Here is a 116750-nt window from a genome sequence, read left to right on the forward strand (position 1 = left end):
AATGTTAAAATTCGCTGCCATTCTGTCAAAAATTTCCGTATCTCCCTACTGACGGCCTACGAAATAAAAAGAATACAGTCAATAAACAGTTAGGAAGTTCTCCCTCGGATAATATGAACATCGCGATGTACCATGAAGGAAGAGGAAATAATAGACCCTACTCATCATCAGTACTGCTTCAAATGATTTGAGTTATGAAAATCATCCATTTGAATTGCATCAGAAATAAATGGATCGCCGGAGATGCAAAATAATCCAAGAAACACTTCCCATTAGCCACTGAACATAACCAAACAGTCCTAATTATAGCCAAAAGAAAATGATAAACCTTCTGCTTACCTCTCTCTGAGTAATAAGTTGGCCAGCTTTTACTGTGCAACTACAGCTTGCAAAGTTTCATGGATAATTGAAGGCAAGACCCTCTCAACATAATTCTCACCCAGAGTTCGATAAACTGTAGGTAATTCGTCTGGTACGCGACGAGTCAGCACTCAAAGCTCTACTGACACCTGAAAAGAAAAACCCAATCACGTAGAAATAAAATTTATTAGAAAAATTTCACCAAAACTATTACTACCCTTTAAACCTATGTACCTTAAATTCTTAAATAAACACTTCAATGGAAACTAGAAACTACAAAAGGATATTAATATGCCAGGTTCAACTCAATACGACAGCAGATTACAATTCTTACCATAAATATCCAGGATTGAGAGGGAAAATGGGTGCCAAACGTAATGGGTGGGAGGAGTTAACGATACAAGATTTCATAAGAATTCTGAAACTTCTGGGAACTGATGGGTAGAATAATGCAGAGCACTTAGGGTAAGTCCATGACAAGTGCTCATGGGTTTTGATAAAGGATGAGTTGATGAAACATCACTGTAGGCATTAGCCACCACGATAACTTCATCACAATATTTAAGGGGGTTATGAAGTGTTCTATAGACGTAATGAAAGGTGATGCAAGTGTTTTAACCTTTGACGTATACGTTGTTCGTGGGGATTGCTTTTGTACCTTACAATAATATCCTATCCGAAAGTAAATCATAATTTAACTTTCATATGGAAAATGACCGATCAAATTCATAGAGATCAATGTTTTAAAAAACGAAGGCGTGAGCGAAGGCGTTTCATGGATAGCTCCACCGAGGCAAAAGCCTTGAGTTTGCCTCACGAAACCTAAATTTTTAAATGTATATTATATAATATATAAATATATAATACTTTGCAAAAGCTCTTCACTAAAAAATGAACAGAAAGAAAGATGATGGGGTAATAATCATTAGCAAAGTGGGGGCAATAAATGTTAAGAAGTGGGGTAATACAAAGTATAGAAAAACAAAAAGTGAAGAGAAGGGAAGATAGTGGGGTTAGCAAATATGGGTAATAAATGTTAGCAAAATGGGTAATAAAAAAATTTAGAAAAATGAAAAGTCAGAATAAAAAAAAACACTAACTATTTTCATCTTCTTCGCTGAGCAGACTCTGCAACTCAAAGAATTCTAGATTTTTGCAACTTAAAAATGAAAAAGGGACGCCTCAGCCGTCTAGGGGTGCCCCACGAAGCCTAGGCGAATATTTCACCAACTTCCACAAAATAGAGGCAAAAATATTAAGCCTTGCCTTTAAACCGCCTAGGCGCACTCAAGCCAACTAACCAAATTATCATATAAGCACCAAATTGAACTCTGGGATCTGTCTTCTTCATTGTGTTCTTGGGTCTCACTCTTTCTTGGTCTGCATTTGTTAAGAAGGTCAATTTCCATTTTTTTTTAATTTTTTTTTAAGGATGGTTTTTCTAAAGATTACGGTTTGTGAGTTTTTCCCATTTGACTTCAAAAACTATATGTAAACAGTATGACAGTTTCTATTGTGTTAAAAAAATATGAGGTTTTTGTTATTGATTTGGTGTTGTGCTGCTGATATTGAATGTGCTTCTACTGGAAATTTCTCATTTCTCTCTCTAGTTGTATCGATTCGTTCTTCTTGGGTTTTCGAAATCAAGATTTGTATGTGAATGAGAGATGTAACTGAGAGGCATTTCTTTGTGTGAATGCTCTATATAATTTCCCATAAAAGAGTATATTAAAATCCTATAGAATCCATCACTTAAAAGAGTATATTAAAATCCTCCGAAATCCAAATTGACTACACCTTAGAATTTTCCTGGAACAGGATTAGGAAATATACATATCATCTGGAGGTCATGGCTTCCAGCTTTACTCTCCACTACATAAGGTTTTGCAAAAACTTCATAGATGACTGGCCTTTCATACCATGGAATTATTAGGTGTGTTCCTTCAGGATAATTAAACATGCAATTTTAAGATGTAATTATATTGTGTTGACATAGTAGATACAGAAAAAAGACATGCTATAGATATAGTTATGGATATACAAGTATAGAACAAAACACTGTTCAATTCGTAGTAATGTCGTAGTCCACTTTTGTTTCTATGTTGTGCAAAGTGTGTGCTGAATTCGACATAGATTGGTTCCATGTGAGCTATATAAACGATCACAGCAAACCTCAACAGTCCTCTTAAAGTCAATTCTTAGGTCATGGAGAATGTGGGGCATGGAATGATAGATTCACTACTTTTCTGCCTAAATTGGGACTTCACAATACATACTCAGATTCTTCCTTGTTTATGAAAACTGTTGGATCACACATTGTGATATCGTTGTCATATGTTGATGACATAATCATCACAGGAAGTGCAACCACTGAGATATAACAAGTGATCACTGATTTAACATTTGAGTTTGATATCAAGGACTTAGGTCCTCTTCACTTCTTTTTACGGATTCAAATTTCTAAGACTTCCAATGATTTGGTTCTGTCACAACAAAGACATGTCCAAGAGTTACTTGCTAAAATAGAAATTCTTGATTCAAAGGCCTGTGATACACCTTGCCTTCCCTACAACAGGTTATTAAAGGATGATGGTGAGCCCTATTCTAATCCCACTTTATATAGAAGTGTGGTAGGTACCCTGCAATATCTCACATTCACACGACCTGATATTGCCTTCTCTGTGCATCAAGTATGTCAGTTCATGCAAAATCCAATGGTCTCTAATTTCACTGTAGTAAAACGAATCTTGAGACATTTGAAAGGCACTATATGGATGTTGGTATTTCTTATTCACGAGGTGATTTGGCTTTACATGCCTTTAGTGATGCGGATTGGGTAGGTGATCCCAATGATCGACACTCTACAACCGGATTGGTTGTGTTCTTAGGAAATAATCCCATTTCCTGGTCTTCCAAGAAGCAACAAACCGTATCCAGGTCCTCCACCAAGGCTAAGTATCGAGCTTTGTCTTCTACAGCAGCAGAGCTTGATTGGATTCAACAAATTCTTGCCTTTCTTCAATTTCCAATATTTTCACCTCCTGTGTTGTTTTATGATAATCTTTTTGCTATAGCACTATCCTTCAATCCAGTACAACATCAATGGACCAAGCACATCGAGATTGATGTACATTTTGTTCTGGACAGAGTAGCAACAAACAAGCTTATGGTGCAGTTTGTGTCATCAAAGGAGCAGTTTGCTGACATTTTCACCAAATGACTTAGTGCTCCATTGTTTCATGTTCATTATAACAATCTCATACTAGGATCTTCCAAGCATCAGATTGAGGGAGGATGATAGAGATAGGTTGTGTGACTGAGATTATGCCACTTGTATGAAGATTAGAGAGTCTGTTAGTTAGTTAGGTTGTTAGAAGTATTGAGAAGTGTATAAATACTGTGTAATATACTTGCTTAATTGCTAAGGAATCAATATACTGAAATTCTTCATTTTTCTACTTCTCTCTCTAAAATCTTTCTACTTCCTTCTCTCTCTAAAATCTTTCTACTTCCTTCTCTCTCACAACATTTTTGTAGATTAACATAATCTAGATATGCATTGAAGAATAGAGATACAGAGATAAAAAATATAAAGCGATCAATGTGCAAGGTATACGATACACATGAGTAGAAAAGAAACACACAATTTTCTCACAAAATTCTCTTTCCTTTTGGGTCTGAGATAAATGAGAAACAAAAAGGAAACCTCGACAACAAAATTACCAATTAAGAATGCCCAGTTCTCACTTTCCAAAACACTCAGTGCTACCATAAAGAACACAATGCAGAAATGTGGATTACCCTAAAGGCCAAGGCAACCAAAAAAAAAAAAAAAAAATCCCAAAAGGTATTCTCATTTTTCACTACTCCTAAAATTATCTTACCTGCCAAACATTAACCTAGAAACTTGGAGGAAAAACAGAAAAGAAAACGAACCCAATTTGCAAATCTCATTGTTTTGTTGCCTAAACAGTAAACAAAGAACGACTGAACAACCATCCGTTTAAAACTAAGATCCAAATTCTCGATTTTTCCCTAAAGTTTCTTTTGTTTGCTAAATAACTTTCTCACCATCCGAACACAAAACAAACAAATGCAGAAATGTAAGAAAGTTGGGTGGATAGAATGGAACCCTAAAACACGAAATACAGAAAAGATCGAACAGAAATCACCAGAGACTGGAGAGTCCTCTGACGAACAGTGATGAGCTGCACGTGGAGGGTTTAGGGTTTATGCGTGAGGAAGGGGTTGGAATTGTAGAATAAATGACATGTTTTTTAACTACACGTCGTTTCCCGTCTCGGGGATTGGACGCAGAAACCGTTTTGAAATTGCAAACCCACAAGCAACCGCCATATTCCCCTCTTTTCAAATTTTCACCTGCTCTCTCTCTCTCTCTCTGCTCATCAATGGCGGAGGCAATGAGTCCAAAACCGCCAGCTGCGCCAAGGAATACGGCTTCGGTGGCGAACCGTCCCCATTCTCCCACCACCAGTCCACTCTTCGTTTTGGGGTCCAACGACCACCAGCTCGAACGTGCACAGGCACATGGGCGGCACGTGCCGCTGGGATTCGTCGCAAGGCGGCTACAGTTGCAGCTCATTCTTCTCCGCCTGACGATTGTCTCAGTAGAGAGCAGATTATCAAACTCTTCCAAGAATGCATCAAACTTGCCAGAGAAAATGTCCGTACATAGTCACTCTCGCTCTGCTTCTAATCTATGAAATCGCATACAAATAATAGATTATTGATTGCGTTTAGTAATATAATTACTACTTTCTTGAAAAAATTTATGAACTTTTGCTGTTATTGACTAGATTTTATGAGGGTTTGTTTGATTGCTGAGAAAATGCGGACAAGAAAATGAACTAGAATCAGCATATCAAGAACAAGGAATAAGAAGCATATATTTAAAAATCATACCCATCATAGTTTTTTCATTCCAAAAGCAAAAAAATGAAAAGATATGAGGCTCGTTAATTTATTTATTTTTTAAAGTTTTCGATGTTGTTGTGATTTTTAGTTTTGTTTTCTGTTTACTAGAAAATAACCCAGAAGAACACGTTGGAGCTCAAGCTTATCGATGATCTAGCAACATTATTAAGGTTGAAACCGAAAATGGCACGCAGACTAATTTCCAAAAGGTTTGGAGCACTTATTGTGAAAATTGGTTGGTATTTGAGATATTGTTGGGTTTATGTACTTATGCAGATAAGACGTTATTGGTTTTGAGTGGCTAGGCAAGTTGTACATTGGAAGCCGGGTTGAGAATTTACTCGGTGAGGGTGGATTCATTGCACGCTGAGGCATATAAGGTCCTAAGTGGGATGAATCGATGTCTTGAAGATGAACAAGGTTGGTGGTTTTAGACATTGGTTTAGGTCTGATTATTTTTGTGTCACAGATTTTGTGGTTTGTTTTTCTTTATTTCAGTTAGTTTTCGGATTTAGTAGCTTTGAGGTTGACCATGTCAGCAACAAGCAGGGTAGGGAGAAAGAGTCAGAGAGGAAGGTATGAACTTTTGTTTACTACAAAATTTGACTGCAAATTGAAAGTAATGAATGTAGTTTTAACAGATAGATCCGACGACCACAGTGGAATCCTCCTTCAAAGCTCTTAACATAAAGAAGTTTGATGGTAACGTAGACAACCATTTTGGTTATTATCTTTTTATTTTTTGTAAGTTCTAACTTGGTTTATTTTTGAATTTTAGTCACATTGGTGGCGGATCCTCTATATCATCAGACATCTGCACAGTTGAATGAAGGTGGAGACAAGGGTCTGCTAGTGAATAACCTTGGAGTAGATGGAGGATGCCAGGTGCTTTTTGATGCATACGAAGTTCCAGTGAAGTACAGATCGTGTTCATGCTCATTAATGCCTTGGAATTGATTGATCTCTCTTTTGCCAAAGGTGAGTGAGATTAGAATCTCTTGTTTGAATTGACCAAAAAAACCATCTAGAGGTGGCAAATCAACCCATTTGGTTGTTAATGGATAACCATTATGACCCGTTTAGTTTGATTTCACCATAAATGGTGGTGGGATTGGTAGTGGTGATGAAGGTGTAATACCCAATTATGGTGAAATCAAACTAAATAGGTCTTAATGGCGAATAAAACTATAATAATTCTATTTGACCTACTACACGATGAATAATAAGATTCCTCTGTCAGAACCTCACTTTTACCCATTAACAACCCAATCTGTTGATTTGCCACCTCTTTCTTACCCCTTCTTCCCTCACTTGCCTTTTTTATTTGTCTTCTCTTTCAGCCATTGATTGGTTTTGGTCTCTATGTAGAATCTCTTGAGCAGATGGTGGTGGGCATATGCGCAAAGAATGAAATATGTCCTACTCCACTGAGATATTTTACCAATTTGATGAAAATAATCATCGATCATCTCTAGATTTTAATATAAGCCAGAATGCAGATCTCAAAACGGATGCCTTTAACGCTGCAAACTTTGACACATCGAACATTTATCATAATGATAATATGGGTGATGATCTTGAGAATATGAGTTTCGGAGATCCCTCATTTCAGAGTCATCACAAGGTACTTGTTATGGCTATATGCTGAAGTCAATTAGACCTTGATAAATTGCTTGTTACATAACACGCTTCCGCCAACAATTCTCTAATCTTCTCTATGGATCCCTGCTAAATGAAAAGGATAAGATAAATGGAATGCGTTTTCTAATTTGTGTAGAATAGTAACTCTCATACATCATATGAAGCTGATATGGATGACAGATTTGATAAAGTTTCCACGTTTTCGTTTCAAGGTTTGGGATTAGAGAAATGACTTTTCGGTTTGCTTTCTTGTGGGTAAGCCTTGATTTTGCTGCCTTTCTTATCTAAGGGTTGGTATTACAAAGGAAATGACTTTTCGGTTTGCTTTCTTGTGGGTAAGCCTTGATTTTGCTGTCTTTATTATCTATTCTGTAGGTTCGGAGGAAGCTCCTGCCACTCGAAGCAGACCTGGTACTAAAAGATCAAAGAACACAATGTTGGTTTATAAGTGTATATGCTGAAAATGTTATAAGAAATTAGAGTAGAACTTAGTTTGAATGTCAGCCCTTGGATCACAGTCCAAATGTGTAGCTAAGATGTAATCTTAGAGTAAGTAATAGTTTATGTCAAGTGTCATTACCTTATAGGGTAGATGAATGAAGGGTTAGATTTAAGTGATGTAATGAGGATATTCCATTCCCAACAGTTACACGTGCACAGTGTGCGTGTGAATGAAAAGTAATCAGCTTATTTGCTTCTTCTTCAAGCTCTTGCACTCTCTCTAAAATTTCTCTCCCTCTCTCTCTCTCTCTCTTTAAAAAAGCTTTAATCTCTAGCTCCATTGATTGTTGATTTTGAAGCTTACATACAAGATAATAGTCTGTATGGTAACATGGTATTAGAGCTAGGTTCGATCAACTGTTACTGGGCGTTTGGATCTGTGAAGGAGCTACCAAGAAACTCAAAATTGAGTTCGAGTTGATTGTGATATGAGTCTAACATGGCAGGATCAGGTAGTAGTGAGGTGAGACCACTGATTTTCAATGGTGATAACTATGAGTTCTGGAGTATTAAGATGAAGACCATTTTCAAGTCTCACGGGCTGTGGGATCTGGTTGAGAAAGGGTTCAAAAGCTCAGATTCAAAGGATGACGATGAATCTGATGGAAAGAAGAAGGAAAAGGAGGATCGAGCAGCATTGAGAAGATGACTATTGCAGAGAGACTAATAAAGGATGCTAAAGCTCTGGGTCTGATTCAGGGAGTTGTCTTAGACGAGATATTCCCCAGAATTTCTCATGAAGAAACCTCAAAAGGCGCATGGGACATTCTGTAGCAAGAATACCATGGTGATAAACATGTTAGAAGTGTTAAATTGTAAGGTCTTCGTAGGGAGTTTGAATATACAAGAATAAGAGACAATGAATCACTTTCTGCTTATCTTACAAAACTGTTTGATTTGATAAATCAAATGCGAAGTTATGGAGAGGAATTATCTCGAGAAAGAGTTGTTCAAAAGTTGTTAATTAGTTTTCCATCAGCTTATGACTCTATTTGTTCTGTTATTGAGCATTCAAAGGATTTGGATGTGATTGAGGTCCAAGAAGTAGTAGGCCTCTTTGAAGAGTTTTGAGTTAAAGCTAGATAGGCATTCTGAAAACAAAACTGAGAGAGCATTTGCTTAGTGTGGGACAAATGATGGAGCATGGCTATTACTTGGTGTTTGGAGATCACAAGATGGAAATTTATGATGACAGTTCATATTCCAACATGGTTGCCAGAGTATCAATGAAAGGAAATCGCAGCTTTCCAATGAAATTGCAGTCTGAGATGCATATTGCTTTTAAGGCAAGTGTATGTCACTCTACTACTATGTGGCACAGAAGATTGGGACACTTGAACATGAGCAGTTTGAAGTTGATGCAGGAACAAGAAATGGTTGTAGGGTTACCAAAAATCAAAGCAGTTAAAGGAGTGTGTGAAGGCTGTGTTCTTGGTAAAAAATGTAGGGAGGCATTTCCAAGGGAAGCTACTACTAGGGCATCAACTACTCTAGAGCTTATACACAACAACATTTGTGGTACAATGCAGACAACTATGAAGGCTGGGAATAGATATTTTCTCACTTTCATAGATGATTGCACAAGGATGTGTTGGGTTTATTTTTTAAGACACAATTCTGAAGTCCTCAGTGTGTTTAAAAGATTCAAAGCCACCGTGGAATTACATAGTGGTTATAAGTTGAAGAAGCTTAGGAGTGATTGAGGAGGAGAATACACTTCAATGGAGTTTACCAGATTATGTGAAAATGTAGGCATGGAAAGACAACTCACCACTCCATACACACCACAACAAAATGGTGTGGCAGAGAGAAAGAACAGAACCATTTTGGAAACGGCTAAGTGTCTCCTATTAAAGAAGAAGATTCCACTTGAATTTTGGGCTGAGGCAGTCAATACCTCTGTGTATATCCTAAATAGATGTCCAACCACAACTTTGAATAAGAAAACACCTTTTAAAGCTTACAGTGGGAGAAAACCAGGAATTAAGCATCTAAAGGTGTTTGGTTCATTGTGTTATGCTCATGTGCCAACTCAACAGAGATAGAAATTGGATTTGGCAAGCAAGAGGTGTATTTTCTTGGGGTATGGTAGTTGTGAGAAAGGATATCGACTATATAACATTGAATCTGGGAAAGTGATTGTTTCTAGAGATGTTGTATTTAATGAAGATGCATGTTGGGATTGGAATGCACATAAGGAAAGAAGTGTGAGTATTCAGATTACTGAAGTGTCAGAAGGAGAACAAAGGTATGAAGGAAGTTCTTGTGGTTCTGAAACACAATGTGAAGTAAGTGAAGACAATGTAGTGCCAAGTTCAAGCACTGAAATCTATGATCAAGAAAGAATGGCAGGTCCACAGGATATTGATCACACTCCTCTACAGTACAAAAGTATTGTAGAAGTGTATGAGAAGTGCAATTTGTGCATTATAGAACCAGAAAATTTTGAAGAAGCTGCCAAGGATGAATCATGGCAGAAGGCTATGGAAGATGAAATTACCATGATTGAGAAGAACAACACTTGGGAGCTCGTTGATAGACCATTTGATAAACCAATCATTGGAGTCAAACGAGTCTATAAAACAAAATTGGATATGGATGGCTCTGTGTAGAAAAACAAAGCAAGGTTAGTTGCAAAGGGTTATTCCCAGAAGCTTGGAATTGACTTTAATGGGACCTTTGCTCCAGCGACAAGACTTGACACTGTAAGAACCTTGGTGGCTCTTGCTGCACAAAAAGGTTGGAAATTATTTTAGTTGGATGTAAAGTCAACATTTCTAAATGGAGTGTTGAATGAAGAGGTGTATGTAGACCAACCATTTGGTTTTGTCATACAAGGCAAAGAAGATAAAGTGTACATGCTTAATAAGCTTTATATGGCTTGAAGTAAGCTCCAAGAGCTTGGTATGAAGAGATAAATTCCTATTTTACAAATGTTGGATTCCATAGAAGTCTAAGTGAAGCTACATTGTATACCAAGACATCTCACAGTGGCATTCTCATTGTGCCACTATATGTAGATGATATTATCTACACAGGAAGCTCAAAGGAAATGATGGTTGAGTTTAAAAGTGAAATGATAAGACATTATGAGATGACTGATCTAGGATTACTTCATCACTTTCTTGGTCTTGGAGTACTACAGACAGACACTTACATTTTCTTGCATCATAAGAAATATGCAAAGACTTTGCTTGAGAAGTTTGAACTCAGAGATTGCAAACCTATTGCAACACCCTTGGCTGTGAATGACAAACTTTCAAAGGTAGATGGAAGTGAACTGGCATATGAGACTTTGTATAGACAAATGGTGGGGAGTTTGCTATATTTAACAGCAACTAGGCCAGATATCATGTTTGCAGCAAGCTTAATGGCTAGGTTCATGCATAATCCTACCAAGAAGCATATGGGAACAGCTAAAAGAGTCTTGCGATACATACAATGCACTCTAAACTATGGCATTGTCTATGAAAAGGGAAACGGTGCAGTGTTGATTGGTCATTGTTGACAATGATTTGAGTGGAAGTGAAATGACATGAGGAGTACATCTGGCTATGCATTTAACTTTGGTTCGGGTGTGTTTTCTTGGGCCTCAATCAAGCAAAGTAGTGTTGCTCTTTCAACTGCAGAGGCATAATACATTAGTGTAGCAAAAGCCACTGCACAAGCCATTTGGTTGAGATTTGTGCTTTCTGACTTTGGAGAAGAACAAGCAGAACCAACTCAGTTGTTATGTGACAACACTTCAGCTATTGCCATATCAAAGAATCCAGTTCATCATCACAAAACCAGACATATTAATCGAAGATTTCATTTCATCCAAGATGCACTTCAAGATGGTGAGATTGATCTGCTATATTGCAAGACTGAAGAACAGGTTGCAGATATCTTCACCAAAGCTTTAGCAAGGGATCGATTTGAATCTTTGAGGAAAGCACTAGGAGTGATTTCAGCACAACACTTAGAAGGGAGTGTTGGTTTATAAGTGTATCAGCTGTAAATGTTATAAGAAATTAGAGTAGAACTTAGTTTGAATGTCAGCCCTTGGATCATAGTCCAAGTGTGCAGCTAAGATGTAATCTTAGAGTAAGTAATAGTTTATGCCAAGTGTCGTTACCTTGTAGGGTAGATGAATGAAGGGTTAGATTTAAGTGATGTAATGAGGAATATTCCATTCCCAACAGTTACATGTGCACAATGTGCGTGTGAATGAAAAGTAATCAGCTCATTTGCTTCTTCTTCAAGCTCTTGCACTCTCTCTCTCTCTCTCTTAAAAAAAGCTTTAATCTCCAGCTCCATTGATTGTTGATTTTGAAGCTTACATACAAGATAATAGTCTGTATGCTAACACACAAACCATAAGGAAGTTGAACTTAATTTCATAGCATCTCTAGACAACGAAATTCCAAATATCTTTGCTGTGCCAAAAAGTTCCAAGTCTTTACTTCCACCCGCAAATAGAGTACCAGTCAGTAATAGGCTACCAGATGACTGCCATTATCAACCTGAGAATCTTATCAAGTTGTTTCTTCTTCCCAGTGTTCTGGTAATGAGTTCTTCATGTAGTCCTATAATACTCAAATCTGTTGTTATCCGTGATAAAAATATCAAGGAAAGATGGAGATTCGGTCGTGATCATGATCTCACTCCAAGTATAGGACGCCAATCTGGGGTAGATAATCCATTGGTTGAGTTTGTGATAGCTACAGTATAAGAATCTGCAAATAAAATTTGCCTCTTAGTTAGAATTGAATACAAATGATAACATGCTATTGCTCAGAATTTGTTGTGCAATTCCATGTTTCATATTGTGTTTGCGTACAAGCTTAATTCCATAATGTAGTAAGGGCTGGTTCTCAGGTCCAAAATCATACAATGGTCTTGTGCCTCGAAACGATGGCCCAATGGTTAGCCTGTCCTAGTCGTAGGCTTAATATTGGGCTTTGGACAATTTTTCTCATGTTTCTGCCCCGGTTTCCTAAGTTTCTGGATCCTTATGTTTGATCTGGCTAATGGTAAAATTTCAATTGTAACTGTAGTGCCTCCGGAAGAGAAGACAACGGCATACAGGTATCAGCTTTTTCGTACGTATGCATATGTGTGTGTGTATCTCAGTTTAAACATCCATCATGATTCCTATGTCCATTTAGCATCCACTTGTGATAATGTTTTTAATGATTTTTGATCTATTGGCCTATGATAGTAATCTTATTTTAATTTAGAACGAAAAAGGCTAATTTCTGCACAACTGTTACTAGTATTGAAGTATGACTCTTACTTTTAATTTTCGGATTATAACTCCTGGAAACAAAGTCATAATTTTGATGAAGCATTGCCATCATGGGACAACGAGAGTGTGCTTAGTGGCCAATATTACGATGGATGTATTCATAGCGATGTTGAAGACTCGGATACTCTTGCCTCTCCACCTCGTCAGGTTTCAAAATTTTCTTTTATTTTGTGAACATGAAAACTCTATCCTTGGTAGTTGGTGCTCGTTTGGAAATTTGGATTAGGCTACACTGCAATAAGAAAAAAGTGGAGATTTCTCTGAAATGGTTTACAGGGTGCCACTGAAATTAGGTTGGGAAAACGCCGCTATATCTACCTTGCATGCTGGGTTTGTTCATTTTTTGTTGCTTTCCTGGACGTGCAATTGCTTTGTATCTGAAATTACAATGTCCATGTCCATATTGTCTAATGATAATAACGCACCAAGAAAATCAACTTTTTTGGGAATTCTGGGCGTTGTCTAATGATAATAACGCACTGGAATTCTGGAAGTTTTGGTTAAAGACTGTCACCAGACAAATTACTTCATAAAACAGTGCTAGTCATGCTCGTCTTGAGTTGTGACTTGTGACGTTTCAGGTAAGCAAAATTGAAGTTCAGTACGACAGAACTTCAAAACAAGTTGATGTTCATGCATTGAAGGAAACTCTGTGGGGTTATATGCAAGAATCTGCCGAAGCTCCTACTGCGGTAAGCATATTCTGTTTGCATGTGCTGAATTATTTTTCTTTTTCTTCAACACGTTCATGAATTTTTTTTTTTCCAAGCTCGTAACTTAAGTATCTATTTGCAAGTTCCGCAGGGATATACTTTGTTGTTTTATCTACTTAATGAGGTTTTTCATTCATTCTGAATACCATTTTACTTACAGAAGGAATTGAAGGACACCATATCCTTCAAGTATATCCTGGCTACATTTCCTGTCAATTCCCGTGCTGCAGCGGCTCAGGACATCACGCCCCATTTGGGTTTCATCTGCCTTTTGCATTTGGCCAACGATCACGGGCTAAGCATACATGACTGCCCGACTTTAGATGACGTTAGCATTCATCTCCCCTCTCGTTGAAACTCAGATGGAGTGGACCAGCCCTCATCGTAGCCAAAGATGCAGTGTACATTTTGATATGTGAATATTTGAGACTAGCATGCCTCCGCGATATGCAAGCCGCTAGGGCCTTTCGAGCAGTACTGAAAGAAACGTAAGCCTATTTCAGTCGCCTTCGTTATCATGTTTTGTTGGTTGATGCTGTGTTGACTTTGAGCATGCCCTGAACTTGCTTAAGCTAATCCAGCTTCTGTATATGCTGTCCAATGCGTCTTTTGTGAATACGATATGAATTATCAGCTCCCAATTGCTTCCGTGTACTAATTTTATTTGATGCTTCCAACCCAACATTTTATTCCAAACCTTTCGGCTTAACTGCAAACCATTTTATTTTTAACTGCTAGGCTCTCAACTCAAAAGTCAATAAGCTGTTTGCTCCCAGGACAAGTTATACCATAATTGGGCTTGTTTGATACGTAGAATTAGATTGGACCCGGTAACTTCTAATTTTAAGGTATGTTAAGATGATTATACACGAAGAAAATTTATCCATTCTAATCATTTTTAAAATTGCAGGATTACGAGGAACGAGTTTTTTTTCATGCCTAATCCTCTTTGAATTTCCTCCAAATGAAAAAAAATATTTGCTTTTACTTTTAATAGCCTTAAAAATAAAGATTTAACCACGACTAATCTTGTAGAATGAAACTCTTTGCGTGTCAATAAAGTAAGAACGGACGTCGATGAAGAAGGGAGCATTAAGTTTTAATCATTTCAATCTAATTATACATACTAAACGAAATAGCGGTAAAAAAATACATGAAGAAAACTGTGATTTATCTGGCGCTTGGATCAAAAGGATAAGGGAGAATCTAAATCCGTGGAAAAGATACGTTGGTGCAAAGCACGTTGAACATTGCTTTCTTTCCTTCTATTTCAACCCAAGGATCTCTTCCAAGTAGAAAAGTGAATCCTCAACCTCCAATCCTAGGAAAAGTGAAATCATCATCTTACAACCTACATGTTTGTGTAGGCTATCTGATGTGGATCCTATAATTGTCTGTCTATACATATATTATTGACTATATTAGAAGATAAATTTTTTATTGTGATCGAAACATGATTGACACACCACCTTGTCTTTATATAAGTGAAGAAAAGTTCTATTTTTTAAGTTGTTAATTATTTAATACAACAATTTCACCGCTTGTATAGCGACAAAAAATGTACTATTCTGTGTTCTAAACAAACTAAAAACTCTCTCACATTAGCTATCTATTTAGTACTTGGAATATTAAATTTTAAGATAAGAGATTGTTCAAAAAGTTGATAAAATTGCTTTTGAAAAATTGTGGATAAACTAGAAAAGTTTGATTTGAATAGTAAAATCCGTGAGCTCTTTGCATCCTTTTTCCTCATCCACTTTTCTTTGGGAGCCATCTATTTATAGGTTATCTTTTGAGAAATATTGAAAGCTAGGGTTTAGTAAATAAATTCACCTTTATTTTCAAGATTATTTTTAAAAGATTGTTATCGATACTTTAAAATAAACGTCGTGTATTTTTGCGTTGTAAATCGTAATGAGATTATCATTGTACTAAGGAGTGCGAGACAACTAGAACTGGTAATAGTTGAAGACAGGGAAATACAGAAGAAAAGGACAAAGTTTGAGGACCCTTCTAGGTGCATCTTAAAATCGGGTCGTTTTATTTGATTGTGAGGTAATAGTTGAAGACAGGGAAATACAGAAGAAAAGGACAAAGTTTGAGGACCCTTCTAGGTGCATCTTAAAATCGGGTCGTTTTATTTGATTGTGAGAGGCTAAAAGCCCAAAGTGCATGGACAAGTGGGCCTTGGAATTGGAAGGGTTGTGAGGTACCACTCACCACATGCGCACTAGTGCTACAAGTGGGACTCTCTTTGGGTGGTTTTTTTGGGGGGGGGGGCCGCCCCGGGGGGGGGGGGGGGTCCAACAAGAGGGGTCCAACAAGAAGACTCCAAATTAGCTGACAGTCACACGGATACGTATTATGATTGATTTACTTATGTCATTAAAATAAATGTAGTTTTTAATAGCATGAATCTATATCATATGAATTATGTCGTGTTTATTTTTATAACACGTGAATTAGTAATTTTTAAATGTAATTAGTCCATTTAGGGACCTGATACAAGCTTAATCCTTTTGGAAGCCGCACATTTCTGCTAAAGGTAGTTAACCGTGGAAACAAAAAGAACAAAAGAAAGCAATTGAAGAATATGACTTCACCGACCTTATCAACCTTGTCCAATTACATTCAAATCTCGCTCCCTCTTGCATGTTCTCTGCTGTTATAAATTTCTTTTTACAGAACCTGCTCCGAAAATGGATGATATTCGATGTTGGGGAAGGGAGGAATCAAATACGAAACTTGAGATATAATGGTTTTTATTTTTGTCAAACAATAGATTTTGTTAGATTAGCTATTAGATTAATCACCGACGGGGTTCGAACCCACACCGTCATACAAGAGCTCAATTTCTTTCTACCATTGTAGTAATGACCACTTACGATATAATATTGAATGTTCTTAATTATTTGATATTGTAAAAAAGTAGAAATCAAACGTAGAGCATCGAATGCAAGGCTAAATGCTCTTAAAACTTAACTAAAAAAATAGAGAGCATGATTGAAGATGCTCTTACAATAATATTGTAGAAGTCTCAAATGTAAGGTTGAATGTTCTTTACTACATGAGTTACAAGTGGCTTACGATAATATTGTAGATACTAAATTGTAGAAGGAAGAATCGAATATAAAATCTCAGATATAAAGTTGAATGCTCTTAACCACTTAAATTGTTAGTTATTTACCATAACACTATAAAAGGGAGGAATCAAGCATAGAACCTTAACTACATAAGCGAAAGTTCTTGACGAACTACAGGTTCCTTACGAGGCTCTAATAGATGCATAGTGAATTTGAATACAGAAACATACAACCTTAGGTGTATGAGTGAATGTTCTTCCGTTAGGTGAGTTTGAGTATATAATTTGATTGGCGTTTGCTTAAGTGAATTGATCGTGAAAATGACATGCATGAAGAGATAAAATTTGTAGTGTGATTAAGGCACTGGTGGCTTCCTATGAATTTCTTATGTATAACTTCTTTGACTAGTATAATAATATTCTGCGGCCGTGATCCTATATGCAAGACAATTCCATCTCTCTCTCTCTCTCTCTCTCTCTCTCTCTCTCTCTCTCTCTATAAATATGTCCCTAGCCTTTTACTTGTTCTCTACTACTAAACACCACATCCCTCTCACTCCTCTCATTCTTCTTACTCCTCTCATTTCATCCTTATAATCCTTTTAGCCGCACCACCTTTTCAGTCCCTCAGCAGACGCCAATGAGCAAGTTTAATGAAAAATTTCAGATTCTTATGTTTTCTCTGCTAGTTATTCTTCTCGTCCTTGCACCTTTGTTGTCCTCATCCCTAAGGACTCCTTACCTCTACATCATCACTAACCTCCTCATCATCGCCCTCGGAGCGCAAGCCGGCCTCCTCTCATCTTTTACCGAACCTAATTCAGACCATGACAAGAAGAGCGGCTCCGGCACCGGTTTTTCTTTTGCTCCCAAACCTGTGGTTCCCACGAAATTAGCCTCCTCCGACAAAAGGGTTGTTGCCCGTAACGATGAAAATCAAACGGTTGTTGCTCCGCAATATGCTGAAAAGAAGGCTAGAGTTGTTGAGAAATCCAAGTCTGAGAAGATTGTGGACACTGTGGAAGTGGAGAGTGTGAAGAAGTGTACTTCTATGCCTAGCCTCTTCTTCATAGGGGGAGGTGAGACTGATCATGGAGATTATGAGGTGATCGGGGAAAAGCGTTATGTGGAGGAAGAAGAAGAAGAAGTTTTGGGGGACCTTAGCGGGCAAGAGCTTTTTGCAAAAGCTGAGAACTTTATTGGCAACTTCTACAAGCAGCTGAAAATGCAGAGAGAAGACTCATGGAAGAATATTCATGAGTTTTATCGCATGCCTTCTAATAATTCTGCTAATAATTCTGCTAATAATTCTGCTGCAACTTTATAAATGTTATTATCGTATGTCATAATCTATGTCATTGGTTTTTGGGGATTATGATGGGTCAGAGGGAAACAATCCATGTAGTTGAAGTCATGTTTCTTCCTTAATTTCATTATTTGGGTTTGTACAGAACTACTGAAGTTACTAGTTTAGACATATTAAGAAAAAAAGAAAGAAAAATATTGATGCATATAGAATTCCTTGTACTGAATCTCCATATATTCAACAAATGTTTAAATATTATTTTATTGGTAATGAGGGATGAAATTTTGTGTGTTTTATTAGATCCGTACTGAAACATGTTATAAATTGATATCGAGTTTCTCTTCTTAATTCTTGCCAGCTTAACATTTGCAGTTGTTGTGTCTAATACTCATCTGCAATCCAAGAACTGTTGACATCAGTGAAAAATTAATCAACCCTAGCTCCAGTACTGCCTAAAAAATTCAAATTACGATATTAAGGTGTTGTGGAGAAGGATGTCGGCAGAATCTAAAAGGTTATAACATACAAATAATATTTTCTTTATTAGAAGGTAATTAAGTTGATGCAGGGTAGAACCAAGGGTATCGAGGAGAGTGGAATAGATAACCTAGGATTCGCTCAATCAGGGGCAACGGAGCTTGCTCACGTCGCTAATCGTGAATTCACTCACACGACCAAGCCAAATGCTTGATTTTAGAAGGAGAAACAACTCACTTCAAATGCACAAAGCAAATAATATTTTAATTCATTCAAGTTTAGCCCCAAAGGCTTTTGATACATCAATATTTAAAGGAACTCAAGATAAGGGAACATAAATATACTACAACTTCCTAAGAAACTCTCTAAAAATGACTTAACAAGTTCCTATGTCATTAAAATACACAGACTTATTATTCCAATGCATTATAGTGGTCTTCAAATTGTTTTCTTCAAGGTCTGCCTCTCGCATCATAAGTAGACATGTATGCAGTGACAAATCCAGAATTCTAATCTTGGGGGTGCTCTAGTATCAAATATCTAAGTTTTATTTAGATAGAAATTGTGCACGCACTGTGCAAAATTTTTTCAGAGAGGAAATTTGTCAAGCAGTAGGTGGGCCTATAGTCATTTGCATTCATGTCTACAAATGCTAAAGCAATTTGCCGAAGGATATCAAGATCCCATGTTGAGTGTCGTCAACACATTTTGCCAAATGTTGCTAAGATATTGCAAGAAGGTAGTTTATCAAACACTTGATGGACACAAAATTATTTCGTATATCAGACATTCAAAGATTCCTAAAAGACCTTTACATGCGTTTTTCTCGATTTTTGGAGGGCTCCAGGAGCACCGGTTACCTATGTGGATCCGCTATGCATGCATGAGCATTATTTCCACCATCTAAATTTTTTTCAAGGCTATATACATATTTAGTGTGTTCTCTTTTACAAATGATAGGATATTTACACTAATTAATTCATCTAAATTATGAGAGGAGGAGTTCGAACTTGGGTGCAAAAGGTGGAGCATATATACTGCAATCTAGCCAACTTGGCTAAATTCAATTCTATTAACATATGTAGTGTTGAAGAAGAGAAGATTTAGTTGTTGAAAGTTTGATTATTTAGTGAGCAATATAACCTGTACCGAGGCAATTTAAAATGCTTAGAAAGAAAAAAGAGCATAATTTCTTGGATGTGCCAAGAGGACAATCCTTCAAAATAAAAAAGAAGGAGAAAATTAAAGAAGTCAAAATGTTAAATATTATTTTTCCCACAAAAATATTGATGGTAACATTTACAAGCTACCAATACAAACTCTAAAAAAAGAGGTGATATTTTGCATCTCCACCTGCTCTCTGGAGTGTAGTGCGTCCGGTGTCAGTAGACTGGAAATGGGAAGGATCTTGGTGTCCAAATTTTCTAAACATCTTTTTTCTCTTCGCTCCTTTTATTTTTTATTTTTGTATCTTATCTTTCTTGTCATATAGAAAGTTGAATCCCTTTTTCTCTTTCTATCTCTGTTGTGGTGTGGTGAGTGAGTGAACAAGAAGGACAATATTCGTCATTTGAGCATTCGAATGATCGCATGGTCCCAAATATCTCTCTATTACGCACAATGGAATGGACCATTTGATCAAGTTATCAACTGAATCCCTCACTTATTTTAAGGGTTCGTAGCAAGTGCTTTAGGATATTTATTCTAGCATTCAAGATCGTGTATTCGATTCTCCGTCGACTTTGAATTCTATTTGTATCAAAAACCCCAACACCATTTATGTTGGATATATAGTGGGAAACAGCTAGGAGAAGGGTTAAAATAAATATAAGTTGCTTCAAGGAGTGTATTATGTATCTTACGTTTGCTCTTAAAACTTATGGTTGTGGGAAAAAGGAACCACAACTATGCCTTGTGATAATTAACGCAAACTCACTCCGTAATCAATAATGTTTTTCTCAAACTAGACGTGTCTCAAAGTTTTCTCGGACTAGACATGTCTAGAGTTTTATTGTTGTAGAAATATATGAAGTAGAGAATGTTTATTTTCTACAAAAATCTTCCCTATGTATAGATGATAAAACTGAATTGGTGTTGAAATTAACCATCTCTTCACCAAGAGGTTCGTACCAGTACCAATACCACTTCCTATGAAACTTGTCTCTTTAGGTGGAGTCGTATTTCAATTGCTTAGGATATGTTTGTGAAGGTATTTCAATGCGATACACATAATATCAAAGTTTGAAAGCAAAGAACCCAACCATATTAATAAAAAATGTATGAGAAATTCAAATTCAAATCGCAAGCTGACCGATCATTAACATTCATTTGATCAGTCGTAATTTTTCAGGAGCTTGAGTTCATCAATTTGGCATGGACAACCCACCGCTATTTTAGTCCGGTCGATTGCCATGGGCAAAATCAACATTATGGACATTTTACGAAATTTTACATGTGTCAATTATTAATAGAGATCACAGAAATGCCATACGCAAAATAGCTGCAGAAGATTTGAACTCGTACACTCAACCTAACTGAAATGACGAAAGCAAGACTCATTTAGATATTTCACCAAAATATATAATATGCGTATTACATCAAGCTCCTACCTAACATACAATTATCCTCATCCTAGGTTTAGGTTTGACATTTTTTGCTCAAAACTTCTACAAGTAACAACTTAGTTAGTACGTAGCACATATAAGTCCAAAAAAGCAAATAGACAATTTGAGGGAACAATCCAAGATAAGCATGGTATATACATACGATCATTTTTGTTGGGACCAATAAAATATTTGTTGAGAAAAATAGCAATTAATAAAAGTTGATAAGTAAAGTGACAGTCTCTGGATCTAACTTTTTCTGCCTTTGTGTAATTTAATTCAGCAGTTCCCACTATAAAAATGGAAATACAAAGTAGAATTACACAAAAAATCGCCATATTATCTCTCACATTCTGTGAAGACCTGTATTTTTAACTAGGGAAATTTTATGTGGATCCATTTGTTTTATCTTTACGTCCAATTAAACAGTTTTGTCCAACAAATTCTCAAATTTTCCTTTAGACCAACTCCAACCCATGGCCTAAACCCCCAATTCATTCCAACCCTAGTTCTAATTTGAAGTTAGAACCTAAAACTTGAAAAAATGCCAGAATCCGGCCAACATTTAGCCCAGAAAATGGTGTGGGCCCCACTAGCTAGAGTCAAACTCAGCGCTTGAACGCCATACGAAGGGTTGCGATGCGCCAAAGGGATAGACCGACATGGCCCCACCCACGTGGGCATGTCAACCACTTGCGTTAGACTCCAACGGCTGAGATCAATTGGCCGTTGGTTGATCCAACGGCCTATATTCAATTTTTTTCTTTTTTAAGTTTTATACTTATATATTTATTGAATCCAACGGCTGAGATCGAATATAATCAAATCTAACGGTAAAAAAAAAAAAAGATCTAACGGCCCAAATTTAAATCCAACAGCTAAAATAATTAATTTTTTTATTTAACTCAAAAGTCACCCAAAAACTCTATAAATACCTATGTCTTTGTTCAAACATCCACACAAAACTCACTTTTCTCCTACAATTCTTCCAAATTTTCTTTCTACCATTTCTTCCCATTTCCAAATTTTTCAAGATGGCAAAAAAACATATTAGAGGTCGTAATTGGACCTTTGAGGAAGATGTTGCTTTATGCTTGGCATGGATTTCTATTAGAGAAGATGGTGCCGTTGGCACAAATTAAAATAAAAAGGTTTTCTGCATCCGCAGTTGCAAGGCTTGCTTGGTATTATGCCATCTACATTGCCAAGCTACGCCTTCTTCTATCACCCATTGATGAGATATTGATGATTTTGAGAAAACAAAAACACTTTGAAAGTTAGAAGATTGGTGAATATGTCGTGTGATGGTTAGATATTCAGCCTATGCTTATATAGAGGATGATTGAAGGTTTGCGTTTCATGTGTGCAGGTTTGTGTTTCATGCATTTCATGTGTTTTGTATATATTTGGTATGTGTTTCGTGTGTATCATGTGTTTAACATGTTTGGTGTGGTATACATCTCTATCATGTATTTTGTATGTGCTTCTGTTTGGGCCCAAAATGTTATTTTGAGTCGAGCTTAGAAATGTTCTCGGCCCAGTATCATTGGTCTTATCTTGTTTTGGGCTATTCGATATGGGTCGGCCAAGTCTTACTGCGAGAAGGGTTGGTTTGGATAATGACGGGGTAGCTGAGACCTAGTGCAACATGGGGTTTCAAGGGTAAAGATGCTGAGGTTTAGGAAACGAATCTAGTTTGTTTGAGAGCTTGGTTCAAAGTCCTATTGGGTTTAGGATTGGCAAAAAACTAGCTCGGCCAGGGAAAGATTTGCTACTATAAATAGAAGAGGGGTGCAACATTCAAGGCCCCTACAATTCAACACACAAATTGCTGTGTGTAAACCTCTCAAACACCTTGAGATTTTTGTTTTCTTTTTCCGCCGACACATCTTCAGTTTGGATAAACAGCATTGTGAAGGCAACCGGCGACATCTTCAGTTTTGATAAACATCATTGGAGCCGTAGAATCAGCCGATCAAGGAGCATCTTCAGTTTGGATAAACAGCATTGCTTCGAGACCAACTGGTTATTTATCCAAGTCTCGGTCATTAAGGATTTTCGAGTCCTTGTTGGTAAAGGTCATCTCATCAGCCTTCAACGAAGTGAGGTGTGACCAGGTTACTACATTTGGCACATTGAAAGCCTAATTTGATATTGAACTTCGCAAAACTAGCAGCCTTGTCTTCAGGCTCTATAACTCGAAGGTCGAGACATGTTCCTTCCTCGGCCGCAGTCGCAAGATCAAGAAGTCAGTAGTGCGCTCAACACTATATCAACATATTTTACTCCCCGGCTGAGCTCGGCCGACGAGTTGGCATGTCCCACACACAACCGAATGACGTAATTAGCTTATTAATTACTTGCCATGCTCGTGACGTAGGCTTGGTAGTTTTTAGGGTCAATATTTTGGCATGCCCAGTGAGACCCAGTGCTAAAGCTATGAAGTTCATGACCAGTGAGACGCAGTCAGTAAAAAGAAAATAGGAATGGGTAAATCAGTGACTAATCTTCTATCTACAGCCCAAAACCTAGGTCACGACGACTTGTCACAGGCGCAAAATCTTCTTGCTGCCGTCACACCCGAGGCCACAAGTGCGACATGTTAAGAAAATGAAGTTAGTCTTGGTGGTCAGCCTCGTGATGCGGAGATCACCACTTGAATGACAAAAAGAATTTTTGTTGAAGGAATAGTGGAGGATTATGATGAGGACGGTGGTGAATGACATAAAGAACGTACGTGAAGAAATGCATGATATGTTATTTAAAGTTCATGACAGTGGACCCGTCGATCGAATTAGATAGCCTTTTTTCAAGAGCAATCCATTACCAGCGACACATGTCGAGACATGATCTGCTGGGTTCAAAATGATTGAATTAGAAAAAAGTGGTGGGTCAATCAGCAGATCGGACGGCTTCAATCAGAGGGCAGAAACGGCATATGTTGATATGGTCAAAGTCCAGAGAATGATTGATTTGGCCTTGAAAAAGGGGCCGAAGTTTTCAAAATTCATTCATCAATATCCTGCTTATGTGGAAAAGTTCGAGTACCCCAAGGGATTCAAGATCCTGAACTTCAGTCTTTTCACTGGAGAATCGTCCTTATTGTCATTAGAACACGTGACTCGATTCACTGCTCAATGTGGGGACGTCAACAATGATTTCCATAAGCTGCGATTGTTAAATTTTTCATTAACGGGCTCAGCATTCTCATGGTATATCAACCTCCCAGCTAACTCTATCCAAAGTTAGGAGGAACTAGTCGAGAAGTTTCATAAATAATTTTATCGACCAGGGATGAACATGTCCGTGTCTTCTCTACCCAGGATAGGTCAGGCTTCTAACGAGTCATTAATAGAATACCTTATGAGGTTTAAGTCGGCTAGAAATTGGTGTCGAGTACCTCTCCCCAAAGTCAAGTTATTTAGACTCGTTTTAAATGGCCTGGATGTAGAGTACAAAAAGAAATTCTTGGGGGCAAACTTCCAAGATATGTACGAACTGGCCCAACATGTCGAGCAATATGATTATTTGCTTCGAGAAGAGAAGATCTCAAAATCCCCATCCCGAGGAACAATCTACAAGAACCCTACAATTAGTTATGCATCAGCCGACGGGAAAGACTCCCAATACGCCAGCATAGATGTGGCCGAGATAGTGATTGACAAACCATATGTATGCAAAGCGTTGGCTCACATTAGCTCCAAAGATGTCAAAACCCGCTCGACCTCTATGGAAACTGCTGCTAAAACATCAAAAGTCTACACCTTCGACATCACCAAGGCCGATGCCATCTTCGACCAGTTACTACTCGTGAAAATTATCAAACTTCGGTCAGGGCATAATATTCCCAAGGCCGAAGACTTAAAAGGAAAAACTTATTCCAAATATCACAACTCGAACAAACATACGACAAACAAATGTGTCGTATCTCGCGATGCCATTTAGAGCTGATTGATAATTGTAAGCTCAAATTTCTTGAAAAACAAATGGTAGTTGACGTCAATCCTTTCCCTTCAGCAACGGTAAGCATGGTAGATGCTCATCTACCCAAAGACAAAGGAAAAAGGAAGGCCAAGTTCATTCCAATGCAATTCGTCCCAAAGCAAAACTCTCGGCCACGACTAAAGATTGATTTGTTTTCCAATAAACCACACAAAGACTTTTCAGGATCGGCTATTGTCAAGTCCATGTCAGACTCCAGCGCAAAGGAAGCCGACAAGCCAATGGTTTTGTGTAGTTGGTGCAAAGCAAACGTAATCTTAATCGAGCCGAAAGAGAAGCCACTTGGAGCTACAATACCACAACAGTCATTTGTGGCTGCAATGACACCTCAAAAGGTGCTCGGCACAGGCCAACGTCAGAAAGTTTTCGATAGGCTGGACCCTCAAACATGAAATGACAGGCCACATTCAACCAAACGGTGACTCGATTTCGATGCACCGTTTTATAATGAGGATTATTATGCACGCAACTCTAACAGTTCGAGTTCATTCACAAACTAGAAAACCTTCAAGCCACCTGAGCCACGTGACCAACGTTGGTATAGCTATAATTTTCCTACCAGCGTATATACTGCATTATCTAAATCGTAAAAATGCAGGCGCCAGCGAATAGACTGTATGGCTCGCTGACAAACAGCCTAGGCTAATTTGGCTACTAAATGCTAGCCGAAAGAAACAGTGGGCAGCGAAGATGACCGACAACCTCTAGCAATCATGGCCGAGTTACTTCAAGGAAAGAGGATGATCGACCGAGACTTTGAAACCACAATTGAAGAATCTGAAAATCGCATCAAACTTTTCCTTCGGCCTGGGGAAATGAAAGCTTGCCTCGAGCACTTTTGGAAGGAAGTTGAGAGCAAACTTCCCTCATTACCTACACAAGAACTGTTGATCAAAGTCAGACGGAATCTCCACCCACCATTCCTCGACGAAGCTTTGTATTACATGTGAGAGTTTCACAAGAAGCATTCGATTAATGATTTATATGGCTTACGAAAAGCGTGCCAAAACAATATTGATCTCGTTCTAACTTGCCCCAACGCTGAACGGGTTATCCAAAAGACCTTGGATAAGGGGATGAAAGCCAAGTTCCAGTATATACATGAGGCTCAAGTTCTCGATTTTGATGTAGATCTGTACATTGATATTGACACGGCCGAACTTCCATTCTCTACTGAGGACCTTTTCGACCACGGCTTTTGTGGTGGGATGAACTTCAGTCGTGTGAGCCAGAGGGTTTTGCGGCACTCCCGTTGAGGCCTAGACAACAAGAGAAGGAAGAGGGACACTCAGAGTGGTTGCTCTCGTGGTCTGACTTGATATGATGAGAATTTCTCGTTCCCCCTTCTTTGCCTTTTTCTTGATCCGCTTTTGAGGCTGGGTAACGTTGCCTGTTGTTTCAACCTCCGAGAGAGGTTGTTTGCTCGGCACAACCAGTGCAGCAAGGGCCACTGTTAGAGCTGGTACGGCTAAAGGATGAGTGATGGTTGCGGCCTTCTTAGGAGGAGGGGAGAGTTTCTTTTTTGTGACGGCCATCGCCACCACATCGATCCTTTTTATTATATGGCTACCTAGGAAAACTGAGCTTGAGTTAGAACGAAGTCTGGATGGATGAACAAACAAAATAATAGAAGTAGATGTATACCTTGGGCTGTTTCTTTGGATTTTGGAGCGAGAGTCTTTTTGGGTTGATCGCCAAAAAGTTTTGGTACATCGCTCCTTGAACTCCTTCTCGATGATCTCACATTCCCTCTCCGAGGAGCTGGAGAGGCGCTCTCGGCTTAAAAGTGAGCAAGAATCGAGATACGGCATGAGGCATCCCTGGAGATAGCCTAGCTGACAAGCCAGGAAATTGGGATGATAGACTTCCCAACTTCCTCGCCGACCTTTGCAACCATAGGATAGGTCGCGGGTGATGATGAAGGACACCTAAGACTCTCAGAGATTAGCTTCCTCGGCCTTTTCCTACACTGATTATGGAAGGATAATAGATGATGGGTACGTCTGACGACAACAAATTTGGAATTCGGTGTCTGAGAGTTTTTTTAGGCTGATGAAAAATTTGAAGATGTCTTCGGCCGAGTTAGAAGGAATGAGGCGTGAGGCCAGCTTAAGGCCCATTGCTTCAGATGAATTGAAGCCTAGGACTTCTGGCCATAATGTTGAGAAATAAACCTGCAAGTAAAGCTGGAAGACCTAGAATAGACCGTTTTTGTGGGGGTTAATTTTCCCCGTAGAAGCATCGGTTAAGATTGGCAAGGATGACCAGACTAAAGACCAGAACATGACCACTGGCCAAGGTTTCGGCGACTAGTATGTTCTCGGCCAGACACTTATTCAACTTGGCACAGAAGATATACTTGTTGTACCAATAGAATAAGAAGGCCCTGTGTTCTTCCTTCTTCAGGTCTTCACCTTCTGGGCCGGTGAAATGGGTGATCAAGGTGTTATAGTTAAAGAAGTTCTTGTTCAGCTTTTGCGCGTCGTCCTTCGACTACCGTTGGTCTCCTTTCATCAAGGCTTCGATGGCGCGTTCCTCAAAGACTGTCTTCAGGTCCAAGTCGAATTTATACCCGGAAAAAACAGTGTCAATTGGGAGGCTGAAGGGGGAAGTGCTAAGTATGGCCATAATATCCAGCACTGTCGAACCAAGGGGGCCAAGGGGAAGGATCATCGTGTTGGTGGCTGAACACCAGAAGCTTAGGGCAGCCATCACGAGCTCTCGATCTAGGTTCATCTCGATAGTCGAGAGTTTGATGGCATCAAAAATGTCAAAAGATCTCCACTCGTTGCCAAAGTATGGCTCCATTCGAGTGACCCAATCATCCCAGGCCGTAGTGGTTAAGGGCCAGACACCTTGGGGTTTGGCCAATTCCCATTTCGACCACTTATACCCTTGGAACAAGGGTTTTAGGCAGTGAGCCTTCAACATTTCGGTGATAGCTTCTCGGCCTAGTAGCATTGGTCTTATCCTATTTTGGGTCGTCCAATATGGGTCGGCCGAGTCCTACTGCGAAGAGGTTTGGTTTGGATAACGATGAGGTAGTCGAGACTTAGTGCAACATGGGGTTTTAGGTAGTGAGCCTTTAACATTTCGGTGATAGCTTCTCGGCCCAGTAGCATTGGCCTTATCTTGTTTTGGGTCGTCCGATATGGGTTGGTCGAGTCCTACTGCGAAGAGGTTTGGTTTGGATAACGATGAGGTAGTCGAGACTTAGTGCAACAGGGGGTTTCAAGGCTAAGGATGCTGAGGTTGTTTGTTTGAGAACTAGGTTCAAAGTCCTATTGGGTTTAGGATTGGCCAAAAACTAACCAGATTAGGATGAAGAGTTTTAGTCCAAGTATAAGTCTAGCTCAGCCAGGAAGAGGTTTGCTATTATAAATAGAAGAGGGGGTGCAACATTTAAGGCCCTTCCAATTCAACACATAAATTGCTCTGCACAAACCTCTTCAACACCTTGAGGGTTTTATTTTCTTTTTCCACCGACACATCTTCAGTTTGGATAAACAGTACTGTGAAGGCAACCGGTGACATATTCAGTTTGGATAAACAGCACTGAAGCCATAGAATTAGCCAATCAAGGAACACCTTTAGTTTGGATAAATAACACTGCTTCGAGACCGACTGTTATTTATCCAAGTCTCGGTTGACAAGGATTTTCGAGTCCTTGTTGGTAGAGGCCATCTTATCGAAGTGAGGTTGACAAGGATTCTCAGCAAAGTGAGGTGTTACCAGGTTACTACATTCGGCACATTGAAAGCTGAATTTGATATTGAACTTCTCAGAACTAGCAGCCTTGTCTTCAGGTTCTAGAACCTGAAGGCCGACACATGTTCCTTCCTTGGCCGCAGTCGCAAGATCAAGAAGTCGATAGCACGCCCAATGCCACATCAACATATTTTACTCCCCGGCCGAGCTCGGCCGACACAACCGAAGGACGTATTTTGCTTATTAATTACTCGGCATGAGCGTCACGTAGGCTTCGTAATTTTTAGGGTCAACAGCTTCATATGTGTTATGTGTGTCTTATGTATTTCATGTATTTTGTGTTTATACATCTCTATCATGATTTTCATGTTCTTCCATAGGGTTTCATGTATCGATTTAGTGATTTTTTAATATTTATTGGAATTTAAATATTTTTAGGTTAAAATGTTCATAAAATTAATTTAGGATAGTCTACATAATTTTTTTTAAAAGTTAATTTTAAAAAAAAAAAATAGTCTAAATTCATTCTTTAATAATTTAGGGCTAAAATTTTAGGCTAGAAGGGTTGGAGTAGAAAGTTGTTTCTAGGTTAAAACCTAAATTTTCTGAGCTAAAAATTTTAGGTTTTTGGCCAAGAGTTGGAGATAGTCTTAATAGATAAGAAAAAGAAAATCAAATGGGTGTTTTTTTTCTTTCCACACCCAATAACCCTAAACCCACCACCACTATTTTATTTTGTGGATGACTTTGAGCATATACAAGTTCTAATTGTTTCTAAAATCTTTTTATTTATTTCAGGCCACATTTGGAATTTTATTAAATAATTTTTTAAATTGGGTGTAAAGATAAGATATGACACACCTTGATAAAAAATTTGGAGCGTGCTGGCCGTCACGTGAGGGTGACGTAACCAAGTGCACAATGCGGAACCAAAAGAGTGAAAATACGAGAAAAATAAAGTCGACAAGATAATTTACAATAAAAAGATCAATGAGCACTAGTGACAAACACGGAAGGACAATGCAAAGTAGGAGTTCAAGTATCCTAGATGCAATCCAGAAAAACAAACACTACACAAGTGAAACTAGAAAATCCTACATGGAGGGTACTTTGTCAGAAATGCCTCGATGCCTCTTCCGTCACCCATGTCCTCGCTACCTAAAACCTAGAGGGGCGCAAAACAGAAAACGTGAGTGGGCAAAAACAAAGTTTGTTTTTCAAACCATTTCAATATCAAGTAATAACCCATCTCTGTAAAACCCGTATACTTTCCAGAAAATATTATATGTACTCGTATATCAAATCATGCTAAAACGATAAAGCTCAAATATGTCATGTCGGAATATGCCGTGTCAGAATATCCAGACAAATAGTATAAACATCAAGCAGGTGAGATAAAACAAAATCACAATATGCCAATAATATCAATATGTCAGCCAGAGCCACCTATAGTAACCTGTACGGCTGAAACTATAGCTCCTCAACCACTGTCCTGCATACGAGTCGGAACCACCTATAGTGGTCTGTATGATAGGCTGGTGTATCTAATTACGCTTAGTGCTACGATCACGTGAAGGCTGTGCCATGTATCGCAAGTTACCTATGAGTCGGAACCACCTAAAGTGGTCTGTACGACAAGCTGGTACCTGCCTTGGATCCAAGCTAAGCGTACGGTGCGGGAGGTGAACGATCACGTGAAGGCTAGGCCCTACTCTGGCGGAGCACAATCACTTAGGTGCAGGAATATAAGCTATAACTCAATCTCATCATCACCAAATCTAACATTAACAACATACTCACCTGACTTACTTGAGCGTTTGCAGCACCAAAGCATACATGTATGCAACTACTGGTGCATTAAATATGCAACACTATGCATGGCATTTAAAAACATAAAAAACATTTAATTTCATTTTCTGGAAAAATTCTCAAGTATACAGGTATATATGGAAAACCAAAAACCCACTCACTGATACATAGAAGGGTCATAAGCCCCGAGCCTCACGTGGCTGCACTCGTCCTCCGGATAGTCCTCACCTATATGCGAAACAACTATAAAAACGTCAATTTAACGCACATAACCAACCTCAGGCAATAACTTCTCATATATTGCTCAAATGGGGTGTTTAAATATACCAACGTGCTTTACTCAACCTCACGAACATCCCCACATTTTTAAAATAATTTTCTGGCCTCCCACACGCCTCCATGCGCTGGCAACGTGCCTGGCACGCATGTGGAACCTTAACGCCATTAGGGAATATTCCGTTAAAACCCAAACAGACGTTAACGGCCGTTACATGACCTCGTTAGAATATTCCGTTAACTCTGACGAAATATTCTCCTCCTTCTCCGGTGAGCCTCGTCGATCACCGCCGTCTGCAACTCGAATTCTCGCCGGAATTGGGAAAAACTTCAACCTTTAATATCTTCTTCATTTCTCAACCAAATTCCATGAAATTTGTACCAAAATGAAGCTTACAACAAGTACAACAAAACCTTACCACTTTTGGGGACCTAAAACCAACGGAATCTTGCCGAAGAAGCCTCGATATTTTGGCCAAACTTGCAACTCGATGAACTCGAGCTTCTCGACGTCCAAAACACTTCAAAATTATTCCCTGAGCTTCGTGCAAAGGTTCTAAAGCTCCCTATAACCTTAGAAACATCTAAAAACCTCACGATCACGTGTGCATGAACAGTGTACCAAATTGGGGTTCTCGGGTTCTCGGGTTTTCAAAGGTCTCACATCCTAAAAATGTTATGGATGAGTTCCTAGGCTTGCCAAGAGTCCAAAACTAACCTTTAAACCTTTGATCCGTGCGTGGAAAGTTAGTTTGAAGTTCGTCCGTACACGTGCAAAGGCAATGGGAGAAAATGGAAGAAAGTCCGAGAGAGAAGGGAGAGAAGAAAGTCACGGTGCATGTGTGTGTGGTGTGTGGTCCAGATGGCAGCCCACCAACCAAAAACAAAACAAACCAAACACCCTATAACACTAGATAACGTCCAGGGGCAAAATCGTCTTTTCACACATACGGTACAAATAATTCAGGACGGGCTGTCACAAGATAAATGAGTTATTGCGATCAATTTCATTTACCTTTGAATTATGACCTGCTTAATCTTTTTCATTTATTAATGGGAATTGTTATTAGCACTCCAAAAATCTCATTCTACACTCCAAACTTTCTATATTAGGAAATAAAAATACACTTGTGAGGAATGTAGAATGAGATTTTTGGAGTGCGAATAACACTTCCCTTATTAATTATTTTTAATTAATTTCCTATACGGTAGTTTGAAATATAACCATCTATTCATTATTCATTTCATATTGGGGATGGTATTGAATTAGACATGATGATAGAAGTTGTATTCATTTAATTTAGCCTCATAAAGAATAATGGATTGTTTTTATAAGAGGAAATTAATTTTTATTCAGTTTTTCTTTTTGTTTAATTTTAGTTTGTGTACCAGATTTCAATTTTTCTACCCATTCTAGGTCCAAAGTGATACATTCTCTCGAGAGGACTTTCTCTTCCTATATACGAGTCAGGATCTCTTCGTTCTCCTCAGTTCGGTTTTTCTGATACTTTATTTTAAATTTAAGGTTCCATCACAATAGCCCATTAACCACAGCTTGAGAAGATCACTCTAATGACAATAGTTCAGACGCGATGACCAAGTCTTTACCAAAGTCAAGGATCAATGTTGCATAAGTTCGATAGGAATGATTGTTTCATCCACATAAGTTGGGAGAGGGAGATGACCCCTCCTTATTTGATGAAGAGAAACAATGACGTTAAAAGAATGAGTAAAGGATAATAAAAGAAAGAGAATTAAGGTGGCTAATGCATGGCTATTGGTGATGAAGAGTAAAGTAAGGAAAGCTCATGTCATGTAACATGACATCTGAGTACGCAGTGATGGATTAGATGTCTTTGGTAAATGTTTCTTGCAAATAACCCATAGCAAGAGTGATATTACCTCTAGATGAACCTTAGTCCAGTTTAGGTATGAACACAGTTACTTTCTATATAATACACGCTTCATATGGCCAAAATACCACTTTAGATTCAATTAATTTTATGTGGCTGCATATTGCTTCCATAAATATACTCTTAAAAAATCAAAAAAAAAAAAAAAAAAAAAAAAAAAGGGTGAAAATCATGTTTAAATAAGTTTTCCTATTATAAGTAAGTATCTTCATGTTTAAATAAGGTTTTTTCAATAAATTAGTCTAACTTGGAAGTCAGGCTTGTCTAGTTGGTTAAAAGTTGCCTCAAGTTTCCCTTATTAGATATCCTAGTGCATCACTGAATATCATTGAAGTAATATCTTGTTACATGTTTTTTACTGCATGACATTCTTGTTTTTAGCTGCTTTGTTGAGAGCATAGATGTTGAATAATATATGTCTCGTAATATACCTCAGTATCTTGTTAGTTGACACAAAATAAATAATAACCACCCTCTCTGTTTAGACTAATGATACCATTCCTTTTGTTATCATCATTGTTATGTTACAAGAAAATATACTCATAAGGTATAGTTCATTTTGGACTTTGTGTACATGTTGTTTGGTCTACCAATACAAATCAACCACGTACAGACGGTGGGGTCCTGTGATCACTAAGTTCTCATACAGATTCTTGAACTTTTGGACAAGAAACGATAAGGGCCGTCCATCAAGAGCTATATATGCTTCGACATCACCAATGGAAGAAACCCTAGACTGTTCAATTTCTCAATCTGCGGCTGTTTCCTCTTTCTTTTTCTCCTATCCTCCTTCGTTCCAGTCTATTTTCTTTCGTTCCAGTTTGTGTGTGTAACCAAAACTCAGCCAAAAACAAATATAACGACCTCACAATCAAGCCACGGAGAAGGATCATCCAAGGGGAACCAAAAGGCTAACAGAACAGGTAATTATTTGGATAATCGTTGTAACAACCCGTCCCTAATTTTACTATTTTATTAATTTTAAAACAATGGATTGACGAAAATGCCCTATAGGCGAGATTGTTGACTTTTGTTGACTGTCATTTCGTGACGTGTATGAGCTACTAATTTACCGTATCCTCGAAGTACAAGATGGTACGAACGCGTAGGCGCATGCGGAATTGAAATTAGAGTTACGTTGACAAATCTGAAAGGTTATTTTTGAAAAAAAAAAATTATCATCTTAGTTATTAATATATTATTTTAAGTAGGTTTTTATGTTGTGGGGCCCACACCCACCACTCATCTCTGCCACGTGTCGTTCCTCTCCAACTCTCTCGGAACACTCGATCCCTTCTCCCTCACTCCACCTCTCTCTCTCTCCCTCTCCCGTAAGACTCCCTTTCTTTCTACCTTAGTGAAACCCAGCAACACCGAGAACAACCACCACCTTGCTGCTACAACTTCGGTGAATTACACCAACCAACCTAGGCCAGCACACCCTCATCCTTTTCTTCCTCGTTTCAACCTCCACTTCTATGGTGAGGATCATAATTTTCCGGTGAAGGTGAGTCCAAAATGCATCAGGATAAATATCTCTCATCGTTTAGCTTAAATCTAAGTGTGATAAGTGGTTTTGGACTGGTTTTATGATAGAAAATAGCTCAGGGAAACTATTTCCTAGATTCCAACGAAGTCTGCAAGTTTTAGACCTTTTTTCTGGCCAACTTCGGCCACGACGAGAGACCACAATGGTATAATCTTACTCCTTATCTCCCTAGCTTCTATTTGACTACTTATATGCTGATAATGGTTGAGTTTTGACCCTGATCGGAGTTAGGATTTTCCGCCTTTCTCTTTTGTTAATTCCGGCGAGTGAACCCGCGATTGGGACTAGGTAGACTCAACCAAAAAAAAAAAAAAAAAAAAAAAAAAAAGGGCCCAAGCCCAAACCCGGCCCAAATCTTTGGGCCGTTGACCCAATCTGGCCCATTTTTTTAAATATTCCTAGAATATTCTTGGAATATTCTTTGGATATTCTTGAAATATTCCTTGTGTTGACTTTTGTGAAATTTTCTTGGGGACCCTCCTAGGTTAATTTCGATGCCACGAGTCCATTTTTGACATCCATTTAGTGAAATTTCAAAGTTTTAACGTAGTTGACCTGCTCGGCGTCTCGATTGACTTTTTTAGGGTTGACCGTTGACTTTTTACGAAAATTGCCTGGGACCTTTCTTAGCGTATTTCGTCGTCCTGATTCCAAATACCACTCTATTTTCCCAAATTAAGTTGTTTTAGTTGAGTTTTACTAATGGGTCCCAATATTATGCTTAGGTGCAATTACTATCGAAAACTTCGACTTCCTTCGTTCAAACGGCTACGACTTCGTAAGTATCTGTGAGTGAGTCTTTTCTTTTATATATAGTGTGTGTGTGTGTGTGTGTGTGTGTGTGTATTTGTTTAGTTTCCATATATACATCTAATAACGAATTTTGTATGTGATGCCATAATTAAATTAGCGTTTATAAGAAATGTCGTAATAATAAGAATTAGGAAATCATTATCATCTTACGGGATACACAGGTAAGCATACTATACGGGGATGCCTTAATTATATTTACAGCCAGGAATAATATTATATTGACTAGAATTATTGAGTTATTGTGGCATGATCATATTTATGTTATTTGCTCATCGTGTGCTACACTGGTGTCAATACTCACTAGGGCTAGGGCCATGCTTCATGTGTATGTTCACATCGCACCGCACGCTCACTTTGGATCTATTGTAGGTGTTAGTCCTATCCTAGATTTCTATAGGCAATTAGGACTCATATGTGATGCGTATAGCGCCAGTCTTCACGCAATTGTAATACTATAGCGTAAATCATTATTACACCCAGTCCTATTTATGTCAGAATACCTCTGCATGAACTCATGTGTCAGTATATGTTGATGAGCACTTGATACGATATGTTGTTATGCGAGATTATGTGATTATCAAACATTAAACATTCATGAAATATTGTGACGTATTGAATTGTTAAGATATTGCAGGTTACGATAAGTATTTTCATACTATATGTATCTTTTGAAAACTGTACTCATTTTATGGCGAGGGGTTATTATATTTTCAAAAAGGTTTTTACAAAACTTTATTTTTAGGCCCACTCACCCTTATTTTTCGCCCCTCCAAGTTTTAGTGGTAGAGCTTTCATGTCGACGAGGACTTTCTAGCAAAACGTTGTTACGGGGATACTTCCGATGGTATAATACTTCTTCTGCCTTTACTATACTTTACTTATGCTTTGCATCACGTGTGATTTGGGTTCAATCCTGCTCACATGCGCACTCTTATATTTAGGCACTTTTAGGTTTAAATTTATTCACATTTTTCATGTCACTACACTTTATAGCTTTATCACCTTCCTGGTGTCGGCCATCACAGCTTGATTCGGAGTTTAGGTGGACATCCTAGGTCAAGGTGTGTCAATGGTGTCCAGAAAAATTTACAATTCTAAACTCAATGTCTTCGGCAATCCTCGCCCTACACCTATAAAAATTGAAGGTCAAGTGATGTGATGTATGATGAATGGTGCAAGTGTAACTTTTGCTCATATCATGTATCATACGATTCTTTCTCAAGCCAGGACATACAGGCCCAGTTGGACTGTCAAACTTCCCTAGTTCACAAAATTTGTCTACATCAAGACATTCAGTCCGACTTAAATGAAATATCTGTCCATAATTCTCCTCCTCTCAAAAGAAAGCATGTGCATGACTCTTTAGAAGCAATTGAAAAGATGAATGATGCAATTGTACCTTTTGCTCATAACATGTATCATAGGATTCTCTCTCAAGCCAAGACATACAGGTCCAGTTGGGTTGTCAAACTTCCCTGGTTCACAAAATTTGTCTATACTAGGACATTCATTCCAACTTAAATGACATATATGTCCAAAATTCTCATCCTCTCAAAAGAAAGCATGTGCATGACTCTTTAGAAGCAATTGAAAAATGAGTGATAAATTTGAAGGAGAAATTTGTAAAGTATGCTACGAACTATGCAAAGTTTATCATCCTGGTCTCTCCCTTTGAGGAAGGTGAATCCACTGGAAGCGACTTTGGTTTTGATGATGGTGTCTCATCTGATGATGGAGATATTCAAGAGTTGGAAGATGAAGGTGATAATGATGAAGACGAATACTTCCAGGGAATGATAGAGGACAAGTGAATGGTGTCTTTTCTGGTGGTCGTTTGCTGATAAGGCTTTTTATGTTGGTCGATGGAGTTAACAATGTTACAGTAACATGGACATTGTTTGACTTGTTTTGACATTATTTCCACCCTATTTGGCCATGGAAAGACAAATAGAGAAAAAGTAAGACAAAGCTGCTAGAAGGGAGACAACACTCTTATAGATAATAGCATGCATATGTAAATAGATTAACATAATATACAAGTCAACAATCATAATAAACAGTACAAACAGATGAAACAACATGTATGATGCGCACATATCTGACAAGTATAAACATAATCAAAATGTCAATAAATTAAGCAAAGTATACTAGCCAACAAGCAGTTAAATGGACACAATTAAATACACACTGCAATCATTAGAAGAAGTGGAGACTCTCCATAAGATTGTACTTATTATACTTAAAAGAAGTGGAAACTCCTCCAAAATTAAAAGGCGGTTAGTAATATGTTCAACAAAAATAAACGATTTAAAAAGAAAATCAAGTATCCTATAGTAAGTGGATAAGATGTTATAGAATTAATAGAACTAAATAAAATGACTTAAAAAACCTAAACATCATCGACAAACATAAAAAGCCTCATCTGTAACGACCACCACTTGATTGTTTGGATCTTGTAAAGCTTAATTCCTCTTCCAGTCCTACACCCTTCTCTTGTCCTCTATCATTCCCAGAAAGTAATCGTCTTCGTCACTATCACCATCATCCTCCAACTTTTAGTATCTTTATCCTCAGATGATGCACCATCATCAGAAACAGAGGCACTTCCAACGGATTCACCTTCCACAAAGATAAAGACCATGCTGATAAACTCTACATGGTTCACTGCATACTCTGCAAATTTCTCCTTCAAATTTATCCCTTTTTTTGAATTGCTTATAGAGAGTCATGCACATGCTTTCTTTTGAGAGGAGGAGGAATTTGGGCAAATATGTCATTCAAGTCGGAATAGATATCCTAATTTAGACAAATGTTGTGAACAAGACAGGGAAGTTTGATAGTTCCACTAGACCTGTATATCCTGGCTTGAGAGAGAATCATATGATATATGATATGAGCAAAAGGTACATGTGCTTCATTCATGATACACAAAATCACTTGACCTTCAATTTTTGTAGGTGCAGGGCAAGGATTGTTGAAGAAATTGAGTGCAAGAAAGTTCTAGGTACAGCTAGAAATAGGTTTCTCACTTGTTCTCACAAAAATCCAGACTAAAATATTTGGCCAACTTCAGAAAGATTGTATAATCATCATGAGATGTGTAGGGAAGTTTCAGTACCTAACTAATAATTTGGGGAGAGAACTTGATGAACTTTCCTCTGATATACACCACATGGTCGTTTTCAAAAACGCATGTGGAAAGTTGCTATAGAATCCTTGGACGATAGACAGGTTGAAGTTCTTTGGAGGAGTATTCACTGCATGTTGGAGATATTTGTGGGACCATGGTTTTCTGCCCCATGACACGTGGCACATTGGGGTGAAAAGGGCCAGAATGCTAATAGCCCATAAGGCATAGTTCGACAGTCTTAGTCCAACATGCTAGATTTAAGCCCATTGAAAATGTTAGTTCTCGTACTAGACTTGTATATCCTGGCTTGAGAGATAATCATATGATACATGATATGAGCAAAATGTAAGGTGCACCATTCATGATACAAAAAATCACTTGACCTTCAATTTTTATAGGTGCGGGGCGAGGACTGTTGAAGACATTGAGTGTAAGAAAGTTCCAGGTACAACTATGAACAAGTTTCTCACAAAAATCCAAACTGAAATGTTTGGCTGACTTCAAAAAGACTGTATAATCATCATCAGATATGTAGGGAAGTTTTAGTTCCAAACTAATATTTGGGGAGAGAACTTGATGAACTTTCCTCTGACATATACCACATGATCGTTTTTCGAAAACACATGTGGAAAGTTGCTATAGAATCCTTGGACAAACATGTTGAAGTTCTTTGGAGGAGTATACACTGCATGCTGGAGATATTTGTGGGACCATGATTTTCTAGCCCATGACCTTGGGGTGAAAAGGGCTAGAATGCCAATGGTCCAGGTGTAGTCCGACAATCTTAGTCCAACATGCTAGGCTTAAGCCTATTGAAGATGTTACCTGTCGTAAGGAAACCCTAGTTCAAGTCAAATTAGGATATCATAGGGATTTAGGCAACATAATCATAACACTAGGAGAATTAGATTCTTTCCTAGATATCTCCCAAATTAATTGGGATTACTTTCCTTACAAGACTCTCAAGATCTCTATAAATACCCCAGCCTGAGTATTTATCTACTGAAGTTTTTTATAATCCAAACTTTCTCTAGACTTTTCACTTCTCCAATATACACTTATTCTCTCTACGCCTAAAATACGCTCATCTTGCATATATGCTGCTATCTACGGGTAGACACATCCATGGAAACCCCATCTCTTAATGCCTCTCTAAAGGTTATTCGTCATCTAAGAATGCACTGGCACTCATACCTTCTCGCAACCCTGGAATGTTAGTGAATTCTACTTTCCTTTCTGAAACCATCGTCCACTTATAGACCTTCTGATACAAGTCTGCATTTGACTGAGTTTGGGATCGCAAATTTCCCTGAACACGATCATCCAAATAATTACCTGTTCTGTTAGCCTTTTGGTTGCCCTTAGATGATCTTTTCTCGTGGCGTGATGGTGAGGCCATTTGATTTGTTTTTTTTTTTCTTTTTTTCTTTAACACACACAAACTAGACCAAAGGAAAATAGGAAACAAGAAAGAGGAAACTGCAACAGATTGAGAAAGTGAACAACCTAAGGTTTCTTCCCTTGGAGATGTCGAAGTATAAATACGTCATGATGGACGACCTTGATCGTTTCTTGTCCAAACGTCCAAGAATCTGTAGGAAAACTTAATGAACATGACTCCACCATCTTTGAACGTGGTTGCTTAGTATTGGTAGATCAAATAACACATACACGGAGTCTAGAATAAACTATATCTTATGAGTATATTTTCTTGTAACCAGACAATGATGATAACAAAAGGAATGATATCATTCATTCAAGCAGAGAGGGTGATTATTATTTATTTTGAGTTAACTAACAAGCAACTGAGATATACTGCAAGACATATATTATTCAATATCTATACTCTTAACAAATTAGTTTAAAACAAGAATGACTTGCATTAAAAAACGTAACAAGATATCGTGTATTACTTTAATGATATCTAGTACTGCACTAGAATATCGAATAAGGGAAACTTGATGCCATTTTTAACCCTCGAGACAAGTCTGACTTCCAAGTTGGACTAATTTCTTGAAGAAACCTTGTTTAAGCATGAAGATACTATTACATCTTGCATAATAAGAAACATAATGATTTTCCCCCTTTTCGTTGTTATTTTGGAGTACATTTATGGAAGCAATAGGCAGTCACATAAGATTAATTGAATTTAAAGAGGCATTTTGGCCATATGAAGCATGTATTATACAGAAAATAACTGTCTTCATACCTAAAACAGGACCAAGGTTCATCTAGAACCATTACCAGTGAAGACATCCTAAACCATCACTAAGTACTCATATATTCAGATAGGTGTTGTCATGTTGCACAACATGATACTTTCAGGACATGTAAAATTTTTAATGATGAAAACTGTCCATTGCAAGGGTGACTTCTCAGTTGTTAAGCTTCAATACACCCATAATTTCTCAGGGATATCTCAATTGCTACAACAATGTAAATCAGACTGGAAGGAATGATGACAGAATGGAAACTTCAGTGAATGAACATGTGATATTTGAGTAGTATGGAACTACAATCAAGTATCAGAGTACATCAAGCTTCTTGTGGTATAGATAAGATCCGAATAGAGAACATGAGTATCACAAGAGCACCCAAAGATTTAGTTCAACGTTTAAGTACCAGACTAGATGTTTCAGCAGTCTTTCTATTAGAGATGTGGTTGAAGAAAAATTATATGCAGGAACTAAGAAGTTACTGATAGATACACAAATCTCATGACAATTGGTCATAAACATATATTTTTCAGTAGTTATGCTCTTAAAAAAAAAAAAAAAAAAAAACCTTTTTGCTTGATTTATACATTTTGATCACATGCTCTTAGAAAAAATTACTAAACAACTGTCCAGATCCATAGGCCAAAGTTAACAGAGGTGAGGAACCTTGAATATCAGTGATGAGTTCCTTTATTTTTGAACAAATGATAATATAGCCTAAGATTTTCTCGTTGTGACTTGCTAGTGCTTTTCATCTTTTAAAGTGAAAGAACTGATACTTGTGTGCAGTGATTAAAAATTTGGCGATTGATGCTACTCCTTCACAACAATTGTAGACATGGTAATTTTTTACATGATCTGTTAACACGATACGAAAATAACAGATTTTGGGTCAACACGATAACTAATCAGATCATTATCGGGTCACATGATGAGGACCCGTTAATAATGGGTCACATGATGAGGACCTGTTAATAATGGGTCCTTAACATGTTTACACGAGAGTAATATGCGGGTAACCCGTTTTGACATGTTAAGAAACAAGTTATTTTGATGATTTTAATTTTTTTAAACAACTAAAAACAATTACTATAAAATACAATAGTCATAGAGAATATGTATATATGTATATTAATTTGTATTATTGTATTGTTATTCTATATAAATTTAAAAATTTATTTTTTATTTATTTTTTATTTCTATAGTATACTATAGGCAAGTAATGAGATTACAAAATTATAAAACACCTTAAACATAAAAATATCAAGTAAAAATACCAAAGCATTGAAAATAGAAATATCAAGTAATTTAAAAATACCAAACACATGTGAATGGTTGACGATGTTCGGTTTTTTATTCTTAGTTTATGTGCAAGAGAGTGTTAATGTGGAAAGCATTAATGAAAACATTGTCAATATAACTCTTGAAGACGATATATCAAGCCAAAGTTCCAATACTATTTTCTTAATGATTGATGAAAATTGAAGGGTTTTATTGTTAAAAATGTGCAGGGTTTCTCAACCTTGAAACGCAACTCCCTTTATTTTGCATATCTTTAAATATTTGGTATTTTGTAGTAATGTACTACCTGGGCTTTAAGCCATTCGAAGGAAGAATCGAAAGGGCGATCCGGAAATCAGCCGAGGGAGCATAATCAAGACATTTTGTGTTCGATTTCCAGACATATTTCGCTCACACCCTATGTTTTAAACATTGCTAGGCCGTTATCAAGCGTCGGGTAGGGTCCTAATTGGTGGCCTAGGGTTTTTTTTTTTTTTTTTCTTATCTTAATTATTAAATTTATTATATGACATATAAATAAGTGCATATTTATACTTAAAACAAATAAATAAATAAAAACTATACTTCTAATGGGGAAACATAAAATGCATGCAAAATATAAATCAATTATAAAGTACTACAATTTGTTGACAACATCAAAGAGCTATGGCAAAGATAGACGAACACATCGCATCCTTGGTTTTCTTTTTTTGTTTGGGAAAGAGTGAGTCAAGATTCAAAGTCCATTAAAAAAAAAAAGACAATCACCTATTCCACCTAGGCCCGCTTAGGCGCCATACCTGATTTTCTAACCGACTAGTATTTAATCGTGGTGCTGGCCAGCTGTATAAACCCTTTTTTAGAACATCGATTCACACTGCTTTCATCATCTGTCCTTCGCCTTTCTTCATTGGTCATTAGACTGCATATTTTTCATCAATCTATAGAATTAAAAATAAAATTTAAAAACTTCAAACGAATTGGTTGACAAACTAGCTCTTAAGTTTTAATTTTGTACCAAAATGTAGTGAAGACTTATAGAAACCTAAAGTATTCCACTGTCCAAGTCGAAGTCCATATTGAAAGCTACCAATTTGTATTTACTACAACGGATGATATTAAGATTTTACTAGTCTCTAAGAGAGGAATACGACTTGCTGGAATACACCCACCAGTTTTCCAATGGTGGAAAGTACTGCCCTTTGCTTCTAGGAGAGTCAGCTGGACCTTGAGTTGGAAGTGGTATGGTGGAGCGCGGTCCTTTTCTTTGAGTTGTTGAAATTCCCACGTGCCTCAACAAATTCTGTTTCTTTCTTGCACAGGTAGGGATGGAGGTTGAGATATTCACAGCACCGCGACAATTTAATGAGCGAGCCAACTTCGTCCCTGAACTCAAGTCTTCCCCTTGACCCATGTATCCTATCAAGGAAAGGGTGATTGACGGGACCAGACTTTACATCTCTTTCTTGCCAATTGGCTTTTTCTTTGTATGATTGTGTACCCAAAACTCATTTAGAACTGAAAGCAGTAGAAAAGTGGAGAAAAAGAAAATCCAAACCTCAAAACTCTAAAGTGTAATTGTATCAGTATCAATGTGACTCCTTATTGTCTTTAAAGTGTTGCGGTCATTTGTGAAAGAATTTAAGCTAGGGTTGTAAACATTGATTGCATAAACTCAACTCAATTAATTATGAGTAAGGTATGGACTTCATTTTATAGAGATTACAAGATGAGGTTGGTTACAGTATAAACATATCATCTGATTACATTTGAAATTCAAAACTAAGTTACACATGAGTTTTAGATAAGGAAGGATTGTGATTCCTTTCTATCTGTTGAAGAGGTTGAAGAGTATCCAACTTGTGTAGCTGACTTGGAGAGACCTTTACCATGCATTTCTGACGTGGAGAGAGATCTTGAATAGTTGGTTTATCACGCCCCCGCAAGCTGAGTGGGCGTTGACAAACAGGAAGCTTGGAAATGAGATAACTAAAACGAGCTGTGGATAAACCCTTGGTTAAGAGATCTGCGATTTGGTCAGCAGATGAAACATATCCCACAACCAGTTCATTGCGAATTACTTTTTCTCTAACATAATGATAATCAACTTCCACATGACACATACGAGCCTGATAGACTGGATTGGAAGCTACTACCAATGCACTGATATTGTCACATCACAATCGTGGTGGATTGAGAGGCAGATGAAGATCACGGAATATGTGGCGGAACCAAGACAAAGTGGTAGAGGTATAGGCCATTTGTCGATACTCAGCCTCTGTACTGGAGCGAGACACACCTCTTTGTTTTTTAGAACTCCAAGAGATTAAGTTATCCCCTAGAAAAATGCAATGACCACCAGTGGAGCGACGATCATCGGGGTCACCAGCATAATCTGCATCTGCAAAGGCTGTTAGGGACAACGAACTGGGTTTGTAAACTATACCGCGATCATGAGTGGCTTTCAAATAGCGAAGAATGCACTTGACTGCAGCCCAATGTGTAGTGGTGGGTGAATTCATATACTGACAGACTTGATTTACAGCGAAAGCAATGTCAGGCCGTGTGAATAAGAGGTATTGGAGAGCCCCAACAACACTTCAAAAAATTGTACCATCATCCAAGGGCTCACCCTCATACAGACTAAGCTTGCGGCCAGGGAGGGCTGAAGTAGACAATGGTTTGGCGTCAGCCATTTTAGTGCGTTTGAGTAGGTCCAGGATATATTTTGACTGTGTTAAATACATGGCCGTCGATGTTCTCGTAATTTCCATTCCCAAAAAATAATGCAAGGCCCCAAGGTCCTTCATTGAAAATTTGTTTCCCAATTGTTGAATCAATGTGGAGATGTGGGATGGATTATTACCTGTAACAAGAATGTCATCAACGTAGATGAGTAAATAAATAACAGTAGTTCCATTGAAGTAAATGAACAGTGAAGAATCTGCCATTGATGCATGAAAGCCGAGCTTTTCCAAATGTTGAGAGAAGCACTGAAACTAGGCACGGGGGGCCTGTTTTAAGCCGTATAAAGATCGTCAAATATGACATACATGTGCTGGAAATTGTGGATCGACAAAGCTAGAAGGTTGGCGCATGTATACTTCCTCAGTTAAAGAACCATGGAGAAACGCATTTTTGACATCAAGCTGCCATATTTGCCAATTAAAATGAAGAGCCACGGAGAGAATAAGTCTGACGGTAGCATGAGTGACGACAGGACTAAACGTCTCGCTGTAATCGATTCCTTCTTGTTGACAAAAACCATTGGCAACAAGACGTGCTTTAAATCTTTCAATGGAACCATCAGATTTTTTTACGTTTAATACGGTACACCCATTTAGTTGGTAAAACATTCATGGCAGAATGAAAAGGAACTAGGGACCACGTTCCTGTTTGTTGTAGAGCATTGAACTCTTCTGCCATTGCCATACGCCATTAAGGGTACCTATTTGCCTGTGTAAAACAAGTGGGCTCAACTATTTCATTAGTCACATCAGAAATAAGCACATATTTGGGATTTGGTTTTTGAATGCCATCCTTTGAACGTGTGACCATGGAGTGAACAGGTTGAATGTGTCCTGGAAAGGAAGATGAGACAGGTGCAACTCCTATTGCATTCGTAGAGGATAGGATTGGGGAAAGGGCAGGTATAGAGTGTACAGGTGAGATGGGTAATGGTGATGGAATAGGATTGTTTAATATAGGTGAATAGGTAAGATGAGGTTGTGTGGATGATATAGTGGGAGGGATGGGGGGGGGGGGGTGTGGATTTAGTGGGAAAGTAGGTGGAATAGGGTTAGGTTGTGTGGATGTTATGGTGTGATGCATGGGATGGTGCGGGTTTTGAGGGAAAGTAGGAGAAATAGGGTTAGGTTGGGTGGATAGTAAGGTGGGATGCGGATTTGGTGGGAAAGTAATGGAGCTAGGATTCCTAGGGTGATTTATTAAAGGATAGGGATCAATGGTCAGTACCGTAGATGACTAGGAGGATGAAGGCTTTGTAGAAATGGATTCTTTGTAGGGAAAAGTGGTTTCATCAAATAAGACATGACGTGACAAAAATATGCGACCCGTGGACATATCTAAACACCTATAACCTTGTTGATTTAATGAATAACCTAAGAAAATGCAACGTTTGGAACGAAATTGTAACTTATTAGTATTATAGGGACGAAGATATGGAAAACATGCACACCCAAAAACTTTAAGAAAATCATATTTAGGAGATTTTTGAAACAACTTTTGGAATGGAGATTCATCATGGAGAACTCTAGTTGGTAAACGATTGATCAAATAAGTTGTTGTATGAAAAGCATCATCCCAAAATGAAGTTGGTAAGGATGAATGAGCAAGTAGTGTGAGACCAATTTCAACTATATGACGATGTTTACGTTCAGAAATGCCGTTTTGTTCGGGATGATGTGGACATGTAAAGCGATGTAAAACTCCATGTTGAGTCAAAAAGGTTTTAAAAGTGTTGTTTACGTACTCTCCTCCTCCATCGATTTGGAGTGATTTAATTTTAGTATTAAACATGTTTTCAACCAGTTTCTTGAATGACACAAAAGTAGAAGAAACATCGGATTTTAATTTTAATGGATATAACCAAGAGTAGCGGGAATAATCATCAATAAATACTACATAATATTTAAAACCATTGATAGAAAATGAAGGTGAAGTCCATACATCGGAATGAACCAATTCTAATGGAGACAAATACCTAGAGGCTGACAATTGAAAAGGTAACTTGTGGCTCTTACCCATGGGACATGAGTGACAGAACTCATTAGTGACAACGCCTTTAATGGGCAATTTATTCCTAGAAACCAAACTTTTTAAAATATGAGTAGATGGATGACCTAACCTAGAGTGCCAAATTGAATTGGACACTTTAGTACCTAAAAATGCAGACACGCCTTTATTTGATGATGAAACACCAGAGAAGGGGTAGAAACCATTTCTACTCGGGCCTTGTAAAAGCATCCTCCCCGTGTGAAGGTCCTGAACAGAATACGAATTAGGATATAAGGATAGAGAGCAGTTATTTTCATTTGTAAAGCGATGGATGGAAATAATATTGGTTGATGCATGTGGGCATAGGAGGGTATTGGGTAATCTAAATGTGGAGTTAGGTGTACGAATGCAAGTGTTGCCTATGTGTGAAATTGTCAAACCTGTTCCACCAACAACTCCATTGACTTGGTCCATGCCATTATAAGGATGAGGATTTGAAATACTGGCAGAATTATTTGTGATGTGAGCATTGGCCCCTGAGTCAAACAACCACTCCTGTATGGCAGGTGCTGTGGCAGAAGCAGAAGGTGTCGTAGCAGCAAAAGCTTGCAATTGGGGTGCAGAGACGCGTCCCTCATAAGACATGTTTAGGCGGTTGAAACAGTCGATCGCAGAATGGCCATGACGATTACAGATTTGACATTAAATGCGTCCAGTAGTGAAAGTACCCTGGGAAGGAGCTGTGCCGAGAATCCCATCATTTTGGCGAGAGTGGAAGCCTGGGTGGGGGTTAGACCCGTGGTGAGAGTGAGACCCTTGATTAGAGTTGGACCCTTGGTGAGAGTGAGGAGAGTTGCAGTGGCGATTGGAAGATCCACGACCACTATTGAAATGACTATAACCTCGAAACCCAGTAGAGGATCCTCGTCCTCGAAAAGATGCAGGTGCACGGTTGCCATGGCGGCCTGCTACAAGGGCAGTGAGGCCGTTGTTAGTACCAAATGCAGAATGCATTTTCTGTCGTCTTTCAGCGCCAAGGAGAAGTGCTTCCAAAGCACTGTAGGTAATGGCCTCATCATGAGCTTGGGCTGAGGCAACAGTGCTTTCATAGGCACGGCCTACGTTGTTGAGAATGATGGCAACAACGTCGGAGTCTGAAATAGGAGCACCAGAGAGAGGGAGAGAGTATCTGCGAGACAATTAATTTTATCCAAAAATTCAGAAATGGAAGAATCACCTCTGTGAGTATTCATCAATTCACTGCGGAGTTGGAGAAGACGACCGGTTGACTGAGAAGCATATCGATCATGTAGGGTTGTTCATGCAAAATGGGAGCTAGTTTTCCCAATTAAAGCAGCAAGTACGGTAGGGTAAACAGAAGAGTTGATCCAGGACATAACAGTGGCATCCTGTTGGATCCAAGTTTCGAAGTCGGGATTGACTGTGTCAGTGATGTTGCCATCATCATCTTTCAGGAATGCTGGAGGACACTTACTGGTTCCTTCTACAAAGGAAACAAGATTGCGACTGCGGAGGAGAGGTAGCATTTGGGCGTGCCAGAGAGGGTAGTTAGTACGATCAAGTTTGATCGTGAGAAAATTGGAGACATTTGGGAGGGGAATGGGAGAGGAAGAATGAGAAGCCATGGAAGGAGAGAAAAACAAAAATTCTGTCGTTAGACTTCAGCTCAGAGATACCATGAAAGAATTTAAGCTAGGGTTGTAAACATTGATTGCATAAACTCAACTCAATTAATTATGAGTGAGGTATGGACTTCATTATATAGAGATTACAAGATGAGGTTGGTTACAGTATAAACATATCATCTGATTACAATTGAAATTCAAAACTAAGTTACACATGAGTTTTAGATAAGGAAGGATTGTGATTCCTTTCTATCTGTTGAAGAGGTTGAAGAGTATCCAACTTGTGTAGCTGACTTGGAGAGACCTTTACCATGCATTTCTGACGTGGAGAGAGATCTTGAATAGTTGGTTTATCAATTTGAAATGCTATCATAGTTATATATGCACATTGTCTTGCGTTTTTTTCTTCATATTTTCAAATTTGAATAATCAACAAAGAATTATAGTTTGAAAGTTTCCACTGATGCTGTCAAGAATAAAAATGCATAGCATATTGTGTTCTTAATATTTTCACGTGTAGTATATCTGGGTGTATGTGTAATATGGACAGCCAAAAGAGCAACACAGAAGGATTCAATATTAAAATAGCTTTTTGTTTTCTTACATTCGTTTTTCGTTCTTTTCTTTTCTTTTACAAATTAAATATATAGTAATCATATGTATTTTATTTAGCATGTAAATAATACATATTAAATTTAATACATTGTTCACGTATCTTTTCTAGATATTTCATAACTGGGAAGTAATAAGGAATGCGACATCCCTACACAACGTGGTTAAAAAGTTTGTCAAAGATACTAAATCAGGAAGTTCAATTTCGGCAGAGCTCAATGCGTTTTCGCAATGAACAATTTCGTCTTGTACTTGTGTGAGTATTTGGGAGACCGATTTGTCATTATCTTTGATACCTCTCACTGAGAAAGCAAAACCGTCTACGGCAAAATCATATGAATCTGCACATTGTTTTACTGCTTCGAAGCCCTTAGCAATACCTTTGCCGGTGGTATTGAGCGCATTGACAAAGAAAGCTTTGCTTTTTTGAGCATTTGTTAGTGCTAATTTAACAATGGCTGTATCAAGATCTTTGAGATTAGATGCTGATCGAGTTGGAATATCTTTCCAAAGAGATTTTACACATTGATTGTAGTTGTAGCCGAATCGGTCTTGGGTTTGCTTGCAAACACTACTAATCAATGAAGACGTTGTTGCATTTATAAATGGTGTTGGAGACGATGAGAGACATAAGAGCAAGGATGCAATGAAAGTTGCATATCCAATTGAGGAGTCCATTGCTCAAGGTGTATATTTCTTAAATTGATGCTAAAGTGATCACAAATTATTTGTTTGATTTAAGCAATGGATGAATGGAGATCATATTTATAATTAAACAACTCAAGGAGGGGGTACGCGCAGGTCTAAATTTAAGAGCACAAAAGGTAAAGAAACCCATTTCTTTTGACATGTTTAGTTTTCTGTTCCCTTAGTTTTTGTTTTTCTTCTTACGTACTAAATAATAACGCATTGGATGCAAACCACCTAACCTATTCTAGTTTAATTAACCAACTCCTCCTTTCTAGAAACTCCAACATAACCAAAAGTGATGCATGCTTATCAAAAAGATTTCTTTCATTACATCGCAAAGATTAATTTAAGCCATTTCGTTTGTTCTTTTTTTTTTATACAAATTCATCTACATCCATTTTTACTTATCAATATATATGATGTTAGAAGAAGAAAAAAAATTCACATTGACAATGTTAAAAGAGTCTCTTTTAGTCTATTTTGTCTTGTTCGGTTAGCAGTTTAGGAGGCTCGAGCCTTATTAAGCGCAGTTACGATAGGTGGCCTATGGGCGTGGGAACATGGACGTAGACCTGACAATTTCTTATACGACATGTTAACACGACATGTAAATGACACAAAAATAATGGGGTTTCGGGTCAACACGATAACTAATTGGGTCGTTATTGGGTTACACGATAAGGACCCGTTATTAACTGGTCCTTAACAGGTTTACACAAGAGTGATGTAAGATCACACATCACTCAGGGGAGTGATCCTTATATGTATATTCTCATCTCTACCTAGCACGAGGCCTTTTGGAAGCTCACTGGCTTCGGGTTCCATGGGAACTCCGAAGTTAAGCGAGTAGCACGCGAGTAGCACGCGAGAGCACTCGCATGATGGGTGACCCACTGGGAAGTTCCCAGGCCTGCTCCACCACCATAGCACAATAGGTGGCCTATGGGCGTGGGAACATGGTCGTGGCCCAAAGCGGACAATATCGTGCTATGGTGGTGGAGCAGGCCCGGGATGTGGTGGAACCTGGGCTGGGATGTGACAGTGACATGCGGGTAACCCATTTCGACATGTTAAGAAAAAAGTTATTTTGATGATTTATTAGCAACCCCACTTAATGTTGAATAAACCCCACAATTTAAATGATTTATATATCTAATATGTAATGACAATTTCGACCTTATAAGATTTAAAAATAAATAAAATTCTAAATACACCCCAAATCATTTTTTATATGCATATCCCAAATATATATATATATATATATATATATATATATATATATATATATATATATTTATAAGATTTCAACTCTCAAAATCACTCTTAACCTCCATTGGTAGAACACGTCCACTCATTCCCTAGGGTCGGGCATGTTGGGATGCCATTAACTTACAGAATGCTAGTGGCAGAACACATCCACTTATTCTTCAGAGCCATTGTTGATCTTTACATGCGCTTTCAATTACCATTATTTTTGTGGCAACAAATTAATTCTCACCAATCAGAAATTTACTCAAGATTAAGCTCAACTTTCTCCACTAGCAAACTTTGAAAAAACTTTGAAAAGAAAAAGAGCAAAGTTTGACTACCATGTGTCTACATGTCAGAACAGTTGTGTCTCGTGGTTCAGACAGGCAAATTATGTGCGTCACCTTCAACTGAATTACTAATGCCATATATCTTCTATAGTTCATACTTCATCCCATTCACCCAAAGAATCTACTTGACAACCCTAAGCCTAACTTGGAATTCACCTTTCTCTATCTAAAACAATTTTAGTTATCTAGGAGTATGTTGTTATAGACACGGGGCTTCCCTCTGATCTATCATAGGCAAAAGGGCACATCTATAGGATATATATCCAAGTCAGCTACTTTTAGTAACATTGTATCCTCAAACATTGAGAAGTTAATTCTAGTTATGTGGGGCTACCTGAACTTGTGGCCTAAACCTTGTTCAAAATGTGCCGTCACAAGTGGATGAAAGTTAAAATGTATTGTCATTTTTAGGATACACCTCCTCGCTGATAAATGTTCATTAGTTAGAAAAACGTTGAGCAAATCCTTGTTACGAAACAATAATGTAAGGAAAAAAGTTGAGCAAATCGATCCTTGTATGACGTGAATGATTTTGTATCAAATGGTACACAGCACAGACAAAAAACGAAGAAAGAAACTATTGTGAAGAGTATGAGATGTATGTAGAAAATGCGAGGCGTATGTAGAAAATTTAAGGTGTATGTTGATAGTGTGAGGTGTGAGGGTATTATGGGAATACACGTGGGGTGTATTAAGATAAATTTAATTGAAAAAGCAAATGTGGGGTGTATTAAGTTTGTGGGGTGCTAATATAATAAGCCTTTTTTTAACTATTGAAAACACTTACTATAAAATACAATAGCCATAGAGTATATGTATATATGTATATATGTATATTAATATGTATTAGTGTACTGTTATTCTATATAAATTTAAAATTTTAATTTATTTATTTTATAGTATACTATAGGCAAATAGTGAGATTAAAAAATTATAAAACACATTAAACATAAAAATATCAAGTAATTTAAAAATACCAAACACATTTTAATGGTTTATGATGTTTGGTTTTTTATGCTTGGTTTATGTGGAAGAGTGTTAATGTGGAAAGCATTAATGAAAACATCGTCAATATAACTCTTGAAAACAATATCTCAAGCCAAAGTTCCAATACCATCTCCTTGATGATTGATGAAAATTGAAGGGTTTTATTGTTAAAAACGTGCAAGGCTTCTCAACCTTGAAACGCAACTCCCTTCATTTTGCATATCTTTAAACATTTGGTATTTTGTAGTAATGTACTAATGTTTTTTCATTAAGCTCTTATTTTGGGGGTATGTAATACTTGAAAATCAAATGCTTTGTTTTTTTTTTTTTTTTTTTAATGTTTTGAAGTAATATTTATGTAACAACGTGGTATACATATACTAATTTAGTATTATGTTTTTCATTTTTTGGGATCAAATTAGGTTTTTCATAAAATAGATTTTCTTTAACGGGTAGCGGGTCGAATCATTTGGGTCATATTACCCGTTTACTTTAACAGATCTTACACGACACAACCTGTTAAGATATCGGATATGTCACGAAAACGACACGAATGCCAGGTCTAAACAATTCACATATAGGTAGCAGTTCATAAGCAATTTACGTAGACATATATAATTAAACAGATTAAATAAAATAAAAATGAAATACTCATCTGTTTGGGACGAATAATTTGATCTTCATGGCACTTGATTTGTATAAGATTTCAGATTATAAACGTATAAATTCACTGTTCTTAAGATTATATTTTGTCGGAGCTTGGTGTAGCAGGTTATGGTGCCCTACCCTCCAAGGTACAAAAACATGATATCCTCATAAGCACACATTCGCAATACTCATGTCAAATGAAGAACTCAATTCTTTCCTTTGACATTGGCAACTATATGTTCAATGACACAATAAATAGAGCTATTTATATAGAACAATGTCGGAAAACGCAAGTTCGACAACGTCACAATAGAATTTATAACAAGGATTATTAATGGGAAGGAATGACGTTTCACAAAGTATAACTCCCACACTTGACTTCAATTATAAAATAAATGGAATGAATTAGCTAGCAACATATTTGGGTGTAAATGAAAATTTTCTGCAGGTACACCATCTTCTATTGATATAAATGAAAATACAAGGTAAGGCAATGATGACGAAAAGAAACGTGTGAAAAGAAAAGAAACAATAATCATAAAAGGAGGGATTGCAATGCAGGATCCATTCGATATTAATTAGTCTGACCTTATAGTGTTTCATTCATTAGTATTTAATATCACTTTGAATCTCATGTTTTTTGGGTTACAAGACGAGGGCATGTATCTAAAGTGAGAATACTTCACAATTATGAAGCCTTATGTTCCACACTCATTCACAACCTCCTCATTTTGCTGCTTCTATATCACAACCCCAAGCACAACGTACTCAAGTTGCTGCTTCTTCATCACAGGTTCAGCCTCACTCAGTCACTACAAATGACAATAGGCGTAGGTAAAAGGCTCCAGTCAAACGAGGAAGGCCATGGAAAGTGTAGTTGATCAGAAAGTGTGATCTGTGTTTTGAATAGAGCATTGATGATCTTGTTTTGTTAACTAAAACCTTATTTTGCTTGCGTTTGGTTGAGTGGAATTGCTCTTGTTCATTATTTGTCAAAGAGAAAAAAAAAATATGGTAATACCTGCTCCAAGAAAAAGAGTAATTTCGCTGTTCTTGAAGGCAATCACGCCATATGCTAATTCTCATACCAGGGCATGTGATGTGTGGATTGAAAAGAAGGGAAAAATAAAATGAAAGATAGGAGTTGGTGGGTAGAAAGACAGGGGAAGTTTTGTTTTTATTTTATTTTTCAGTTTTTCAATTACTTTTAAGAGTGAAACAACTTATCTACCCTTATATATTGTGCTTCTTCCATTTACTCAATTGGGATGGAATATATGAAAAACTGAAATTGGCTAAAAAGAATTAGTTTGAATTCTTAGTTTTCCAATAGAAAAGTTTAGAGGAAAAATTAAAAGCTAAGTGAAAGTTCAAAAATCGACAATTTACTCGATTAAATAAACCAAAAGAACAAGAGCCAGAGGCATCAATGACAGTGTTCCCAATGAAGATGATTGAACCATTAAGCCACATGACCGATTGGTCTAGATCACAAAGCCGCCAGTTACTTGGAGGAGGTCTTATGCTGGACTCACGCAAATGATGTTTATCAAAATTAAAATATTCATTAAGCAATTATAAAAATAGGGGCTAACGACCATCACGTAAACAAATATTATGTTTATACGACTCCAGCAAATGTTACCAAAAACTGGTTCTGCAAAAACTGCAGTGCAGCTCACGTTGCGCTATCTCTGAATTAAATATATCAAATTTAATATAAACAACTAGGAATAAACAAAGTTGATGCCTGCATCTTAACAAACTGAGAGGGAAAAAATATTGCTAAGTCTTTGGATAATAATTTCTAAATTGTCTTGTTGTTTTTTTTGATACATGACTTGAAAATTTTGAGGAGTTTTGGATCATAGATCGATGATGGCGAAGGACTCAAAAACTGGGGTGGTTGGTTCAACAATTTCAATGATTTTCTTGCTTACAATTGGTTTGCTTTATGCTGCATTCACCCCCAATATTAATCCCTTTGAAACATGTAAGTTTTCTTAATTTTCGATTTAGTTTAGTCACATTTCGTTAATTAAGCGAAGGTAATGGTTGTGATTAAGATTATCCTTGTTTCACTGTAGCCATGATTTCACTAATTTTTGAGTTTTGAAATTGAAGGGATGCACGCCAGAAAAGATGATAAAGTCATTGGAGTGGAAGAGCCTCTCAATTCTCTCTTCAGAAGACTAGTTAGAGGTTTCTTTTTCGTTCATTCCATTTTGATTATGTACTTATTTTTTCATGAATCGGACGCAAAACATGGGGTGCTGAATTAAAATGTTTTTAACCACTTGAGCTACCATTATGGCTGACCCAATTCGAGATTTCTTGTTTTGATTGCGTAAGTAATATGAAATTATGAACTGCAGGGGTAGATCGAATTCAACTCGAAACCACCGGGTTTTCTTGCCACTCCGACGTTCACTCGGAAGTGTGCGTGGCTAATAGACCAATTATAGTTGACAAGAATGCTTTAACAGTTTATGTACCTTCAAATGAAGCCCAAGTTGAATACAAGGTTCAGCCATATGCAAGGAAAGAGGATGGGACTGCAATGAAGGCTGTCACACCAGTGCAAATACTACATGGAAACATTAGTACTCCTCCGGCTTGCAATTTTTCTTACAACATCCCAGCTATGATATTCTCTTCTGGTGGCTTCACCGGAAACCTATTTCACGAATTCAATGAGATCATCATCCCCTTGTTCATCATGTCACGCCGCTTTCGATCCCAGCTTCAGTTTGTCATAACTGATTTTAAGCCATGGTGGGTTAGCAAGTACGAACGAATTCTATCATCGTTGTCCAGTTATGATGTGATAAATTCGGTTGAAAATGGAAGTGCTCACTGCTATCCTGGAGCTGTCATAGGCCTTAAGTTTCATGACAACTTAGCGCTAAATTCTTCCGACATTCCAGGAGGGTACTCCATGTTTGACTTCAAGCAGTTCCTAAGAGAATCATACATGCTGAAAATGAAGGATGTCTCAAATCAGATGGGGGAAAAACCAGTGCTAGTTCTTATATCTCGTCGCAAAACAAGGAAGTTTTTGAATGAAGATAAGATGGTGGAAATGATGGAAGAATTAGGCTTTCAGGTTATCGCTGCAACGCCTAACCAGACATCTAACTTGGACACATTTTCGGGCTTAGTGAACTCTTGTAGCGTCATGGTTGGGGCTCACGGTGCTGGCCTTACAAATGCACTGTTCTTGCCAGCTGGGGCAGTGTTGGTGCAAGTGGTACCGCTGGGCCTAGATTGGCCATCAGCTAACTATTATGGTGGACCGGCGAGTGAAATGGGGCTAAATTACTTGGAATACAAGATTAAACCAGAGGAGAGTTCACTGATTGATGACTATGGTCCAGATCACCCGGTCATCACGGATCCCATGTCTATTTCCTTGAAGGGCTATCGGGCTTTTAGGGCTGTGTACGTTGATGGACAAAATCTGAAGGTTAACATGGTGAGGTTCCGAGAAACCCTCGCTGAAGCTCTAAAACTTGTTGGAGGCTCCACTCCTTCAAATTAAAGAACCAAACATTGTAGTACTTGGTAGAATTCAACTGTTTGCAAATATGTATCAAATGTTGATAGCCATTTATTGTAAGTAGCTTCCTGTCAGGCTCAAGTTCTAAGCAATCATAATTGGGCATGAAAACACAATAATTTCCTACAATTGATTGAAGGAGCCTCCAGCATTCTCTGATTTCATTCCCATGACATAAATAAATGCCTATCATCTAAAAACAAAAATTGCATATCAAAATGCTAAGTTGATAAAAAACTTTGCACTAATAATATTTGTAGGTCGAAGTTCACATAGGCAAAAAATTACTCCTCAAGAAATAAATCCACTAGCACCTTAAATTTGGAAGTGGTGCTACAATCAAGCAACATGTTTTTACATTTTCAATCATGTTCATGCATGAATTTTCTATCTCATCTCATAACTTCATTCATGATCACACACAAATGAAATCATGTGATTAGCGCAACTTGATGCCCTAAACACCCACTATCATGTGTTCATGACATAAGACATGAAGCGCAAGAAGGACCAATTAACAACACAAGAAAAGAGAGTGATGAATTCATCACCATCATTTCTCCTTCTCAGCCTATCCTGCCACCCTTATCTTAAAACTCCAGTACTATACCATCACCATCACCCTTGGAATGCCTGCCTTCATAGGGAGTGATAGAGATCCTGTATTTCTGAGTGCATTTTGGAAGGAGTTCTTCAAACTCCAAGGTTCTAAACTTTGTTTAAGCTCTGGTTATCACCCCCAAACTGATGGGCAGACTGAGGTGCTCAATAGGTGCTTAGAAACCTATTTGAGGTGTTTTACCAGTGCTCACCCTAGGAAGTGGTGGCATTGGCTTACATGGGCTGAGTGGAGTAACAATCGAGCAACATGTTTTTACATTTTCAATCATGTTCCAGCATGATTTTTCTATCTTGTCTCATAACTTCATTCATGATCACACACGAATGAAATCATGTGATTAGCGCGACTTGATGCCCTAATCACCCACCATCATGTGCTCATGACATAGGATCTGAAGCGCAAGAAAGACCAATTAACAACACAAGAAAAGAGAAGGATAAATTGATCACTATCATTTCTCCTTCTTCTCCACCTATCCCGCCACCCTCATCTTCAAACACCAGTACTATACCATCACCATCACCCTCCCCACCATCAACACAACCACCCCCACCCCCTCCTTCTCTTCCCCCAACTTCTATTCATCTTGTGCAGACTAGATCCAAATCTGGGATCTTTAAACCCAAAGTTTTCTCAGCCACTAAACATCCCTACCCTCTCATCTTTCTCTCGATTATATACCTTCTACCTATATTCAAGCCTCTCGATTATATACCTTCTACCTATATCTAGTTTTTTCTTAATTCTATGCTACCCATAAAAATATCTCCTTATCATGGGTTGCGAAATCTGGTACAGCACATGAACATATAACATGATTAACATTCAATCCATGACCAACAATCTTATTCAGTAATGAACATCAAACAAGGCCATACAAACAAGCTCTTCAAATTCCAAGAGGAATCAAAAGTGGCCTGCAAACGTGGAAATCAACGGAAATCAAGCGAAAGGCTACCCGATAACTAATTGAGAGCCCCTATTATACTCCATAAGGCTATTCTTTGTTATATGAAAGTATTCCAGCCAAGTTTCAACCAAAAAAAAAGTATTCCAGACAAGAACCGACCACAGCAAAGAAAATAACCAACAGAATTATTCCTGTGAAACAAAAAACAAGCAGCCTTATCACCCAACGAATCATTACCCAAAGTTTGTAGAGTACTGAGGGAAAATAGCCACCCTTAATTTTAGCTGCTTCTGGAAAATCAGGCCCTTTAAGGGAAGGAATTCCTATTTTTCAAAAAAAAATAGGAGCACCCTCTTGACCATTATATTTGACTTTAACGAAATTTTATAACTGAGATTAAATCATAGGCCACAGAATTTCAACCACAGGATTTCATTAAAGCCAAATATAATGGTTAAGAGGATGTCCTTATTTTTTTCGAAAAATAGGAATCCCTTCCCTTAAAAGGCTTCCTCTGGAAAATAGCCACCCTTAATTTTAGTTGCTTCTTTAGTGTTCATCATAATGATCATCAAGGAAGCCGCAGAATTCTCCGCATCTCGTTTTCTTGGCTTTTCATCTCCTCTCTTATATAGCACACCATCTAAAGTTTCAATTTCAACTGATGATACAAATCTCTTCTCATGCACAGGACCAAATTCTTTCTCAATTCTACAGTAGAAAAGGTATTTGGATTATTTATAAATATTATTGACAACATAATTCTAAAGGTAAATTACATATTGCACCCTCAAGTTTGAATGCAATTACAACTTCTTACAACATCTTTAAAACATTTCAATTTCATACATTTACTATTATTTCATTTCAATTCTGTACAACTCAATTTCTGTTAATTTTTCTATTATCTGCTTACGTGGTCTCACGGGCCCATTATACTTGTGCTACGTGGATTAAAAATTAATAAAATAACTTTTACTTATAGAAAGTGCCCACTCTCTCCTTCTCCACCCCACCATTTCCTTACTGTCTCTTCTTCTCTTGGCCTCCGCCCACCCCTCACTATTCTCTCTCTTCTTCTCTGGGAGCCACTCGACTCCCTCGCTTCCCTTGACCAGCTCTGCCTCTTACGATTTGCACCGGCATGGTGGTGCTTTGTCTTTCTTCTTCCTCCCTTTCTATTTGCGCTGCTCCCATCTCAGAGTCTCCACCTTGCTAGCACTAAGCACTACTCCATTGCAACCCACCCATTTGCAAACCCAAAACAACCAAAAATGCTGGAAAATCCATGAATTTCAAAGAATTGAAGCAAAGATTGAAAAGTGGCTCAACTCACAAAAATCCATCGCGACCCACCAAACTATAAGAACCCAGATCCACACCACCCAAGGAAAACCCACAGGTTATGCAGGAACCCAGAAGACGGGACAAACTCCACTGCGTTCGACCACTACATGACAGAAGCCGGAGGCAGAGATGGAGGCTTCAACAAGGGATCTGATTGAGATTTGTTATTTCTCTTTAAGGCGGCTCCGAATTTCCTGCGGATCCGCTTCGATTTACCGTACAAGCCGATGAAATCGACAAGGAAGAGTCCGCTGCGAAGAGGCTTGATGGCAGGGGAGCGACCATTACTGGAGTATTGAACAAGCTTCGAAATCGGCGTCACTGACCGTAACGCTATTGTTGGAAGTCACAGAAAGCACAGCAAGAGAAAGCGTGGGGTGGGGGTTGAGTTAGAGAGAGAAGGAGAGGTGTGTGGCAGCGGGGAGGGAGATAGAGGTGTGGCTGGGTGAAGATTACGACTAGGGTTGAAGGGGGAGGAGCTGACGGAGAGGCTGAAGATAAGTGTAGAAGGGTGGACCCACTATTATTTGAAATCAAATTATATTTTAATTTATTTTCCTTTTTATGTTAACATTTCTAAGTAAAATTATTCTTTTATTAATTTTTAATCCACATGGCACAAGTATAATGGGCCCGTGAGATCCACCTAAGCAGATAACGGAAAAATTAACAGAAATTGAGACAGTTGTACGAAATTGAAATGAAATAATAGCAAATGTATGAAATTGAAATGTTTTAAAGATGTTGTAAAAGTTGTAATTGTACCCAAACTTGAGAGTGCAAAATGTAATTTACCCTAATTCTAAAAGGGAAGTGTTATTTGTATTCCAAAAATCTCATTTCACACTCCTCACAAATGTATTTTTGTTTTTTAATATAAAAAGTTTGGAGTGTAGAATGAGATTTTTGGAGTGCTAATAACAATTCCCTTCTAAAAACACAATTTTTTTTTTGTTTTTGAATATGTTCATACCTGTAAGTTGGTTTACCGATGCTCTTCTTCTCACAAAGCTCCTTCAAAATCTTTTTAGGTTCATTTTCAGCAACAACTTCAAACGACCCATAGCTTGTGCCGAATTTGGACAACTTAGATAGGGCTTCTCTTGCAGCATGACGCTTGGCAATTGAAATATTTTTTCCAATAGCCGAGGCAATGCAGTTTCCATCAACATACACATTACAAATACTTATATTTTTATCATAATTTCTCGCCTTCTCGATCTCAAAGCGCTTTCCATGCTTTTGGCAAAACTTAAACAAATTTGACACAGGGTGATCCAGCAAGTCTTCGAGAGTAACCATAGGCTCCAAGACATGCTTAAATGTCTACAAATGTACCACAGCAGATAACACAAAAACCACTAGTTAAAGTTCAAACCAACTTACAAACCCTAATTACAAACTCAATAAGGTTTCCATAATTGTCATATAAAATGAAACAAGCTATAATGAAATACGCACCTTCCATAGTTTGTCCAGATCATAGTTCAAGTCAATGTATATGGCAGCTGCCACTGCTTCCACAATATCTGCAAGAGGATGATTGGGCTGCATAGTCCCACCATATAAAAGATCCGTCTCATCTTCTTCATTCGAAACCGCTTTGGCAAACTCCCCAACCTAAAACTTAAATCAAAATATTGCTCATAAAACTAAGAGTAAAAGTACCATTACTTAACGACAAATGATTTATACAAATTTCAAAAAGGGAAACTTACATCAAAAGAGGTAAATATATACAAGGCTAGAGACACCAGCTTTTAAAATACTAACTATTGTGACAGCGTTTAGAAATAAGAAAGAAAGTTTCACACTAGTTAATTAATTGGTAACCAAAAGTGCATGTAATATGCTAATGTCTCTAGCTAATTATATATGAGTATACCTTTTGGAATTGGATTTTTTTTTCAACTAAAACCAACCATGATAAATTTTTCTAATAATAACTAAATGATTAGGCTCTAACTAAGCAACAACCAAACTTAATTACACCTAATATGATTGACTTTGTGTCTATTATAGGAATGTCAACGATTCAGTTTGGGGATAGAAATGTTATATCCATCTCCATAACCACGAAAATTAACCATATCCATAACCGCCAATTAACCATCGGGTATTATCCATAGCCATACCCACCGGGTAATGGATTCCTTATCGGTTGACTGTTATACCCATCTTTGCCAATACAAAAAATATATTAATTCAATTGACTCATGATAATTTAGTAAATATTAATTTCGTCATTAAATATTTGATATATAAAATGATTTAATGAATGGATCTTGTAGAGCATAAAAATTAAAGCTAAACATTGATAAAGTTGGCTGATTTTTTATGTCTCTCATAAGTTCTATTGGTCTGGATTCTCATAGATTTTGATTTATATCAAAAATTTTAACTTACCTACAAAATGTAACTCACACAGTGCAACTTTTGTATTCTCAATGTAATGGATTCGGTGAATAAAAAAAAAAAAAAAATATATATATATATATATATTATATATTTATTATTATATTATATATAATTCGGTTCGGATTTGAGAACGAATACGGATTGAGAACCCCTATAACCATATCCAAAACCATAACCGAATATTTTCACGGTTTTTCCCCATATCCAAATTATATCCGAATTTTCATACTCAAATCCAATCAATTCGGACGGTTATTCACGGTTATTGGATTTAATGGTTAAGAATTGTCATTCCTAATCAATTACTTGTTATCTACGTTTATTTTGCATTATTTCATTCAATTAAACCTTCTCAAATGCACATTCTCAAATGCTTATGCGGACTTTTAGTTTTATTCAAACTTATATGGAGTTGATGTAACTTTGTTTTGAGGATAGCTAATCTTCAAAGTTGTTTGTGCGGGACACTATTTTTTCTTTTGACCAGATTGAAATTCCTGGTAAGGTTTTTTTGGAGACCCATTTATGCATCTTATCCTCATTTTGTACGAATTCCCCTCACTTCAATAAATATTGTACTTGTTCTAAAAAAAAAAATTGCTTATGTGGACTTGGAAAAGAAAATTTTAAATGTCATAATTTCAATGCATATTAATAACAAAAATTACATGATATTAGACTTTTGATTCCTTATATGGTTGTTTTCACATTTGTGTAAAAATGAGCATTTTTTTTCCTTTTCAAATAATTGTAACAGGTACATTAGTATTTCTTACAATATAAAAATATTTTTTTTGTTAAATTAACCACGTCGACATGCATTAGCTCAACTCCTTTACACTAATGTGGTAAAAGGCCATTTGCATAAACATGCTATTTTATTCAAACTTACCACTATTTTACATATAAATATAAATATTTTACATTTTTTTTTCTTTCTTCAGGTTATATATATTAGGATATATCAGTAATTAGAAGGAAAAAAAAAAAAAAAAAAAAAAAGGGAAGATGGTATTTGCTTGTTAAAAAAGAAAAAAAAAAAAAAAAAACTCATTCTGCACGATTCCATTTCCTTATATTTGGTGTACTTTTTTAGTGTGTCAATAAAAGCTTAAGCTCCTGTGGAAATTAAAAATTAAAAAAATTAAAAAAAAACCTCCACAAATTGCAAAATGCAAATTCAACTTGCAAAGTACTAAAATAATAATGTATGAAATAATTAAAAGAAACCAGAGAGCACAAACAATGACCTGAATTTCGAGAGCAGGAGAATTGTGACGAAGGCAGTGATCAAACCCATGTTTTACAGCAGCGCGTGCGAACTTCATCGTACTAACATTGGTGGACCGGAGCTTAGAGAAGTCACCTTGATTCATGTCGGGGTAAACAAGAAAGAGGTGCTTACTCATAGCCATGCCAAGGGCAGCGTCACCGAGCACAGCTAAACGCTCATACGATGGGAAGTTTGTGACGGAGGGGTGTGTGAGAGCTTCCTCTAGAAGCCTCTTGTTCTTGAAGTTGTGGCCTACGATTTTCTCCATGGCCGTCACTTTATCTTTCATTTCAGGCGATGGCGGGAGCTCGCGATCGAGGGATGCTGAGGTAGTGCTGAAGACTGTCATGTTGCTGAATTGGAAGATCGTCGTTGATGTATGTTGAAGCAAAACTAGCTAGTTGGATTTGGAATTGGATACCAGAAAATAACTCTTTAGTTGTGATGGAAAGCAATTAGGTTAAGCAACCTTAATAGTAAAAGTAAAGTAACGAATAAGAATGGTAAAGGAAAAGAGAAAGAGAAAGGGTAAAGCAGTTTAGCCGATGTTGTCATCTGGGGATTGGTTGATGAATCATCGGATTCTATTCCCCGTTTGCGTCCAGATCCAATGGTCTGGCAGCCAGCTGGCATGATAATATTTTTATTTAAAATTAAACATAAATATTAATTAATAAAAATTGATCATAAGTTGTACAATGAATTAACACGATTCACGAATCTTTATAATTATCAGCTGGCAGGATAATATTTTTATTTAAAATTAAACACAAATATTAATTATAAAAATTGATCATAAGATGTACGATAAATTAACACGATTCACATATCCATATAATTCTCACCAAAATGATCCAGAGAGGATCCTGTTGGAGATATTACAGCCTCAAATATAATTCCTAACCTAACCTTAAAGAGCTGAAATGCAATAATTTCTTAGTAGGGTGATGCTATCCTCATATTCTCATACGCTTTCTGGTAAATTTTCAAATTTAATACGTGAACAACACAAATAGAATGACGTAGAACGCATGTGGCCATTAGTGGATCAACCTGCTCTAACACTACGATAGCATAAATAAATTTTAGAGAGAGATAGATAGAGAACTTTAGGGTGAGAAAGTGAGAATGAATTCTTTTCTTTCTATTTACAGAATGTGATTAATACAACGATAATAAGAGTATTTATATTATTTGCACTCATTCTAATTGACTCTAGCATGACTAACATAAACCATTGGATCAATGACATCTGTCACAATCCTATACAAACTAACATATCAGTTTTTATACACTTATCACACATGTTTCTTAATTTTCAATTGTCCGATTGAATTAATTGAAGAATATTAAAAGACAAAAATTAACAAGGGGTGTGAGAGAGGTAAAAATGAGTGTGAGTAGTAGCCTTTTCACTGATCCATGGCTGTCTTTGCAGGAGCTAAATCTTCATCCTAAATGTTTGATTCTTAGTTTTCGTTTTTGGTCTCTTCTCTCATCATGTAAACCAAAACAATCACAAATTCAGAAGAGAAACAGGCACATTTCTTTATGACGAGAGCCGTCACTAGCATTATGTTTTACTTTTGTTGATATTTTTTTTATTTGTAATTGAGAAGTATAAGCTTTGACTCATACATGAATGTCGAGTTCGATATCTAATCGTTACGATTTACCAATTGTGTGGCTTAATCTAGTTCTTCCCATAATATTACACCTATTACATTTGTAAAACCACATAGGTTCTTTACTCACGAGAGCCGTCACTAGCACTACACTCAATTAACATCTAATCAGATAAACTCAAATCTTCATGAGATAAATATCCACATTAAATGAGTTAAAATTTGAGGGGTAGATTTATTTATCACATCATGTAGTATAAAAATGTGGTATGAATGTCATTAATCTACACACATTTCACTATCAAATTTGTTACTTAACATTATATTATAAAATTTTATTTACCAGAAAACAAAACAATACTAATTTATCGATGTTGAGAGTATAGCATTGTGCAGCACTGTGGGTTTGGGTCAATATGGGAGTCTTAGTTGAGTAAAAATCAGATTGTGCTGGTTCCAAGTGCTGGTTAAAGAGCTCAAGGTTGCTATGGAGGTAGAGAGAGAAGAAGATGGACCACCAGTAAACTCCATCCAATCAAACAATCACTTGAAACAGGGGATAAACAGTCTGAAAACTACGACGACCACAAACAAATGTTACAGGCTCAAATCCTAACCGAAATCTATTGGGCATGAAACGCAACATTTTCCTATAATCCATCGTTGTTATTGCATAACTGCAAGCTCTTATGTTGCATACAGAGTTTTCCTCTAAACTATGCATTCAAATTTCAAATGCAGCAGGAGGTACGAGAAAATAAAAAGAATTAGAGTTGCATCATATATAACCAGATTCTTGCAAAGCACAGATCATTGACGAAGCTGCAGAGTTGTCCGCATCTTTTATTCTCGGCCTTTCATCTCCTGTTATGTATAGTACACCATCCGCAGTTGCAATTTTGACTGAGGATACAAATCTCTTCTCATGTGAAGGACCTTCATCTTTCTCAATGCTGCAATAGAAAAACAGAAAATCTACATAACTACAGAATAGACAACATTAACTCCAACAATAGAGTGTTTTTCTTCAAATATGTTCAGAGGTCATGATCAGGGCAAAGAGATTCATACGTGTAAATTGGTTTAGGCCACTTCTTCTTGTCACAAAGCTCATGCAACTTCTGTTTTGCTTCTTCAATTTGAAACTTTCCATCAATTCCTGCAATAAATCTCATCGACCTGCCACTTACCCCCAACGAATTTGACAACTTTAAAAGAGCTATCTTAGCAGCATCAAACTTGGCAATCTCCTTCTGCTCAGAAGAACCCGAGGCAACAAACACGCCATCAACATAGACACTAGCAATACTTTTGGTCTCATCTCTCCAATGTTTGATATCAACATGTTTCCCGTGCTTCTGGCAAAGCTCAAACAACACTGTAACAGGTTGAGGTTGACCTTGCACTTCTTCAAGAGTAACTATAGGCTCCAAAAGGCACCTAAATTTCTACAAATGTATATCAACAACAACAACAAAAACTAACAGGTTATATCCAACTTCTAAACGCTTGGAAACTTAACAGAAGGTAATCAAATACACACCATCCATAATTTTTCCAGATCCAAATTCAAGTCAACATACATTGCTGCTGCCACAGACTCCACCATATCTGCAAGAACCTTAGGAGCTCTCACAGAACCACGATATACAAGCGGCGTCTCGTCTTCTCCAGTGACAGCTTCAGTAAACTCCCTAACCTAAAATTTAGAACAAATTGCAGACAAATCCTAAAATTACACCATTGATTGACAACAACAATCCTTTTAAGAAAATTAACCCGGAAACCAAAATGGGAAAAATATTAACAGATAACAAAATTAATACCTATGAAACAATTAAACTTTTCCGACACAAATCCAGACAACAAGAAAATATAAACAAAAACAAAAACCCAGGTAAAATGTTCCTCCTTTTGTTCTTTCTTTCCACACATAAAACAGAGAATCAGAAAAAATGAAATTGATTGAGAACAAAGAGAATAATTAATTAATTAATTAATAGTAACGAACCTTATCCCGGAGAGCAGGTGCATTGTGGCGGAGGTGGCAGTAAAGGCCGTGCCGGACAGCCACACGTGCGAGCTTCTCGGTGCTGACGTTGGCGGAGCGCAGCAGAGAGAGAGTGCCGGGTTCGACCCCAGGATAAGCAAGGAAGAAGTGGTTGCTGAGGGCGAGGCTGAGTACGGCGTCGCCGACGAATTCGAGGCGCTGGTACGACGGCGATTCGGAGTAAGAGGAGTGGGTCAGAGCTTCTTCTAGAAGCCTCTTGTTCCTAAAATCGTAGCCCACGATTTGCTCCACGGCTGCCACGGATTGCTGCATTTCCAGCGATGGCTGGACCGTACGATCCATGATTGAAATCGTGATTTGCGGAGTTTTTTATTTATTTTATTTTATAGGTTTTTGATGGGTTTGATGCAGGTTGGAAGTTGGAGTTTACTCTGAAGTCGTCGTTCTGAGTTTGAAGCACCTGGTCCGTGATGGGTTCGAATGCAAGTACATCTTTATTTAAAGTGACCAGCTTTAAACGACACACAAAAAAAAAAAAAAAAAATACCAAGGACAGATGGTCGAGGGGCAGTGTGGAAACGGGTTGCATCAAAATTACATTCCAGATTCCATCTCACTTGACTTGAGTACTTAGTGTTTAAACAGTACGTTACTCGTTCAATAAATAATTTAAGTGTGGTTGAAAATGCTAAAATTTAAAACGACATAATACGTTCATATTTTAAGTGCACTTTCTGCACAGATACAAATCTTGTAGATCTCATCGTTCTCTTCAAATCTATATATTATGGGCCCAAGACTAGTATGTCAAAATAATGCTATATTAATTCAGACAGCTTGAAAAGTTCAAAACATTAACTTTCAGGAAAGAACAGCAACAAATGACCTATTAACTCATGAATTACCAATTCTCTAAGCACTTTTCTCGATTAATTGTTGCTTTCTTCTTTTAATGATCCTTTACTTAAAAAATGATATACTTGCTACATTTTATATATTACATTTGTATCAAATCTTCAATAGAAATGAGACCTACTGTCACATCCGGGCCCGGGACGAATCACTTCCTGGGCCCGGTCCACTACCATAGCACGATATTGTCCGCTTTGGGCTTACCATTCCCTCACGGTTTTGTTTTTGGGAACTCAAGAGCAACTTCCCAGTGGGTCACCCATCCTGGGATTGCTCTAGCCCCCTTCTCGCTTAACTTTGGAGTTCCTACGGAACCCAAAGCCAATGAGCTCCCAAAAGGCCTCGTGCTAGGTAAGGATGAGAATATATATTTAAGGATCACTCCCCTGGGCGATGTGGGATGTCACAATCCACCCCCCTTAGGGGCCCGACGTCCTCGTCGGCACATTTCCGGCCAGGGATTGGCTCTGATACCAATTTGTCACATCCCGGCCCGGGGCGGATCACTTCCCGCGCCCGGTCCACTACCATAGCACGATATTGTTCGCTTTGGGCTTACCATTCCCTCACGGTTTTGTTTTTGGAAACTTACGAGCAACTTCCCAGTGGGTCACCCATCCTGGGATTGCTCTAGTCCCCTTCTCGCTTAACTTTGGAGTTCCTACGGAACCCGAAGCCAATGAGCTCCCAAAAGGCCTCGTTCTAGGTAAGGATGAGAATATATATTTAAGGATCACTCCCCTGGGCGATGTGGGATGTCACACCTACTGTATTGATAGGTCTAATATTTGTTAGAGAAAAAAAGTAGAACCTATTAATACAATAGGTCCCGCCTCTATTAAATAGTTGGACAAATGGAATATACAAAGGGATTTTCTAGCAAGTGTAACGGTTGGGACTTTCTCGAGCACCCAGCACAATAAGTGTTTTAGATTTATGTTTAAATATACAAAAATTATGATTTAACAGTTAAAACACTTAGAATACCTGTTATTTCAGAGCATATAAGAATTTTTGGTAGCGGTTTTATATATCATACAAAATTGTACGGTCAGTTGAGCTGCAAATGTGGATTCAATCATTCAAGTACTACAGGTATGAGTATGATAATTTTAGATTTTCAGTATGAAACTTTTTTAGGTACTATGTTCTAACCGCTAGATATTTGTTTAATAATACAAAAACTAAAATATACTGATTAAAACACTTAGAATATCAAATACTACGGAGCACTCAAGAATTTTTGTTTCATTATTTCTAGATAAGTACGGTCAGTTGGTTCAAGTACGGCAGGTGTGAGTGTAAAATGCTCCACCACCACCGACACTATCACAACTACTTACTAACTAATAGGTTTCAAAACAAAAGAATGGCAAAACAAGATTCTGGTTATCTTGGAAATCATGATCATCCACCCTTGAATTTAAATCAACAGTTACCTTTGAATTTAAAATGTTAAGATTAAAACAACAAAAGAACGTCAATCAATCCATTCTCCACAATCAATATCAAATCCAAAGATATGCAACTATACATCTCGTTGTCACCAGATGATCATGAGAACATTTCTATTAAAAAAAAATGTTTATGAAAAAAAGTTCACTTTATTTATAATTTTACCAAAATAAGACGACATTTGTTTCTTTAGCGAACAATTGACATCAAGCGACGTCAATAGTTTAAACTTGGCCTGAACAGGCCAAGTCACAGAAGAAACATTTTGTAAATTACAGACAGATGAAGACTGCCAATTAGCATCGAGACAGATAAATCAAAAAGCATCCAGCCCTCTCTGATGCATTAAGCAACAGACGGCAGCCCAAAGATGACACCGAATTATTTGTATTAGTTCACCATCATATGATCAAATCCTCCTCCAGCCTGAAGCGCAGGAACCCGACTAACACCAACGTTGTGAAGTAGCTGCTGCAACCATCTCCTTGTAGTTGGATCTTCCTGAAATCGTGACGCAAATAATTAACTTTGAAAGCAGACCACACAACTGCGTCCAAATAAAACAGTAGGGGATACCGAAAACAAACAGTAAATCAAACTCAAGGTATATTTTTCCAATATCTCACAAACTATGTCTGGTAACTATATGTACCCTCGACGATGGGAGCAAGTAAAAATAAACAGGACTAACTCAGTAACTCCTATGAGCAACCACCAAAACATGCGAGTTATCACACCCTATTTTCAGACAAGCTAATATGACTTCACAAACACCTCAATGGCAACCATGCAAGTACAAGGAGATGCAGCAGGAAAATTCAAGGACACTACCACAAAGAACATCTGCATACCAATATGTCCTCATCTGAAGATGAAACGCATTAGTTTTTTACTTTTTTTTTTTTTTTCCAAACTACTCGTTAAGATCAATTATGAATTAAACAGCATAGGCATCCAGAAAGGTGCTTACACGGAGGGAAACACTGAAGGTAGTATCTCTCAACATATCGGGAAGACAGCTCCTCAAAGCATCACAAGCCCTGATGATAAAAAAAAATAAATAAATAAATAAAACAGATCAAATCAAATGATTAACACAAGATATTGAAGAAACAAAAAAACAAAAAAGAAATAATAAATCTACTTCATTCGACCAACCTATGGTTATCTGACAATCGAAGATAACATCGAATAATGTGTTTTAGTAAGCGAGACGAATGCTGGTCAGCAAGTGATGCAACCATGGTTCCCAAGACTCGACCCACTGCGAAAAACCGCTCAGCTGTAGTACAGATATAATCCAAGCCCACATCATCCAACAAAATCTTTTGAACAATAAATGTAGCCACCTGCGAAGATAACAACTTTTGTCAGGCAACCTCGGGCAAACTCGGGCAATCGGGGAAAGGCCTTGCATAAATGCTATATACTGAGATCTAATGAAACATACAATGATGGGAAGAAAAAAAAGAAGTGAAGAAACAGACACGGACACTCAACTGTTTTTGACAGTTCACTACCCATTTCCATAGTTCGCAGGCACAACGGAATTATTTCAGTTGATAGAAGAAAACTAATCACTTCTGTATCATCGACCTGGTAAAACGGAGTAAAAGGAATTAATATTCCAAAATCCAAATATTTTTTAATTACAAATATGTCTGTCATAAAAATGCTATAAACTTCAGGTTCACATGTGAAAAAGAGTGAGAAGACCAGCTGCACATAAAGGTGCACGTGCAGGACAATATTACAAGTTGAATCTAATACCCATGCAAATAAAGCAATGTTAACTATTTTCTCGTCCAAGTTCACGCTCCAGTTAAATCCTTCACTAAATGATGGAGCTAGTAAAGCCACCTATTTCAATCAACGTTATAAAATAAATAAATAAATAGATAAAAACTAAGCATTCTTTTTATCCCCTCATTTATCTCACGTTAGATTCTGCTAGTCCTTTTATTTCTCAGATCAGCTACACAAGCAAGAATGGAAAGAGTGCTTTTAGTTAGGGCATGCATGAAATTTTCACATTTACACTCTTTTAAACATCATTTCTCAAAACGTGTAGCCGTATACCTATCCAGTTATACTTGTATATCAGCTGGTAATTTACTCTTGTACATTTTATCACACAAACAAATAAAAAGAAAATATACCCATCAGTTTGTCAAATAAGAATAACATACCTTCACTAAGGCACCAATGACTCCTAAGCTAGTAAGCCTCAAGTACTCGAAAGGCCTTGACTTGCTTGTTGTATTAAGAAAAGGGTACAAATATAAAGGTATATGAGCTGCCAACGACAAGAGATATGAAAAAATTATGCTTCTATGTACAAGCACGTTATAAAGGACATTTCAAGCTTTGAATTTAAACAAGATAAAGGTTATTACCATTAAGGAATAACATCCTTGTGTCTGGGTGCGATGCCACACACTACAAGAAGATACAAAAGGAATATGAAGCATACAATAATAATGAGAAGTGTAAAATATACGCCAAGCCTCTTTCATAGGGAAGGTAACTGTCGTTTAGGAAAAAAAATTAAGTGCATCAATAAAGATTAGATATATAATTTAAAGGCAACAACAATGGACCTGAAGAAGCGCTAGAGCATTGCAAACTCGATTTGATTGGACAGGAGTTAAATTTGGTGGTGAAAGAACAGGGTATATTGAAACTATCTCCTGCACAAAGGATAAAAAGTAGAATGAGAATCCATCATCAGGGAACAAGAAAAAAGAGAGTATCCAGCATTGTTGATTATCAAACAGACAGTCAAATGATGGTACGTCAACGATGCATGGACATATGAATAACACATAGGTCCTACTCCTACATACAGAAGGAAACCTGCTACCCTTGTAGATGAACGAATTTATAAAACAAGTGAACAGCAACTGACCAACAACAGCATTAAAAAAAATAAAAATAAAAATAAAAAGGAACAATAAGAATGACATGAATATAAAACCACAAAACGCATACCTGTAACAGAGCAGCAATAGTACCAAAAGAATTCCACAACAATGGAGCCAAATCTTGAAATAATTCTCTCTTCTGAAAATTGGAACATGAAAGGAAACAGGGGTTTAACTAGGAGTATGTGTATATGTACATATATAGTACCAAAAGGATTCAATATGAAAAAAAATAAAAATCTATTGCAAATGAAAACTAAAACCAAGAAAGGCAAATCCAAGTCCACTTTCAGCTCAAAAATGTTTAACAGTAAGAACTAAGAACTTATTTTCTCGGTGAAGAACACATGAGCATAACAAACAAAGGGGTGGCAACTTTATCGTCGTATCGCAGGTATAATCTAGCCATTTTTTTCTTTTCTTATTCCTTTAAAAATAAAAGAGTAAATAAGGTCAAAATAACATTTCGGCTACTTGCTTTAAGGCACTGTCAGGCTCTTCACAATAGGTGGGAACAATAATCCTTTGGCCAACGTGCTATTATGGATGGAAACTAACTTCTTTCCAGATCTGATATGCAACTGTCACCAAAGTAGTCAATGAAAACTTCAAACTAATAAAGCAAAATTAACAAATTATGAAGCCTATTTAACATGTTATAATGGCATTTATATCACTTTCATTCCCACACCACCGATAGAATTATAGCACCCAACCCACCAATTGGCAATGTGTTGAGCAGCCCAAGATCGTAAATATATTCTTATGTGAGATTTCACATTCCAACTGTGTAAACATACTCAACACACCCCTCATCTCTAGTGGAGGGTAACTTGAGCTAAACACATGGAGCTAAACGCGCGGACAACACATACATGGGATGACATGGGAGCACGTATAGCCATTGGGGCGTGACACGTAGATTGCGTGCAGGTTCCGTGATATCTAGTGATCCCTAAACCCTTTCAAAACCACTACACCATTCCAAACCTAGACACACAAAAGAGATTGCAGCTATTCACCTTCTCCATATCTACCTAACCAACCAATACGTACCCAGAAACGTAAAACAAATGGCATCAAAATCCAATTTTGATCCTACCCTAGGAACAACTATATTAAGGTGGGACCCACATGCATGCTGTGATTACAATGAAGCTAACTTGAAGTCTCAACTCTAACAAGAAAAAAGAACGAGCAAACCCTCTTCGCACGAACACGTCATGCAAAACTAATCATCTCATTACCCCAATTGCCTTGGTTTTCTCAGCAAAACTAACATGATTACAGAGCAAAGAAATGAAGCTAAAACAAAACAAAACTCAATAGAATCCAAATTACAAAACCCTAATCCAAATTTTAAACTTTATCATCATATCAACAAGCTACATAAACCCTAAAACAAAAATTAAACAAAAACCCTAACAGGGATCAATCAAACACAGAGGAATTCAATTGTCCAGACCCAATGAAAGCAAAAAGATTAGACCTTAGAGAGTTCAAGGAGCGCGTTTTCACGAAGTTGAGGGTTGCTGAGTTCGAGCACCAACTGCTCCGCCGACGCCATGTTAGGGTCCCTGTTCGGCTGGGCTCCGGCAGCACTGGGGTTGGAACCGATCGGACCTCCAAACGGTGCACTCATCTCCACAAACTAACAGAGATTCTCCATTTCATAGCAGGAAGTTGTCCAAGCCCTAAAATTTTGCCATTGCTTTCTCAAAGTTTGCTCTCAGCTTTCTGTAGAGAGAGAGAAAGAGAGAGAGACAGAGAGTGAAGAAGACAAGTTCAATTTCGAGAGGAGCAGGAATTGGCTTTATATTTGAAGACACGTACTCGACATGCGCGTGGTAATCGCCCTTGATGTTGACACCTCATTTTGGATTGAACTGATTTAGCATATCCGCTTGGAAAGGGAAGTGTGTCTACGCTCCTCCACTGTCGCATGGATGCTATTTTAAATGCTTCCCAGAGCAAGTCCACGGGGGACCATTAGGCCGTCAGCCAGCCAATCCCCTCAAGCCCAGTAGATTAGGCCGGCTGACAGCTAAAGTCATTCAGAATGTGCTGAGTTAAGGTCCGGCCTATATGACGTCATAGATTTTTTTTAATTTTTTTTTTTTTTTTTTTTAAGCCAGGCACGTGGAAAACACGCGCACGTGATCGTGAATGGCCAACAGCGTTGTAGATGCGAGGCCCACTGTGCAGGCACAATATGGAGTTCCGACATGGGGACATGTGGCTCCTTTCTGTCTGTTGGATTTCCAACGGCTAGTTTTATGGGCCGTTGGATTTCCAACGGTTAAAAAAAAAAAAAAAAAATGAAATTTAAAATTAATTGCTACTGATATGGCACAATGAGAACCATTTGATTTTCAAATCAACAGTCCAAATTTTTCCACCAAAAAAACTTTAAAAAAATAAATAAAATGTCAGAAATTAATAATATTTTTTTATAAAGTCAAAAATAATAAATAATAAAATTTTAATAAAATTGACTAGGCTATTTCTTTTAGGGGTGGAGATGCATTTGGCCTATTATTATTCATTAGGGTCTATCACTGTTCACTGAATGGATTAAATAGGTTGGATGCTGTGTCATTTTTTTAAGGGTGGACTTGCTCTTAATTGCATGACTCATGTGTGACAAAACTCGCTAGCTTGTTATGATAGGACACGACTAGATTCGACATGATGATTAACAAATTGGGATTGACCATTAATTGGATGATCGTATACGATAAGACCTGCTAGCTCATTATAATAGAGCATGATTCAAATCCAACAATAAGCTTAATGAATTGGGATTAACCATTAATTGCACAAGCTCATGTACAAGGCTTTTTGAATTACACATGATAAGAGTTTTGAATTTGTTCACCATCGTAATTAGCTGACGAGCATTCCCACCTTCTTAAAGTGTGCAACGTGTTAGCGACTTAACTATAGTTAATTAGTTTAGTTTTTACATATGTAAACATGGTTACACCACTAACATGCAACACGTTCTAAGAATGGTGATAACGCTCATCAATAATTAGGGTGGTGAGCAAATTTAGACTCCACATGATAGCTAATAGGATTTTTGCCACCTGCATAACTAGGGGTTAAATTATATAGAAATAATTGCAAGAGAACATGGTTACCGTAGTTTAAACGACTCAAGCACGATCGATTTTCACAAGAACTAGTGTGAATAACTTGTGCTTAAGAACAATTCTTAGTTAACTTTCAAATACAAGATTTATAAGCTTGAAATTTGAATTGAAATAACAAGTGCAAATTAATAAAAGGATTAAAATCAACACAATAATAATTATGAGTTAACAGATGCAAACTTTGAAGGTTAGGTTTTCGAAATGCATATTCTACTTGGGCATTCAACCTAGAACATACATCTAACATGTAATTCGTAAGTGACATTTGTAAGATTGTGAATATGATAGAACCGGTCATAGTGGTTAAGATTGATACAGAAAAGTCTTGATTAAAACTATTAGGTTGTCCTAAATGTATTAGGATGACATAATTGAGAGAAGTTCTGATTGGTTCTGGAAAAGGAATTAGTGTTGGAACTTTGTAAGGTCTCATAATTCTTTATGGTTTGTATAGTTTGAATCCTAGTCCAATTCTAATAGGGAATGGATAGAGGTATATATATATATATATATATATATATATGTGTGTGTGTGTGTGTGTGTGTGTGTCTCAAACCACTGCTCTTGCGTTCGTTGTCTTATTTTGTGCTAAGACCTATTGATTAGAAGAGTTGTTATCACCGCAAAAGAGGAGAAGGTTTTGAGCACAGAGGTTGCAATGGCTTCTTCATCAGGATTGAATAATGCATGTATGTTTTAAGGCTTTGGTTCTTAATGTGTTCAATAAAAGGTTTATGAGTTATGTTTCAATTGGATGAATTCTTGTTCCTTGGATAAGAAGTTATAATCTTGTTCTTACATGTAGTATTAGAGCCATTAGGTTTCAACCATTGAATTCAACTAAAATTAAAATCGAATGCATGAAAACATACTAGCTGGGTTTCAGACTGAGTTCTTAGGGTTCTTAAAATCTTTAGTTTGAAACGGCGTCATTTTCGTTATAAAGCCATTGGAAAGTTAAGCTACAAAAACGGTGTCGTTTCGTGAGATGTTTAAATAACTAAAAATTTGACCGTTGGGAAATCTGGGTTTCTGTTTTTGCTATGTTCTTCGAAGAGGGTTTCTTCTCCATCATCTTCGATTGACCTATTTCTTCCTTGTTGTTCTCTAAAACGCAATTTTGAGTCAAGCTAGATGCTGGAATTGACAAATTTCAGAAGCTAACGACGAAAAGGTATGTATTTTGAAATTCAATTTTTTTCTGATTATGCAGAATGTTTGGGTTGAGTGTATATGAATTTAATGTTGGAAATTGGTTACTTGATCATAATAAAGGTTAAAAACATTAACAAGATTCATATTAATGTTGAATAATTTGAATTGCACATATTGTCTTTATAAACTGCTTCCGCTAATATATCTGATATAAGAGGCTTGAAATTCTTCAATAGTTACCTTGTTGATTCATGTATATATGTATATATACACACACATACATATGTATATTGTACAATCTGTGTTGATCTAAAGCAGAAATTAGAGAATTTCGTTGGATTCTATCCTCTATATATGTCTTTAAAAAATAAGATCATATATATGAATAAGTTGATTCAGTGGACAAATTTGGTAGTGAAAAGACTGAAATCAAGAATCATTGAGATTCATGGTGCTGATTTCATTGTTGTCTAATGCAATTTCACTAAAATCGCTTAACTTAGCGGCAGTGCCAATACTCACTAGTGGAAGAAGTTACAAAAAGTGGAGAGAGAGATTGAATTGCATTTGACATTGAATGAGTATGACATTGCCCTTGACAATCCGCAACTTAAGGCCTTGACAGACAAAAGCACCAAGGCTAAAAAGACTGATTTTGAGAGATGGACTAGGGCCAACAAAGTAGCTTTATCCATACTAGAAAGTGGTATGACAGACACTATGCATGGAGGAATAAATAAGTAAGCTTTTGCAAAAGATTACCTCCAAGCCATTGAGAATAAATTTAAAGAATCAGAGAAGACTGAGATTGCTCAATATATGTCCTTCTTGAATTTCTACAAGTTTGAAGGTGGAGGTTGGATCAAAGATCACATTATGAAAATGACTGATGCAACTAAGAAACTTAACTCTATGGAAGTTAACATTGGAGAAAAACAACTTGTGTTCAGTCAACTCAAGGTGTCCCACAATACTCAAGACAAGAATTGGACTGTGGATGAACTCATTGCTCAATGTGTGCAAGAAGAGAACAGATAGAAACAAGAGAATGGGGAAGGAGCTTGAAACTATCAATTTTGTCAAACCTGCAAAATGGAAAAAAAAAGAGTCAAATGTTGGTAAAACTTTTGAATCCCAATCTTATGATAAATCTGTTATGATTGCTAAAAATTTTGATTCCTCTAAGTCTAACAAATTTAAGGTGAAAACAAAGTGTTGAAAAGGTTAGATGTCATCACTGCAAAACTAAGAATCACTATAAAAAAGACTATGAAATATTCAAGGATTGGCTGAGATCTAAGGGTAGAACTGATATCTTTGTCTGTGAGGAGACAAATCTTGTTAATATTCCCACAAACTCGTTGTGGTTTGATATTGGTGCATTTGTGCATGTCACTAATTCTTTACATGGTTGTAAAGAACAAAGGAAGACAAACAGTTTTAATGTTTTCGTTGGAGAAGGGACCAAAATGTCTGTTGAGTCCATAGGTACTGTCAAATTGAAATTAGACACTTGGTTTACAATATAACTAAATGATGTGTTATATGTGCCCAAAATGAGGAGGAATTTGGTTTATGCATCAAAGTTGGTTAAACAAGGCTTTGGTTTTATGGGAGATGATGAGTGTGTCAAGTTTTTCAAAAGGGGATCCTTGCACAAAAAAACATTTTTGCATTACTATCTTAGGGAAATACAATGCTATGTAGATTTTGAAAACCTGCATGTTTGAATACTACAACTAAAAGGATGCATGCTTCTGATCAATCCTTCATACTTTGGCACAAGAGGCTAGGATACATTTCAAAAGAAAGAGTTTTTCAGTTATCTAAATTGAATTTGATCCCTGCAATAGACATTAAAACTGCTATAGAATGTGTTGATTGCATCAGGGCAAGATGACTAATGTTAGAAAGTTAGATGTCAAAAAGAGTAGATGCTTGCTCAAAGTCATTCACATAGAAATTTGTGGACCTTTTCCTGTCAAAACTATTTGTGGGAATACTTATTTTGTGAACTTTATAGATGACTCTCAAGATTCAGTTATATTTACCTTATAAGTAAAATGTCTACAATCCTTGAATGTTTCAAAGTTTTTAAAAGTGAAGTTGAAAAACAGTTAAACCATGTGATTAAAATTGTTAGATCAGAAAAGGGTGGTGAATACTTTGGCAAGCATACAAAAGCAGGGCAACAAAAGGTCCATTTGCTCACTTTATTGAAAGTCAAGGGATTGTGGCTCAATATACCACTCATGGTACCCCACAACAGAATGGAGTGGCAGAAATAAGAAATAGAACTTTTATGGAAATGGTGAGAAGCATGATTTCAAGATTTCAAGGTCAAAGCTCCCAAATTTTCTTTGGAGAAAGGCATTGAATACTGCAAGTTACATTCTACATCGAGTGTTCTCAAAGTTTGTGCCTAAGACACCTTTTGAACTATGGTATGGGAGAAAGCCAAGCTTCAATCATTTTCATGTATGGGGCTACAAAGCAGAGGCAAAATTATACAATCCAAATGAAAAAAGCTGACCCTAGAACAACTACATGTTATTTCGTTGGTTACTCAGAGTAGTCAAAGGGTTTTAAATTCTATTATACACAGGCATATACACGAATTCAAGAAACTCAAAATGACATTTTTCTGGAGGATGAAGATGTATTAGACATAACTCAAGATAAATTCAACTTTGAGGAAATAGTGCAATTAGAAAATTCTACTCATCTAAACTACAATCAAGTACCTGTATTTCAAATACCTCACTTAGAAATTGCTGACCTTGATGATGACATGGTAGAAACTGAGAATGAAAATGATGATCATACAAATGTTAAGAATCAAATAGGAACTCAAGATCAAAATCTCAATGTTCAAACAACTAAAAATTCGATTGGTTAACCACAGCTAAGGAAGTCCAACAAAATCAAGAAACCTATGATCTCAGCAAACTATGTATATCTCTAAAAGACAGAATTTGATTATGGTGACATAGATGACCCTGTAACTTGTCAACAAGCTATGAAAAGTCCTCAAGTAGCTATATGGTAGCAAGCAATGGTAGAAGAACTTGAGTCAATGTCTAAAAACAATGTTTGGTCTTTAATGAAACCATCAGTTAACACTAAAGCAGATAACTGCAAATGAGTGTTTAAGACCAAGAGAGATGATGAGGGAAGAATTAAGAGATATAAGGCTTGATTAGTTGCAAAGGAATTCACACAAAGGGAGGGTGTTGATTACAATGACACATTTTCACCCGTTCTTCCAAGGACTCAATGCGAGTAATAATGGCTTTAACAGCTCATTTTGACTTAGAATTGCACCAAATAAATGTCAAAACTGCATCCTTGAATGGTGAACTTGATCAGGATATTTTTATATCTCAACATCCTGGATTTGTTGAAAGGGGGAAAGAATATATGGTTTGCAAATTGAATAAATCGATCTATGGTTTAAAACAGGCTTCAAGGCAATGGTTTTTGAAATTTGATTAAGTAGTTACTTCACAAAGGGTTTATTGAAAACAAGATGGATGATTGTGTCTACCTTAAGTTCAAATGATCCAAGTTTAGATGTACAACTGTTAAAAGAGACCAAATGCATGCTGAGTTCAAACTTTGAAATAAAGGATCTTGGTGAAGCTCATTATGTTCTAGGAATTGAGATTGTGAGAAACAGAAAATGAAAACTCCTTGGTTTATCTCAGAAAGGCTATATAAAGAGAGTGCTTAACAAATTTAACATGGAAACTTGCAACAATGATGATGTTCCAGTGAACAAGGGTGACAAGTTGTCTCGAGATCAATGTCCCAAGAATGAACTTGAGACTAAACTAATGAAGATGAAACCGTATGGTTCATTAGTTGATAGTCTCATGTATGCTAATATTTGCACAAGACCTGATTTGGTTTTCATTGTTTGACTTTTGAGAAAATTTCAATCAAATCCTGGATCAGCTCACTGGTTGGTAGCCAAGAAGATGTTGAGATATTTGCAAAGAAAGGGTTTAAGCTTGTTTATGGGCACGGTGATTCATTATAGTTGATTGAATTTACTGATTCTGATCTTGCTCGGGACGTGGATAAGAGAAAATCAATTGGTGGATATATTTTTAAGTTGAGTGGAGCTGCTTGTGTCATGGAAAAGTGCTAAGCAAACTATAGTGTCAACTTCAACTATGGAAGCTGAGTTTATAGCATGTTTTGAGGGGACGAAGCAAGCTGTTTGGCTCAGAAATTTAATTACTGATACGAAGCTTGTAGATTCAGTTAAGAGGCCTATAAAAATGTTCTGTGATAACAATGCTATTGTGTTTTTCTCAAAGAATAACAAAAGAACTTTGGCTTCAAGGTTAATGGATGTGAAGTTTCTTAAGGTTAGAGAAATGGTCAAGAAATGGGATATTGATGTTCAGTACTTATCTACTGGTGCAATGATTGCAGATCCTCTTATTAAAGCTTTGCCAAACAATGGGTACAAGGAGCATGTTACACAGATGGGGGCTGTAGTGTCTTTTGAACAGTGGGTGTAAAACTGCTTTGAGATTTGGAAGACTGTCGAAGTGTTTCATTAGTGTATGATGACATTAAGGCAGCAGGTAGTTTTGTTTGTTTGAATATTGGTAGTATTTTTTTAGCTAGTCTTATAGCTTATTTTGATTTTCAGTTAGTGTTCAATTCTTCCAGTGTGATCAATTGTTCCAAAAAACAAGTTTGTTCAATAATAATGAGTTTACTAGAAAAATCAATTTTGCGATTTTGTCTGGTGCATACTTATTGGAATTATTGATGTGTTGATTTAGTTAATGTATAACCAAGAGCTTAATGTTATTGAGTTGAGAGCTGTTTTACTCAAAATAGGAGTAATACATTATGTGCTTTGCATTTTAGTTCACATAAGTATTGATTGCATATTGAATATGTAGTAATTGTTGAATTGTTTCTGTAATGTACATAGTAGATTCTTCAATTCCTTATTTTGAAATGCATGACTATATTGTACATGAGTATGAATATGGCTTGAATAAGACTTAGTGATCACTTCTATAAATCTTAAAGATTGGCTGTTGTGTTTCATACTCAAGTGGGAGAATGTAAGATTGTGAGTATGATACATATTATAAAACCAATCATAGTGGTTAAGATTGATATGGAAAAGTCTTGATTAAAGCTATTAGGTTGTCCTAAATGTTTTAAGATGACAGAATTGAGAGAAGTTTTGATTAGTTCTAGAAAAGCATTTAGTGTTGGAACTTTGTAAGGTCTCATAATTCTTTATGGTTTGTATAGTTTGAATCCTAGTCCAATTCTGATAAGGAATGGACATAGGAGTACTGTATATATGTGTCTCAAACCACTGCTCTTGCGTTCGTTGGCTTATTTTGTTCTAAGACCTATTGATTAGAAAAGTTGTTATCACCGCAAAATAGGAAAAGGTTTTGAGCACAGAGGTTGCAATGGCTTTTTCATCAGGATCGAATAATGCAGGTATGTTTTAAGGCTTTGGCTCTTAAGCGTGTTCAATAAAAGGTTTATGAGTTGTGATTCAATTGGATGAATTCTTGTTCCTTGGATAAGAAGTTATAATCTTGTTTTTATACCATTCAGATCAAATATAAATATGCAAGACTCATTAAATTTTGTGAAAACCTTTTGAAAAACCATGTAACTCTTAAGAGTGTGACATCCGCCTTAAGTTACAATTTCCAACCACAAGAAGCATTAACAAGTTTCAGAGTGACATTCCAACAGAAATTGCATCCAATTACTTGTGTAAAGAATTTCGATGACAAAATTCTCTCAGGAGAAGAATGTACTTCTTGGTTCTTGCTTATTGTATGAATTATTTTGATTGGTTGTGTTGACAGTTGATTATCTTATAGAGCAAATTGGGATTTAAACCAAAAGTTTGGAGGTTTTAAATAAATAAATAAAAGTAGTGTTTAGTAATGGTTAAAAAACTATAGTAAGAGAAAATGGGAGATACCCTATTACGGCTAGAAAATTATGACTAAAGTAGTTGTGCTATTAGAAGTTGTGAAATTTTAGAGCTTTAAGGTATTTTTTTTATTGTTAAAAAAATGTATTTTTTTAATATGTCGAGTTATAATGGTGCTTTAAATTACATTTCTAAAGGTGACAAGGATTATCCTATAATATTGAAACAGTAGAGAACAAGGATAGGCCTTGCCCTGCCCTACCATGTTAAACAAATCAAAACAGTAGTAAGTGCAAAAGAAAGTTTTCTGCTGTCCGCAATAAGACTAATCTAAAGAACACATACTAGTTTGCAAGAGGGATGAAAGATTGGAAATAAATGATTATTCAAATTCCGTTTTGATAGATTTATACTTCTAAAGTCTATTTCTAGTTTTGTGTTTGTACAAGGAGGTGCAATAACAAGGACAAATGTTAAGCAGTCAACAATTATTTTTCTCTACTATGTATGCTTCATTAGTGGGATGTTATGGAACTTTAATGCATGCATATTAGGTAATGATATACAAGTGTTGATTACATTAACACTACAGATATGACTGCATACATGTTAAATAGAGTTTTTCCTCATTTAGTTTCCTCATTAATTGTGATACTCACCCTTAAGCTCATTTATCATATTTATATGTTGTCCATGACTTGTTAGTACATTATGTGAATGTCGTTTCATGTATGTGATTATAGAGGTATATGTATCCGCCGTATATGATTTCATTGTCTATAGTCCTACGAGCTAATGACATTTAACATTGATAGATATTCTTATCAAGTAGTCTTTCAAAGTTGTGCACATAAGGATATAAATTCTTGATCTTAAAGAGAGCTTCTTGAATAGATGTTACACCCATATAGGAGAACGTAAGACTTTTATTGGGCTTACATCTATTTAAGAGACCTAATTAATTGATTAAGAACACAAGATAGGAAGCAATAATTGATTTTCCCGGATTACTTGACAGTGAAGCAAAGTAATAATAATGTGAATATTCGTCATTAGGTCATGGATTTTGAAAGTGCTAAATATATGTATTAGGGTTTTCTTTATGGGCAAGAAACCTAAAACTTTCACCTATAAATATGAGGCTTAGGTCCTCACTCTCAACACATTATTCTAGCACAAAACCTACCCTATATAAGAGTGCATAAAGCGTGTAAAGAGAGGAAGACTTTGCTTGTTCCTTGTTGCTCATGGTTCAGTCTTGTTCATATCAATTGCTCTCAAATTAGTACTGTTAGTGTCATATTATAGATCAACTTACATCAGACTCTCTGTCTCCCCTCTATTTTATTTTGGATTACAAAAGAGTTGGTGAGAGTTTTTCTCTCCCTTTGTGAGAGCTCTTTCCTTTCCTTCTTTTCAGATCCAGTTTGCTTTTATTTTGTTTGTTGTTTTGAGAGTTGGTGGCCTGGGCATCTAGCGTTTGTCCCTATCTTTTCTATTTTGTTTTCTTCTTTTTTTTAGTTTTTCTATTTTCTTTTCAAACCCCAATCTCAATTTTCAAGCTCATATCTTTCTTCCCCACCATCTTCCCTTTCTCTTAATCAAACATAAGATTTTGCAGTATTGGATCCAATTTGGGATTTCAATTTTTGGGTCTAGGTTGGCGGCGAGAATGTAAGATTATATTTTTGTTTTAGGAAAGTTTGTCATTTTAGGGTTGTTTTGGACATGTAGTGGTTTTTGTGAACCCACCTTGGCTCAAAAGCTACTCCAAACGTGGTTGGCAAGAGACAAGCAATGAGATGTAGATTTATATAGACTAGGGCATCTGAGACTAGAAGAGTGGATTGGTGACTAGACAATTTCAACCCTGCTTTTTCTGATTTCTTATATCTTAATTTTGTTGTATTAGATTGAATAGTATTTGATAGTAAATAAGCTGGATTAAAGAACGTTTGCCCGAAAAAAAGTAAGTCATCGGGTAAGAATTTTACATTTTACATTTTTCTTTATTTAACGCTTTCTCGATAAAATCTTGGTCGGGCTATTATATTTTATCATTTTTTTCATAAATGTAAACTTTTCTATGTCAAAAACTTTTGTCAGGCATGAGTAGTTCGTCAAGCATGGTTGGGAAATGCAGTTTTGTGCAACGAAATGGCTGCTGGAAATTCAATCAAGAAAAATATAATTGCCAAACGATTTTTAAGTTTCGTAGTGTAAAAATTTGAGCGATGACTTTTGTGCGAGTAACTTTTTCGAATAGAGTTTCGTTAGCTAAAAGTTTAGGCGATGAAACAATAGGTGACACGATGAGCAGATAACGAAAGTATGATCATGCAATGGTAAATTGATAATTCGATAATTCAAAAACCCTAGTCAATGAAATACTATTTGTAACCGTAAATACTATTGAAGCATCCCTTCTAATACGCATACCTGTGCATCCCGTAGGGCGTAGTATAATTGCATGAATTTCGTCAATATGGTAATTTATACACGTTACCCTAATCTAGGTGTAACGTAGAAAATTCTTTTTCAAGTATATTAATGGAAACTAACAAACACACACACACACACACACACATTGTATAAAAGAAAAGACCCACTCACAGATCTTGTCGTTGGGTCGAACCCGCCTCGCGGGCATCGAAGATCCTTGCAATGCGTTTCACCTAGAAACGAAACCATTTACATAAATATGACGTACTAACATAATTACGCGTTTTCGTACAAAGTACGATTAATAAAAGAACTATTTTAAAATGGTCAAATTTGGGAAAACGGACGGCGGATTAGAATTCGGCACGTCGAGAAACTTAAGGAAGGACCTTGGGTTCCTCCACACGCCGCCATAAGGTGGTTGCATAGGCAGCCACGCGTTGGATGCGCCATTCACAGTGGATTCCTCATGCGTGCCCACACATCTGCGAGTACGACAATACTCGCCTTCCTCGCGAAGGCTTGCATTATGCAGGTTTTTTGTTCGACTTCAGAGCTCCAAATGAGCTCAAATCTTAGTCATTTTTAGTGATTTAAAAACCAAAGTAAAGCTAGGAATGTGAGCAATTAGTTTATACCTAATGGGAGCTTAATCGTGGTCGGTGTTGGCCGGGAATTTGGTTTTAAAGTGGTCGGATGGCCACGGTTTTACTTTACCAGAAAACTGGGGAAAGCCTCTCATTCATCTCTACAATCTCATAACCCTATCGAAAAGGAAGGGAAATAGAGTGTTCCCGAGGTTTACCTTGGTTGGAGTAGATGAGAACTCATCAAAGAAGATGATGAACAGTGGTAATGGGCACTATGCAGTGTAAGCTCCATGTCTGGGTTGACGTTCACTGTTTAAGCTTAACAAAGATGGGGAATAACAAGTTGTGGTAAGGGTTTAATGGTTTGGTTCACCGAAACCAGCGAGTGATGGTGCACAGAGGGCGAGAAAGTTTGAGATGGGGAAGAGTGAAGTAATGGCAAAGAAAGAAAACATGGTGAAGGTGCCGGCTCGCCATCGTGGTAAGTGGTGGCTCGCCTTACGGCCGGTCAATGTTGCAGGCAGAGGAGAGGGCTAAAGGAGAAAGAAGAGTCGGGAAAGGAGAGAAAGCTGAGAGGGTTAGAAGAAAGAGGTAAGCCAGAGAATAGAGGAAGTGAGGTAAGGGAGATTTGAAAAAAAATAAGATAATCCCGAGAGATAGAGGGACACGGGAGAGGTGTGGAGGAATGGGGCGTGGGCCCACGTGATACACAACCCAAGGCCAAAAAGACAAAATCGAATTATCTCCCGAAAGCATGAAATTGCTAAAACACCCATCACACTTCATAGTTTGTAAAATCTTCGCCGTAACTCCAAATTCAGTTCCACTTACGCCTACTCATTCATACCATTGAGTTCTTCGAGAATATGGTAAAATAGTAGCTCATACACGTCGCAAAAAGATGGTTAACAAAAGTCAACAATCTCTCCTATATGGGCATTTTCATCAATTCACTATTTTAAAATTAATAAAATCGTAAACTTAAGGACTGGTTGTCATAATCTACCCACCTAAACAAAAAATTTGTCCTCGAAATTTGAAATAAGTTGCTATATAAAAATAGTGAAAAGATAGCTAAAAATAATATATATATAATAGATATCAACTTAGAGAGGTTGCATGAAAGAGAATGTCATTTCGTCGCGATCGGATTGCAATGATTCCTCTTTCATGCCTCTAAGCTAATACTTTCTTTCTCCTTCAGTACAATACTAAAATATAAAACCTTTAGAAAGGTATAAAGTAAAAAATATATACATAATAACATAACATCAAAAATACATATGTAGTGAAGTGAAGTTAAAATAGTTGTACTGAAATTAAAACCGAACATAGAAATATTCCACTTACACACTCGTAGTGTAACGTACTCTGAGAATAAGTGTAGTATCCTTAGGTCAAGCCCAACAATAGATAACTAAATAAAAATACTAACGTAGACGACCTAATTTTCCACTTGCTTAACGATTCCAATGAATAAGTTATCGATATTACGGTCTGCAACCCATAATACTGGTAACTCATTGTTGTCATGATAAGCAAGCAAATAATTCTCGAGGATGCAATATTACCATCATGCCCCTCATTGGGAAATACACATAAATCAACTGAATAATGTCTCGATCACGCTCACGTACTACCCTCTTGGGTGTCAACGTCAATAGCACACAATTTTGCTATATCGTAATCTCGATCATTCGAATACCTATTTGCAAAATTCTTCTGTCAATCATGTACTGTGTATAGAATTTCTATGCCATATCTCAAATGGTGCCATACGCCTAAATAAAATAGTAACTGTAGTTACACACAACTCTAATAAAAATAAATGTTTGTTACAACCATACTGTCTGTAGAACGAACAAAACACAATATGTACACTAAGGTCTGAGTAGTTCGTTCAGACTAACCGTTAGTTTGAGCGTGAAATGTGGTACTAGCGGAAAAAAAACTTAGTACACATGGCTTTCAACAAGACTGCCAAAGACTTAGAAGTAAAACGCACATCATAGTGAGATCCATTAGTAGCACGCACATCATGTAGCTGAACAATGTAGTTCACAAGTACCTTAGGGCACAGGTTCATTGTGTCTTTCTCTCGAATTTAGCGAAAAGCTACACCGAAAAGGCTGAAGGAATACTCAAGAATTTGATAGTCAAAACAAATCCATCAGATCAACAATATAAGGTAACTGGAATGAATGTATGACATCTCGCTACAACGGTAGCTTCTGAAAGATTCAATCACCAACGGTAAAGATTCATTTAGCAAGGTATTTATTGGGTGATTAAGGAATTAATTGTCACAACTAAAATTTTAATGTCCGAGTTATTCTCCTAGACAATCTGTTTGCCTCAGAAATAATACGAAGTGTAGTAGGGTAGACACGTACCTAGGGTTGACTGAAATGCCTTCTGGCATAAGAAGGTGAATATGGAATCCTAGTTACAGTAGATGTTGATCAAAACACCGGAAAGCCTAATAATCTCAAGAATGAGGAATTTTTAATAAGTGGTAAAAAATGTAGTCCCCATGGAACCAACATAAAGTGAGATGACCTGTCGAGTCAGTCAATAATGATCGAAATATTATCATAATCTCCACATGTACAAGATACCTCACACTGGAAGCTTATGGTGATATTTCCCATCTCCATACAAATACAGGAAGTGATTATAACCACTCGAATGATTTCTTGATGGTTTGTAAGTAATGCCATATCAATACTCGTGAGTTCTAGCTAAAATGGGATAGGACATGCTAAAAGTGTTCAAGGGTATATATGTTTTTTGTTGCGGTAACAGTAATTACGTTTGCACAACCGGGGTGACACACGATAGTGCAATCGTAGACATTGATTTGGTATCTCCATCGTTGTTGTAAAAAATTTAGCTCTTTTCAAAAGAATGTGTATTTGAGAAGTTTGTGAGGTTGGTAAAGATTTTGGACATGTTTCTCCACAGAGAAGTGTCATCCTATTTTTCAAGTAAGAATGATAATTATTGACTCAAGGTCATGAGTAAGATGGTTCATTTCATACGATTCCAATCATTGGGAAACATAAGTGATACCCTGTCATGTTGCATCTACCCAGCCAAATTATCCAGATAAAATGTCATTGTGGATTTCCAAATTATCAACGTTGTCAAAAAATGTAAGAATAATGCTCCGAAAGAGACAACACTTAGGTTGTCAGAAAGCTTATTCATATCCAACATCTCAAACTAAACTAACTTTCCTCAGTCAATAAGTGAGGAAAAACACAACAGCAAAAAAAATCGCTAAGAAATTGTCGATAAAATCGACAAGACCAAAGATATCTCGAATTTCACAACACTTTGTGAGAATTTCAAGTTTCTCCCGCTACAACCTTTTTGGTAAAAGAAAAGAATATCGTCTGCTGAAATCACGTCTCCTAAGAAAAGTACCAACTTAATCAAAGTTAAGAGTTGAGGAATTTGGTATAAAGTTTACTGTCGGTGTTTAGAAAATTTGCTCTCATTGCTAGGATAGGTGAGAAAGTCATCGGTAAGACCACCACGAAGTCGACAAGTTACAAAAGAAAACTTGAGTTCCAAAAGTTGGTCAGGTAGACCATCAATTCAAAATATGGGTTAATGGTTTTAATCGTCACTCGATTAAGTTGCTAAAATCTAGTTACGATTCTAAGGTTCAATCTTTCGCCTTTGCGGATAGATTTGAGGTTCCCTAGATGAAGTGTTTGGTTAGGTAAATTCTTAATTGGTAAGCTCTTGTAACTAAGTTCTCTCAAGGATGTAGGAATCATTTGGAAATGCGCAAGGAAAACTGGTGTAGTACGAGAAAATGGATTGATGGTGTACTTCATTTCTCAATTTAGTGATATCCTAAGTTTTGGGAAATGATGCCAAAGGTATACGTCCTCGAAATGTACCATACTACTTCCTTCCTATATGCCATGTACTCAAAGATCTACATAATTTTCTCAATGCTCAATTCGCTCTTACAGCAGGAAAATAACTTGTGCCTCAATTCTAATATTTGCCTGTGGAAGTGAACAAAAAAGTGACTGGTTGAAAAGGTTTTGGTTACCTAAATGGGTAATATAGTTAACACAACCATGAGTTTACTGTCCTAATACAAAGCTTGCTCCTAAGTTTCCACGATTTAAATTTCTCTGGCCCAAGTAGTCACTGTTAATTAGTCTATCAGTTAGGCCTCTAATTAACACTTTTAAGACATTTTGATATTGTTCACTACCTTGAAACTGTGAACTGGCGTTATGGCACAAAGGTATCACTCCCAGATACTAGAATGTGGTTGGTATCAGAAATCATACCGTCAGAGTACTAGTTGATTACTTCGGGATATCGGACAACATCATCACTTAGTAGCGCCATTGTAGGCTGATTATAGGTTAGAGCCCACTCAGGAGGATGGTTTCAGATGATTGGCAAGGAACTAGTCCTAGTTGATTTCGTTGATTCCAGGAGGAATTGATTACTGCTTTTGGGATTTATGCTACCCGAAGGTATAAAAACTCATACTCACAAGCCTATATTCATCGAAATGACAAGTACAACATCCACAGGAAATTTGGGAACTAATGTTGGTTGGAATGTCTTAAGGCCAGTGTTGGCTAATAATCCACTTTAAACGAAAGTCAATCTTCCTCCTGAAGATCCAGAATGGTCACTAGTGCGTTTGAAAAGATTAGTGCTATCGAGGACCAAAAGTGGATGTCCCCCAGATGTTCTTCCATCGAGTGCTACCATTTTAGCACCATGTTGTCGCTCAAGACATTTATGGAATCTGGACAAAAGTAAACTTTGTAGGAATTCTGATAAATGGTATTCTAACGAGTACTGCCAAGAGATCAAAACTATTATTGGTTTCCCAACTTAAAAAGGTTGGTAAAGATGATGCGATAATAGTAGTGGGATTTATGAGTAAAGTCTTCAGTGATACACAATTACCGACACAATAGGCCTCCTTTAAGACCACAAACTCGTTTCCGAATCAAAATTTTTTCCTTGGTAGGAAGGTTCTCTATTTAAAGTCTAGGGATGGTCGCCAAAATGTTCTTCTAGAAGGTCGATAAGCCGTCTAAGTAGCCCATAACTAAGGAAAAACTAACACGTTTTTTCGTATTCAACGAGGTGGTAGGACTCTACACTTTCAAGAACCAATAATGCTTACATCATGCGTGTGATGAACACAATATTGCCCAAACTTATGCTCTGATACCAAACTGACACACCCCGACCCGGAATGTCCACCTAGGCTCCGAATCTAGCTGTGATGGCTGACACCAGGAGGGTGACGAAGCCATAAAGTGTAGTGATGTGGAAATGTGGGTAAATTTCAACCTAAAGGTGCCTAAATGTAAGAGTGTGCTTGTGAGCGGGAATGAACCTAATTTACACGTGATGTCAAAGTATAAGTAAAGTACATTAAAGTAGGATGAGAATTATACCATCAGTAGTATTCCCACAACAACATTTTGCCAGAAATCCTCGTTGACATGAAAGCTCTGCCATTAATACCTGGAGGGGCGAAAAACAAGGGTAAGTGGGCCTAAAAATAAAGTTTTCTAAAAACCTTTTTGAAAACATTATAACCCCTCACCGTAAAACAAGTATAGTTTCCAAAATATACATACTACATATAGTCTGAAAATACTTACCATAGCCTGCAATATCTCAAGAATTTAATGCGTCACAAAATTTGTAAATAGGCATATAACTTCAGTAATCACAATATCTCACAAAAATAAACATATCACATCGAGTGCTCATCGACATATGCTAACACACAAGTTCATGCAGAGGTATTCTAACATGAACATGACTGGATGTAATAATGATTTACACTCTAGTACTACAATCACGTGAAGATTGGAACTATGCGCATCACATACGAGTTCTAATTACCTCTAGCAACCTAGGACATGACTGGCACCTACAATGGATCCAAAGTGAGCGTATGGTGCGATGTGAACATACACATGAAAGACTAGCCCTGACCCGAGCAAGTACTAACACCAGTGCAGCACACGATGAGCAGATAATGCAAGTATGATCATGCAATGGTAAATCAATAATTCGATAATTCAAAAACCTTAGTCAATGAAATACTATTCATAACCGTAAATACTATTAAAGAATCCCTTCTAATACGCATACTTGTGCATCCCATATGACGTAGTATAATTGCATGAAGTTCATCAACACTGTAATTTTATACACGTTACCCTAATCTAGGTGTAACGTAGAAAATTCTTTTTCAAGTATATTAATGGAAACTAACAAAAAAGAAAAAAGAAAAAAAAAATATATATATATATAAAAGACCCACTCATAGATCATGTTATTGGGTTGAACCTGCCTAGCGGGCATCAAAGATCCTTACAATGAGTTTCACCTAGAAATGAAACCATTTATGTAAATATGACGTACTAACGTAATTATGCGTTTTTGTACAAAGTACAACTAATAAAAGAAATATTTTAAAATGGTCAAATTTGGGAAAACAGATGACGGATTCGGATTCGGCACGTTAAGAAACCTAAGGAGGGACCTCGAGTTCCTCCACCCGCCACCGCACTCGCCACTCACAATGGCTCCCTTACGCGCGTCTGCGAGTACAACAGTACTTGCCTTCCTCGAGAAGGCTTGCGTTTTGCAGGTTTTTGGTCCAACATCAGGAGCTCCAAATGAACTCAAATCTCAGTCATTTTCAGTGATTTAAAAACCAGAGTAAAGCTAGGAATGCGAGGAATCATTTTATACCTATTGGGAGACCAATTGTGGTCAGATGACCATGGCTTTGCTTTTCCAGAAAACTAGGGAAAGCCTCCAATTCATCCTTATAGTCTCCAAACCCTACCAAAACAAGTGCAAAACCCTAAGATCTTCCACAAACATTAAAAAGGAATAGAAAAAGAGTGTTCTTGAGGCCTACCTTGGTTGGAATCGATGAGAACTCGTCGGAGAATATGATGAACAGTGGTAATGGCCACTGTGCAGTGCAAGCTCCATGTCTAGGTTTGATGTTCACAATCGGAGCTTAACAAAGATGGGGAATAATAAGGTGTGGTGGGGGTTTAATGGTTTGGCTTGCTGGAGCCAGTGAGTGATGGTGGTGCAGTACACGACTACACTAGTTTTCACAGAAGGCGAGAGAGTTTGAGATGGGGAAGAGTAGAGCAATGAAAGAGAAGGAAAACATGGTGAAGGTGCCGGCTCGCCGTCGTGATGAGTGGTGGCTCGCCTCACTACCAATCAATGTTGCAGGCAGAGGAGAGAGCTAAGGGAGAAAGAGGAGTTAGGAAAGGAGAGAGAGCTAAGAAGGTTAAAGAGAAAGAGGTGAGTTGGCAGCCAGAGAGTGGAGGAAATGAGGTGAGGGAGAGTTGAAAAAAAAAATGAGATAGTCCCGAGAGATAAGGGACACTAGAGAGAGGTGGAGGAATTGGGTGTGGGCCCCACGTGGTACATAGCCCAAGGCCAAAAGACAAAATCAAATTATCTCTCGAAAACGTGAAATTACTAAAACGCCCATCACGCTCCATAGTTTGTAAAATCTTCATCGTATGTGTTTGTACCATCAAGTACTTCGAGAATACGGTAAAATAGTAGCTCATACATGTCGCAAAAAGACAGTCAACAAAAGTCAACAATCTCTCCTCTAGGAGCATTATCGTCAATTCACTCTTTTAAAATTAATAAAATCGTAAAATTAAGGACGGATTGTCACATGAAACCAATGGGTACATTTAATCATGATTGATGAGTATTCAAATGTGCAGATTTTGTAGGTAAAGGGTACAATATTGTTTTCCTTATGGGTCCATTTCCTTAACTACTCTTATTTATATGGGTACATTATAAAAAATTTGGTACTTTCTAAAAAAAAGCAATAATAGAATTATCATGAATTTAGATGAAGATAAGAATTTTGTATTTCTATGATTACATTGAATTCTGGCAATTAATTATGATAACTGACGAAGAAATTAATTACCTTGATAAGAATACATTTTTTAATTTAAGAACAAAGAAGGTGACATAGAAATCTATTAATACTAATAATATTGCAGTTCCAGACAATGATATTAGTGGATAGGAACGGCATTCAAAGTCTACCAAAAGCAAAACCAATTGGGGTAAGAAAATTCTCTCATTCCCCTTAAAAGAAATATAATTAAAACAAGATAGAAGACTAGATTTTTTTCCATCAAAATAAAAAGCTACGTTTTAGGGTGCTATATTCAATTTTTTCTACCAAAACAGCCTATAAAAACAACTGCAATAAGGCAGACATATGATTGAAGAAGATCAGTAGCAAATTTTTTTTTTAAAAAAAAAACGATAAAATGGGCTCCAGCTTGGTTGTTCTATTTGTTTGCTTAGTGTTTTTGCTAGTGTCACTTTCCAGAGTTCTAGCTCAGCAAAAAATTTTCGATGTGACAAAATACGGTGGCGTTGGTGATGGAATAACTGATAATGTCAAGGTAATTTTTATCTTAATTTAAGATAATTATAAGTTTTCATTTAACACTTTGATTTAATAATATTTGTTTTCATTCGTAAGGAAGATGTCTAAGATTCGACTCCTGTAAAATTCTATATAATTAGCTAGATTATTATTATATTTACTAAACACTAAACTCTAATAATATTATTCTTTATTTGTAAGTAAGATGTTTGCCACTTAGATTCTATATAATTAGCTACATTCTTACCCCTTTTTGTTTATCTCTAGGCTTTCACCGATGCATGGACTGTAGCTTGCCAAAATAATGGGGGTGGTGTGGTCTTATTCCCACCCGGAGTATACTTGCTGAGCCCGTTGGTTTTGAACGGTAAATGCAAAGGACCAATCGGAGTTCAGATAGAGGGGACTCTACTGGCGCGGGTGGAGAAGGAATATTCGGTTGATATTGACCATTGGATCACCTTCAAATATGTTGACAACTTCGTAATCAACGGTGGTGGTTCGTTGAATGGGCAAGGACCTTCTGCTTGGCCCTATAACGACTGCAAGAAAAATCCACATTGCAAACGACTTCCCTGTGTAAGTTCTTGCATCAATTACTTGCTTAGTTTGTTCGTATATATTATGGGCTTGCATGGGCAGTGGTGGAGCCATTGTATAACAATGGGGTCATGATAAGTAGGTGTAAAATTAAGTATATTTTTGTTTATAGTTTGTCCACATAGTAATATCATATTTTTGGTTTATATGTAAAGCGCTAAGAAAAAGTAAAAGAAACATCAAGCACCACACATGACAATAAGCCACGAATCAAGAAGTCAATACATCCAGGAAATATGTAGTCAAGGACAGAAGTGGAAATTAGAACACGAGTTTTTTTTGGTCAATTAATAAGAATTTGAGTTAAGCACATTGTAAGGGACAGAGGAAATCTGAGAGCAACTCCACCCCTAAAAACTTTGCGCCAGCACCCAGCCCATTTATCCACTTAATTGAACAGTAATAGACCCAATAAACAGTAATAGGCCAAGAGCATCTCCACTCCTAAAACTTAATAGCCTAGTCAATTTTAATAAAATATTATTATTTTTTTATTATAAAATAATAATTTAATTTATTAAAATATTATCAATTTTATTAAACCCCAATCCATCACTCCCACTCCCCCTCAAAACCTCACCATGTCGCGCCGCTCCTGGAACCTCCCTCTGCATCTTTCTCTCTCTCTCTCTCTCTCTCTCTCTCTCTCTCTCTCCCTCCCCCCATTCGAATTTAAGGAGCTCTTCCGGTCTTCCCCACAGAAAAATGAAACACTGCAACAGCAGTAAGGTTCCTCGGCCCACCTTTTCCATCCTCAGCTGGTTTTTCCCGGAAAATCAACCAAACAGCCAACAAATCTCACAAAAACCACTTTTTCCTCATGGGTTCTATTGGAAGGTGGCCTTTTTCTATCCAAATTTTCAGAAAATTAATTTCTTGAGCTTGGTATTGCAAATTGTGATATGGGTTTTTCTTGGTTTGCTGGGTTGCTTTCTGGGTTTGTTTATCGTTGTTCTGTCGGAATCGGAGATTGTCACGGTTGGCCCGGCTGATGTCAGATAGCCCGGCATCTGGGTCTGTCGATTTTGAGCCGGTCTCTTGCCTGGCTTAGGCTGAGTGCCAGCCTATCTGCTGGGTTGGAGGGGAAAGCCTGGGTGTCGGGCCATTTTTTTGGCTGGGTGGCGGCCTATCAGTGCCCCGGTGGAACTGCTCTGAATTAAGAAGAAGATGCAACACAAAAGAAGAAGATAGAGGAAAGAAAGAAGAAAATTGAAGCAACATCAGCAGAGGAGATCATTGAGAAACAAAATGCTAATCTACAAACCATTTCTTTCCCAAACCAGTAGGGGTCAAGACAAAAAAACAAGAGGGAAAACTTTGGGTTATCGGGGTCAAGTGAGTTCAATGACCCCAGTGTGGCTCCACTAGTGTGCATGGGCAATGTGAACCTCATGCACGTCCCATACAGACTTAGTTGATCATTTTATGGTTTTCTAATACAAGATTGATGGAAGTATGTATTAGTATACTAAAATACGATAACATCGTGTGATCATTAATCAGTTCACCAAATATAATCTGAAAATTATTATGCGATACTAAAATGCCATAACATCTCATAATCATTAATTAGTTCACGCGTAATAAGAACATAAATAAGAGAGTTGATATTTTCGCTTTTTAGGATATAGTCTCAGATTATGAATAAATATTTATTTATGTCATAACATATGGATATATTATACTTGCGTATAATAACCAAACTCTAATGACCTACATTCCTCATCATGAAGGGTTCATAAACGTTGTTAGAAAATTTGAGCTTCTTACCATTACTCCTAATGCTGATTGTTAATGCTTGTGGTTCCCCTTTTATTCCAGAGTTTGAGATTGGATTACGTCACAAATGCAAGGATAGATCACATAACGTCGATCAACAGCAAGAACCTCCACATCGGCCTTTTCGCAAGCCACGACATAACAATTAGCAGCATCAACATATCAGCCCCCGCTAACAGCCCCAACACCGACGGAATCCACCTCGGTTTGTCACAAAACATCCAAATCTTGGACGCAGCGATCGCCACCGGCGATGACTGTATAAGCTTCAGCACTGGAACAAACAACGTCAACATCAGCGGCGTTCACTGCGGTCCAGGCCACGGAATAAGCATCGGAAGCCTTGGCAAGATAGTTGGTGACAATGTTTCTTTTGTGGACATAAGAAACTGCACCTTCTTTGGTACTCAAAATGGAGTGAGGATCAAAACATGGGCTCCCTCTGAACCAGGCCTTGTGTCACATATTACCTTCGAGCAAATTCAAGTCGATCAGGTCAAAAACCCCGTCATCATCGATCAACAATATTGCCCTTCTCGTATTTGCGATCCAGAGGTACGTAATCGCTAATAAGTACTTATGTACCACTGAATAGAAAGTTAATATGATGCTATTGTAAGGTGGGCACAAATGAGTAATTTGCCGCTGTATTAACTTACCGATTTGTTACTGCTTTAGCGCTACTGTATAATGTGATTCGTGTATAAATGTAGCCCTATACCATGATTATACGTATCGCTTTCGATGTGTGCAGGTCTACTCCCGAGTTCAAATCGAAGAAGTTCGGTTCAGTAACATTTGGGGTACTTCAATCACCCAAAATGTAGTTAATCTTAAATGTAGCAAAGCTACACCCTGTCAGAAGATTGGGTTGAATGACATCAACCTAACTTACAGCGGTCGTGAGGGACCGGCTCAATCAACATGTTCAAACGCAGATGTCAGAATTTCTGGCCGGCAAAATCCCCCCGCTTGCACAGGCAAAGATAAAGCTTTAGGATGAACAATGCAGTTTTTCTGTATGCAAGTCTATGTACTTCTTTGTTGCATCCATTTGGTGGAAATGTGAGCCAGTGAAATTGCACCAATATGTTAACTTTCAAATTCTGATTATGATTCCATACTGTAAACTGCAAGTGGCCCTTAACCACAATGGTGGAAAAGTGTTGAGCTATTACATGACGACGTGGATTTGAACCCTGTCGGTAGCTAATCTAACATCTAATCTAACAAAATATATCTTTTGACCAAAAAAATAAAATAAAAAACCCATAAACCCTAGGCCTCGTTTGGTGTCTAGAAGAGATTTGGATTGGATACTAAACTATAGATTTGATGAATGTTAAATAAGAAAAAAAGGAATGTCAACTTGTATATCTTGTCCAAGTTAAAAGTAAAAGATGGACTTAGTCATACAGAAAACTTATCCCTCTGGTACCATTTTTGTGGAAATTAAACGATAGAAATTTCCTGCCTGATTATCCACCTTCTAGGCTTCTCCCGAAGATGAAACGGAATCCACCTTCTGAACAAAATATGTCATTCAAGATTCATTAAATTAGCAAGTTATCAATCCAAGGTAATTCCAAACACCAAACGAGGCCTAAGTTCTTAATATACCCAAAGTAACATAGTCGAAATTGCACAAAACTGACGGAACATATAAATTAAAACCACATAATAACCATTTGTATAACCTCGACGTGGGTGTTTCAAGTTTAACTAATAAAGAAAGTGATTTCCACGCACTCCTTTTTTCTCTTCATGCACACCCATTTTCATTTCTAGTCTTTGAACTCGATAAATCAAAGGAGAGTTTGGGCTTCTGTAACAAAATTAATACAAACATGGTGTGCAAACAAAGAAAATGGGTGTGCGGGAAATCATTTCCCTTCACCTAAAACTAATGACTAATGTAAACCAAAAGGCTTTCTGGACAAAATTAATAGCACATGAACGTTTTTCTTTACATAACTAGGAAACCACGTGGACCATTTGTGGTTTTCTTAAACTCTTAATTAGGCTTTGTTTCTTCTTTAAACTCGTCAACTTCTGAAAGTAGGGAGATATGGAAGTAGCGCCACATGCTCGGTAAGAATGACTTTATAACAACTATAAGAAAGATTTTATGGTACATAATTTGATTACATTCTTACCGGTATAGAAAGTAATAACAGTCACAAGCTGCATATGAAATGACAAGCAGAGTGACAATTAATGAGTGTTTACCAGGATCCATAAACATGTAGAAAAACATGAACGCATCAAGGCAGGGGTTGGAAGATACTAATCTGTTTGCTTCTTTGGGTACTCCCTAGGGCCAAATATGGTGGATCCGATTCTGACATTGGTGCTGCCCATTTCAATCTGCAAGGATTGAGAATGCTAACGGTTATGAGCAAAAACTCTGCATAATGTCTTGCTCATTTAAGGTTTAAGAATTGCAGCAGAGCCTTTAATGAACATATGAGAAAGGGAAAATGCATGTCTTAGATGTTTTGGACCACCGTTTGGAAAATACAAGTTGCTGTTTCTATGAAGTTTAACAGTACAGGGCATTTCATACCGCTTGCTCAAAGTCACCAGACATGCCCATTGACAGCTCACAGTGCTCCTCTGCCATAGCAAGTGCCTTGCAGACCTCAGTTCTACACTTTGATAGCATCTACAGAATTACAAGATAACAAATTAATCGACAACAAAAAACACGAGAACACAAGAAATATCAAAAATAAAAAGTAGATAAATGAAACTAATCAGTAATGGAACTTTCTAACATTAAATGGATATTTTATTGGTCCTTGTAGCCAAGGTGATACCATTGACCATGTGAAACCAGTACCTCTCTCCTTTAACAAGCAAAGGTCTCAAGTCCAACAACAATGAGGACTTGGATATGAGAGGGAAAAGGTGTCCTCTATATTGCTTAGTCTACACTTTACCATTTCTACCAAGAGAAAGCAACCTTATACGGGTATGAAATGATTTAATTCTGTTTTAGCTTTTAAGTATATATCAATGGAATTAAAAATATAAGGAAAGAATGAATTTGAAGCACGTGAACTTTGTTTGTGATACAGAACCTAATTTGAATGCTCTGAGAAAAAAGAGCTAAAGAATGCCTTTGTAAGCAGTTTCCATGCAGCCCACTATGCAAGTACAAAGATTACCCTGAAGTTTTCTGGAGTGGATGTATAGTTCGGCATCCCTATGGTCATTAAGCCAGAAAACTGTAGATTTGGGCACTGAAACTTGACGTGTTTTGCAAGTTCAACACAACCAGAAGGATGAATTCCAGATTTCGCTGCAAAAAATATTGGAAAAAAACACGACGTAGGTGAGGTGGGGAAAATTTGAATTTAACCCAGCATTACTGGCAATAGAAATTCAATTCAGTAGCTAGAGAGAGCATGATCTTTCTTTTTGCAAGTGACCAACTATAGAAATATCATGACTGCAGATGGTTTTGGTGGCTGCCTTACAAGCAGCTGCGTAAAAATTAAATTATTGAAGACCAGGCTAAGTGTCTTCCAGGTTCCGATTGGTATAGGACATGTAAGAAATCGAGACATGCGATGATATAATTGCTAAACTTATGTAGTCGTCTCTTGCAATGAAATATCATGTGTCGCATTTATCTTAGACTAGGAACCAAAAAATCAGAGAGAGTTGTAGGCTTTTATGCAGCTAAAAGGGGGAGCAGGGGCTAAGATTCAAGCAACGTTCGATGCCTCTGATTTATATTAATGCTCAACCAAACAACATGACTGATTAGTGCAGGAATGAATGATGATTTTGAATCACTCACATTCTTCTCCACTGGTATTTACTTGGACCAAAACCTTTAAAGGATTTCTTCCAAGGTTTGACACCGCTCGATCAAGATGATTTGCAATCTGCGGATTATAAAGACACATTATCATTGTGAGTTGTAACACAAGCATAGCATCTCTGGAATGACTAATCAACCAAAAGATAGTAAGGTTTCATGACATTTTTAGCAATTTGGTTATTAGTTAACACAAGTATATGAATTTCCTTAAAAAAAAAAAAAAAAAACTGCAGCTCGGATCAATTACCTTCAGAAAATAAAACATACACTGGACTTGTCTTTACCTTCTCATTGTCTACACCTTCAACCAAGGCCAAATTCGGGACTCCAGCTGCATGCAGTTAATGTAAATACAATCACATCCTCAAACAGCTAGATTAGTCACAAACATTCCTCAAAACAATACACAACGGATTTGAAATTAAAATGCAATATCTGAATTTGTAATGACATGATCAAATGAGTGACCAAAACCGTTCATTTCTTATTTTCGCTGGTATAACTCAACGAGTCATTTGAAAGTTAAGCTTTAATATATTTTAATATCCGAAAGGAACCAAAAAAATTCAATCACAATATTCAAAGTAAGTCAGACAGCCAACTCTCAAAGTTTGAAGATATACGAAATTCGAAATACCAGCAAAGGTAAACAAAGGAATTAGGGTTCATTCGTAACAGCTGCAGATTTTGAAAAACATTGTAAGAAAATGCTTTAAGAAAAGCAGGACATCATAGCTTTTTTCGAATTATCAAAAGTTGGGTTCTTTGCAAATTACCAAAAAATCGAAAGCAAAAACAAAATCATACCCAGAAGCAATTTAGCCTTGTTGGTCTGCAAATGCCCAACGAAATGCCACTCTATGTCATCAGGAAGCTGCAGACACACACACGTTCATAACAGTTAAACGCCGCCGCCGTTTGAACTTCGGATAGTTGCAGAGAGTAAATCAGATCTACAGAGAGAGAAAAACTCACCTGAGGAGCTTTTTCGAGGATTTCCTGGACGTAATTCTCGCCAAAACAGCGGTGGCCGAAGTTGTACACTTGGCGGATGAGAGAAACGGGCTTGGTCTTCGACACCGCAACCACCCTCACCAGAGCCGGATCCCGACCCGACCGCTCCGCAGCCTGCCGGACCCGGAGCATGACTGACCGGAGCGCCGAGACTCCGGCGTTTTCGACAGCGGAAGCAGCCATGCCGAGGGTGTTTCGAAATCTGGACCGTTAAGCTGTGAACAGAAGAAGTGTCAAGATGTGCGGTGGTGGTGGTGAAATATGAAGATGATAAGCCAGAACATTTGGGTTTTGTTCTTGCCGCACCTCAATTGTGGTCTCTATGCACCGAGGAATTTGACAAAAATACCCTTTTGGTGGACATGTTTCACTCTCTACATTTGACGGGATTCACCTCCAAAAGATGTAAAAAGGTAAGACAATTTAAAAAACTAGCCAAAATTTGCATCATCAATAGAATTTTAATCAACTATTATAACTTTTCAGAGTTATAACCAAAACAATACATTAAACTACTATATTTTTGGTGGACATGTTTCACTCTCTACATTTGACGGGATTCACCTCCAAAAGATGTAAAAAGGTAAGACAATTTAAAAAACTAGCCAAAATTTGCATCATCAATAGAATTTTAATCAACCATTATAACTTTTCAGAGTTATAACCAAAACAATACATTAAACTACTATAACATTCTTTCTTAACTAATATAATTACAAAATTATATCTTCTGCTTTGTGCAGTCTTTCTCTTCCGATAATTTATGTTAGCCCTCTTCTCTGAGAACTCTTTTTCAATTTTTTCTCTTAAGTACAACGCCTACCCAGCTACCAGTGGCAAAGCTACGTGAGGGCAAGGAGTGGTGGCCGCCCCTTCCCTAGCCGAAAAACATGCCTAGGAGCGTTCCTTCAGCCCCTCCGCTCTCGTCGGAAATGAGAATTCCCACTCCAGTGATCTGGTTTCTGCTGCTGCGTGGGAGACCGTTTTCAGCAATAGCCGTCATTCAAGAGAAGGACGACGAGTCGGTCTTCCCGTAGAAAAGAGTGAGTGGAGGTGGGTCGCCGGAGGAGATAGGGATTGGTGGCGGGTCGCAATGAAATTTGGTTGTTTGTCCATATTTGAAAAAAAAATTGGGTCGCCGTCTCCTTCTCCAACCTCTCCTTCGTCAGCATTACTTCTGTCTCCTCGTCCGACCTAGATTTCCCATGGCTCTGCCGTGCTCCCCACCGGTATTGGGTGGGTGAAAGGTTTGAGGGAGGTGTTTGGTTAGTGAGAATTCATGGCAAACAAAGGATATTGGTTCTTTGTTTTATTTAGGGTGTGGTGAAGAAAAGCCATAGTAGAAGGGAGGGAGAAGATGGTTTCGCCGGAGATGATTGGGGTTGCGGTCGCCGGGAAGATGGTTGGAACCAATTGAAAAATAGAAGTCGGGAAGAGGAAGATGATGAGTGTTTGGTAACAAAGGTAGTAAGTGTTTTGGGAGATTTTAGCTATGACAAGTGGACTACTTTTATTGGGCCACTTCATAAGTTCAGTATAATGGGTACTCACTAGAGAGTACCCAAGTATTATCCCTTTCTTTTCTCTTCTGATCCCACCTCTTTTTTGTGGTTTGTTAATTAACTCATTTTTTTCTCCTTTTTTTTAATTTTTTTTAATTCTTGTATGTATTTTTATCTTCTTTTTTAAGAGTCCTACAATATTTATCTTAAACTCTCATAATATCTATAAATATTGTATTACTTTTTAAAAACAATGTAAATATTGTTTAAGGCTTATTTTACGATAATTTAAATCCATCTAGGCTCTCGTTTAGATCTCGCCTAGGCTTGTTAGGTCTCAGTCCGCTATTTGACTAGTGCCTAACATTTTTTTAGGATCTAATCCTAACCAATTTAAGCTCCTTACATTGACTTTGATATTATTGCTTACAACCGTTTTGGTAGAGAGACTATTTTTTGCTATGAATATGGACTCAAAACTTTGCACTCCCTAATGTGAAAACAACCGCTTTGATTGAACCTTGCACTCTTTTGAATTTCGCCCCTCCCCTCGACAAATCCTGGCTTCGCCACTACCAGCTACCACGAACACCCCAACGATGAACCTTTAATCCACTCACGCAGCCTTTTGTTTTGCATATAAACAAGGCATAAAGTGGCTAAGTTATTAAAGTTGCAATCATATAATTTGGTAAATGAAGATATGGTTGGTGGTGAGGGGTATTGGATTGTCAGCCAATACCTTGCGTAATGCGATTTGATGGAAAGCTAGGTTTCTTGAGTGAGAGTTTTACAGAAATTTCATGCTTTTGGGGTAATTTTTTTGTTCTACTATGATTGATCAAGAACTTGTTAAGACAAAGTGGGAGTGGATCTCACCGGGGAAAGACGATTAGGACTAGAGAACATAAGTTGCGAAAGTTTCAGTCAACATGGTGGTGCTTAAGTACTTTTATGTCAAAATTTGGTTAGAGTTATCACAAGAAAAATAATTGACTAAAATTCTACTCATGGTCCAAATTTAATTTCCCAATGCGAATATGTATTTTTATTTACATTTTCTGGTCAAAATGTAAATTTTACATATTTACATTGGAGAAACTTTCAGCCAACCAAAAATTGTTATATGCCTATTCCCTAAGAACAAAAAGACATTTGATCTTGTTTTTAAAATTTATAGAACTTTGCTCTTTTTTAGTATAAAATGACCAGGGATAGCCTTAAGGATAGCCGAAGTAGGCACTCGCACCTTCACTCCTAAGGGGCTCCCATTTTTTTTTTTTTACAATTTGAATTGAATAAAAATATCAATAGAAGTGGGAGCAGCTTCACTCCAAAGGGGCTCCCACTTTTATTGATTTCAAATCTCAGAGACCAAAGTGATGAGTTATGAAAATCTCAGAGACCATTTTGACTAAAAAGCCAAAATAATATCATAGGCAATAATATAATTTTTTACAAAAGAATTTTACTATTTTCTTCTTTTCCTTCACCCACATGTAACTCTAGTTTTACTCTTCCAAATCTAATTAAAATTTAAAAATCAAAATTTCAGTCTTTTTTTCTCGACAGAACCCCAATGGAAGTTGTAGGTGAAATGAGTGTGTGATGTAGGTGAAATAAGTGTGTGAGGTTGGTGAAGTAAGTGGAAGTTGTAGGTGAAATGAGTGAAGGTTGTAATTTTAATACATTGGTCAACATTTATTTCACTGAAATTTCAATGTCTACATATACCTAAATCCAGTGCAAATTCAGTGAAACATTATGAAAGGAAGAAGCAGAGAACCATACCAAAATCTGCAGATCCTAATCTTGCCAATGAAAGTGGCCATCAGCATGCAATTGCATATGGGATTGGAATTGGTGAAGCCGCCCTCTCAGTCTCACTCTTCGGACAATGACTCCATCATTTCACACAATCTATATCCCTTTTCGTGCGACAATGATTGAACAAATTCGAACCCCTTTATGATTTTTCTTTCCCTTACAATTCTTCAGTCAATTAATTTCCCAAGCCAAGCAAAAATTCTTAATCTTTTTCACGATGCAGCAGTTGCAGAGGTGGAAGAGGAACAAGAAGAAAACCCATGTTCCTGCCGCCATTTTTTTTTTTCTCTGAAATTTTCTCCAACTTTCGATCTCTCGCTTTCGATCGGGAACGGGAAGACTCATGAATTTGATCAGAAAGAAATCAACCCAAAAACAAATCAACCTAAAAGAACGATCGTGGAAGCACCCAGAAACTTATTCTAACATCTAATGAAAATTTGGAAAGAAATTAAGCTAGAAACAAATGAAAAATAATGGGAAGTGGAACCACCAGAATCCATGGGGTGAGCCTGGTGGTTCTAATACCATGTTAAATAAATTGTAAAAGATGAAGAATTAGTACAGAGGAAGAGGAAGATGACAGAGAGAAACAAAAGAGAGTCTACAAAAAGAGTTTAGAGAGAGAAATAGGATTTGTATTAATTGACTAAATGAAGATTACACACACTGTTTTTATAAGAGAAATCCTAACAACCTTGCTAACTATATTACCTATTGTAACTGTATTATTGACTTATATACTTAATAAATACTTCAACGGCTTGGTTGATTGAAGAAACTTTGAGATCAAAATATTTTATCAATACAAGACAAACGTAAAGACTTCCAATATGATGGAGGTATGTGATAACGATGATGTGGCTACTTAGGTTTACGAAAGTCTATCAATGCAACCCACAAGATTCCACAATACATTAATATAGAAGTAAAAGTGAAAACCATGCCACAACAATTAGACCTCTAGAACTATCTCAGTTTGACAAATGTGATGACAAATTTGATGTGTTCAACGATGATGTCTCTGGTGCCTGGCGGTCATGGTGGCACAAAATTTGATGCTTTAGATCTAGGATTTGAAAATATGGCCTAAGCTAAAGTATTTGGGGACAACATGCAACTCGAGTCCTCAATGGATGCCCTTTCCTATTCAGTGAGGCTTCCAATGAGCATGAAGATCCTATTGATGTTATACCAGATGATACTGATATTGATAGTTTGTCTTCTCGCCATAAAAAGGATAAGAACATACAATACGGCGAATATAAATGAAAACAATATGGTTGGCTAATTGTATTCGAATAAGGATTTGCAAATGCAGTTAAGTATGTTCACAATGCTTAAGAGCTTTGAGTTGAAAGTAAAAAATTTGATAAGGAGCGTTTTGTGATAAATGAATTGATGAAAATTACATATGGCCACTACGCACCATCAAGCATTTGAAATCAGAGTTTCTTTAAGTCAGGAAATATTCTGATGTTCATTTGTTCTTGTAATGTAATCAATCGTGATCATTATCAAGCAAGTAGTTCCTTTTTCAGGCAATGTATAAAGTCAAAATAAGAGGGGGTTGGTCACATTTATAGACCCAAGGATATCATTAAGGATATGCGAGCAATGTTTAGGGTTAATATGAGCTATGAGAAAGCTTGGAGATCAAGAGAATATTTTCCTTCCCCTTGGATAACTGAAAATACGGAGCTAAATTTTAGGATTTTCCAGCATTGGATATGTTAGAGTATAAAAGGAGGGTGTGGATCATGACACATGTCATTAGCCAAATAGATAAGGCAGTTAGGATTGTTGTAGTTGTAAAATTTAGTTAGAATTGTTGCTAGTGTAAGATGCAGATAAGGCAGTTAGGTGAATATCCACCTATATAGCAATTGCATCTTTGTAACCAGAAAATTAATAAGGAAAATACAAGTGAAAAATCATTATCTTTCTCTCTCTAAGTTTTCTTTGTTTCCTTCTTCTTCTTGTACAATCTTTGTTCTCTTTTCTAAATAATGCTTAACATGGTATCATCGTCTTGAAAGTCATTCATGCTTTCTTGATCCTTGGTTTCCTTCCGCTATAATGTCTACATACTAATTCCTTCCCTTTTCTCTAGGATTTTCAAGCTTTTTCCTTGCCCCAATTCTCTTATTTGTTCTTGGTAAATTCTTGCACACCAAGTGTTTGATTTTTTTTTTGTCTCACTCAAATTTTCTCAAGATGATTACTGCGAATCAATTGCAAATCTTGCAATCACTAATTACCAACTTGATTTCATCAGTCTCTAATTCAGTTACTTTGAAGCTAGATGATTCCAACTACCTTCAATGGCAGTTTCAGTTGCAATTGATGCTCGAAGGTTATGGAATCATGGGGTTTGTAGATGGCACCAATGTATGTTCGCCTCAACTTTCTTCATTTGGGTCTTCAGATTCATCACTAACCTTTACGTCTTCAACTCCACAAACTGAAACTGATGAGTACAAGATTTGGAAGATGCATGACAAGGCTCTTATGCAACTTCTTACTACAACTTTGTCCTCCTCTGCCATTTCTTGTGCCACAGGCAATACCAGCTCACAAGATCTTTGGATTCAACTTCAAGAATAGTTTTCTACTATTACTCGTACATCTAATTTCCAGATGAAAGTTGATCTTTAGAACATCGAAAAAGGGTTTGATTATGTATTTATGTATCTTGAATGCATCAACGCAGCATGAGATTTTCTTGCAACTGCAGGTGTTGTTTTTGCCGATAAAGGTATTGTGATCTTGGCTCTCAATGGTCTTCTTGCAGAATATAACACCTTCAAATGTTTATGCTTAGCTATCCTTTATACCACATCAGTTTGCATCAACTTCAAAAATCATGGCCTGCTTGGGAAAACTAGTCAATTTAACTATTTAGCACAACCGACTAGGTCATCCTTCCAACTCTGTTTCTTCTACAATGCTTAAGAAGTCTAACATAGTCACTGTACATGATACATCTTCTACAATGTGTCAAAGTTGTTTAGAAAGAAAATTTAGCAAGTTACCCTTTTAGTCTGTTCAAACTAAGTCTGTGGTTCCTTTTAAGGGGTCAATCACCTTGTCAATCTTTAGATGGATAAAAATATTATGTTCTGTTCACAGGTGAATGTACTAGATTCAGTTGGATATTTTCCTTAATCAATAAATCAGACATTTTCCCTACATTTATCTCTTTCTATCATTATGTTTGCACTCAGTTTACAATCAAAATTAAAATTCTGCAAAGTGATGGAGGATGAGAGTTTATAGCAAAAAGTTCCAAACATTTCTCATTGAACAAGGTGTTTTCCATAAGATTTCATGTCCCTATACCCCTGAACAAAATGGGTTGTCTGAGCGTAAACATAGGCATATTGTAGAAACTGCCCTTACATTGTTGCAAATTGCTCATTTACCCCCATTGTTTTGGACTTATGCTTGTCATACATCAACCCACTTAATCAATAGAATGCCAACTCATGTTCTTCATAACAAATCACCATTTGAATTACTATATGATGTTGTCCCTAAACTTTCTCACTTAAGGGTATTTGGGTGTTCTTGCTATCTTTTCCTTAAACCATATAATACCTTCAAACTACAACCTAAAACCTCTCGATGCTTATTTTTGGGATATGCTCTTCACTATAAAGGATACATCTGTTATCATTTGGAAACCAAAACGACCTACATTTCTAGACATGTAATATTCAATGAACTTGAGTTTCCATTTCCATTACTAACAGTTTATCCTAAATCTCAAATTCTTACTCCCACTCCATCACTTGACACTGCACCACTACCAACCCCAAACCATCAAAATGTTCTTGTTTCACTAGTTTCAAATTCTAGAATGCAAACTTCATCTACATCTAGAGATACTCCATCTACTGGATCCCAAACACCTCAAATGCATGCACAGACACCTATACCACATAGTTAATCCCCTCACATTCATATAGAGTCAATTCAAAAATCCATTAAGTCCACAGATTTATTATAGCCTTCTAGCTCATATGATATTGATACCCCAACCACACCACAATCCATTATTGCTGCTTCATCTCCCTATTCATCAACTCCGGTGGCACTTGAATTTTGTCCTGAGACTCTCCAAGTTGTTCTTGAGATTCCACTTATGAATCTCCACCCAATGTAAACTCGATCCAAAATTGGTATTGTGAAACATAAAGCTTTATATGCATCAGTTTGTGATTCTGGAGGTGAGGAATCAGCTTTGAAAGCACCAGTGTGGCATGATACTATGAATGAAAAGATTTCAGCCATACATTCTCAAGCAACCTAGAGTCTAGTGGATCTTCCTCACAATAAGAATCTTGTAGGCTGCAAGTGGGTGTTTAAAATCAAGAGAAATTCTAATGGTACAGTTGCTAGGTACAAAGCGAGACTTGTTGCAAAATGATTTAATCAAGAGCATCGCTTCGATTATGGGGAAACTTTCAACCCTGTTGTTAAACCAACAACTGTCAAGTTAGTATTAGCTTTGGCAGCTCATCATGATTGGCCTCTACATCAATTAGATGTCAAAAATGCCTTTCTTCATGGCATTCTTCAAGAAGAAGTCGATATGTCCCAACCTCCTAAATTTGAAGATCATAACCACCCTAATAAAGTCTGTAAATTATAAGTCCCTCTATGGACTGAAGCAAGCCCTAAGGGCTTAGAATGATAGGTTCACAAGTTTTTTGCCCAAATTGGGGTTTCATAATACATATGCTGATTCATCACTCTTTGTCAAGAGTTCTGGTTCTACATAGATGACATCATAATAATTGGGAATGCTACTAAGATGATTGCACAGGTTATTATAGACTTAACTAAAGAATTTGATCTCAAAGATCTGGGGTCTCTCCATTACTTTCTTGGGATCCAAATTACAAGAACAGATGAAAGGTTGTTTCTATATCAAGAGAAGTATGTGAAAGATTTATTGCAGAAAACTGAAATGTCTAATTCTAAACCATGTGCAACTCCTTGCTTACCTTATAACAGGTTATTGAAGGATGATGGGGAACCTTTTAATAATCCTAGTCTTTATAGGAGCATTGTTGCAGCTTTACAATACTTGGTCTTCACAAGGCCTGACATAACCTTTTCAGTTTACCAAGTCTGTCAATTTATGCAATCTCCAATGGCTTCTCATTTTCTGGTTGTGAAAAGAATCTTAAGGTGCCTCAAAGGGACTATGACACATGGAATTCTACATACAAGAGGCAATTTATCACTCCGGTCGTTTAGTGATGCTGATTGGGCTGAAGATCCTAATGATAGGCGATCTATAATAGATTTGGTTGTTGTTTCTCGGTAACAATCCTATGTCTTGGGCTTCAAAGAAACAACAAACGGTCTCAAGATCATCAACTGAAGCTGAATATCGAGCTTTGTCATCCACTGTTGCTGAATTAGATTAGTTGCAACAACTATTTCACATTCTGCAAGTTCAAATTTCTCACCCACCAGTCCTTTTTTGTGACAATCTATCTGCAATCACATTGTCCTTTAATCCAGTTCAACATCAGTGCGCAAAACATATTGAAGTAGATGTTCACTTTGTGAGAGAATGAGTTGCAAACAAGAAGCTTTTGGTTCAATTTGTATCTTCATCTGAGCAATTTGCAAACATTCTTACCAAATGCCTGAGTTCACCATTATTCCATACTCACTACAACAGTCTCATGCTTGGACCAACATGAGTTTGCGGGGGGATGTTAGAATATATAGGATATGGAGGGTGTGGATCATGACACATGTCATTAGTCAAATAGGTAAGGCAGTTAGGATTGTTGCTGTTGTAAAATTCAGTTAGAATTGTTGCTAGTGTAAGATGCGGATAAGGCAGTTAGGTGAATATCCACCTATATAGCAATTGTATCTTTGTAACCAGAAAATTAATAAAGAAAATACAAGTGAAAAATCATTCTCTTTCTCTCTGTAAGTTTTCTCTGTTTCCTTCTTCTTCCTCTACAATCTCTTTGTTATCTTTTCTACATAATGCTTAACAGGATATAGCCTTAAAAGCCTAAAACGAATCACTTAGATCCAAAAACAACAAAACCATTACAAATGGAGTTAACATAGGAATTTCTTATAACATATCAAGTCAAATGCTAAAAAACCTAAAATAAAATACGATATTTGCTCAACAATCAAGTATATTATGTATTAATAAGCCTCCTTATCTGCAAAGTCCGAAAAGAGCAAACCTAAAGTGGAAAATGGAATTAAGAGGAAAAACATAACTAGCTAACAAGGCAAGTGAGATTCATGAGTTTCTGGACTTGGCTGGACATACTAGGCTTCGAGTTGTTGTAATTGTAAATTTTATCAATATCTTCAGCTTCCGGTAATGTTTCTGGGCGTTGTCCCGCGCCCGACGAGGCTTGAGGTTGATTACTAGTTCGAGCTGTTGGCCCCGTCATGGAATCCGAGCCTTCTCTTCTTTTCGCGATATAAGTTATATATGAACTTAGTCCAAGTGAAAATCTCCAAACCAATTGCAACCAAAGCAAACATTCCAAGGACTCCGACGTAAACCCACAACCAGGTTTTATTCGGCTTCAAAATCGCAATGCCTTGGAATATGTTCACTGAGATCACAGCCAGCAGTGAATACCCTAGAAAATGATGGTACATGTCCCAGTATTTCCGGTAATCATCAGTTTTTGTTGGCGTTAAACGCAGGGCAAGCATCTGCAATGCACAGAAACAATGTCACTCATCTATAAAAGCAACACTAAATTCTAGGGTATGTTGAAAATATTAGTAACATAAATGTTCTTGTCAAAGTTCATGAGTGACGGAAAAACATCAATAGGGAATATGTGTTGAGCATTAAGAAATTATATCGCTTAATTTTGACACTGTCATCTCTTAACTAAATTGTTCTATTACTCAGTACTGTCACGTGATCCGAGCAATCTTACACACTATTTGCTTTGATACTTGCGACTTAATATCAGACTAATAGCAAAATATTTGCAAGGGAAATGTTCTTGTCGTGTTACAATGTTCATTAGTGGTGGAACAAGGTCAAAAGATGACTGTGTCGAGAAATTAAAAAATTTGATCGCTAAATTGTAAGACATGTCATATTGTAAGTGAACTGTTATGTCACTCAACATTGTCCTGCGATCCGAACAATCTTAAACAGTATTTACGTTTACACTTCAGACATAATATGCTGGACTAATAGGAAAAAAAAAAAAAAAAATGTTCTTGTCGTGTTATACAATGTTGATTAATGGTGGAACAAAGTCAAAAGATGACATATGTCAAGAAAATGTCAAGAAACTAAGAAATTTGATCGCTAACCTCGAACACATGTCATATTGTAATTGTTATGTTACTTAGCACGCACTATCATATTATCTGAACATTTTTATGCATGTTTTTCCTTGATACGTTGGATGTGATATGTCAAGACTCGAATAACATTTTCGTGTGACTCATGGCATAATGGAAGAGAGGGAGAGAGATAAATGTTATATACTTGTAATGTAGTGAAGGCAAATATGCAAATGGCGAGAATTCGATGAGTCGAGAAGCTGTAGTGTCTGGAAGCATGGCCGAGCCAGAGTCCGATCGCCCAACCAGCCGTGCCAAGAGTGTAACCAACAATCTGGCACGAGACATGAACTACATACCACCTTGGACAATGAAAAGGGTATCTTCTGTAGTACCTTGCTATGATCACTCCCAATGGCAACATTGTTCCCCACCCCACAATATTAAGAATCCCATGTACCTATTAGTAAAAAGAGAAAAAGGAATATTAATTATTTACACACACATAATTTGAAAGGAATGTGTATGAAATGATGCACAATAAAAACTAAAAATTATTATCACTTTCAAATTTTTGTTTTCATATAACATCCTTCGGTTACTCCTCCTCCCTTCATTCATCTCCGTTCCTTATTTATTTCATAAATCTTATCTTTATCTTTAGTTTAAAAAAAAATTTATTAGACAAGCCCTAAGCTATAACACCAACCGTTAAATAATTTGTTTCAATAGTTGATAATCATATATTCCATAGTCAATCATAACCAATAGATTGTAACTTGGCTACAAATATATACCACATTTAGTATAATTTCTCACAGAGGTGAGACTCACTTGCATATTTGAATTTCGTCTTAGGTGAATTTCATGTCATGGTTTGGCATCTTAATTACGTACCGTTCTGAGGTGATGCTGGCGATGTCCAATGCTAAGACCGCGTCCTGTGGTCATGTTTATAGTCTCCGTGCTATCCACATTCTGGAGAGAAGTGGAATGCATCTTAGGCTCCATAAGAGCATCATCAGCCTCAAACCCCACTTGCCATACATGGTTCAACTTCAAAATATTGTACGCAGCTGGATCCGGTGGCAAAATTAGCGTTGCGAATATCGACATGTACCTCCTAGGCTTCACTTCACCTTTCATGTTCTTGACAATAACATCATCAAAATTTTGTGAAGGCTTAAGCCTACAACCTAGCTTGGTGTCACTAGTGATGTTGTATTTTCTGACTGCCAACGTTCCATTAGGCTGTGAAATGCCTATAACAGCCCTGGTCCCGACCATCTCTGGCCTTTGGGGACCTGGGTTCACACCCCATGCTATCCATTTTGCAGGCGGTCTAATGGTGAACAAGATGTCGATTTCGGTGTTGCTGTGAATGTTCCACCCGAATTCTGCTCCTAGAGTGACTAGTTTCTTGCAGTTTGTAATGTTCATGGGATTGATGGGGCTACAATTGGAATATTGCTCAGAAATTGGGAAAAGAAGTGAGGAGGAAACCGTTAATATGATCAGAACTACAGAGTTGGTAGTGCCCAACATGTTTGACTAGTTTCCTAAGGTTAACGTTTCAGGATATATGATATGTACTTATGAGGAGAAAGCTTTTCACTCTTCTTTTTTAGTTCATTTGTAAATTTGGGTGAGACTAAAGAAGAAGTCAAGAATAGTTTTTAATTTTATTCTCTTTTTACAGCTTGTTAGGGTCATATCACAGGTGCTTTCGATGTGAGACATTGCTTTCTTCATGAGCAACCCAGCCACTTTTCTATTTTAGCTGTCAGAAAGTTGTGTAATATATGTTTTCATCGACCAAAAATAAAAATATGTACTTTGTTGCTTGTCTAATGCTTCGACAAATTTTCTCATCTACGGTCGAGTTCTTGAGGGTGAAGTTAATTTTGTTCATTTTAAACTTAACAATTTAAATTTGTTTGTTGATCTTGTTCTTGTTCAACCAGCTAGCTGGGTACGTATAAAGGCCATGATAAGTCTTAAGTATAGTTGTGCTTACGGGGAAAATAGGGACTAGTCGTGGAGCCCGTTATACATCAAATTTCAATGATCCAACCTGTCTATTTTTTAAGTCTTTATTCATAGATCATTGAACTCAGTTAGATGTCTAAAGCATTTCCAATTTGACTAATATTTTGCAAAGATGATCAATAAACTGCAATTTGAAAAATAGACAGTTTGGATGATTGAAGTTCGGTGTAGAGGGGATCCCACAGGGCCACAACTAGTCCCTATTTTTACCAAAAACTGGAAATCCCTTTGGATAAAAGGGGTTTGTCTGTATACATATGGCCTTGGAGATACTATATATACATATCTATAACTTCTTCTTTTTTTTTAAAAAAAAAGGGGGACAACTGGTGGCAAACCACTGTTATCCACCCCTTTCAGGGGCCGGGGGCCGGAAAAACTCACATAGGCATTTCAGCCTCTCCCTAACCACAAATAAATTAAAAAATTTATTGACTAGTGTAATTAACTTCTTTTTATCTAATTTATTAGAATTCTTTCTCATACCGTCAAGGTCATAAAAAAATTTAAAAAAAAAAAGAATTGCTTGTTATTATTCTATGAACGGAAAGAACTACATATCTAACAGACCTCATTCCTACCAAGTTATTACTGCTCAACATTGACTGAATTGAAAAACTAAATGTTGCAGAAATGAAGCTTGAGAATAAGAAGAGAAGATGGAGCTAAGCATCAGAAGAAGAAGAGTTCTTGAATTAATGGTGTAAACAGACATTTACAACAGTACATATAGTTATACAGTAGTAACAACCTTGCTTCTGTGTTAATCCTATCCAATCCGCCACCTTATTACAACATGGCAATCTCATCTAAAGATAACCAATATACAAATGGCACCATGACTTAGTTATATTTGGTTGTTAGTTACAAGGTGTATTTATAAACACCTAATTCTAAACAAACAAGAAAACAATAACCCAAAAACATAAAAAGCAAGTAATCATAATTCTTATGCTACTAACAAATTCCAACACATAAGAAAAAATACCCTAAAATAAAATAACACCAAATTATTAACTTTTTCATCACTTTCAGTCAAATTCATGATGATTAACAACATAAATTTACCAAAAAGAAAAGTGATGCTAATTGTTGAAGATGACTTGTCAAATTAAGAGAAAGACCGGTCAAGACTCAAGATACTGTGCCATCCAACGGGTAAAATATAGGAGGAGGATTCTTTCCCTCCTTATCTCTTTTCCTTCCTTCCTATTTGAATAGTTGCTATTAAACCACGTTATATTGACATTTTTATAAAAGTAATAAGACAAAAAACAAATATGAGAGGAAGAGAAGGAAAGAGATGTGAACAGGAGGAGAATCATCATACTCCAAAATTAAGTTCACAATGGACGTAAAAAAGTTTTGAATTTATGAGCTAGGGAACTATGGAAAATCCCGAAATTAAAGCTAGAAACCATTATGGCATCGTACTTTATCGCTGCCCATTAGATGAAGGCAAATTAAAGATCCAAAAAAGAAGTTAAAAACTATATCTCTCCCTCTGAGAGACCTTCTCTCCTCTGTGAGAGTTTTCTTTCCCTTTTAGTGAGGGTCTTCAGCTTTTCCTTCTACTCCGGTGCCGACTCCGGCTTCAGCTGGAGTCGGTTGCCTCTTTTCCTTTTCTTCTTCTGTTTTCTTCTCCTTTCCCCTTCTCTACTCTGTTGTTCTCTTTTCCTTTTCTTCTTCTTTTCTCTTCTCATGTTGCTTTTCTTCCTCCTTCCTCTTCCTTCTGCCCTTCTATGTGAGATTGGCTTTCTCCGGGTTTTTCTGCCCATCTGTTCTGGTAATTCCCCCATTGCGACCTCCGATCTCACTTTTCATCGATCTCGATCTGACAGTCCCACTTCCAACCTTCCCTTTTCTTTTTCTCTCTCACTTTTTTCCACCTCCATGACTTTACTCCAACCATTTCCTACCTTTTCCATTTGCTTCTGTCCTACATCATTCTCACAAATGTCTGATTCTGCAACCATCTTTTCCACCCGCGTTGTGCGGTTTTCTAGGAAGGTGTGCAGAGCTTCGACTCATATGGTGTACCCACCACCACCTTCCACTTGTATGCTGTTTTCAGCTTTGTTGCTAGGGGTAAGTTCTTTCCCTCTAGCTTATTCCTTTGGTGGCTGCATTTTCGATTTGTGTGGTGTATGGTGGAGGACGCTGGCGCCTTCTTCTTTGGGGGCGATGTTTGGTGCGATCTCTGGCCTGGTATACTGGATTGTGGTCGACGGCCGGTTCTTCGACGACAAAGGAGGATGCTAGTCTTGTAGGGTTTTATGTTTTGTGTTTTTCTGTTTTGGGCCTTTCTCTCGGGTTGGGCTTTTGTTTAGTGTTGGGGGTTCACTTTTTGTTTTGTATTTGCGCCCCTTTGTCTGTAATTGTGTTCTCTTGGTATTGAATCTCCTTTGTCCCCAAAAAAAAAAAAAAAAAAAAAAAAAAACAGGAGAAGTTAATGAAGATGTTGTGCAAAGTACAATAGATCCCCTAGTGGCCAACCACTACAAGAAGGAGCGCCAGGTGTACCGTATGAACCACAGGAAGTAAGGCCATCTCTAATGGAAAGAACTAAAAGGCCAAGCGACAAAAAATGATTTGATTTGTTCAAAAATTCATCTCCAATCGATGATTGTGCTATAATTCTATAGAGCTCACCAAGCCATTATTTGGCCAAAGGGGCATCAGGCTGGCCAACCGTAGCTCCCCCCTTCCTTCTTAACTCATTTTTTGGGGCCAGCTCCTCAATTGCAATAATTTATTCAAATTTAATGGCTAGATTTGAAAACGTTCAATAGTAATTAATTGAATTAGCCAATAATTTCAAGTATAAACTAAAAACTAATTAATGAGGTTATATTTAGCCCTTTCGGTTGATGATGATATATGAGTATGACGTGACACTGTTTTTTTAAAATAATTTTTTGCATGATTATAATTTTGAACTGTGCTATAGTTAGCCCTTCGATCTCAGTTGGAGATGGCCTAAGGAGCTGTCCACACTTTTGCCATGCAAACATATATGTTGTTAATGTTATGCATATGCATAACAAAATACAAATAAAAGAGCTCTTATTTTCCGACCAAAAAAAAAGAAACAGAAAGCTCGTGTTTCATGTTTTGCCCCATATATTCTTTAACCCAGACGAACGAAAAGAAATTATCTTCGCCCTGGCTTTACAATAACACTCGAGGATTCCCCTAAGCAGCTAAGCTTTTCTTCCCAGTTGACATCCTTTGTTCTTTGATTAAGTTTCTAATTATTTGTCTCTTTAATTAAGTGTTTTATGTTGTATCAAATAACTATTGTGGTTTCTATTTTTTTTTTTTTTTTTGGTTGAGAAAAGTTTAGGGGGAGAGAAGGCTAGGGACAAAATTTACTACAAGTCATTTTTAGTACGTACAAAGGGAGTCTTGGCACTTTTTTTTTATTTTATAGATCTCCGATTAAGGAGGATTGCTGCAGGTGCAGTGCAACTCGAACATAAGCCCTTGGTCTAGCAA

At 37.2% G+C, this 116750-nt stretch overlaps 7 protein-coding genes and 2 pseudogenes across 9 annotated transcripts; 3 read left to right on the plus strand and 6 right to left on the minus strand.

The window, feature by feature from the left end:
• Positions 1-2320, minus strand: part of LOC137714483 (prohibitin-1, mitochondrial-like) — a 2806-nt pseudogene extending 486 nt beyond the window's left edge.
• Positions 2321-4769: 2449 nt separating this feature from the next.
• On the plus strand, positions 4770-8086 carry LOC137714485 (condensin complex subunit 2-like; annotated as a pseudogene).
• A 40631-nt stretch (positions 8087-48717) lies between these two features.
• Positions 48718-49278, minus strand: LOC137714815 (uncharacterized). Its single transcript, XM_068453946.1, has one exon. It carries the CDS (start codon positions 49276-49278, stop codon positions 48718-48720), a length of 561 nt encoding a protein of 186 aa, XP_068310047.1.
• A 5120-nt stretch (positions 49279-54398) lies between these two features.
• On the plus strand, positions 54399-56064 carry LOC137715086 (alpha-1,3-arabinosyltransferase XAT3-like). The gene is made up of 3 exons (XM_068454308.1): positions 54399-54516; positions 54648-54725; positions 54899-56064. Exons 1-3 carry the CDS (start codon positions 54399-54401, stop codon positions 56062-56064), a joined length of 1362 nt encoding a protein of 453 aa, XP_068310409.1.
• Positions 56065-57522: 1458 nt separating this feature from the next.
• LOC137714486 (ribonuclease 3-like protein 3) lies at positions 57523-66751 on the minus strand. The gene is made up of 8 exons (XM_068453688.1): positions 66289-66751; positions 65821-65976; positions 65349-65725; positions 65067-65230; positions 62630-63045; positions 60423-60581; positions 59935-60287; positions 57523-58325 (listed from the first exon to the last, which is right to left on the minus strand). Exons 1-8 carry the CDS (start codon positions 66628-66630, stop codon positions 58115-58117), a joined length of 2178 nt encoding a protein of 725 aa, XP_068309789.1. The 5' UTR covers positions 66631-66751; the 3' UTR covers positions 57523-58114.
• A 2033-nt stretch (positions 66752-68784) lies between these two features.
• Positions 68785-73364, minus strand: LOC137715419 (uncharacterized). Its single transcript, XM_068454748.1, has 9 exons — positions 73069-73364; positions 71647-71718; positions 71256-71345; positions 71052-71094; positions 70845-70951; positions 70156-70251; positions 69814-70004; positions 69626-69695; positions 68785-69156 (listed from the first exon to the last, which is right to left on the minus strand). The coding sequence occupies exons 1-9, from the start codon at positions 73219-73221 to the stop codon at positions 69046-69048; spliced, it is 933 nt and encodes a 310-aa protein (XP_068310849.1). The 5' UTR covers positions 73222-73364; the 3' UTR covers positions 68785-69045.
• Positions 73365-95729: 22365 nt separating this feature from the next.
• Positions 95730-96858, plus strand: LOC137715616 (polygalacturonase-like). Its single transcript, XM_068454960.1, has 2 exons — positions 95730-96269; positions 96469-96858. Exons 1-2 carry the CDS (start codon positions 95730-95732, stop codon positions 96715-96717), a joined length of 789 nt encoding a protein of 262 aa, XP_068311061.1. The 3' UTR covers positions 96718-96858.
• Positions 96859-97112: 254 nt separating this feature from the next.
• On the minus strand, positions 97113-100829 carry LOC137715615 (uncharacterized). 3 transcript variants are annotated; one of them, XR_011065575.1, is made up of 8 exons: positions 100522-100829; positions 100354-100420; positions 99831-99877; positions 99523-99610; positions 98885-99018; positions 98281-98379; positions 97944-98081; positions 97113-97239 (listed from the first exon to the last, which is right to left on the minus strand). XR_011065575.1 is itself a non-coding variant. In XM_068454959.1 (7 exons), exons 1-7 carry the CDS (start codon positions 100741-100743, stop codon positions 98001-98003), a joined length of 738 nt encoding a protein of 245 aa, XP_068311060.1. In that variant the 5' UTR covers positions 100744-100829; the 3' UTR covers positions 97784-98000. The 3 variants fall into 3 exon arrangements, 1 of the variants encoding a protein (XP_068311060.1); XR_011065576.1 differs by lacking the exon at positions 97113-97239 and adding an exon at positions 97784-97826; XM_068454959.1 differs by lacking the exon at positions 97113-97239 and having other exon boundaries at positions 97784-98081.
• Positions 100830-110312: 9483 nt separating this feature from the next.
• LOC137714487 (cytochrome b561 and DOMON domain-containing protein At4g12980-like) lies at positions 110313-112748 on the minus strand. Its single transcript, XM_068453689.1, has 3 exons — positions 112101-112748; positions 111409-111663; positions 110313-110609 (listed from the first exon to the last, which is right to left on the minus strand). The coding sequence occupies exons 1-3, from the start codon at positions 112746-112748 to the stop codon at positions 110313-110315; spliced, it is 1200 nt and encodes a 399-aa protein (XP_068309790.1).
• Between the last annotated feature and the right edge of the window lie 4002 nt (positions 112749-116750).

The sequence above is a fragment of the Pyrus communis genome, chromosome 14 (genome assembly GCF_963583255.1).
Source record: "Pyrus communis chromosome 14, drPyrComm1.1, whole genome shotgun sequence".
Classification (NCBI taxonomy): Eukaryota; Viridiplantae; Streptophyta; class Magnoliopsida; order Rosales; family Rosaceae; genus Pyrus; species Pyrus communis.

Bases quoted from the DNA above. Each gene is read 5' to 3' on its own strand.
- LOC137715616 (XM_068454960.1), top strand. From the start codon at position 95,730: ATGCTTGTGGTTCCCCTTTTATTCCAGAGTTTGAGATTGGATTACGTC. The intron at 96,270-96,468 runs GTACGTAATCGC...CGATGTGTGCAG, and splicing joins CTCGTATTTGCGATCCAGAG to GTCTACTCCCGAGTTCAAAT.
- LOC137714815 (XM_068453946.1), bottom strand. From the start codon at position 49,278: ATGGACTCCTCAATTGGATATGCAACTTTCATTGCATCCTTGCTCTTA.
- LOC137715419 (XM_068454748.1), bottom strand. From the start codon at position 73,221: ATGAGTGCACCGTTTGGAGGTCCGATCGGTTCCAACCCCAGTGCTGCC. The intron at 71,346-71,646 runs GTATGCGTTTTG...TCCTTTGTGCAG, and splicing joins CTATTGCTGCTCTGTTACAG to GAGATAGTTTCAATATACCC. The intron at 70,952-71,051 runs GTAATAACCTTT...TGTCGTTGGCAG, and splicing joins AAGGATGTTATTCCTTAATG to CTCATATACCTTTATATTTG.
- LOC137714486 (XM_068453688.1), bottom strand. From the start codon at position 66,630: ATGGATCGTACGGTCCAGCCATCGCTGGAAATGCAGCAATCCGTGGCA. The intron at 60,582-62,629 runs GTCATTGTTTGT...TTTAAGTTTTAG, and splicing joins CTCCTGCTCTCGAAATTCAG to GTTGGGGAGTTTGCCAAAGC. The intron at 60,288-60,422 runs GTGCGTATTTCA...GTACATTTGTAG, and splicing joins ATCTGGACAAACTATGGAAG to ACATTTAAGCATGTCTTGGA.
- LOC137714487 (XM_068453689.1), bottom strand. From the start codon at position 112,748: ATGTTGGGCACTACCAACTCTGTAGTTCTGATCATATTAACGGTTTCC. The intron at 111,664-112,100 runs GTACGTAATTAA...TTTTACTAATAG, and splicing joins GCCAGCATCACCTCAGAACG to GTACATGGGATTCTTAATAT. The intron at 110,610-111,408 runs GTATATAACATT...TGTGCATTGCAG, and splicing joins TTGCCTTCACTACATTACAA to ATGCTTGCCCTGCGTTTAAC.
- LOC137715615 (XM_068454959.1), bottom strand. From the start codon at position 100,743: ATGGCTGCTTCCGCTGTCGAAAACGCCGGAGTCTCGGCGCTCCGGTCA. The intron at 99,019-99,522 runs GTGAGTGATTCA...TATTTTTTGCAG, and splicing joins AAATACCAGTGGAGAAGAAT to CGAAATCTGGAATTCATCCT. The intron at 98,082-98,280 runs GTATGAAATGCC...CAATCCTTGCAG, and splicing joins CTGGTGACTTTGAGCAAGCG to ATTGAAATGGGCAGCACCAA.
- LOC137715086 (XM_068454308.1), top strand. From the start codon at position 54,399: ATGATGGCGAAGGACTCAAAAACTGGGGTGGTTGGTTCAACAATTTCA. The intron at 54,517-54,647 runs GTAAGTTTTCTT...TTGAAATTGAAG, and splicing joins TATTAATCCCTTTGAAACAT to GGATGCACGCCAGAAAAGAT. The intron at 54,726-54,898 runs GTTTCTTTTTCG...TATGAACTGCAG, and splicing joins CTTCAGAAGACTAGTTAGAG to GGGTAGATCGAATTCAACTC.